At 43.2% G+C, this 144,179-nt stretch overlaps 2 protein-coding genes across 3 annotated transcripts in view; both read right to left on the bottom strand.

Moving 5' to 3' along the window:
* UPK1A (uroplakin 1A) overlaps window positions 1-9,862 on the bottom strand; it is a 12,153-nt gene extending 2,291 nt beyond the window's left edge. Inside the window, exons 1-6 of the mRNA XM_070763993.1 lie at window positions 9,800-9,862; window positions 8,066-8,266; window positions 7,252-7,326; window positions 5,613-5,720; window positions 3,226-3,405; window positions 3,021-3,104 (exon numbers count right to left, since the gene is read on the bottom strand). Coding sequence (XP_070620094.1) covers window positions 3,021-3,104; window positions 3,226-3,405; window positions 5,613-5,720; window positions 7,252-7,326; window positions 8,066-8,266; window positions 9,800-9,862 — 711 coding nt within the window. The remainder of the gene's footprint in view (window positions 1-3,020; window positions 3,105-3,225; window positions 3,406-5,612; window positions 5,721-7,251; window positions 7,327-8,065; window positions 8,267-9,799) is intronic.
* Window positions 9,863-30,791: 20,929 nt separating this feature from the next.
* Window positions 30,792-118,435, bottom strand: APLP1 (amyloid beta precursor like protein 1). 2 transcript variants are annotated; one of them, XM_070764902.1, is made up of 17 exons: window positions 118,048-118,435; window positions 104,437-104,604; window positions 103,109-103,238; window positions 98,147-98,259; window positions 95,162-95,340; window positions 91,924-92,207; window positions 84,006-84,136; window positions 82,320-82,394; window positions 75,869-76,027; window positions 68,771-68,899; window positions 68,384-68,483; window positions 66,758-66,892; window positions 62,079-62,102; window positions 61,870-61,937; window positions 54,481-54,549; window positions 37,225-37,368; window positions 30,792-34,000 (listed from the first exon to the last, which is right to left on the bottom strand). In XM_070764902.1, exons 1-17 carry the CDS (start codon window positions 118,165-118,167, stop codon window positions 33,902-33,904), a joined length of 2,127 nt encoding a protein of 708 aa, XP_070621003.1. In that variant the 5' UTR covers window positions 118,168-118,435; the 3' UTR covers window positions 30,792-33,901. The 2 variants fall into 2 exon arrangements, with proteins under 2 accessions (XP_070621003.1, XP_070621004.1); XM_070764903.1 differs by lacking the exon at window positions 62,079-62,102 and having other exon boundaries at window positions 32,241-34,000; window positions 118,048-118,405.
* Window positions 118,436-144,179: the final 25,744 nt, after the last annotated feature.

Raw genomic sequence — 144,179 nt, 5'->3', positions numbered from 1 at the left:
AAAATAAAAGTACCACCACCCCCTTATGTGCCATCCCCCTTCATCAATTTTATCCTCACACACTCATGCAGGATAAAGACTGGAAGAAACCTTGGAGATCAAGTGATCCAATCCCTTGTCAAGGGGAAGCAGCCACAACCTAAATTAAGTTGGTTTTGAAATGGAAAACACACCAATTATGGGAAAGGCTTCTTGAAGCATTCCTTATTTGATCACCTACATCTGAATTGGGATTATATTCTATGAATTTGTAGGCACAATGAATAATTGTAGGCCAAGTAAGGAACATGAGGTTGAGATAGCTTGGCTTGAAGGCACGTCAACGATAGGTGTTGCCTACAAGCAGAAATCTATCCTTTGCATCAGTTCTTGATGTGCATCATCAGACATACTGATGATGCTACTTAGTTGGGTAGTGAAACGTCTTCAAGCAAACAACCAAGCTCAGAGAACACCAAGGACTCCGCAGTTCAATCCCAAAACTACATGTAGTTCCAAATGTAAAATAATGCGCTTGGGGAAAAGGAATCCTCAATCTGAGTATTGTATTGGCAGTACTATGTTAGCAAAAACGTCAGATGAGAAGGATTTAGGGGTAGTGATTTCTGACAGTCTCAAAATGGATGAACAGTGCGGTCAGGCGGTAGGGAAAGCAAGTAGAATGCTTGGCTACATAGCTAGAGGTATAACAAGCAGGAAGAGGGAGATTGTGATCCCGCTGGTGAAACCACATTTGGAATACTGTGCTCAATTCTGGTGACCACACCTACAAAAAGATATTGATAAAATTGAACGGGTCCAAAGACGGGCTACAAGAATGGTGGAAGGTCTTAAGCATAAAACGTATCAGGAAAGACTTCATGAACTCAATCTGTACAGTCTGGAGGACAGAAGGAAAAGGGAGGAACATGATCAAAACATTTAAATACGTTAAAGGGTTAAATAAGGTTCAGGAGGGAAGTGTTTTAACAGGAAAGTGAACACAAGAACAAGGGGGCACAGTCTGAGGTTAGCTGGGGGAAAGATCAGAAGCAACGTGAGAAAATATTATTTTACTGAAAGAGTAGTAGATCCTTGGAACAAACTTCCAGCAGACATGGTTGGTAAATCCACAGTAAATGAATTTAAACATGCCTGGGATAAACCTATATCCATCCTAAGATAAAATACAGGAAATAGCATAAGGGCAGACTAGATGGACCATGAGGTCTTTTTCTGCCATCAATCTTCTATGTTTCTACATATATAGTCTTCTATTGAAGTTCTTCAAGAATAGCACCAGGAGGGGGCTATTGTCCTCTAGCCCTGCTGGTGAGTTTTCTTGGCTGGTCCTTGTGGAAACTGGGATGCTGAGGGAATTTTTGAGGACAGAAAGAATGGAGTAGATCCAGGATAAGCTTCATGGATAAGCAGAACTTCAGAAAAATAGTATCTCAATTCTCAAAGCTACAACCTTTCCTCAATCCCTTGAGTTCTTAAACCATTGCTCCTATAGTTCCTATTGTGAGTGGCCCACATCTGGCTGAGCTGGTCATGGATTTTGAAGACCAGGAGATGGAGAAGTACTGGCAATTGCAGGCCAGTATTCTTGCCATCTAAGCCTGAGTCTGAAAGTGAGGGAGAGTTAGAGACTGAGGAACCAGCAGAGGCTGTAGCACCCCCAGTTATGGTAGTGTCCGAGTCAGAGGATGATGGGGACTTTGAGGACCCTCTTTTAGATGTGAGGGTTAGAAGGATGAGAGTCAGGCATGAATATCTCTGTAGAAGTGGTACTAGACATTGATTAGATCTATGAGATATTTAGCCACCTTTTCAGTATATATAGGCCAGGCTGATGGGGGAAGAGGTGTGACAAGCAACCTTCATCATGAAGACGGTGCCTCAAGAGACTGCTTCTGATTCCATGGATTTCGATTCCTGCTTTTAAGAAGCTGGTTAAGCCCTGAACAGTGAGCAAAATGAAAAATACCTCATTAGGGAAGATTTATGCCTCTAGCTGGCTTGCATCCCGGACTGTTATCTGTTGTGTTTGGGCTTGGGCCAGCCGTTGCTCCCACAGATGGGAGAGATGCGGCACAAAGTGAGTGCGAAAGCCTGGCTGACAGCCAGGAAGACGTGGCAGACAGCCATGAGGATGAGGCCACTGGTTCAGAGGAGTTGGCAGACAGCACGCAGGACCCAGCAGACAGCCCAGGGGATTTGGTAGGCAGTCCCTCAGACAGTCTCTCTTCCTTGGATTCCTCTGCAGACCAGCTCATAGACATGCGTAGCTGAAGAGCCATGCAAAGGAGGGCTCAATTAAAGGAATATTACCGGTGATCAGAGTAGCACCTGGGCTGGGTGTGGTTCTTATACTGAGGGCTGGGTGTGGTTCCCTTAATGAGGTCTAAAGGTATAAAAGGGAACAGAGGCACAAGGCAAACTGTGGCTGTTTATCTGTGTTGCTTTGTGGTTCCTGTTCTGAAGTTTCTGTTCCGTGCCTTTGGATTTCAACCCAGCCTTTTCAGGCACGTGGGAGGTGAAACCTCTGGGACTTGCTGTTTGCTCTAAAGATTCAAAGGACTCCTGAAACGTTTCTGCTCCATTCTGGTTGTCTTTGTTTGCTTTTTCCTGTGTTTTGTATTTGGCTGAATTACGCCTTGCACTATCATTATTTCCTTACACTAAGGACTGTTTCGAGTAACCCTTTTTTGTTTGTTTAATACAAGTTTGCTGATTAGAAGAGCACGTGTGTGTTTGATTTCTTTTCCTTGGACTGTTACAAATTGCCTGAGCCCAGTCAGGCAGAACAGTTATCTATGCTCCTTAGACAGGAATGCCGTCAGCCTAAAATGCCTTAGAATTCAATTATTTCTTACTGGAATTTGGGTAAATAATAATATTTTTACCCCGATCAATGTTTCAAGAATGTGTGGATTTGCTTTCTAACAATTGATCCAGCCAGCCAGAACAGTTCCCACCCGAGAATTTTAGAATTGCAGCCCCAACGTATCAAAAGAAGGCTTTCCGCGATGACTTACTGTGAGCATGAGAATGGCAAAACCAAACCAGGAGACGCCCCAGGAATAGCTCTGCACCGCGTGCTTGATGTGTTCAAAGCAGCCCTGAGAAGCGAAGGACAAACCAGTGAGATTGCCTTGAAGAGGAGCTGCCGAGGGTACCAAGATCCCCAAGGATGCCAGAAGGATAGATAAACATCAGGACAAAGAGGGAAGGCTTTGGTACCTGAGTGTTGATGTAATCAACGTGTCCCAGTCTACAGCCCTCCTCATTGATGATGATGAAGTTCCGATCACGTTTGCAACAGTAGAATGGCCAAGGTGCCGTCGCTTCTGGGTATCTACTTCGGAAGACGGAGGTATAGTTGACCCAGTCCAAGGGATTATTGGCACCACAACACTGTTGCTAAATGTGAACCGGTGGGGGAAAAAAGACAATATACAGTATGTATTGCAAAGAGACACATTATAAGGGATATTTTAGAGCCGAGGTGGTGCAGTGGTTAGAAGGCAACACTGCAGGCTGCTTCAGCTGACTGCTAGCTGCAGTTTGGCAGTTCACATCTCACCAGGCTCAAGGTTGACTCAGCCTTCCTTCCCCACTTCTTTCCTTCCTTCCTTCCTTCCTTCCTTCCTTCCTTCCTTCCTTCCTTCCTTCCTCCCTTTCCTTCCTTCCTGCCTGCCTTCCTTCCTTCTTCCTTTTCCTTCCTTCTTACCTTCTTTCCTTCCTTCCTTCCTTCCTTCCTTCCTTCCTTCCTTCCTTCCTTCTTGCCTTCCTTCTTTCCTTCTTTCCTTCCTTCCTTCTTCCCTTCCCTTCCCTTTCCTTTCCTTCCTTCCTTCCTTGTTCGTTCATTCGCTCATTCATTCATTCATTCATTCAATTTTTTATGCCGCACTTCTCCTTAGACTCAGGGCGACTTACAACATGTTAACAATAGGACTTTTTAACAGAGCCAGCATATGGCCCCCACAATCCGGGTCCTCATTTTACCCACCTCGGAAGGATGGAAAGCTGAGTCAACCTTGAGCCGGTGATGAGATTTGAGCCGCTGACCTACAGATCTACAGTCAGCTTTAGTAGCCTGCAGTACTGCATTCTACCCACTATGCCACCTTGGCCTTCCCAGATGGGTCAAATGAGGACTCAGATTGTTGGGGTCAATATGCTGACTCTGTCAACCGCTTAGAGAGGGCTTGAAAGCACTATGAAGCAACATGTAAGTCTAAGGGCTATTGTTATTTTGCTGCCTTTTCTTGGCTACTGTTGGGCGAACCCAACAAAGTTTGGGTTCGGCAAGTTCAGCCGAACTTTGCCGTGAAGTTTGGGTGAGTTCGCCAAACCAGAACCCGAACAGCAGCAGCACCGTTGTGGTGTCCTTTTCTGTAAAAATAAACATTTTTACGGAAAAGGCTGCCGCAGCGGCACTGCAAGCAAAAGGAGGTGGGGAATCCCACGATGGGATTCCGGGGGCGGGGCTTTGATGTCACAGAGACTCCTTCCTCCCCGTTTCGGCCAGCCAGGAAGGAGTCTCCGTGATGTCGAAGCCCCGCCCCCAGAATCCCATCATGGGATTCCCTACCTCCTTTTGCTTGCATCGCCACAATGGGATTCCCCACTTTCCTCCCGGGCGGGGGCAGCAAGTTCGGTTAGCCCAACACTACTCTTGACTAGACTTTCTGCCACCCAACTCTTCCATTAAAAAGTTAAGACTGATTTGAGTTGTTTTGAATTTCGCAGCTTCGAAGCTTATCGATTTTTGCAAAGGGACATGGATCTGTTTTCATGGCTAGTAGTTGAGCGTAGCTTAACTACGAGTTAACAAGGCTCAAGCTCAACCCCGACAAGATGGAGTGGCTGTGGGTTTTGCCTCCTAAGGACAACCCCACCTGTCCATTACTTGGGGGGGAGAGGTCTTGCGCATGTTAGGTCCCACAGAGTTGGCCTTCTCCGGGTCCCGTCGACTAAACAATGTCATCTGGCGGGACCCAGGGGAAGAGCCTTCTCTGTGGCGGCCCCAACCCTCTGGAACCAGCTCCCCCTGGAGATTAGGATTGCCCCCACCCTCCTTGCCTTTCGTAAACTCCTTAAAACCCACCTCCGCCGTCAGGCATGGGGCAACTGAGATATCTCCCCTTGCCTATGCAGTTTTATGTATGGTATGTTGTATGTATGATTTTTAAACAATGGGGTTTTTTAGACTTTTAATGTTAGATTTATTATTATAGACTTTTAATATTAGATTTGTCATTGTATACTGTTTTTATCACTGTTGTGAGCCACCCCGAGTCTGCGGAGAGGGGCGGCATACAAATCTAATTAATAATAATAATAATAATAATAATAATAATAATAATAATAATAATAATGTACAGAAACAAAAAATTTCCAAAATCTCAAATGCGCCTGCACAGAAGCAAAATCTTGCTGCGGCGTGCGCGAGTCTATTCTGGTGATGCGGAGTTTTGCGCACATCTCCCTTTTCTCTACTGGTATGGAGTGTGGCCCCTACCGGCTAGCAACCCATGACCGTCCTACATGTATGCATTCTGGAGCTACATCTGGATGAAGGATGCAAGGGAAGGGCATTCTCACACTGGACAATGATCCTGTACCTCCATCATGAAACGGTTCCACATGCGGGTAAGTTCCCGGCCTTGGTTTGTATCCGATGAGTAGAACTCCAGCATCTGTTTGGTTACCATTTTGGGATTTGCTACTACCTGGGGTGGGGGAGAAAGAGAGAATGTCGGTCAACTACATTCCCCAAGTCCAGGGACACAAACCTTTCACTTCCAAAGTTTCAGCTTACATACGTAAACATTTTTCTACATTTCCAAAGACATTTCTCATTGCACTGCAATTCCGGTTTTTCTTTTTTTAACTTTGCAATCTATGGGGGGGGGGGGGGAAACCCATTCATGTTGTGGTTAGTTCTGGCCCAGCTCCTGCCCCAGGGAATGGGGAGGTGGATGCAGGGGAAACTTCAACATGTCACAGGCCTGTGTTATTGCCGACAGAATCAGTTCAGAGTTTAGTTTCCTCGGACGAAGAAGAAGGTGGGAGTGACTTGGCAGAGGAGGGGTTGGCACACAGCCCAGGCAGTCAATCTCCCTTATCTTCCATTGATTCGGATGAAGACATCTTGGACCCACGCAAGCGCAGAAATATGCGTAGAAGAGACCAAGTAAGAACATATTACAGGAAATAAGGGAGGCCACCTGTGTTTGGGTGGGGCTCCAGTAATTAAGGCTGCTGCTATAAATAGCAGTGTGTGGGTTTGGCCGTTGTGGAAGAGTATCTGATCGAAGTTCGTCAGGAATCTTGTGTTGCTGGACTTTGTTGCTTTTTCACGCCTTTGAAACCAAAGCAGAGCAACGTGTGTGAAGAAGGGGTGTGAAGTTTCTTCACAGCTGCTAGCTAAGTACTTAATGACTGCTTAAGGGAAATTGTACAGACTACCTAGCTGTTTTGGGAGGAGTGCTCTTTGCAATACAAAAAGAGTGCTTAGTTTATTTTGAATTTTGTGATAAAGAACATTGTTTTGAATTTTCAAATGTGTGTGTGTCTGAAATTTGTACCCTTGAATTTTCGGGAGGCTCCTACCAGAGAGCCCGGCAGAACAATTCCTAAAAGAGAAAAAAGACCCAAATGTTTCCAGATTGTCTTGTTCTTTTAGAATGAGACAAAATGATTTTTCCCCCCTCTCCAGAAATCATTTTAGTATCATGTTTCCTCGAAATAAGACACTGTCAAATATTTTTTTCAACCCTGAAATAAATACTTGGCCTTATTGCCATGCACTCAAAATCCAGGGAAAAGCAGAGTACTATCTTACACCAATTCTTCAACAGAAGTGAAAGTTTATGAATTGATGTGAACTGTATGATCAAAGGATCCATATCCATATGATAAGCAACTATGGCTTTTTTTGTCTATATTTGGAGACAAAAATTTACAAGCTTTTTCAAAGCTTTGGTTCTCTTGGAAGTTTTTGAAGAGCCAACAGATCAAAGAAACATCCCGGTATCATATACTGTACTATACAAGACAATCATGAAATTTATCAGAATAATGGGACTGACAAAGGGCAAAAACGAAGCTTCATTAAAATTCCCAGACTGAATTATGTTTTGGATGGATCATTCATCATGATAAAAGCAGACGTTAGGAAAGACTGTGTCCTTCTGTCCCAGTGGAACGAGCCAAAATCTTGCTTTTAGAAGACGAAGTTGGGAAGAATATGGTACTTACATAATCACGATGTGTGTAGGAGGTGATGCAAGAGGCACATTCAAACAAGTAGACAACGATGATCAGTACCAAGTACTAGAAAGTAAGAAAATAGAGCATAAGATTCAATGTCAAAACAACGACAACAACCCAATATCTGAAGATATTTTCCCCCAGGATATTCACTATGGATTAGAGATAACAGAAAAAAACATAAGTCCCCTCCCTGGTACAAAGCTGAAGGGATCAGATCTGGTGGTCTAGAGGTTAATTTTCTGCCTTACAAGGCAGAAGCCCCAGGATCAAATCCCAGTAAGGGTATGACTAGCTGATGAGGCCAGAACAAGGCCGAAATAGTGCTATCCTAGTCTCCCTTAATTTTAAAAATTCAGCAAAAACCTGTGATACATATACATATGTATGTATGTATGTATCACAGGTTTTTGCTGAAGTTTTAAAATTAAGGGAGACTAGGATAGCACTATATATATTGTAGATTTTCATGGGTACAGGTATGAAGGTCTTGGCATATTTGGGTTTCACAATTCTACCTGGGAAGAAACTCGAATATGCCAAGACCTTCATATATTATGGGTACAGGTATGAAGGTCTTGGCATATAGGGCAAACATCCTAGAACAAGGACAGAAGCACCAGCCTGAAGATGACGAGTGAGACCTCATCGAAACGTCGCCAGAAATCTTTGAAACCTACATATGACACACACACTGTCAGTCAAGGGCTACTTGTGTTGACCAGGCCGTTTCCCATAGCTAACCAGAGGTATGTTGAGCAAATGTAGAGTTTAGAGAAGTCTGAGCCTTCTTGTTACCCACCAACAACACCATGAGGCGGTTGCCATTCACAAGGCTGATGATGCCAAAAACGCAAACGCAGAAGAAGCAAAACCCGGTGAAAATGGAGATCCAGGCGCCTGCATAGACATCGTCCTTGCCGGTGACCCCCAGGATGGGGTAGACTTTGTAGGGATCCGCAGTTACCCAAATAGACTCAGCACAAAGTGCCAGCCCTGAAAGCTGTAGAAACAGAGGACGGTTGTTAGCCACCAGATGACCATAAATCGAATCAGGTTCTTTGCCATCGAGCATGTCCAAGGGGAGTGGTACGGTGGGTTGCTTGGTTTAATTCAGCTTCCTTTTGTAATCTCCTGGTGCTACATCCACACCTTTTCAGAGTCCTGTGAAACGCACAAATTGTGCATTTCACATTTCATGTGTTATAGGAACCACGCTGCGGTGGTTTATGGGAACGTGGACAACGATGATTCATTCAATAAAATACAGTGAATGACGGTTTAAGTAAAGGGTGTCAAACTCAAGGCCCGGGGCCAGATTTGTCCTGTGGAGGGTTTAAAACTAGCCCACAGAGCCACCCTGGAAACAGCAAAGGACCAGGTTGTGGTGCTTCTGTCAGTGAAAATAGAGCTTGGGAAGGCCACACGCACATCCTTGAGCTCTGTTTTCACTGGCAGAGGGTTGTAGGAGGCCACCACAGCTGGGAACAGAGCTCGTGAGGACTGTGAGCTCTGTTTTTGCTGGCAGAGGGTTGTAGCAGGCCGCCACAGCTGGAAATAGAGCTCGCGTGGGCTGTTCGCTGTTTTCATTGGTAGAGTGTTGCAGGAGGCTGTCACAGCTAAAAATGGTGCTTTAGAGCCTGTTTTCGCTGGCAGAGTGCTCGGGCCACCACAGGTGCACCCGGCACGAGTGATGTTGAGCTGACCACACCCACCCTGGCCACACCCATCCCAGCCTCCCAAATCAAGCACAACTCTGATGCGACCATCAATGAAATTGAGTTTGACACCTCTGGTTTAAGTTGAGAAAGAGTGCAAGAGAAGAGCAACAAAGATGATTAGGGGATTGGAGGCTAAAACATATGAAGAACGGTTGCAGGAACTGGACATGGCTAGTTTAATTAAAAGAAGAACCAGGGGAGACATGATAGCTGTGTTCCAATATCTCAGGGGTCGCCACAAAGAAGACGGAGTCAACCTATTCTCCATAGCACCTGAGGGTAGAATAAGAAGCAATGGGTGGAAACTAAACAAGGAGAGAAGCAACTGTGCTTAGTTCTAAGGAGAAATTTCCTGACAGTCAAAACAATTAATCAGTGAAATAGCTTGCCTCCAGAAGTTGTGAATGCTCCAACACTAGAAGTTTTAAAGATGTTGGATAACCATCTGTCTGATGTAGAGTAGGGCTTCCTGCCTAAGCACGGGGTTGGACTAGAGGACCTCCAAGGCCCCCTTCCAACACTGTATTATTATTATTATTATTATTATTATTATTATTATTATTATTATTATTATTATTATTATTATTATTATTACTATTACTACTACTACTACTATTATTATTACTACTACTACTACTACTACTACTACTACTACTACTACAACATCCCAAAGATATTTTTTTTAAATCAGAAAGAAGAAGTAGATCATTTTATCCCCATCTTACTTTTTTCAGATACCAAAGTCAATACCCTGGAATTTTCCCACTGCTGAGATACAGTATACTGTATTGCTGTATTGCTTGAAGCTCTCTTACCATAATAATAACATTGCCCATCACTAATAGCCCCACAACAAAGGGAGATCTCTTTTCTTCCATGTTTTCCAGGAAGGGTTTCTTGGATACCAGTCCTCAAATTCTGCAGAAGGGAAGCAAACAAACAAAGAAACAAACAAACATATAATGATTCACTAAATGAAGGGCGAACAATCAGTTCAACTCTTTCGCCTTCTTTGGAGTCAAGGGCATTTGCACAATCCATCTTCTTTAATACCTTCCACATCCGCACTTAATCCAATGTTAATATGTTCTGGTCTGCCAGTTAGCTAACAATCTGGATGTTTGTGGCCCAAGTGTACCATGGCATTTGTACGTTTGTATCAACATATACTTTTTGTGTGTGTGTTTTCTGTATTACACCAGATAGCATTGCTGATATGCTTAGCTACTTTTTTTGAAATCATGTATTTTAAGCTGGCAACTTCCTAAATACTCGCAGTCTTTTTTTCCCCAATTGCTTCAAAGTTTGCACAAGTGGGAAGTGTAAGGAAGAGGCAGAATACAAAAAGCCAGGGAGGCGCAGCAGGTAGAGTGCTGTACTGCAGGCCACTGAAGCTGACTGTAGATCTGTAGGTCAGCGGTTCAAATCTCATCACCCGCTCAAGGTTGGCTCAGCCTTCCATCCTTCCGAGGTGGGTAAAATGAGGACCCGGATTGTGGGGGCAATAGGCTGGCTCTGTTAAAAAGTGCTATTGCTAACATGTTATAAGCCGCCCTGAGTCTAAGGAGAAGAAAATATAGAGTTGTCAAGAATCATGAGGTACAGCACTTAATGATTGTCATAGGATTCAAATAAGCAATGAAGAAACAATCAATATTAATAAAAATTTTAGGATACAAGCAACAAGTTACAGTCATACAGTCCTAAGTGGGAGGAGAAGGATGATAGTAATGATGAGAAGAAACTAGTAGAAATAGAAGCACAGACTTTGTAAATAGTTTGACAGTGTTGAGGGAATTATTTGTTTAGCAGAGTGATGGCATTCAGGAAAAAACTGTTTTTGTGTCTAGATCTTATGATCTTGTGTCTAGATCTTATGATTACTAGCTATCCAGTGCCTCATGTAGCCCACAGGGCCGTATGTTTTGGACACGCTTGGTCTACACTGTGGCTGAGAAATATGTTCCACCATTGGATTCCACCTTTTTTGCTTTCCAAATCGGATGTGGAATTTACAAATTAAAAATATTGTGCAATTTTATTTTGCGCCTTGGAATAAAGCAAGAGCAGCTTCAACCACAACAACACGAGAGCACACAAAAGACTTAAACTTAATATTAACCGCTCCAAACTTGACTGTAAAAAATATGACTTCAGTAACCGAGTTGTCGAAGCGTGGAACTCATTACCGGACTCCGTAGTGTCATCCCCAAACCCCCAACACTTTACCCCTAGATTATCTACGGTTGACCTATCCAGATTCCTAAGAGGTCAGTAAGGGGCGAGTACAAGTGCACTAGAGTGCCTTCCGTCCCCTGTCCTATTGCTCTCCTATATCTCCTATACCTTTCTTCTATTCCTATATCTCTTCTTCTATTCTTTCATTGATATGTTCTATTACTATATCTTCTTTTCTATTATTTCTTAGATATATTTTACTATGAGTATCTCCTCTATAATCTTCATCATGTATTTTACTATGTGTGTATCTATATATATATACCCACTAAAACCCTCATTGTGTAAAAAAAAAGAAGTAAGGGGCGTACATAAGCGCACTTCCGTCCCCTGTCCTATAGTCTCTCCTATATCTCGTATTTTTTCTCTACTATATCCTCTATAACCTTCATTGTGTATTATTGTGTATTGGACAAAATAAATAAATAAATAGATAGATAGATAGATAAGATAAATAGATAAATAAATAAATAAAAATAAAATAAAATAAAATAAAATAAAACAAAACAAAACAAAATAAATAAAATAAATAAAATAAATAAAATAAATAAAATAAATAAAATAAATAAAATAAATAAAATAAATAAAATAAATAAAATAAATAAAATAAATAAAATAAATAAAATAAATAAAATAAATAAAATAAATAAAATAAATAAAATAAATAAAATAAATAAAATAAATAAAATAAATAAAATAAATAAAATAAATAAAATAAAATAAAATAAAATAAAATAAAATAGATGGAAAGAACCAAACATCTGAAACTCTACTGGGAAAGTAATCTCCGATCAGGGAGTGAGTCTCCCTGAGTCCAGGTCCTTGCCCAGTTGAATCCACAAAGGGCAGGTTTAACTTGTCAGGTTGGACGTAAGGCTGTTCAGATAGCATAGCAGAGATGCCTGGACGTGGGACATTGCACCATCCAGGATGGCTCTGCAAGCAGAAGGGAAGGAAAACAAGAGCTGGTTTTCTACATCGTAAACCAGTCCTGCCTGGTATGCTTCGCCTCACCTGTCTCAGCAAATGCCAAGCTTTGTTTCAGGAGGTGAGCCCTTGCCTATCTATTGATCAGAATCCGAGAGAGAGGAAGGAATGTGGATTTAGAAATCCTCACTAGTGTTTTCTCAAGCAGGAATTGGCCTTCGAAGCCTGTTCTCAAAGAACACGGTGAATAGCGGCAATTGCTCTGTAGGGGAGGTCACCTATCAATTCCGATGGTTAATCTTCAGCTTGTATTATTGGTATTATTTATTTCACTTAAATTAATAGGCTACTCCAGTTGCAAATGACTCTCAGGGGTATAAGCCTCACCTCTGTCAGTTCAATTTTTTTTAAAAAAAATTATTTTATTTTTGTCAATCATGTATAGGATTGTAGTTTATATAAACATAACATAGAAAGTAAGGATAAAAAAAAAGACAGTAGGACAGTAGGACAAGGATGGTAGGCACAGTGGTATGCTTATGCACGCCCCTTACAGACCTCTTAGAAAAGGGGAGAGGTCAACTGTACACAATTTAAGGTTGAAGATTTTGGGGTTTGGGGAAGAAAGAACAGTCAGGTAGTGAATTCCAGGTGTTGATCACTCTATTGCTGAAGTTGTATTTTCTGCAGTCGTGTTTGGAGCGGTTTAAATTTTGTTTGATTAGATATGACACTTCCTATTTTGACAACTTATTTTATTTATTTGTTTGTTTGTTTGTTTGTTTGTTCGTTCATCCATCCATCCATTTATGTATTTATGTATTTATGTATTTATGTATTTATTTATTTATTTATTTATTTATTTATTTATTTATTTATTTATTTATTTATGTATGTATGTATGTATGTATGTATGTAGTTAGTTAGTTAGTTAGTTAGTTAGTTAGTTAGTTAGTTAGTTAGTTAGTGAGTTAGTCAGTCAAGTACGTATTGGTGGTATACAAAAATATAACAATATTTATATACCTGATACTACCCTATTTCCTCGAAAATAAGTCACCCCGAAAGTCAGACATAGGAGAGGTTTCGTAGAATTGCTTAATATAAGGCATCTCCCAACAGTAAGACGTAGGAGATGTCTTGTTTTGCAGCATTCCCGAACAGAACATACATAACACTGCTGTCCATAAATTGCATCCCAAAATGCTGCATCAATCAGATTTAAAACACATCCAACATGTGGTTGCGTGTTGGAAGGCCGGAAACGGGCCCATTTCCAGCCTCCAGGGAGCCTCCCTAGCCTGCAGAGGCTGTTTTCGTCCTCCCGGAGTCTTGAGGAAACGCCACCCCGATGTGCAAGAGGCTGACTAGGCCATGCCCCCCCCAACAACTGGGCAGAGAACCCCTTTCTAAAATTTTTGAAGCCTACCCCTTGGGAGACACACCAGTTGCCAATTGTCTGAATTTTGATCACATGACCACGGGGATGCTGCAAAACATGACCATTTAAGTCACTGTTTTGAATGCCGTTGTAACTCTGAACGGTCACTAAACAAACTGTTGTAAGGTGAGGACTATCTGTATAATAAAAGATATATCTGTAGCACTGGACCCATGACTCAATTCAATTAAAGCTAAATAACCCCCCCCCCACACACACACACTGCGAACAAGATAAGAATTTTGTTGGGTAGTAAAAGCACCGCCCATCCCACTCCAAATATTCCTACCTTGCCCTTTCAATGTGTGTACTCTGTTCAAAGACAAAATTACGACATTTAAAATTACAGTGGTACCTCAAGATACGAACCCCTCGTCTTACAAACAACCCGAGATACGAACCCGGGGTTCAGAAAAATTTGCCTCTTCTTACGAACTTTTTTCGTCTTACGAATGCCAAACCCGAACTTCCGGGTTCGGGAGGCTACTGGGAAGCCCCCCGGCTGTTTTAAAAGGTGACAGCTGGGCTGCGCGGCTTCCCAGCAGCCTCCCAAACCCTGAACTTTTGCCGAACTTCCGGGTTCGGGGTTCGGGAGGCTGCTGGGAAGCCCCGCAGCCCGGCTGTCACCTTTTAAAACAGCCGGGGGGCTTCCCAGCAGCCTCCCGAAGCCAAACCCGGAAGTTCGGGTTTGGCGTTCGGCATTCGGGAGGCCGCTGAGAAGCCCCCGGGCTGTTTTAAAAGGTGACAGCCGGGCGGCAGCATTTTTTTGCGGTTGTTTTTTGTTGTTGCACGGATTAATTGACTTTACATTGTTTCCTATGGGAAACAATGTTTCGTCTTACGAACCTTTCGTCTTACGAACCTCCCCCGGGAACCAATTAGGTTCGTAAGACGAGGTATGACTGTATTATTAAAGAGAAAAGTCTCCTTTGAGTTAAACGGTCCTTGCTTTAAGATCGGATCCATCCTGTATGCAATGTTTTTTCTTTTTTTGGCAATGGTACAAAAACGCGGCTTTTTTCTGTCTTCTTCCAGGATGTTTTGATTTCCTGACCTACTTTATCTCTCCAGGAATTTGCAAAGCCTGACTCTGTTTCATTTCAGAGTTCAGGGATAATTAATCAAGCATATCCAATTACCAAAGCTAGAACAAGGTACCGAGTTGAAAATACTTAAAAGACAAAGAACTCCCCCCAAAAATGCATTCCTAAAAATGCAAAGGAGAGATCCAGAAACAGACCAAAGCAAACAGTAGTTCTTTCTTTTTTTAAAAAAATATTGTCTATGGAGCGGGGGTGGGTTCTAACTTACCTCATGCGCAATCCCAAAAGATCTAAAACATTTTTTTTAACACAATGCAACAATATCGCCAAAAAGGCTTCTAGAGTTGTTAAGCTGATCCTACGTAGCTTCTGCTCCGGCAATCTCACACTACTCACAAGAGCCTACAAAACTTTTGCCAGACCCATCCTTGAATACAGCTCATCTGTCTGGAACCCATACCACATCTCGGACATCAACACCCTTGAAAACGTCCAAAGATATTTCACCAGAAGAACCCTTCACTCCTCCACTCGAAACAGAATACCCTATGAAAATAGACTAACAATCCTGAGTCTAGAAAGCTTAGAACTACGGTGCCTAAAACACGATTTAAGTATTGCCCACAAGATCATATGCTGCAATGTCCTACCGGTCAATGGCTACTTCAGCTTCAACCACAACAACACAAGAGCACGCAACAGATTCAAACTTAATATTAACCGCTCCAAACTTGACTGTAAAAAGTATGACTTTAACAATCGAGTTGTCAAAGCATGGAACTCATTACCGGACTCAATAGTGTCAACCCCAAACCCCCAACATTTCTCCCTTAGACTCTCCACGATTGACCTCTCCAGGTTCCTAAGAGGTCAGTAAGGGGCATACATAAGTGCACTAGTGTGCCTTTCATCCCCTGTCCAATTGTCTTTCCTTTATCTCATATATCATATATATTTTCTTCCTTTCATATATCTTCTCCTCTATTTTTACATATTATCTTTATATATATTACTTCATGTCTATTCTCTTCCATATGTATTGTGTATTGGACAAATGAATAAATAAATAAAAAATAAAAATAAAAAGCCGAAAACAAGATGGCGATGCATGAGCACTGTGGAAACTTGACTTCTATGCATGTGCAGAAGAAATTTTTAAAAAACATTTTAAAAATTAAAATTGTTTTAAAAAGACGGTGGTGCCCATGGACCAGCACCAACTGAACCGGTTCTGTGACATCATCGTGACATCACCAGCAGTGGGTTGTTACCAGTACGGTAAAGGATGCAGCACTGGTAGCAAAAGTTGAGCTGCGCACGCAGCTTTGCTTCTCCTGCATGCGCACATGTGCACCCCAGTGTGTTTCTGCTTCTGCGCATGCACAGGAATCAAAATCTTGCTAGGGGACGTGCATGTAGGTGAGATTTCAGCAATTTTTTTTGCTTCTGCGCATGTGCAGAAGCAAACATATTGCCACCATCTCTCTCTCGTGTGCCCATCCCTTCGCTAGAGTTTGCTTCCTGAGCATGCACAGAAGCAAAACCACACTGGGGCAAATCTGCGCGCACAGTGCACTAGTAGTGGTGGGAATGGTTATCTGCCCTTGGATGTCACCAGTGGGTTGCTACTGGTTCGGATAAACTGGTCCAAACTGTGAGGAACCCACCTGTGCTACGGTGTGAATGGTGTCTTAATTAAGGAATGTCTCAAGAAACTGAGGCAAAATCAACAGAGAGAATTTATTATCTATCTATCTATCTATCTATCTATCTATCTATCTATCTATCTATCTATCTATCTATCTATCTATCTATCTATCTATCTATCTACCTACCTACCTACCTACCTACCTACCTTTCTATCTATCTATCTATCTATCTATCTATCTATCTATCTATCTATCTATCATCTTTCTTTCTTTCTTTCTATCTATCTATCTTTCTATCTATCTATCTATCTATCTATCTATCTATCTATCTATCTATCTACCTACCTACCTACCTACCTACCTACCTATCATCTATCTATCTATCTATCTATCTATCTATCTATCTATCTATCATCTATCTATCTATCTATCTATCTATCTATCTATCTATCTATCTATCTATCTATCTATCTATCTACCTACCTACCTACCTACCTACCTACCTACCTACCTACCTACCTACCTACCTACCTACCTACCTTTCTATCTATCTATCTATCTATCTATCTATCTATCTATCTATCTATCTATCTATCTATCTATCTATCTATCTTATTTAATTTGTATGCCGCCCCTCTCCGTAGACTCGGGGCGGCTCACAGCAATAGTATAACACAATGTAAAATACAAATCTAATATTTAAAAACTAAAAAACCGATAATTAAAAAACATACACACAAACATACCATACATAAATTATATAGGCCTGGGGAAGATGTCTCAATTCCCCCATGCCTGATGGCAGAGGTGGGTCTTAAGAAATTTGTGAAAGGCAAGGAGGGTGGAGGCAATCCTAATCTCCGGGGGGGAGCTGGTTCCAGAGGGTTGGGGCTGCCACAGTGAAGGCTCTTCCCCTGGGTCCTGCCAGCTGACATTGTTTAGTCGATGGGACCCGGAGAAGGCCAACTCTGTGGGACCTAACTGCTTGCTGGGATTTGTGCGGCAGAAGAATATCCAGTTGGCCTTCTGAGGCAACTCAGAATGCTAGCCATCTTGAATCTTATACGAGGGTCGCCCAGAAAGCAATGCACCAAATTTGTTTTCACAGCCTACAGTAATGGTACGAATGCGAAACTTTAGATATACATTATTTCAATTATCAGGAGTGCATGTGTCAATTTTGCATTTCTTCCGACCACATAGCGCAGCTGCAGCAGTGTTTCGAAATGGCGTCTGTAAGTGATGTACATTACAAGCAGCATGTCGTCATTAAATTTCTCACTGCGGAGAAAGAAACTGTTGGGAACATTCACAAATGTTTGTGTACAGTTTTTGGAGAATCTGCAGTCGACAGAAGTACGGTTAGTCACGGAAGACATTTTGAGGGTGACGAAGAGGTGATTCGCACAGTGCAGAAATGGCTTCGTGACCAGAACAAGGAGTGGTACCAATAAGGCATACACACCCTTGTGTCACGCTGAAGGAAGGCCATAGAACGAGACGGAGATTATGTGGAAAAATAGGGAGTGTAGAAGAAACATCATTCTTTCTTGTGTGTAAGTTTCATTGTGTTCAATAAATAATTGTTGAAGAAAAAAAACGTGGTGCATTACTTTCTGGGCAACGCTCGTATATTGGAAAGGTAAGAGGATAAAATTGGGGAATAAGCTGACAACGTGTATCTTGACAAAACCAGCCCAAGATATTTTGTTGCTTGAAGCAAAGGACACCACCCCATCCTGGATCTGATTTGAAAGGAGCAAAGAAGCCCAAACATCAACGTCTTTTCCTGGGGCACCAGCAGCACCACCTTATTCTAACGGGAGGGCCATCCCTCCGGAGAGAGATGGGTGTTGAGGAGTGGTAACAATTCACAATTCTGGCAGCGTCTCCTGGTTTGAACAGCTGCCAGACTAGATAATGAACCTTGTCTGTGGTGATGTTGTTCTTGTCTCAGGAATTAACAAGAAAGTAAGACCACATATGTATGCTATTGTGCATGCGCGAGTGTCCACACCCATAATTCAATGCCTGGGGAGGGAGAATATAGATTCCCCTGCCCCCTGGAGGCCCTCTGGAGGCCAGAAACGGCCTGTTTCCCAACTTCTGGTGGGCCCTGTAGGCTTGTGTTTCACCCTCCCTAGGCTCCAAAGGCTTCCCTGGAGCTGGGAGAAGGTAAAAATGCCCTCTCCCATCCCCTACAGCAGTGAGTTTCAACCTTTTTTGAGCCACGGCACATTTTTTACATTTACGAAACCCTGGGGCACATTGGGGGGGGGGCGCTAAAAAAAGTTTGGACAAAAAATATTTCTCTCTTCCTCCCTTTCGCTCTGTTTCTCTCTCCCTCCTTCTTTCTCTCCCTTCTCCTTTTCTCTCTGTCTCCATTCCTCTTTCTTTCTCTCTTCCTTCCTTCCTTCCTCTCTTTTTTGGTCTCTTTCTCCCTCCCTCCCTCTATGTCTTTCTCTCTCCCATCTTCCCTCCCTCTCTTTCTCTCTCTCTTTCTTTCTCTTTCTCTCTCTCTTTCTCTCTCTCTTGCTTTCTTTCTCTTGTTCTCTCTCTCTCTCTCTTTCTCTCTCTCTCTCTTTCTTTCTTTCTCTCTCTCTTGTTTTCTTTTTCTCTCTCTTGCTTTCTTTCTTTCTCTCTCTCTTGTTTTCTTTCTCTCTCTCTTGCTTTCTTTCTCTCTCTGAGCTTCGCGGCACACCTGACCATGTCTCACGGCATACTAGTGTGCTGTGGCACACTGGTTGAAAAACACTGCCCTAAAGTCTCTCTGGAAGTCAAATATGCCCTCCCAGAGCCTCTGTGCAAGCCAAAAATTAGCTGGCCAGCACACACATGCACGTTGGAGCTGAGCTAGGGCAACTGCTCCCGTGCCAGCAGATATGGCTCTGTGTGCCACCTGTGGCACCCATGCCATAGGTTCGCCATCACTGGAATACTGCATCGAGTTTCGGTCACCAAAGAAAGATGTTGAGACTTTGGAAAAAGTGCAGAGAAGAGCAACAAAGATAAATTAAAGATCTGAAGACTACAAAGTAAGAAGAACGGTTGCAGGATTTCGGTAGAAAAGAAGGACTAGAGGTGACGTGATAGTAGTGTTCCAGTGTTTGAGAGGCCGCCACAAAGAAGAAGGAGTCAACTTATTTTCCAAAGCACCATCAGGGTGGACAAGAAACAATGGATAGAAACTAATCAACGAGAGGAGTAACCTGGAATTAAGGAAAAACTTCTTAACGCAGAACTGGCTGCCTTCAAAAGTTGGGGATGAGTCATCACTGGAAATTTTTAAGAAGAGAATGGACAGCCACTTGTCCTAAATGGTGTAGAGCAGGGCTGTCAATCTTGCGGCCCATGGGTCAGATGAGTCACACATTGGCTATGCCCACACTTGGTTTAATGAAGGAGGAAAAATACATCATGTGACACCGCCGTGACAACATGAGTTTGAACTCTGGTATAGTGTCTTCTTTTTGGGCAGAGGGTTAGACTAGAAGGTCCCTTCCAACTTTATTCTTAATTAAAAGTTATAGTAGAAATACATGGAAGAATAGAATACATAGAATTCTTTATTGGCCAAGAGTGATTGGACACACAGGGAATTTGTTGGTGCATATGCTCTCAGTGTACATAAAAGAAAAAGATACATTTGTCAAGAATCATGTGGGACAACACTTAATGTTGTACCACATTCTTAACAAATGTATCTTTTTCTTGTCATAGAGGTCAAATAAGCAATGAAGAAACAATCAATATGTTGTGGTTAGCTCTGGCCTGTGTTATTGTCGACAGAGTCAGTTCAGAGTTTAGTTTCCTCGGACGAAGAAGAAGGTGGGAGTGACTTGGAAGAGGGGGGCTTGGCACACAGCCCAGGCAGTCAATCTCCCTTATCTTCCATTGATTCGGATGAAGATGTCTTGGACCCATGCAAGGGCATGAGTGACTGTGAGCAGTGACTCCCGGTCACCTGTCTGGAACCCACACCGAATTTCAGACATCAACACCCTAGAAAAGGTCCAATGATACTTCACCAGAAGAGCCCTTCACTCCACCACTCGAAACAGAATACCCTATGAAACTAGACTTACAATCCTGGGTCTAGAAAGCTTAGAACTACGACGCCTTAAACAAGATCTAAGTATTGCCCACAAGATCATATGCTGCAACATCCTGCCTGTCAACAACTACTTCAGCTTCAACCGCAATAACACAAGAGCATGCAACAGGTTCAAACTTAATATCAACCGCTCCAAACTTGACTGTAAAAAATATGACTTTAGCAATCGAGTGGTTGAAGCGTGGAACTCATTACCAGACTACGTGGTGTCAACCCCCAACCCCCAACATTTTTCCCTTAGACTTTCCAAGGTTGACCTCTCTAGATTCCTTAGAGATCAGTAAGGGGCGAGCATAAGTGCACTAGTGTGCCTTCCGTCCCCTGTCCAATTGTCTCTCCTATATTTTATTCTGTCTGGGTGCCCCCAGACTTCAACACCAACTGGAAAAAGCAGCCAGACACGCTGGTAAAAGCAAAAGCACTTTATAGTTTGAAAAATAAACACAGAGAAAAACCTGTTCTTCCCAACAGGCAGGCTATGAGACTTCACAGCAGAGTCCTGATGGCCAGACGATACAGCAGACTTCTTGCTGGCACACCCACCACTGTAGAGAATAAGACCCACACCTTTTCCCCCCAAGGTTTCAGTATTCAAAGTCACAAACCAGAATTCCAAGACGCCAAAGATCACAGCCAGGTCCCAGGACTCCCAAAGATAATACTCCACAAGCCAGGAAGGGTGGGTCTGCCTTTTCAGCCTTTCCAGAGAGCACCACACCCAAACCCAGCTGTTGCCTCTTTAGTGCTGAAAGTACCTGGCTAATTGTCCCCTTCGTTGTGTTGCTCTTCTCTGCCGGAGATCGATTATTGCTTGTGCATTTTCATCTAAGGAATCCAGGCTGCTTGCTGGGGAGAGCTCCCTCTCGGGGGACTCTGGCTGTCCTCCCTCTCCCTCAGCCTGAGATTCCTCCTCCCCGTCTGCCTGAACCTCCTGTTCCTCATCCTCCCCCTCTGAGCAGGAAGCCGGCAGAGGATCAGCCGTTCCCTGAGGGGCCTCAGACGGAATCACAACATATTTTGTATATCTTTTCTCCCATCCATATATCCTTCCTCTACTCTTCATTGATGTATTCTATTCTCATATCTCTTCTTCTATCCCTTCCCTGATATTTACTACTACACGTATCTATTCTCTTTAACTTTCAATTTGTATTGGACAAAATGAATGAATAAAAATAAACAAACAAACAAACAAACAAACAAATAAATAAATAGATTACAGGGTTTAATAGCACCCGGCCTTCCGATTTCTGACATAAATTGATGCATATCTGCACTCGGATATCCAGGTTGCTGCAAGGCATGATTCATTCATTTAAGTATTTGCATTTCAATAATGTATTCTGGATGCTCAAGATTTTAATTTAATCAACAGAACACATTATTTGACATACATTTTGTTGAGAGAGTGAACAAGTAGGGACTTGAACCTGTATTGCTTTCTAGTCTCAGTATTTTAATCACTGTATCATAGTGGTTTGCGTATTGTTTCACAAAAAGCAGTGGCTGGTTTGATGATTCGAGCAGCTCTCAAATGGTTTCTTTATTTTCTACTATAGTTAGTTGGGGGAAAGATCAAAAGCAATATGAGAAAATATTATTTTACTGAAAGAGTAGTAGATCCTTGGAACAAACTTCCAGCAGACGTGGTAGATAAATCCACAGTAACTGAATTTAAACATGCCTGGGATAAACATAGATCCATCCTAAGATAAAATACAGAAAATAGTATAAGGGCAGACTAGATGGACCATGAGGTCTTTTTCTGCCGTCAGACTTCTATGTTTCTATATTTCTATTCCCAAAACAACTGGACACAAGAACAGTTTTTTCCCAAACGCCATCACTCTGCTAAACAAATAATTCCCTCAACATTCAAACTATTTACTGTCTGCACTACTATTACTAGTAGTTTTTTCTCCTCATTCCTACTACCCATCTCCTCCCACTTATGACTGTAACTTGTTGCTTGTATCCTTAAGATTTTTATTAATATCAATTGTTTCCTGATTTCTTATTTGACCCCTGTGATAATCATTTAATGTTGTACCTCATGATTTTTGACAAATGTATACTGTATTTTCTTTCATGTACATTGAAAGCATATGCACCAGACAAATTCTTTGTGTGCTCAATCACACTTGGCCAATAAAATTCTATTCTATTCTATTCTATTCTATTCTTGACTCTGCATCCTAAATAAACATGGGAGACTTCAAAATTTTAATACCCATCCTCCACTCAGATTTTTGGAAACCTAAACTCTTCTTTTATCGAGATGGTGATCCTTCACAAATATCCACGATTCAATCCATCCAACAAAGTTTTTGGATATACTGAACTACAGTATATGGGTTAGATCTGCATAAGGTGCTAAGCTTGTTGAGGATCTAACAATTCAACAAAGAGTCACATTTTCCAGCTATCCATGCTATTAATACATTGGGTTGTAAACATCCCCTGTGGGAACTAGTAGAACATCCAAGGCACAAGACATCATCATAATAAGTCAGGGATTCATACATGCCCTAAAAGATGACGATGAGACCGATTCTATCAAAAAACATCCAAAGTTTCCAAAGCTTTCACCTCAATAAACTCATTAGACTTTGAGATGGAATTAAGATTCAAGTTGCCGTTTGCTACGGCTGATTCTCCTGGTTATGTTTCAGGAGGAACAAGACAATTAAGAACTTCGATGAAGTCCAGCTCCAATTCTACTATTTGAAACTAGCATTTATTGAAGTAAGATTTGGAGACAAGGGTCTGAAGGACAACACAAGAGCACACAACATATTTAAACTTAATATTAACCGCTCCAAACCTGACTGTAAAAGATATGACTTCAGTAACCGAGTTGTCAAAGCGTGGAACTCATTACCGGACTCCATAGTGTCATCCCCAAACCCCCAACATTTTACCCTTAAATTATCTACAGTTGACCTATCCAGATTCCTAAGAGGTCAGTAAGGGGCGAGTACAAGTGCACTAGAGTGCCTTCTGTCCCCTGTCCTATTGCTCTCCTATATCTCCTATACCTTTCTTCTATTCCTATATCTCTTCTATTCTTTCATTGATATGTTCTATTACTATACCTTCTTTTCTATTATTTCTTAGATATATTTTACTATGAGTATCTCCTCTATAACCTTCATCATGTATTTTACTATGTGTATATAGATATATACCCACTAAAACCCTCATTGTGTATTGGACAAAATAAATTAAAAATAAATAAATTTCTCCCTTGACTACCTTGAAGGGGATCCCACCTTACAAGCCCCACTTACCTGTTAGATGTATACCAGCCAACTCTAACCTGTTCTGCAAGATACGGTCATCTCAGCATTGGCCTTTATACATTCATGAAGGAAGTGGGAGCAAAGGGTCAGGAACTGGACTGGATTTTCTGGCTTAGAAGCTGGAGGAACCAGCAACCAAGATTGGTGTCCTGTTTTTTCCTTTTCAGTTATTCCTGCCCCACCCAGGAATAATAATCTGATTGATCATCCACTATCAGTTCCAGCATAGGGAGACTCCATAGAAGAGAAAGAATGATTCCTTAAAGATTTGTTTAGCGGTGTACAAAGCAGATAGATAAGGACAGAGTCTTAAACTTGGCAGCTTTAAGACTTGTGGACTTCAACTCTCAGAAGGCAATGCTGGCTGGAGAATTCTAGGAATTAAAGCCTACATGTCTGAAAGTTGCCAAGTTTGGGGTCCCCTGGATAAGGAAAATGGGGCTCATTTAATACACCGTGTTAACAATTTGCATGATTTCCGGATTTGCAAAGTTAAGCTACAGTTTAACCTAGTGTTTTTACGCAAAACCATTGTATGCATTTATGATTTGGTTTGCTGTGGAATTTTCCAAATGGGTTAATTAAAACACAATTCAGTTAACCAAGGGTAAGTGATACTAAAATAAAGACATTTTCTTTGATTTAAAGGCAAATTTAGAGCCAGGTCATTGTGGTTTGTGGAGCACCGCTATAATATGTGCAAACCTAGTTTCTAAGGTTTGCTTGAAAATGGGATTAAACAATAGCTTGTGTGTGAACTCATCAAATTGCAAAGGGTTGAGAGCAGTGCTGGGATTCACATTTTTTTTACAACCAGTTCTTTGGGCGTGGCTTGGTGGGCATAGCTTGGTGGGCGTGGCAGGGGAAGGATAGTGTAAAATTTCCATTCCCACCCCACCCCAAGGGAAGGTTACTGCAAAATCCCCATTTCCTCCTGATCAGCTGGCAAAGAATAGATGTGGGCAGGGCTAGTCAGACGTGGTATTTACCGGTTCTCCGAACTATTCAAAATATCTGCTACTGGTTCTCCAGACCTGATCAGAACCTGCTGAAACCCACCTCTGGTTGAGAGTCAAATTAAAAGCTTGGGCAAAATTGTAAGAGATAATTAATAGCTAGAAAGAAACACAACATGTTAGACTTGCTAGCTTCCTTATCTTTCTCTAGTCTGCATTATTAGCTTTCGTGCTGTCAAAGAAAAAGCTCTCAATTTTTTTAAAAAAAAATTAACCTGTTTTTCATTCCCAGAAATCTTTGCTAGCACTTCTGTTAGGAAGAGATGCTGTAAGTTGTAGATCAGCAACATCTGTACAGCTGTTCATTTCCTTCCTTAAAAAGTGTTGTGGTTAGCTCTGGCCCAGCTCCTGCCCCAAGGAATGTGCAGGTGGATGTGGGGGAGACACCCACATGCCGCAGGCCTGTTTTGCTCCTGATGGAATCTGATGATGAAGCCTCCTCTGACCAAGGAAGCATGAGTGACAGGGAAGAGGGGAGTTTGGCAGACAGCCCAGGAGGAGATCAATCATCTGTATCATCCTTGGATTCTGAACAAGAATTAATGACACATCCACGCCTGTGTAGAGTGATGCATAGGAGACAACAACTGAAGGATTATTGCAAGAGAAAATGAGGCCACCTTTGGTTGGGTGGGGCTTCAGTAATTAGGGCTGCTGCTATAAATAGTAGTGTGTGGGTTTGGCCGTTGTGAAAGAGTATCTGATCGCAGTTCTTCAAGAATCGTGTGTTGCTGTTTTCGGGACTTTGTTTGTTGATTTTTCACGCCTTTGAAACCAAAGCAGGGCAATGTGTGTGTGTGTGTGTGTCTCACTTCGTTGGAAAAAGTAGGGGTGTGAAGTTTCTTCACAGCTGCTAGCTAAATACTTAATGACTGCTTAAGGGTAATTGTACAGACTACCCAGTTGTTTTGGGAAGAGTGCTCTTTGCAATACAAAAAGAGTGCTTAGTTTATTTTGAATTTTGTGATAAAGAACATTGTTTTGAATTTTCAAACCTGTGTGTGTCTGAAATTTGTACCCTTGAATTTTTGGGAGGCTCCTATCAGAGAGCCCGGCAGAACATATATTAACAATATTTTTATACTGTATCATCAACCTCTTGGCAGCATACAAGAATGAGTTTTCTATAGACTAAAACATCATAAACTCTCTACCAGCACCAAGTCAATTAATTCTTCTCCCCCTTATACTAGTGACTACATAACGATATTATCCTATTGTCTTTCTGTAAGGCCGTTTAAGAACTATTTTAAAAAGGACTTTGGAGGGTGTGTGCTGAGAGTGGGAATCCTTCAAACATAATTTCATATTCATCAACTCAAAATTCTTTCCAGGTTTTTTGGCGAACAGCTAAATTGTTACATTCGTTGGAACAATATATTGAAATTCTAACTGTGAACATATTTCATAGTCAAATAATTTGCTTTTCTCATGAGATTAACATTTAATTTATTTACAGTATTTGTTTCCTGTCTTTTTGAAAGTGAAAATCAACATAATAAAACTCAGACTCACTTTAAAGTAAATAGATTTATTGGGGGGGGGATATGGGTCCCATGTGTAAGAGGCGGAAATATAGTCAATAACCTTAGACAAGACTATTTTTCTTCCCTTTAATTTATTAAAGAATTAGAACTAATAAAATATAAAGAGTAGACCTACAGGAATCTAGACTTTAAAGCAGGTATGTCCATTCTTGGCAACTATAAGACCTGTGGACCTCAACTCCCAGAATCCCCCATACTGACTAGGGAATTCTGGGAGTTGAAGTCCACCAGACTTAAAGTTGCCCTGGCCTCATTGAGGTGAACTTCCCACATATTCCAAAAATTTAGAAAACACCAGGATGAAAAAGGGTATTTTCAAGAAGCAGATGTTTCATAATTTTATCTAATAGACAAGTATTTTAACCCTCAGATATGAAGTCCATGCATCTTCAAGCATATTCAAGCCACCAAGATTGATTAATTGATTAATAGATCATCTTGGATTCTTGGTATAATGAATATTTGTTCTCTGCAGACACATATAAAGTTTTCCCAGCCTTAGTGTGACATGTTTGTTCAGGCATACCTTAGTTGTTTTTCTGCAAACAGGCTTTTCTTGCCTATGGATGAATCATCAGAGATATGCAGCAAAGGTTTGTATGTTTCCTATCTGTTTTTACAAATATTGGCAGGAATGACCTGTATAGTTTGATACCTTGATGTTATGATCAAGTTAGTAGAATGCATTGGACAATTCCAGGTTCAATCCACTCATTCACAAATTATATTTATCTCTATCTCTGTCTCTACATCTCTCTCTCCTCTCTATCATCTATCTATCTATCTATCTATCTATCTATCTATCTATCTATCTATCTATCTATCTATCTACCATCCATCCATCCATCTACTATCTATCTATCTATCTATCTATCTATCTATCTATCTATCTATCATCTATCTATCTATCTTCTATCTATCTATCTATCTATCTATCTATCTACCATCTATCTATCTATCTATCTATCTATCTATCTATCTATCTATCTATCTATCTATCTATCTATCTATCTACCATCTATCTATATCTATCTATCTATCTATCTATCTATCTATCTATCTATCTATCTATCTATCTATCTATCTATCTATCTATCTATCTATCATCTATCTATCTATCTATCTATCTATCTATCATCTATCTATCTATCTACCATCTATCTATATCAATCAATCTATCTATCTATCTATCTATCTATCTATCTATCTATCTATCTATCTATCTATCTATCTATCTATCTATCTATCTACCTGACATCTAAATTGTCTAGAATTATAAAGGAATATTAAGCAAATGTTGGAAGTATGAAAAGAAGGGATTTATTTACTTATATTTATCCTGCTTTTATTTATACAAATAACTTAAGGTGGCTAACCTAGCCAACTCACCTCTCTCCTCCTCTTTTTCCCATATCAACAATTCTGTGAGGTGCGTTGGGCTGAGAGCGAGCGACTGGCCCAAAGTTATCCAGTTGTCTTTTGTGGCTCAGGCGGCATTTGAATTCATGCTCTCTTGCTCTTTAGCCTGGAGCCTTAACCACTAGACCAAAGTGGCTTTTTATAAATTCACACACCTCATTTAACTGACCATGGAAGGATGGAAGGTTGAGTCAACCTTGAGCCTGGTGAGATTCGAACTGCCAATTTGCAGGTAGCATATACCATATTGCCTATGGTAATTCCTTTGGTAGCCTATCCCAAAATCTGTTCTAAAAAGTGGTGGTGGTGGGGAGACAGGCATGGAGAAATAATTCTTATTGGGTAAAGTTGAATTTTGTTCCATGGACTGATGGCTGTTAAGATGGCAATGAATATTTACTTCAAATACATCAAACTTTTAGGTTGTCATTGGACATTACCCTTTTGAAAAATGCAAGGATATGCTGTTTTTTTAAAATGTCCAGTATTTGGATTTGAACATATAACCTATCTTCATCAATTAGCAGGTCCCACATAATTGCTTGATGCTGGATAAGGATTGGTGTATTATACATCATGATTGGATGTTCATGTTATCAAAGCTTAAAGGTTGCTCAAGATAAATGTCCAGAATATAATTGAACCGAGATATGCTGATTTTAATGTCAAGATTTTTTAGCCATCTGTTTAGAGCAGTGATTTTCAACCTTTTTTGAGCCGCGGCACATTTTTTACATTTATGAAACCCTGGGGCACATTGAGCGGGGTGGGGTGCTAAAAAAAGTTTGGACAAAAATATTCTCTCTCTTCCTCCCTTTCGCTCTATTTCTCTCTCTCTCTTTCTCTTCCTTCCTCTTTCTTTCTCTCTCCATCCCTCTTTCTCTCTCTTCCTTCCTTCCTCTCTCTTTTGCTCTCTTTCTCTCTCCCTCCCTACCTCCCTCTATGTCTTTCTCTCTCTCTCCTTCCCTCCCTCTCTCTTGCTTTCTTTCTCTTGTTCTCTTTCTCTCTCTCTTGCTTTCTTTCTCTCTCTCTTGTTCTCTCTCTCTCTCTTGCTTTCTTTCTCTTTCTTTCTCTCTCTCTTGCTTTCTCTCTCTCTCTGAGCTTCGCGGCACACCTGACCATATCTCACGGCACACTAGTGTGCCGCGGCACACTGGTTGAAAAACACTGGTTTACAGATCTTCCCTCATCTCAGATTTGGCCGAACTGTAAATTGCCATGGATTACAAATTAGATTTACCCAAACTATGATTTGGTTATGGCAATCAGAATTTACACTAATGAATAAGGGTGAAAGGAAAACCAGAGAACTATGAAGGAGGCTAAGGAAAAAGGAATGTAAATGTCCGAAGAATAGGGAGTTGCAAAATATAGTTTTTAAAAATTTTCTTGTTGCTGACGTATTCCTATTAAAAACTCTTGCAAGTCTGGCAATCCATCAGTGAAAAAGGTGTGTCATTTTATGTCTTTTCTGCAGATACACTCATTTTAAACCTTTTATTTTTCAAACATCCATGCTTTTTGCTGCAAAATGATCCAAACATTTTTTTTTACCTGTCTGTTTTTTTCTTAAGGTTTTTCCTCAATGAAGTGATCATTACACCTGTACAGGAAAGCTAGATTGTTGCAATGCAAAAGCTTCAGACAGATTCAAACTTAATACGAACCGCTCCAAACTTGACTGTAAAAAATATGATTTCAACAATCGAGTTGTCGAAGCGTGGAACTCATTACCGGACTCAATCGTCTCAACCCCTAACCCCCAACATTTCTCCCTTAGACTCTCCACGATTGACCTCTCCAGGTTCCTAAGAGGCCAGTAAGGGGCGTACATAAGTGCACTGGTGTGCCTTTCGTCCCCTGTCCAATTTTCTTCCTTTCTCTCGCTTTTCATATATATTTTCTTCCTTTCATATATCCTCTCCTATAAGTTCACTTTTACCCTTGTTTATTGTTGTGATTCAGCCTGAGGCTGCTCAGGGACCAGCTGTGTCTCTGCTGGCTCCATGCCCGGAGGAGGAGGACAGTGAAGAGGAGGGGGCTGAACAGTCGGGCGGGGGAGAGGAAAGTCAGGAATGGGATGAAGGAGAACAGCATGAGAGCCCCGGGGGGGGGGGGGGCTCTCCCCAGCCAGTAGCTTGGAGTCATTAGGTGATGAAGCACAAGCCGTCATTGACATGCGACAGAGACGGTCAGATCAAAGAAAGGAGCAATTAAAGAAGTATTATCAGCACTGAATTAGGAACAGCTGGGTTTGGGTGTGGTCCTCCTTAGCAGGGTTTAAAAGGCAGGCAAGCCCTTGAAGCCATGTGGAGTGTTATCAGTTGGAGTTACGGTGTCCTGGTGTCCTGCTTTGTTCTCGGTGTCTCTGTTCCTGGCTTGTGGCCCAGCAGTTTGGAAGACCCGTGGGAGGGGTAGGTCTGCTATCTACAGCCTCGTCTTGGCAGCAAGAATCCTGTATTGCTGCATGGACTTTTGCCTTCGTGGATATATCTGAAGATACAGTGTTTTCCTGTTTGTAAGGACATTTTCTGTTACCTGTGTTTTTCTTGAATTTTATAAACTGCCTTTGCCTTTTACCGGTGTGTCTGGCTACTCTTTTTGGGTTGGTCTTGGCTTCCGGAGTGACCCAGACAGAACATTTATATTACTACATGTCTATTTTTCTTCCTATGTATGTATGTATTGGACAAATGAATGAATGAATGAATGAATAAATAAATAAATAAATAAATATCAGGTGTCCTTACTTAAAGTCATGACAGCCACGTACTGTTTAGGAATCAGAGATCTTCAAACTTGACAACTTTAAGACTTGTGGACTTCAACTTGCAGAATTCTCCAGCCAGCTATGCTGGCTGGAGAATTCTGGGGGTTAAAGTCCACAAGTCTTAAAGTTGCCAAGTTTGGGGACCACTGGTTTAGGTAGAAAGAGACCCCAAATGTGTGTGAGAATTTAGCTGGTCTTCGGAAGTTCTCTTTTAAACTTCTTCTACATCCTTTTAGCAAGTTGACAAATCATCTACCTCTCTCCCGCTTCAATGTATTCCCAATACCCAGCCCCCTCCAAATATTCTCATTTTATTGAAAAGTCCAAGTCCAGCACCATGCTTAGAGAAGTGACAATATTTTATTAGTTTGGTGGGAGGGCTGGCAATTGAATTCCATCTCCTGCCTTTGTCTTTCCGACGTCGCCATTTGATTTCAAAAAAACCTCAGCTTAAAAACGAACAAGATCTAATAAACGGTATAACAGGACAGGGCAGGACAAGGTAACTATGAAACACAGAAGAGAAGACATTCGAGGCAGAAATCCCGACATTCTCTTTTTTCTTAAAGTAGTAGGCCGGTTGTGAGGGGTGAGGGCCTCCCACACCTGCAGATGTTTGAGTCTGGAAATAAAACTTTCTTCACCAGGTGAACGTGAAAAGAAAACAAAGAATGGATCCCTTCTCCGATGTGATGCTTAGCCCAGGGGTAGGCAAAGTTGGCTCTTCTATGACTTGCGGACTTCAGTTCCCAGAATTCCTGAGCTAGCATGATTGGCTCAGGAATTCTGGGAGTTGAAGTCCACAAGTCATAGAAGAGCCAACTTTACCTATCCCTATCTAGCCCAATTGGTTTCTATACCTGTCCAAACTAATTAGCCCCGCCCCACCAAAGAGGTGCTAGGTTCGCATTTTCTGGATGTAGTTAAGCATAGGTTTTGTCATCATCTGTTAGGGATGCTTCAGTGTGAGTTTTCACAGCAGGTGTGAGTTATCACAGCAGGTGTGAACGAGGGATGAAATACTTCCGGTTCTATCGTGCCTGTCGATTGACAGAGAGCCGGTCGTGAAGGCAGTGTTAGACTCCACGCACCCACTCAGATGCCGCCATTTTGGTTTTTTAACCCTATGCGCATGTGCAAAACATTCTGTGCATGCGCAGAGGGGAAAAGAACCCAAATGGTGGCATTCTGGTGGGTGGGCGGAACTTTATGCTGTCTGAGCGACTGACTCTCCGATGATTGACAGGCACGAGCGAACTGGGAGCCATTCATCCCTGGTTTGAATGATCCCTTCCAAATTTTGACGGTTCTCCAATTCGGCCATCCTCTTAGATGTGTGGATTTCAACTCCCAGAGTTTTCAACAATGTTGGCTAGGGGATTTTTTGGGGGGGGGAGGGGTGTACCCAGATTGGAGAAGAATGAATTATGGCTTAAGGGGAAACCAAGGTAAAAGCATCTCTAAGGTTACCTCTTCTCAGTGATCTCAGGAACCCTGGTAGTAAAGGTATCTTCCTTGGTCCAAACTTTCTCCCCCCCCATAGCAAAATGGTTCAGTCCAAAGGCAACAATAGGACTATTACTCCACGCCACTCTGTCTGGTAGCTGCTAGCAATTACCGATCGTTTGGCAGAGATGGCAGGAGAGACGGTCCCATTGGCCCCCTACCTTCCCCCATTTGGGATTGCTGAGATGGTTGATCTCAGAAGAGACTTTTGCAAAGTGATCAAGACATGTGGCATAATTGCTACTGGAAGAAAAACTTCCCAATGTAAGAAACAAAACGACAACAAACAAGCATATATGCTTAATGAGCTTAGCCCTACAATGGAACTTAGCTTCCCAGCTTCAGAATTTCTGGGCCGGGAGAAGGATCAGCCTTATGGGCTGTGCTTAGACAAGAAGCTTAATTTTGTTCCTGAATTAACTTGGGGGTTTTTTTGGGGGGGGGGGGGAGAAGAGGTTTGCACGAATCACCAAAGCGTAAAATGGTGAGTCACACAACTTGTTAAGCTACCAAAAAAGAAATCTAAACCAACAACTTAAATTCAGCTTAGCATATTGTGTGAATTCAGCTGCTGTTAGGTTTGCAACTGGTTAACTGGACGGTGTGAACGTAGGCAACGTCTGGTTCAGCAAACCTGCTTTTTTATGCTCTACGTTTAAGTAGTGCAAGGGGGGGGTGAAGTGGAAGGAACAGAGGTGGTTTGTGTAGAAAAAGAGCTTCAATCTTTGTATCGCCTCTCCCGTCTCCAAACTGGTCGCGCGTAAAGTGCGGATGGATGCTATCTCATTCCAATCTATTCAGCCTTTAGCTGGCCGTTCCAATAAATTAGGTGCAAGGAGTGAAGAGTTCAGTGTAGTAAAGAAACAGGAGATAAACAGACAGAAGAAGGCAAGCAAGAGGAAGTGGAGTTGGGTTTCTATGCCAGAGGCAAGCTAGGTTAGCAATGGGCAATTCTAGCGTGCAATGGTAACCCTTGTCTGACAGGTATGATGGAAGTGTTCCATTTTTCAACCAAATCCTGCCGAGTGGAGTCACAAATGTGTGCCATGGAATGTGTAAGGTCCACTGTTTTGTGGAAAACCACGTGGTGAATGTTTCCAGGGGCTTGGTAGTGACGTGGGGGTTTTTTTGTGGGGGGGATATTGAGTTAGGGGCTGCCATTTTAACATGAGATTTCACCCCCGGTGAGTTAGGAAGATGCGACCTGTGAAAGCCACACAATGAGCACTGGTTACTGAGCGGAACATACCGGTTTTCAAGGTGTGCGGTGTGGCATTTGGTGCCCCCGTAACTGCACGACGATTCTGTAGATTCAACCGGTTCTCTCCCTGACATGCAGTTCACTCATTTATACAAGTTGGCTTAAAACGCAAGAGTTGAAACCTTGGTGGGAATGCCTCGGTTCACACAACATGCTGAGCTAGATGACTGAATTTACCGAGTGGTTGGGTTTCCGCGGTACGTGAAATCTGAAAACGAACCAAATCGGGCGTGTTTGCTTCAACATGCTAAGCCATTAAAAAAACAACAACACAGTGCAAGATTAAAATGAATCGAGACGAGTGCTTCAGCAACGGTAGCCCCGTAGGTTTGTAAAGAAAAACTAGTTAAGCATGTTGTGTGAACGCAACCATGATGCGTGTGCTGATACAGGCATTTAGACCTTGAGAAGTGAAATGGAAGAAGTGAGAGAAATGGCAAATGGTAGTAGGCTAGTCGCGGTGGCTAGAAAGCCCGGAAGGTATGAAACAGGGTGGCGAAATGGAAGAACGGAAAGAAGGCGGATGAGGTGGTAGGAGCGAAGCTCAGATGGGGCACAGGAAAAAAAGAGAGAAGGGTTTTGAGTGGAAAAGACCCTTCTCCCGTTCGACATGCCAACCCCCTCCATCCACAGGGTCATGCCCACCACCCCCGATCATGCCACAAGCCCCCAGCCCCATGGGACTCAGTTCATCTCTTCGAAGAATTTGTACGTGGGGTTTTCATAACCATGGTTTTGCATTTTGTTCAACTGCCGCTCCTCCGGGCTAACCATGGGGTCCACCTGCCAGACGGGGAACAAAAACAGAGAGAAAGAGGGGGGAAAAAGAAAGAAAAGAGAGTTCATTAAAGTCAAGCAATGGGGCTCCATTGAGCTTCTGACAACATTATTATTATTATTATTATTATTATTATTATTTTATTTTATTATTTTTTCATCATCATCATCATCATCATCATCATCATCATCATCATCATCATCATTATCATTATTATTATGTCCATACAACACAACAAACGAGATCACTATGCTGGATTTCGTATTTCATCACCAGTCGGGCGCTTCCCAAGCACCTAGGACTGCGTGATGTAGTGGCGAATTATGTTTGCCGATCCCAGTAAAGCGGCCTTTTGCAATTGACAGATGGAGATTTTGTCAATTCCGATGGTTTTCAAATGTCCGCTGAGATCCTTTGGTACTGCGCCCAGCGTGCCAAGGACCACTGGGACCACTTTCACTGGCTTATGCCAGAGTCGTTGCCGCTCGATTTTTAGATCTTCGTATTTCACTAATTTCTCTAGCTGCTTCTCCTCAATTCTGCTGTCCCCTGGGATTGCGATGTCGATGATCCATACTTTCTTTTTCTCCACAATCAGGATGTCTGGTGTGTTATGCTTCAGAATTCGGTCAGTCTGAAGTCGGACATCCCACAGTAGTTTTGCTTGCTCATTTTCGACCATTATTATTATTATTATTATTATTATTATTATTATTATTATTATTATTATTATTATTATTATTATTTAGATTTGTATGCTGCCCCTCTCTGTAGACTCGGGGCGGTTCACAGAAATAATAAAAACAATGTACAATAACAAATCTAATAACAGATCTAATATTTAAAAATATCTAAAAAACGCTTATTTAAAAACAAGACATACACACAAATATACCATACATAAAATATAAAGGCCAGGGGGAGACATCTCAATTCCCCCATGCCTGATGGCAGAGGTGGGTTTTAAGGAGTTTACCAAAGGCAAGGAGGGTGGGGGCAATCCTAATCTCCGGGGGGAGCTGATTCCAGAGGGTCCGGGCCACCACAGAGAAGGCTCTTCCCCTGGGTCCCGCCAGACAACATTGTTTAGTCGACGGGACCCGGAGAAGGCCAACTCTGTGGGACCTAACTGGTCACTGGGATTTGTGCGGCAGAAGGTGGTCCCGGAGATATTCTGTCAGATGCCATGAAGGGCTTTATAGGTCATAACCAACACTTTGAATTGTGACTGGAAACTGATTGGCAACCAATGCAGACTGCGGAGTGTTGGTGTAACATGGGCATACCTAGGGAAGCCCATGATTGCTCTCTCAGCTGCATTTTGCATGATCTGAAGTTTCCGAACACTCTTCAAAGGTAGCCCCATGTAGAGAGCCTGGAGCTCAGAATGTTGATCAGTAGAGTTCTTAAGGATATGAAGTCTTGCATGGTATGGGAGCAGCTCTATAGTGGATAAAAAAGCTCTACAGAAAATTATTAAAACTGTCCAGAATATTATTGGGCCCTGGCTACCCGCCCTGGATGGTATCTTTGCATCTCGCTGTTCTAGGAAGGTGCAAAACATTCTCAGAGACTCTTCTCATCCTGCTTACAATCTTTTTGAACTGTTGCCTTCATTCAGTTTGCCAGCTCCATTCAGTTGTCCAGACTCCACCCCACAAGAGATTATTGAAGTGAATCCGCCTATTCCCCTAACAATTTGGGTCCTCATTTTACCCACCTTGGAAGGCTGGAAGGCTGAGTCAACCCTGAGCCGGTGGGGAGGATTGAACCGCTGAACTACAGCTAGCAGTTAGCGGAAGTAGCCTGCAGTGCTGCACTCTAACCACTGCGGCACCCCGGCTCTTATCATTATTATTTATTCGACTTCTATGCCGCCCAATCCCAAAGGACTTAGGGCGGCTCATCATATGCCAATATCATTTGCAAGGCACGAACAATCAGATCCACCTGCATAGGTCATCAAGCTAACTTTACTTCATTATAGTCTGCCTATAATACAGGAATCTCCCAGACTGCCAGCTTTTGACTTAAGGGGAAGTCAGTTTCGGGATCTGTTATGCCTGTGTGAGGACTGGAGGCCAATTTCCCCGATTCTCAGAAATGCTTTTCATTGGGTCCTATCTAAGCTTGAGGTTCCTTTCTTGTTGGTACCGTTTAATGGCATCTCTCCTCCTGTGTGTCTGCAGAGAAACGCACCAAGAAAAAAGCTATCATAGCCACAGCTCTTAAAGGAAGCCACCATCTGTGGCGAGGAGGGCGTTTGCCCAGGTTCGCCTGGTGCACCAGTTGCGGCCCTATTTGGACAGGGAGTCAACTGCTCACAGTCACTCATGCCCTCATCACCTCGAGGTTCGATTACTGCAATGCTCTCTACATGGGGCTACCTTTGAAAAGTGTTCGGAAACTTCAGATCGTGCAGAACGCAGCCGTAAGAGCCATCGTGGGGCTTCCAAGATTCGCCCATGTTTCCTCAACACTCTGTGGCTTGCATTGGCTGCTGATCAGTTTCTGGTCACAATTCAAAGTGTTGGTTATAACCTTTAAAGTCCTGCATGGCTTTGGACCAGACTACCTCCGGAACCGCCTGCTACCGCACGAATCCCAGCGACCAATAAGGTCCCACAGAGTTGGCCTTCTCCGGGTCCCGTCGACTAAACAATGTTGTTTTGTGGGACCCAGGGGAAGAGCCTTCTCTGTGGCGGCCCCGGCCCTCTGGAACCAACTCCCCCCGGAGGTTAGAATTACCCCCACCTTCCCTGTCTTTCGTAAACTACTCAAGACTCATTTATACTGCCAGGCATGGGGGAGTTGAGATATTCCTTCCCCCTAGGCCATTACAAGTTATGCATGGTATGTCTGTGTGTATGTTTGGTTTTATAATAAGGGTTTTTAGTTGTTTTATTATTGGATTGTCACATGCTGTTTTTATCATTGTTGTTAGCCGCCCCGAGTCTACGGAGAGGGGCGGCATACAAATCCAAGAAATTATTATTATTATTATTATTATTATTATTATTATTATTATTATTATTAATTATCTGCTTTCTATCTCTGCAATGCATCACAACAGCAGGCAATGCTCTCCTCCAAATAACACTGCCCCGATGTGGGTGAAAGCACTGAAAAAGTTTTACGAAGTCTCGGATTCTTCTCAAAACCTGCAATCCCTGAAAGTCGCCTGGACCCCAAAAGCAGATAGTTTATTTCATTTTTTCCCCAAAGGTACCTCAACAATGCCGTGACTGATGGTCCCATATGGCTTCCGGCGAACCATCAGGAGGCTGATGATAATCACCATGGCAACAGCCACTGCTACGATGAGGAGACCAATCAGGGCCCCTCGGTTGATGGTTACCAAGGTGTCAGGCTCCTGTAGAAAAACAGAGTCAGGGTGATTTTAGGACAATCTTCACGTTTGCTGAAGAAGACACCTGGCATATCTACAATGATGAAGGATGTGGGAGGAAAGGGCTTCCTTAAAAGGACAGACTTTTAACAAAAGACACATATGCGGTAATAGATGCGGTCCCTGTTTGATGTAACTGACACCACCAGAGATATTGAAATTTGAGTTCGAAACCCAGTGTCAAGCCGGTGTAGAAGTTGGTAATAAACTGTTGTGGTTAGCTCTGGCCCAGCTCCTGCCCCAAGGACTGTGGATGTGGGGGATGCTGCAGGCCTGTTTTGCCCCCGGTAGAATCTGATGATGAAGGCTCCTCTGACCAAGAAGACATGAGTGACAGGGAGGAGGAGAGTGTGGCAGACAGCTCAGAAGGAGATCAATTATCTAGCTCCTCCTTGGATTCGGAACAAGAGTTAATGATACAGCCACGCATGCGGAGAGCGATGCATAGGCAACAACAACTGAGAGATTATTATCAAAGAAAATGAGGCCACCTGTGGTTGGGTGGGGCTGTGGTAATTAGTGAGGCTGCTATAAATAGCAGCCGGTGGGTTTGGCCATTGTGGAGGATTATCTGATCCTTGTGTTTCGTGACTGCTTTACTGACTTTGACCTTTTGTGTGCTGATTTTTCCCCGCTTTGAAACTAAACCAGGTCAAAGTGTGTTTCACTTTGTGAAGGAAGAAGGACTGTGAATTGCCTCACAGCTGCAAGCTAAGTATCACAGAACTGATAAGGGACTTGTATAAATTACCAGTTTGTTTGGAGACCAGTGCTCTTTGCTATACCAAAAGAGGGCTTAGTTTAAGGGAATTTTCATGATAAAGGACATTGTTTTGAATTTTCAAACGTGTGTGTGTCTGAAATTTGTACCTGTGAAATTTTTGGGAGGATTCTACCAGAGAGCCCGACAGAACAGTTACCATACAGATCGTCTAAATTAGGGGTGTCAAGCATGCTGGATGGTGAATTCTGGGAGTTGATGTCCACAAGTCTTAAAGTTGCCAAGATTGCAGACCTCTGGTCTAAACCGCGACGTGCAACTTTGAACATCATTGGTCCCTCTAGAGGTTTAAACATCTGCAACTAAATACATTTGGCATGATAATTCAGTTTCCCCCACCCTCAATGTTTGCCTTGGTAACAAAATATTGCTTTTGGAGCACAGGATGGGGGTGTGCGCAATGGGGATGTGTGACCTGGTCCCGTAATATTGTGGGAAGATGTTTGAATCTCTTGAAAGAAGAAAAAACAGATGTGTGCTTATGGCTAGAGTGTCCAATCGACCACAAAAGAGCCACAAAGGCTGATTTAGTGACAAGTTAGCTTGGGTTAGCTGAAGCTGAAAGTTGCCATAAAATGATGTTTAAGTGAGAAGTTACGTTAAAAAAAATATTTTTTTTCTTCTGGATGAAGACCAACACTTACATATAAGTTAGGTTGAGGAGGTGGTAAGCCTCCTGGGAAAGCCAAGGGAAATCATCAAAACCATATAAAAGCGAAAGTTAGAATATCTTAGAGGTGTGAAGCGATACCCAGAAAAATACAGCATGCTTCATTTAACCCTTCAAAGAAAGATTGTAGGCAAACAAAGTCCAGGCAGAAGAAGAACATCATGGCTTCCAAATCTGGTTTGGACAAAACTCAACAGCACTTATTTGCGTGGGTGTTGATAAAAATAGGATCACTAACATGATTACCAACATCCAATGATGGATATGAAAGAAGGAGAAGGAGAAGAAGAAGAGGAAGAAGAAGAAGAAGAAGAAGAGGAAGAGGAAGAAGAAGAAGAGAAAGAAGAGGAAGAAGAAGAGGAAGAGGAAGAAGAGAAAGAAGAGGAAGAAGAAGAGGAAGAGGAAGAAGGAGAAGAAAAGGAAGAAGAGGAAGAAGAAGAGGAGGAGGAGGAAGAAGAAGAAGAAGAAGAGAAACAAGAGGAAGAAGGAGAAGAGGAAGAGGAAGAAGAAGAGAAAAAGAAGAAGAAGAGGAAGAAGAAGAAGAGAAAGAAGAGGAAGAGGAAGAAGAAGAAAAAGAAGAGGAAGAAGAAGAAGAGGAAGAAGGAGAAGAGGAAGAAGAAGAGGAAGAAGAAGAAAAAGAAGAGAAAGAAGAGGAAGAAGAAGAGGAAGAGGAAGAAGAAGAAGAAGAGAAAGAAGAGGAAGAAGGAGAAGAGGAAGAAGAAGAGGAAGAAGAAGAGGAAGAAGAAGAAGAGAAAGAAGAGGAAGAGGAAGAAGAAGAAGAAGAGAAAGAAGAGGAAGAAGAAGAGGAGGAAGTAGTAGTAGTAGTAGTAGTTGTTGTTGTGGTGGTGGAGGAGGAGGACAAGAAGAGGAAGAGGAGGAGGAGAGGAAGAGGAGAGGAGAGAGGGCAGTGGTCTGTCCAAGCACAACCACACAACGTTTTAAACACCCTATTTTGTCAGTTTTTACCTGCTTGCTCCTGAAATTTTTTTTTCAGCTGGTGATATTAAAATCGCATGCATCTGAATTGTTAGAACAAACTGCCTGGAGGAACTGAGTGCAATTGTATACGGGTGCTAAAATGAAAAAATAAAAACCCCTCCAAAACTGGTTTTATATTGGGTGGAGGCCACACGCTGAGATTGCACTTAATCTTTGGGGGGAGGGGATGTGGGGAATTTCTTTCAACTGCCACTTCGAACTCCCAGGAGTTCTACAATTTTAATTTTTGGGTGGTCTGGTTTGCTTGTAAACGTGGCCTGGCTCAACCCCTTGGATCTTGCCAATGAAGTCTAGGAACAAGACGACCATTTTCATCAAGGCTAGAGAAGAAGGAAGGGAGGAAAAGTTACAAACTGTACTTCTTCGATCTGGTAACTTCCAGGTCATCAACCTCGGTCCCAAAAGGTGCTTTTTCAGGAGGCAACTGGAGGTTTTTTTTTCTTTTAGAATACAGTGGTACCTCTACTTAAGAAGGCCTCTACTTAAGAACTTTTCTAGATAAGAACTGGGTGTTCAAGATTTTTTTTGCCTCTACTTAAGAACCATTTTCTACTTAAGAACCCGAGCCCGGAAAAATTTCCCAGGAAATTTGAGAGCGGCATGAAGGCCCGTCCAGTTTCCTGCCATTCCCCCTTTAATCCTGGCCATCTCGGGCTGTCAGAGGAGCCTTTCAGTGGCACTTAAGGAGGCTTTGGCGGTCCAGAGCGAACGAAGCATTTTCCTTTCTCTGGGTGCTTGGAGAGGGAATAAACCTCCGCCAGCGCCCAGAGAAAAGAAACGGTCCATTCGCTCTGGGCAGCCAAGGAGTCACCACAGTGAAAGAAAGGCACCGGCTACAAAGCAAGCGAGTGAGAGGAGAGGGGAGCCCTTCAGCATGGGAAGGAAGAGGCAGCAGGTAGCAGCAGCAGCAGCCAGTGTATGGGAGGCAGCCTTGCACCGGGTGTATGGAAGGCGTGTGCTCCTCCTTGCTGTCTCAGAGTCCCTCTTTTTTTTTAAGCCTTAAAGTTTTGGATTTTTTTTATTCCCCTCCCCTTATCTTCTTCCTTCAGCAGCGACTCTCCTCCTCCTCTTCTTCTTCTTCCTCCTCCTCCTCTTCTTCCTCCTCCTCCCACCCAAATTCCGAGCTTTTATTTCTTTCCTAATGGGTTTGCACGCATTATTTGCTTTTACATTGATTCCTATGGGAAAAATTGCTTCTACTTAATAACGTTTCTGTTGCGGTTAGCTCTGGCCCAGCTCCTGCCCCAAGGACTGTAGATGTGGGGGAGACATCCACATGCTGCAGGCCTGTTTTGCTCCCGGTGGAATCTGCTGATGAAGGCTCCTCTGACCAAGAAGACATGAGTGACAGGGAGGAGGAGAGTGTGGCAGACAGCTCAGAAGGAGATCAATTATCTAGCTCCTCCTTGGATTCAGAACAAGAGTTAATGATACAGCCACGCATGCAGAGAGCAATGCATGGGCAGCAACAACTGAGAGATTATTATCAAAGAAAATGAGGTCACCTGTGGTTGGGTGGGGCTGTGGTAATTAGTGAGACTGCTATAAAGAGCAGTCTGTGGGTTTGGCCATTGTGGAGGTTTATCTGATCGTTGTGTTTCGTGACTGCTTTACTGACTTTGACCTTTTGTGTGCTGATTTTCCCCCGCTTTGAAACTAAACCAGTGCAAACTGTGTTTCACTTTGTGAAAGAAGAAGGACTGTGAATTGCCTCACAGCTGCAAGCTAAGTATCTCAGAACTGATAAGGGACTTGTACAAATTACCAGTTTGTTTGGAGACGAGGGCTCTTTGCTATACAAAAAGAGTGCTTAGTTTATTTGCCTTTTCGGTATAAAGAACATTGTTTTGAATTTTCAAACGTGTGTGTGTCTGAAATTTGTATCTGAATTTTCGGGAGGATTCTGCCAGAGAGCTCGACAGAACAGTTTCTACTTAAGAACCTGGTCACGGAACGAATGAAGTTCTTAAGTAGAGGTACCACTGTATTTAGAATAGAATTCTTTACTGGCCAATTGTGATTGGACACACAAGGAATTTGTCTTTGGTGCATGTGCTCTCAGTGTACATATTTTTTTTTAAAGTTGTTTTGCTTCTCATCTAAGAAGCTTCCATTCCTCACCATTCAGTCAAAGCTGAAGAAGCTTCTTGGATGAGAAGTGAAACATCTTCAAGAGAAAAAAACAAGAGAGCCCAGCTGCCTCCTGAAAAAAGAACCTTTGGGACAACCATGACTTGGATGTCTGAGAACCTCTACAGACTTATAACCTCAGCCAACATGGTCACTGCCTGAGAGGACCAGGAGTCAAAGTCCAGGAAAGTATGAAGTACGGAATGCTTTAGAGCAGCCGTCCCCAAACTACGGCCCGTGGGCCACATGCGGCCCGCTGAGGCCATTTATCTGGCCCGTGGGTCTTTTCCAAGGCCGCACTGGTAAAGCAGTAAGAACGTCCCCCTCAATCTCATCTCACCCGAGGTAAAGTAAGGCTTGCCGAAAGCCGAGCTGGGCACAACACATACACACACACACCCGCCTCCTTCTCTTTGAGTTGCTAGCTCCTGTTTTCTGAATGGGGATTGAATGGGAGTCCGGGGTCAGAGGGTGGAGGCTTGTTGAGTGAGTCCTCCGCGGAGAGAGAAGAGGGAGGGTGAAAGAGGGAAAAGAGAGAGAGAGAAGTGGAGAGAAAGAAAGAAAAAGGAAAGAGAAGGAAAAAAGCAAGGGAAAGAGAAGTGGAGAGGAAGGAAAGGACGGAAGGGAGGGAGGAAAGGAAGGAAGGGGGAGAAAGAGAGGGAGAGAGAAAGGGAGGGAGGGAGGAAGGAAGAGAGATAGCAAGATAGTGAGAAAGAGACAGAGAGAGCAAGAGACAGAAAGAAAGCAAGAGAAAGAGAGAAAGAGAGAGAGAGAGAAAGCAAGCAAGAGAGAGAGAAAGACAGTGAGTGAGAGATAAAGAAATAACGTATGTGCAGTGTGCATAGGAATCTGTTCATAGGTTTTTTTTATAGTCCGGCCCTCCAACAGTCCGAGGGACAGTGAACTGGCCCCCTGTGTTAAAAGTTTGGGGACCCCTGCTTTAGAGCCTTTGAAGAATCCATAATCACCAGGGAATGTAAGTTACAATAAACCACTGTTTCTCAACGTTGGCAAGGGAATTCTTACTATGCTGGCTGGGAAATTCTGGGAGTTGAAGTCCACACATCTTCAAACTGCCAAGGTTGTGAAACACTGCTCTAAAATATGGAATCTCTTTTGTCCATAGCAGTGTTTTTCAACTGGGTTTGTCTAGCTTAATAAAAAGATGGACCAGGGGAGACACGATAGCAGTGTTCCAATATCTCAGGGGTTGCCACAAAGAAGAAGGAGTCAAGCTATTCTCCAAAGCACCTGAGGGTAGGACAAGAAGCAATGGGTGGAAACTAAATAAGGAGATAAGTTACTTAGAATTAAGGAAAAAATTTCCTGACAGTTAGAACAATTAACCAGTGGAACAGCTTGCCTCCAGAAGTTGTGAATACTCCAAAACTCGAAGTTTTTAAGAAGATGTTGGATAATCATTTTTCTGAAGCAGGGGGTTGGGCTAGAAGACCTCAAAGGTCTCTTTCAACTCTGTTGTTGTTATTATTGTTAACTTTAAGATGTGTGGACTCCCAGAATTGAATTCTAAGATCTGAAGTCCACAATCTTTTTTTTCTTTTAAAAAAGATATATTTTATTGGTTTTGCACATAAGGTTACATAAAACAAACATAAAACGGTGCACAGTGCGTGTGCCCATCACCCGACTGACAATAACCATCACCACCACCACCAATTGCGGGGGGTTCAAATATTTACTAGATTATATTCTTTTTCCCCCCCCTTAGCTCTAATTTGCATTTGTTTACTATTCAAAGAGTGATTGGAGTTTATTTTTCACGTTTTCGTCACAAATTCTACTCAACATACAATCTTTCACCTTATTCCATTGTACCATCAGCTTCTCCAATTTATTTTCATCAAACTTGTTTAATCTTATTTCCATGATTTCAAAATGAATGTGATCCACCATGTACCAATACCAGTTCTGTAATGTCCATTTTATAGACTCTTTCCAACCCAATACCAGTACTGCTTGAGCGCTTTCCAATGCTGCAGTTTTTATTTCTTTAAAATCTCTTAGTTCTCTGTTTAATTAATATCGCTATTTCTTTTGTAATTATCCAATTAATGTTTAGCATTTTATTTATTTCATTCTGCACTTCCTTCCAAAATTTCTGAACTTCAACACACTCCCAGAACATATGCATGAAAATTCCTTTCCTTTGGCAACCATGCCAACAATTACCTTTCCCTTTCCCCTGGAAGTGTGCAAGTCCACAATCTTAAAGCTGCTGAATATGAGAACTATTGACATGTAGCAAAGGTAGATAACTTATTTTGGCCCAGCCCTGCCTGGCCTGGGGGAACCAAGCATCCATAACCCCATTTGGAGTTTTCCTCCCCAAAGTGGTTCTATGGATGCTTTACGTTTCTCCAAGACCCAAATCATTTATTTTGCTCCGAAAACCCCAATTCCACAATGAATTATAAATAGAAATGTGATATTTCAGCCTTACCACATCCTGCTTGATAGATTCAGCTGGCTTTAATCTATAATACTTGATAGTTACAGGGTTACAGTTTAATGTTGGATATTGAATTCATCAATATTGAACCATTTTATAAAGCTCTGATAAGACCATACCTGGAATACTGCAACCAATTTTGGACACCATATTGCAAAAAAGTGCAGATACTCATGTAATATTCAGGTCCTCAATGGAAGGCAGGTTGGCAGCAATTGTTTTTTGTGCAGTTCTGATTATCCTCTGAAGTTTGTGTCTGTCTTGTTGGGTTGCAGAACCAAACCAGACAATTACAGAGGTGCAGAGGACAGATTCAATAATTCCTCTGTAGAACTTTGTTTGGAACCCATACCACATCTCGGACATCAACACCCTTGAAAATGTCCAAAGATACTTGACCAGAAGAGCCCTTCACTCCTCCACTCGAAACAGAATACACTACGAGACTAGACTTTCAATCCTGGGCCAGAAAGCCTAGAACTAAGATGCCTTAAACAAGATCTAAGTATTGCCCACAAGATCATATGCTGCAAAGTCCTGCCGGTCAATGACTACTTCAGCTTCAACCACAACAACACAAGAGCACACAACAGATTTAAACTTAATATTAACTGCTCCAAACTTGACTGTAAAAAATATGAATTCAGTAACTGAGTTGTCGAAGCGTGGAACTCATTACTGGACTCCATAGTGTCATCACCAAACCCCCAACAATTCACCCTTAGATTATCTATCCAGATTCCTAAGAGGTCAGTAAGGGGCGAGTACAAGTGCACTAGAGTGCCTTCCGTCCCCGGTCCTATTACTCTCCTATATCTCCTATACCTTTCTTCTATTCCTATATATCTTCTTCTATTCTTTCATTGATATGTTCTATTCCTATATCTTCTTTTCTATTCTGTCTTAGATATATTTTACTATGAGTATCTCCTCTATAACCTTAATCATGTATTTTACTATGTGTGTATATATATATATGTATACCCACTAAAACCCCCATTGTGTATTGGACAAAATAAATAAATAAAAATAAAATAAAACAAAACTGTATCTTTTATTTATTTTATTTATTTATTAGATTTGTATGCCGCCCCTCTCCATAGACTCGGGGCGGCTCACAACAGCAATAGAACAATTCATAACAAATCTAATAATTTAAAAACATTTTAAAAATCCCATTATTAATCAGACATACATTTATTTATTTTATTTATTTATTAATCAGATTTGTATGCCGCCCCTCTCCGCAGTTCTCGGTGCAGCTCACAGCAATAATAATACAATGTAAACAAATCTAATATTTAAGTTAATTTAAAACCCCAATTTAGAAACCAATCATACATGCTAACATACCATGCATAAATTTTATAAGCCTAGGGGGAGGGAAAGTCTCAATTCCCCCATGCCTGACGACAGAGGTGGGTTTTAAGGAGCTTACGAAAGGCAAGGAGGGTGGGGGCAACTCTGACATCTGGGGGGAGTTGGTTCCAAAGGGTCGGGGCCGCCATAGAGAAGGCTCTTCCCCTGGGACCCGCCAAACGACATTGTTTAGTCAACGGGACCCGGAGAAGGCCAACTCTGTGGGACCTAATCGGTCGCTGGGATTCGTGTGGTAGAAGGCGGTACCGGAGATATTCTGGTCCGATGCCATGAAGGACTTTTGCCTCTTTACAGGAGCAGCTCGCCTCACATTTAATCTGCTCCACAACCACCTGAATTCTGAAATGACTCCTAAAGGCTGCTTATTACATCGGTTCTCACCTGTGACAAGAACTTCTGATTTATTCATAAAGCTGTGGTCGGGATAAAGCCCGAGGGATCTGTGCACAAAAGGCGCTGCTTATTTTTAAGGAGAAGGGGATTAGCAACCATTACAACAAGCACTGCCAAGTTCAGGAGTAATTGGAGTAAGCCTTTGATCCCTGCAGCATTTGTTCAATATTCACAGCAGATAGAGAACTGGGTTTCTTCTTACACCCCGGGACACTGTTACAAACAATCTGCCTTCATCCGTTCGGTTGTGTATGATTTTCGGAGACTTTAGAGATTACAAATAATGCTTATGTTAATATTTCCACTTGAGGCATTTGTAATTCAGTTGTAAAATGCTGCGTGGGTCTGAAGGCCTATTGTAGCTCTAAAAACACTGTTTTTTTATGCCAGTTTGTTGTGTTTGGCATTTTAGGTTGTTGAAAAAAGCCTCCAATCTCGCAAACACTCAACCAAAGTAGCAAAGCTACTTTGCTACTGGGGGAAATGAGACATCTCCCCCGGGGCCTATACAGTTTATGCATGGTATGTTTGTGTGTATGTTTTCTTTTTAATAAGGGGTTTTTAGTGACTTTTTAATTATTAGATTTGTTATATATTGTGTTATTGTTGTTGTGAGCTGGCCCGAGTCTACGGAGAGGGGTGGCATACAAATCTAATGAATAAATAAAATAATAAATAAAGCTTCAAATTTGTGGTTTCTCTGGATTTTGCTGACAGTCTCCAAATGGGTGAACAGTGCAGTCAGGCGGTAGGGAAAGTAAGTAGGATGCTTGGCTGTATAGCTAGAGGTATAACAAGCAGGAAGAGGGAGATTGTGATCCCCTTATATAGAGCGCTGGTGAGACCACATTTGGAATACTGTGTTCAGTTCTGGAGACCTCACCTACAAAAAGATATTGACAAAATTGAACGGGTCCAAAGATGGGCTACAAGAATGGTGGAAGGTCTTAAGCATAAAACGTATCAGGAAAGACTTTATGAACTCAATCTGTGTAGTCTGGAGGACAGAAGGGAAAGGGGGGACATGATCGAAACATTTAAATATGTTAAAGGGTTAAATAAGGTCCAGGAGGGAAGTGTTTTTAATAGGAAATTGAACAGAAGAACAAGGGGACACAATCTGAAGTTAGTTGGGGGAAAGATCAGAAGCAACGTGAGAAAATATTATTTTACTGAAAGAGTAGTAGATCCTTGGAACAAACTTCCAGCAGACGTGGTAGATAAATCCACAGTAACTGAATTTAAACATGCCTGGGATAAACATATATCCATCCTAAGATAAAATACAGAAAATAGTGTAAGGGCAGACTGGATGGACCAGGAGGTCTTTTTCTGCCGTCAGTCTTCTATGTTTCTATGTAACAAAAGCTATGATTGCAGCTTCTAACATTTGTTTTTCATAGAGACAAGTGGTTTCTATCGCTTGTTTCTTCTCCCAATCCCCGATCCTCCTTACAGGTCGACAAATCATAAGAATTACTTATTCTTCCGACACAATTAAAAAGAGAATCATAAGCAATGAAGTGGAATGGGATATGAAGCAGAGATGATCTCAGACATGGAAAGAATAATGGTGTTTTGTTTTTTTTAAAGATGAAATCTCCCTAGGATAAATTTCCTCCTGGAGGGAATTTTAAGATGCAAACCAGTTTTCTCTGCTCTGATTAGGGTGGGGGAGAAGCTGAATTAACAATTAACCACCAGAAGACCAAGTAGAGACAGTTTTAGGTTACAACAGATGTACACAGGGCACAAAATCAACTGACACTAATGGGGATCTGGAATTAAGCATGCAACCAAGGGAATAGTAAAGAATATTAGACAAAGCACACAACAATTCGATGAGGCAAAGATCTCTTTCCTTTTCCACAGTTTTTAATCCCAGATGAAGGAAATATGATCTGTTCCAAACATGATTTCAAGACTCGGTCCCTGGTAAATAAAAGGCCATTGTGAAAAGGCCAATGGGCAGGAGGATGTACTTAGTTCCTTGCATTCAGACGAATACTGTATTTTTTAGAATATAAGACGCACCGGAATATAAGACGCACCTAATTTTGTGGGAGGAAAATGGGGGAGTGGGGAATATCTACCAACCAGACATTCATCTGGCTAGTGTCCTTAGCCTGGTCAGATTCAGCACATTCATTTTATCCCCTGATTAGGGCTTAAAAAACTTTCTTCGGAGGGAGTAGTAATGAAAAAAAGTCTGCAAAGTCTTGGGGCTGTAAAAAACCTTTGGAGGGAGTATCAATGAAAAAGCCTGCAAGCTAGGCTGATTGTAAGGACTGGGAAAAAAGCTTTGGAAAAGCTACGAGTCCTTGGAGAGGGGCAGCATACAAATCTAATAAATTATTACAGTATTATTATTATTATTATTATTATTATTATCATCATTATTATTATTGTGATTGTTGTTATTGTTATTGTTATTATATTATTATTATTATTATTATTATTATTATTATTATTATTATTATTATTATGTCAATACAACACAACAAATGCGATCACTATGCTGAATTTCGTATTTGATTACCAGTCGGGCGCTTCCCAAGCATCTAGGACTACGTGATGTAGTGGCGAATTATGTTCGCTGATCCCAGTAAAGCGGCCTTTTGCAATTGACAGATGGAGATTTTGTCAATTCCGATGGTTTTCAAATGTCCGCTGAGATCCTTTGGCACTGCGCCCAGCGTGCCAAGGACCACTGGGACCACTTTCACTGGCTTATGCCAGAGTCGTTGCAGCTCGATTTTTAGATCTTCGTATTTCACTAATTTCTCTAGCTGCTTCTCCTAAATTTTGCTGTCCCCTGGGGTTGCGATGTCGATGATCCATACTTTCTTTTTCTCCACATTCAGAATGTCTGGTGAGTTATGCTTCAGAATGTATTATTATTATTATTATTATTATTATTATTATTATTATTATTATTATTATTTCAGTATAACACAGCAAACGAGATCACTATGCTGGATTTCATATTTCATCACCAGTCGGGCGCTTCCGAAGCACCTAGGACTGCGTGATGTAGTGGCGAATTATGTTTGCCGATCCCAGTAAAGCGGCCTTGTGCAATTGACAGATGGAGATTGTGTCAATTCCGATGGTTTTCAAATGTCTGCTAAGATCCTTTGGTACTGCACCCAGCATGGGTTTTTTAGACTTTTAATGTTAGATTTATTATTATAGACTTTTAATATTAGATTTGTTATTGTATACTGTTTTTATCACTGTTGTGAGCCGCCCCGAGTCTGCGGAGAGGGGCGGCATACAAATCTAATTAATAATAATAATAATAATAATAATAATAATAATAATAATAATACTGGATGACTTTCTTCTGAGCACTGGCCATTACCAGAACAAGGATATGCTGTTAAATAAGCGTTTGATCATATCCATCTGGCTTTCCCCTTATTTTCAGGTTTTCCCCCAAAGCTGTTCCTGCTTCTTCTGCTACTGTAATTAATTCTCCATTTAAAACCGACTTTGTCACTTGATTGATTACAACCTTGCCTAATCTCCTGCCCTCCGGACATGTGGGTCTTCAGCTTCACAAAATCAAGCCGGCTGGGAATTTCTGGGCTCTGGATGTTCAACATTGCTGGAGGGCAAACAAAGCTGGGGCACCTGATTTAATATATTTTGGGAGCTGCTTTGAGAAGGCTCCAAATGTGCATGTGGATATGAAAATCTATTTTCTCTGCAATTTGCAACTCAGCTTTGAGTAGCCTTGGAGCTGTTCCTTTATCCTGGAGCTATTAACTCCCCAGTTCTACTCTAGCTATACTTTCTATAATGGCTGAGCAAGCTAGATTTGGAAGCCTTATATATATATTTACTAGATTTAAGCATCGCCTTTGGACTATAAGCACTCAAGTTAATTAAAACTGATGGCTTCAAACTGCTCCTGTTTACTTCCAATTCAGCCAAGTGTACTGTAGCGCTTGACATGGAAATTGCAAATATTTGTAGCTGCTAACACCTACAATTGTTGTTGTTCAGATGTAAGAACAATTATAAACCATCCATTATTTAACAGAATAATAGAGTTGGAAGGGACCTTGAGGGTCATCTAGTCCAGTGTTTTTCAACCAGTGTGCCGTGGCACACTAGTGTGCCGCGAGACATGGTCAGGTGTGCCGCGAAGCTCAGAGAGAAAGAAAGCAAGGGAGAGAGAAAGCCAGAGAGAGAGAAAGCAAGAGAGAAAGAAAGCAAGAGAGAGAAAGAGCGAGAGAGAGAGAGAAAGAGAACAAGAGAGAGAGAAAGAAAGAGAGAGAGAGAAAACAAGAGAAAGAAAGAGAGAGAAAGAGAGAGAGAGCAAGAGAGAGAAAGGAAGAAAGAAAGAGAGAGAGAGAAAGAGCGCGCGCGCAAGAGAGAAAGAGAACAAGAGAGAGAGAAAAAATGCAAGAGAGAGAGAAAAAACAAGAGAAAGAAAGAAAGAGAGAAAGAGAGAGAGAGCAAGAGAGAGAAAGAAAGAAAGAGAGAGAGAGAAAGAGAGGGAGGGAAGGAGAGAGAGAGAAAGACATAGAGGGAGGTAGGGAGGGAGAGAGAAAGAGAGCAAAAAAGAGAGGAAGGAAGGAAGAGAAAGAAAGAGGGATGGAGAGAGAGAAAGAAAGAGGAAGGAAGGGAGAGAAAGAGGGAGGGAGGGAGGGAGAAAGAAAGAAATAGAGTGAAGGGGAGGAAGAGAGAGAGAGAGATTTTTTTTGTCCAAACTTTTTTTAGGGCCCCCCCCCCCACTCAATGTGCCCCAGGGTTTCGCAAATGTAAAAAATGTGCCGCGGCTCAAAAACGGTTGAAAATCACTGATCTAGTCCAACCCCTTGGCTACCTCTACCTCTATTTAGAATCGAACTCACAACCTCCCGAACGTGAGGCTAGAGCTCCAAAATCCCTGTCCACGAACATAGCCACAACTTGACAAATTTGAGCTTGCTTGACTTCTTCAAAGACAGTTTTAAAGAAAACATTGGAGCAACTAAATAGAATTTTTAAAAAATGTGTCCCTTAGGAAAATAAAAAATTAAAGCTATTGCCCGTGTGGGGAAAAAATCCTCAAAGAATTGAAATGCTATCAGTTGAAACATAATAAAATGCCTAATAAGGTTGGGCCAAGACAGGAAAAAGAAAATATAATCGAGATAAGAGGTATAAAAGCCAAGGAGAAGAATGTTAAAAGGAGTGCATTAGAAGCAGGAAGTTTGCCAGACATAATGGTTTGGGTCATTAGACCATCAAGATGTAAAAAGAGCACTTAAGGAAGGCAGAAATATTATTGAGACGTTAAATGACTGCTTTGCCTCTGCCCAAGACAAAGGCAAGGTTGGCAAAACAGATCCAAATTGTTCCCCACCAAGGCAATAAATCTGAAGAAGTGACACAAACGGAATCATCTTTGGAGGACACTTTAGAACAAACAGATAGATTAAACTCATAAATCACCCGCAGCAGAGGGAATTCTCCCAAGAGTCCTGAAGTAACACATTATATGAGCTCAGCTGCAACAATAACACCCAATTCAAGAAGAGCGGTTGTGCCTTGCTGTCTGAGAAAAGGAAGAAGTAAACCCCCCCCCTCCACCTAAATCCTACATTTCAGAATTATTGACTACTGTAACGCTCTCTACATGGGGCTACCTCTGAAAAGTGTTCGGAAACTTCAGATCGTGCAGAATGCAGCTGCGAGGGCAATCATGGGCTTTCCCAAATATGCCCATGTTTCACCAACACTCCGCAGTCTGCATTGGTTGCCGATCAGTTTCCGGTCACAATTCAAAGTGTTGGTTATGACCTATAAAGCCCTTCATGGCATCGGACCAGAATATCTCCGGGACCGCCTTCTGCTGCACGAATCCCAGCGACCGGTTAGGTCCCACAGAGTTGGCCTTCTCCGGGTCCCGTCGACTAAACGATGTCATTTGGCGGGACCCAGGGGAAGAGCCTTCTCTGTGGTGGCCCCGGCCCTCTGCAACCAACTCCCCCCAGAGATCAGAATTGCCTCCACCCTCCTTGCCTTTGGTAAACTTCTCAAAACCCACCTCTACCGTCAGGAATGGGGGAATTGAAATATCTTCCCCATGCCTATATAATTTATGTATGGTGTGTTGTGTGCATGTTTTTAAATTATGGGTTTTTAACTTCGTATTATTAGATTTGTATTGTACATTGTTTCTATCACTGCTGTGAGCCGCCCCGAGTCTAGGAGAGGGGCGGCATACAAATTTAATAAATAAATAAATAAATAAATAAATAAATAAATAAATAAATAAATAGATAAATAAATAGATAAATAAATAAACAAATAAATAAATAATTACACAGTTGAACAGGGATCACACGAGAGCCTGCCAAAAAGATGCTAGGCGCTGCCATTCAATCTATTTTCATGGAGAGAACAAAGATGTGAAATGAACCGAAGGAACAGATTCCCAGTCTGTTCTGCCGGGCTCTCTGGTAGGAGCCTCCCGAAAATTCAAGGATACAAATTTCAGACACACACACGTTTGAAAATTCAAAACAATGTTCTTTATCACAAAATTTCAAAATAAACTGAGCACTCTTTTTGTATTGCAAAGAGCACTCGTCCCAAAACAACCAGGTAGTCTGTACAATTTCCCTTAATCAGTCTTTAAGTACTTAGCTAGCAGCTGTGAAGAAACTTCACACTCCTTCTTCTTCCACACACTTTGCTCTGCGTGGGTTTCAAAGATGTGAAAAATCAACAAACAAAGTCAAGGCATGATTCCTGAAGAACTGCGATCAGATACTCTTCCACAAATGGCCAAACCCACACGCAGCTATTGTTTCTTTCTGCGAAGAATGTTTTGCAAGCCCTAAGTCTTTGCAGGGTTTTTTTTCATTACTCTAACTTGCTCTGAGTAAGTTTCTTTCTAGCCCTAACCAGGTGCTAACAATGTTCCCAGCTCTTACCTGCTTGCAAGCTCTTTCACTGTTACTCTCTGCAAAGAAGAATGTTTCCCAAGCCCTAGGTCTTTGCAGGGTTTTTTTTCCATTGCTCTACTTGCTCCAAATGTTTCTTTCCAGGTGCTATGTTGTTCCTAGCTCTTACTGGCTTGCAAGCTCTTTCATTGTTACTCTCTCAGAATAAAAAAAAATTAAGCCCTTAACCAGGGAATAAAATAATGTGCTGAAGCTGATCACACTAAGGATGCTGCCCAGAGGAATACCTGGTGTTGTGATTCCGTCTGAGGCCCCTCAGGGAACGGCTGATCCTCTGCCGGCTTCCTGCTCAGAGGGGGAGGATGAGGAACAGGAGGTTCAGGCAGACGGGGAGGAGGAATCTCAGGCTGAGGGAGAGGGAGGACAGCCAGAGTCCCCCGAGAGGGAGCTCTCCCCAGCAAGCAGCCTGGATTCCTTAGATGAAAATGCACAAGCAATAATCGATCTCCGGCAGAGAAGAGCAACACAACGAAGGGGACAATTAGCCAGGTACTTTCAGCACTAAAGAGGCAACAGCTGGGTTTGGGTGTGGTGCTCTCTGGAAAGGCTTAAAAGGCAGACCCACCCTTCCTGGCTTGTGGAGTATTATCTTTGGGAGTCCTGGGACCTGGCTGTGATCTTTGGCGTCTTGGAATTCTGGTTTGTGACTTTGAATACTGAAACCTTGGGGGGAAAAGGTGGGGGTCTTATTCTCTACAGTGGTGGGTGTGCCAGCAAGAAGTCTGCTGTATTGTCTGGCCATCAGGACTCTGCTGTGAAGTCTCATAGCCTGCCTGTTGGGAAGAACAGGTTTTTCTCTGTGTTTATTTTTCAAACTATAAAGTGCTTTTGCTTTTACCAGCGTGTCTGGCTGCTTTTTCCAGTTGGTGTTGAAGTCTGGGGGCACCCAGACAGAACAACCTGGTAAGTGGATTCTTTTTCCTATTTTCCTCCCCAAAAACTAAGGTGCATCTTATACTCTGCAAAATACGGTAGACACACCCAATTCCTGCAACTGCTCTTCAAATATTTTAGCCTCCAGCCCTCTAATCATCTTTGTTGCTTCTTTTCGGCAATCTTTCTAGAGCCTCAACATCTTTTTTTTTATGTTGAGGTGACCAAAACTGGATGCAGTATTCCAAGTGTGATATTAACCAAGACAGTGGTATTAACACTTCACGTGATCTTAATTCTATCCCTCTGTTTATGAAGCTTGTTTTGAGCAAGGCAGACATGACAGACAAGGAAGGTTAGGGTAGCTGAACCCCTCTTGATAAGTGGAAGAGAACGTGTTTTGAAAGCTACTTACCAGTTCATCTCGCTGGATTTCCTGGGACTTGTACACCATGCCTTTGACATCTGAGGCAGACACATTGACCTACGGGATGGATGGGGGGGCGGGGATGGTTTTTGATTTAAATTAGACAGATGCAAAAGCTGGATGGGTAATCCAGCAACATTATTTATTTATTTATTTATTAGATTTGTATGCCGCCCCTCTCCGTAGACTCGGGGCGGCTCACAGCATACAATAAGACAATTCATAACAAATCTAATAAATTTAAAAAACATATAGATATAGATATATAACACGGGAAATTTTTTTAAAACTATAGTCCTAACCTAACCAATAGAAATTTACAATTAGGGAACGACACTCCAACGATGAATATGAAATTTACGTCGTAAGGATACGATACACCAGCTGTTTGCTGGTCCTAGTCTCCATCTTCTCTCTTTTCTACTAAATCTGCACTTCTATTCTACTAGTTTTCCTCATCATTCCTTTCACCCATTTCCTCCCATGTTGACTGTATGACTGTAACTTGCTGCGTATATCCTAAGGTTTTTATTAATATTGCTTCTTCATTGCTTATTTGACCCCTATGACAATCATTGTTGTACCACATGATTCTTGACAAATGTATATTTTATTTTATGTACGTTGAGAGCATATGCACCAAGACAAATTCCTTGTGTGTCCAACCACACTTGGCCAATTAAAAAAAAATTCTATTCTATTCTATTCTATTCTCTCTATATGCTCTCTCTTCTTTTACTTAGTTGTTTTTTCTTTCTTTCTCTTCTTCTTTTATTGTCCTTTGCTTTTCTCTCCTCTCTTTCTCTTTCTACCCCTCCTTTTTCCTTTTCCATGCTCTTACTTTTTATTTCCCCTTTTCTTCCCGATGTAAATATGTATATTATTTTAGAATTGCCTACTTTAAAACTGCACGAATTTGTACCAATGACTAAATAGACCTTTTTTTCCCTGTAATTCCTTCCCCCATTTATTTGTAATAAAGATTATATTTTTTAAAAAACAAACATTAAAAAAACCCATTATTAAACCAGACATACACACAGACACACCCTACATAAATTATATAGGCCCGGGGGAGGGAGGGGGAATGCCTCAATTGCAATCCTACCCTTGACAGAGTGCATAGCTCCTTTTACTCTAATATATACTGTTCAAAAAAAATAAAGGGAACATTTAAACAATACAATATAACTCTAAGTAAATCAAACTTCTGCGAAATCAAAACGTCCACTTAGGAAGCAACACTGATTGACAATCAATTTCACATGTTGTCAGCACATTCAACTTTGTACAGAACAAAGGATTCAATGAGGCTATTTCATTCATTCATATCTAGGATGTGTTCTTTGAGTGTTCCCTTTATTTTTTTGAACAGTGTATAACCTAAATAGCCTTTTCTCTCTTTCAAGGTGGAACATGGAGAAACGTCTCCTGGTCCTCTACGTAATGGGATGATGGCAATGCATCAACCTTCACAAGTCAGCAATTATTCATTTGAAAGCACACGCATCTCAAACATCTCCTTGAGCATAGCAAAGTTAACACGGGGAAAAGAAATGGGTGTAGTACATATCACCGTATATTAAAAAAAAAAGGTGCCAGGCTTTGAACTACCACATCAGCAAAGGACAATCATGAATAGGAGTCGCTTCTCAAATGGCATCTGTTGGGACCCCATGTATAAATGGGGCATAATATCCTACCCTAAATATGACTGACAAGGGCAGTGATGCTGAACCCTTTTTTCCTCGGGTGCTGAAGGAGCATGGGCACATGCTATCACGCTTATGCGAGTGCCCACACCTTCTCCGGGTCCCGTCACTTAAACAATGTCGGTTGGCGGGCCCCAGGGGAAGAGCCTTCTCTGTGGCGGCCCCGACCCTCTGGAACCAGCTCCCCCCAGAGATTAGAACTGCTCAAAACCCACCTTTGTCGTCAGGCATGGGGGAACTGAGATATCTCCCCCGGGCAAATATATTTTATGTATGGTATGCTTGTAGGTATATCTGTTTAAAAATGGGGTTTTCTTAACTATTTAAATTTTAAACTGTAAATTATTAGATTTGTCATGAATTGTTTTATTGTGGTGTGAGCCGCCCCGAGTCTACGGAAAGGGGCGGCATACAAATCTAATAAATAAATAAATAAAATAATAAATAAATATAATTCAATGCCTGGGGAAGGCAAAAACAGGTTCCCCCGTCCCCTGGAGGTCCTCTGAAGGCCAGAAACGGCCTGTTTCCAAACTTCTGGTGGGCCCAGTAGGCTCATGTTTCACCCTCCCCAGGCTGCAAAGGCTTCTGCGGAGCTCGGGAAGTGAAAAAGCGCCCTCCCCCATCCCCCTGGAGGCTCTCTGGAATCCAAAAACGCCCTCCCGGAGCCTCTGTGCAAGCCAAAAATCAACTAGCCAGCAGACACATACAGGTTGGAGCTGAGCTAGGGCAATGGCTCGCGTGCCAGCAGATATGGCTCCGAGTGCTACCTGTGGCACCTGTGCCATAGGTTCACCATCACTGGATTAGGGGGTCCCACATCAAACTGTAGCTCACATTGTGATCAGCTGTAAGCTGAGGGCATCTATTAATCCAGTAGCTGTGTTTCAATGGCTAGATGGTCTAGACCCGTGATGGCAAACGTAGGGCACAGGTGCCACAGGTGGAACGCGGAACCATATCTGAGGGCACTCGAGGCATTGCCCTATGTCAACTCTAGCATGCAAGGCTGATTTTTGGCCTTCTGGAGGGTAGGAGGAGATCATTTTTGCCTTCCCCAGGCTTCAGGAAAGCCTCCAGAGCCTGTGGATGGCAAAAAATGGACCCAATGGGTCTACTGGAAGTTTGGAAATGAACTTCCAATTGGGCCATTGTGCTCCAGGCTTCAGGAGGCTTTTCTGAAGCCTGGGTATGGTGAAAAAATGGCCAAACAGCTCTATTTCTTTCTCCCTCCCTCTTTCTCTCTCTCCCTTCCTTCCTCTTTCTTTCTCTCTCCTTCCCTCCCTCTTTCTCTCTCTCTTGCTTTCTTTTGTTTTCTCTCTCTCTCTTGCTTTCTTTCTTTCTCTCTCTCTCTCTTTCTCTCTCTCTTTCTTTCTCTCTCTTTCTTTCTTTCTCTCTCTCTCTCTTTCTCTCTCTCTCTCTCTTTCTTTCTTTCTCTCTCTCTCTCTTTCTTTCTTTCTCTCTTGATTTCTCTCTCTCTTTCTTTCTTTCTCTCTTTCTTTCTTTCTTTCTCTCTTTCTTTCTCTCTGAGCTTCGCGGCACACCTGACCATGTCTTGCGGCACACTAGTGTGCCACGGCACACTGGTTGAAAAACACTGATCTAGAACATCAAAGGATAAAGAGAGCCCAAACAGGCTTTGGTCTCCAGTCCCAAGCAAAGTTGATGGCGCCGTCTTCTAATCCGACCTCTTTCTGAGCGATGTTACGGGATTAACCCTCAATATTAAGTAATCAGCTTAAAATCAAAACCTCTATTACACAACAAATAATTTGAGGTTACATAAACATCGCTGCCTTTGAATAATATACCACATCAAGATTCGTAAGAACGTAATAAAAAGGAGGAGGGAAAACACTATGGGAGAGGGAAGCCCCATATATTGCTCTGACTGTGATGGCGAACCTATGGCATGCGTGCCACAGAGGGCAAGTGAGGTGTTGCTCTATGTCAGCTCCAGCGCGCATATGCGCACAAGACAACTGATTTTCAGCTTTGGGGAAGGCCATTTCGCACTCTGGAAGCTTCAGGAAGGCTTCCCCGAAGCCCCGGAGTGCAAAAAACCGCCCAACAGGCAAACCGGAAGTTCGGAAAACGCACTTCCGGTTTGCTCACCGGGCAGTTTTTCATGCCCCAGGGCCTCAGGAAGCTTCCCTGAAGGTTCTGGAATGCAAAACGAGCAAACTGGAAGTCCATTTTTCTGAGCTTTTGGTTTGCCTGTTTTTTTCACCATCCCATGCTTCAGTGGGGCCTGTGCACATGTGCAGGGATGGGGATTATCAGCAGTGGGCTATGAGCTGGAACACTAAATTGTGCTCACTGCCGCGGCTCATAAGTGCTTGCGAGGCCAGGGTGGGTTTGCTTCTCCACCTGTGGAGGTAGCAAAATCGTACACAGAGCCGCAGGTGCGCCTGTGTTTCAGCATGCGCGGGAGCCAAGAAACCTCACCGAAACACGGGTGCACCTGCGGATCTGTGTGCGATTTTGCTACCTCCAGAGGTGGAGAAGTATGTATGTATGTATGTATGTATGTATGTATGTATGTATGTATTTATTTATTTATTTATTTATTTGATTTCTATGCCGCCCCTCTCCGTAGATTCGGGGTGGCTCACAACAATAACAAGAACAATGTAAGAACAAATCTAATAATTTAAAAACACTAAAAACCCCATTATTTAAAAGCAAACAAACCCACAAACATTCCATGTATAAACTGTATAGGCCCGGAGGAGATGTGTCAGTTCCCCCATGCCTGACGGCAGAGATGGGTCTTAAGAACTTTACCAAAGGCAAGGAGGGTGGGGGCAGTTCTAATCTCCGGGGGGAGCTGGTTCCAGAGGGTCGGGGCCGCCACAGAGAAGGCTCTTCTCCTGGGTCCCGCCAAACGACATTGTTTAGTCGACGGGACCTGGAGAAGGCCAACTCTGTGGGACCTAACTGGTCGCTGGGATTCGTGCGGCAGAAGTAAACTCTTCCCTGGCTTTGCAAGCACTTACGAGTCACGGTGGCGAGCGCAATTTAGCGTTCCGGCTCGTAGCCCACTGCTGGGGATTATACACATGCGTAGGGGCAGTGCACGGGGTAGGGAATGAGTGTGGGCATGTGCCCCTGTGCTAGCACACCTCCACCTTTGGCACACAAACCAAAAAAGGTTCGCCATCACTGACTTAGGGATAAGGTAAGATTAAGAGAGGGCTCCATCAACTTTGCTTGACACTAATGATCAAAGTCTGTATAATACATGTGGGTATATAATAAATAAATTAATAATAATTTATTAGATTTGTATGCCGCCCCTCTTGTTTGTTTGTTTGTTTACATTTTTGTCATGTTTATATGGTATACAGTAGAGGTGATGACCCTCTGAGAGGTGTATGCAACGAAATTTCATTTTGACGTATGTCAATTAGTGTACATTTAAAATGACATTAAAGGGGACACAATCTGAAGTTAGTTGGGGGAAAGATCAAAAGCAACATGAGAAAATATTATTTTACTGAAAGAGTAGTAGATCCTTGGAACAAACGTCCAGCAGACGTGGTAGATAAATCCACAGTAACTGAATTTAAGCATGCCTGGGATAAACATATATCCATCCTAAGATAAAATACAGAAAATAGTATAAGGGCAGACTAGATGGACCATGAGGTCTTTTTCTGCCGTCAGACTTCTAAGTTTCTATGTTATTCTAAGTCTATATGGATTCTCTTCCAGATGTTGTTGAACTCTGGAATACCGTTAGCCCTAGGGTTGTGGAAACTGAGATCTATTGGTTTCTACAGCAGTGCTTCTCAACCTTGGGAACTTGGAGATACGTGGACTTCAACTCCCAGACTTTTCCCAGGTAGCATGGGTGGTTAGGGAATTCTGGGAGCTGAAGTCAGGGGTGGGTTTCAACAGGTTCTGACCAGTTCTGGAGAACCGGTAGTGGAAATTTTGAGTAGTTCAGAGAACTGGGAAATACCACCTCTGATTGGCCCCACCTCTCGAGTCCCAGCTAGTCAGGAGGAAATGGGGATTTTGCAGTATCCTTCCCCTGCCATGCCCACCAAGCCATGGTCACAGAACCAGTGGTAAAAAAGTTTGAATCCCACCACTGGCTGAAGTATCTTGAGTTGGCCTTCTCCTGGTCCCGTTGACTAAACAATGTCGTTTGGTGGGCCCCAGGGGAAGAGCCTTCTCTGTGGCGGCCCCGGCCCTCTGGAACCAACTCCCCCTGGAGATTAGAACTGCCCCCACCCTCCCTGTCTTTCGTAAACTACTCAAGATTCATTTATACTGCCAGGCATGGGGGAGTTGAGATAGCTCTTCCCCCTAGGCCATTACAAGTTATGCATGGTATGTTTGTGTGTATGTTTGGTTTTATAATAGGGGTTTTTAGTTGTTTTTTTATTATTGGATTGTACATGTTGTGTTTATTATTGTTGTTAGCTGCCCCGAGTCTGCGGAGAGGGGCGGCATACAAATCCAATAAATTATTATTATTATTATTATCTTCAAGTTGTCAAGGTTGAAAAACACTGTCCTAGAGAACCCCATATTGTTAGTTCTATGTACAACACAATTGGTTTGGCAATATATAAACAAGGTAACGATGAATGCTTGTTTATATTGAAGTACTACAGCTTTAAGAGGTAGTGTAGGAAATTGCCATAAGAGGGAGCCAAAAAGCATGACTCTCTGATCTCTCTGTTTTTTGCAGCTGATTCACTGTGACTGATGTAGTAAGCTCTGTGTGTTTGACAATAGTTTGATGCATGTGTAAGCTGTAATGTATGTCTGATACGTAAGACCAAGACATTCCATCTCCCTTCCAGCAATTTATCCATCCCGGGAGAATCCCTGGAGATTCTCTTCCATTTTTTTTACTACCACACTGTGGGCGTGGCTTATGCATTTTGTTTCAACATCTTTCAGTGCAAATTGGGTGCTCTGGGGAGGCGCTCCAAATTTTGCTACCGGAACTGCGTTCCTGACCGTTCCTGTAGGAGCTCATCACTGGATGGATGGATGGATGGATGGATGCCATTTCTAAAAGTCAACACTATTTTATAAACTTTATTATTATTATTATTTTTTAAATATAGTTTATTTATTAATAAAAAAGGGAAGGGAAGTATAAACAGGAAGAGAAAAAAGGTAAGGGGAAAGGATACAAAATCAAGGGGTTTGGGAAAGTGATAGTATTATACATAGTAATACATAAAATTCTTTGTATCGATAATATATTTATTTATTTATTTATTTATTTATTTATTATTTAGATTTGTATGCCGCCCCTCTCCGAAGACTCGGGGCAGCTCACAACAAGATAAAACAAATCATAAATAATCCAAATAACATTAAAATATTTAAAGATTTAAAAGAACCCCATATACTAACAGACACACACACAAGCATACCATGTATACATTTCTCAAACTATGTAAGTAAAAGATATCCTTATTTTATAAACTTTAATGTATCTGTTTTGTACAAATGAATAATTACTCATATCTCCTGGATATCGACTGGAATCCCATGTTTCATCTTTGCACGCCCTTGATAACTCACGCGTTCTGCACACTCCTTAACACTTATAATTCTCTGTCCATTTTGGAAGAAAGGAGTATGTAATTGTAGCAAGCAGCAATAAAAGGCCAGAAATATCCTCTGCACCTACCTTATGTTCATACTCGTAGAGCAGGGCTTTGTCACTGGTTGGATAGTCGTATTCTGCCAGCCCTGAAGCTGAAGAGAAGAGAATCAGGTCAGGGTTAGAGGAACAGAGGCCTCGCTTGGTAACAATCCAGACTCCCATTGCCTTTCTCAGTCTCAGCCATTACCACTAAAGCCTCCAGAGAAGGACCGCGTGAAGAATGGAGAACTTACCTTTCTTGTCGGACGATTCAGAATCTGCCCATTCCCCACAACCGCGTCAGAAGGAGAGGAGGAAAGCATGGCAGAAAGGAAAAAAAAGAGAACAGAAAAAGAAAGATAATTTTGAGAAGAGGCGAGAGACACGCGATACGATGCTGAGACAGGGGAAACAAAGTCCCAGGAGCAGAAAGAACAGCGCTCTCAGCTCCCACAACAGATAAATGCAGCTGCGAGAGCAATCATCGGCTTTCCCAAATATGTCCATGTTACTCCAACACTTCGCAGTCTGCATTGGTTGCCGATCAGTTTCCGGTCACAATTCAAAGTGTTGGTCATCACCTATAAAGCCCTTCATGGCACCGGACCAGATTATCTCAGGGACCGCCTTCTGCCGCACGAATCCCAGCGACCAGTTAGGTCCCACAGAATTGGTCTCCTCCGGGTCCCATCAACTAAACAATGTCGTTTGGCAGGACCCAGAGGAAGAGCCTTCTCTGTGGCGGCTCCGACCCCCTGAAATCAGCTCCCTCCAGAGATTAGAACTGCCCCCACCATCCTTGCCTTCCATAAACTTCTTAAAACCCACCTCTGTTGTCAAGCATGGGGGAACTGAAACCTCTCCCCCTGCCTATGTAGTTTTTTGTGTATGATATGACTGTATGTATGTTTTTATATACAGTATTGGGGTTTCTTGTTTTTTTAGACTTTTTAAATGTATTATTGTTATTTTAGATTCTAACTATTAGATTTGTCATTATATATTGTTTTTAATCATTGCTGTAAGCCACCCCGAGTCTACGGAGAGGGGCGGCATACAAATCTAATAAATAATAATAATAATAATAATAATAATAATAATAATAATAATAATAATAAATAAGTTGAATGGAGAAAGAATGCTTGCTTAAAACAATTCGCTTAACAATTCACGCTGAGGTTGTGTCTGCTGAATATAACTCCGCATTGTTTGTTTGTTTATTTATTTGGATTTCTAGGCCGACTCAGGGCGACTTACAAACATACATCTAAATCTAAAATCCCAAACAATTAAAACCATTCAACCAATTGAGCCTTCTCTGTGGCGGCCCCGGCCCTCTGGAATCAACTCCCCCCGGAGATTAGAACTGCCCCCACCCTCCTTGTTTTTCGTAAATTACTCAAGACCCATCTATTCCGCCAGGCATGGGGGAGTTGAGACACCTTTCCCCCAGGCTTTTTTATATTTATGTTTGGATATGTATGTGTTGTTTGCTTTTTAAATATGATAGGGTTTTTGTTTTCGCTAGAATATTGTTTTTATTGTTGTTGTGAGCCGCCCCGAGTCTTCGGAGAGGGGTGGCATACAAATCTAATAAATTGAATAGAATTCATCCAGTCATAGTCGAACTATCCTACTTCCTATTGGTGACAGGAAGGGCATCCAGCCAGTAAACACAAACCCTACTTTACTGAATTAACTCATCTTCTAACTTCATACAATACATGGAACCAAAATCTGATATAGGTAGTCCTCAGGGTATGGAATTTGGGATGGGAATTTCCACCACTAAATAAATTATTTTAAGAGTCAGGTTATTCATGACTGGGAGAGCCAATGGTAACAAGGCCAGCCAATGAATAGGCATGGCAACTAAGTCAGCCAATGGGAGATAAACACATCTGAGTCTGTGCAGAGAATCAAAACTTAAGCTTAAGGCTGGGCATGGCTTAGCCCACTCTGAACTGAAAGCTTGTCTGCTAATAGAAATGAAACAGCTTGTAACTGTTGCTACAGTGAAGAAATAATCTACTTGTGGTTTTGCATATATATTGTAATGTTTATAAAGAAGTGAATGAATCCAGCTGAATCAGTTATCTGTGTGTGCTTCTGGGTTTGATTTATGCAACGAACTCTGATAGCCGTTTACTTCCTCCACTTCTGTTGTACTTTTGTGCTTCTTTTGATTAAATCGGCAAAGCAGTGCTTATGTGCTCTTAAACTGCCAATTCCGTAGACTACTAAATCTTTCCAATCAAGATCCTGTGCTCTCATTATTTCATTCCATCAGAGCGAGAGAGAGAGAGCGAGACGGAGAGAGGGAGAGAGAGAGAGAGGGAGAGAAAGAGAGAGAGAGGGAGAGTTTACCAGTCACTTTTAAGAGCGTATTATTTTTGTTCTCCATCAGGAACCAAGATCAAATGAGTTTCAAAGCATGGCTTATCCTTGAATTCTGCTGACTATTTTTCTCCTTGTGCCAGAGGCAAAACCGTTGCATTACTCTTGCCATATCTTTGTGCTAATGGGAAGCTATTGCCAGCGTAACTTTGACATCAGCAGGATTGTAAAAATCAGAGACGGAGACCGGAAAGTGGTGGAGGCAGAACAGAAGCTAGACTTTGGGGATGCTTAGATCTGCATTCTTCTAATAGCCAGTTTATCAAGGCAAAAGAAATTGGATGTACATTAACAGATTCTCTTTAGAAATAGTATCTTGCTAGCCCCATAGGTATAGAAAACTTTACCCTATGATCGGATGGGGTAAAGATCTCATTCTTAATAGTGTTCAAAACCTGAAACCTTTGTTCTAAACTTTAAGTGTTCCCCTTATTTTTTTTAACGCATGCTCTTATAATGCTGAGTTTATAGACTTCTTGTGCCCTATCACATGTAATAGAATTTCTATATATTTTTTCCTGCATCTTTGGCTTTAGATAATTTTGCTAGCTGTCCTTCTCAACTTGCTTGCATGCTCATTATTATATACAATCTATCACCCAAACTAGCCATTTTTACAACAGGAATGTATTTTTCTATGTATCGATGTTGCTGATACTTCGTCATCTTTGAATGGTTTGTCTGTTTTCTATCAGTTGCAAGCAGAAACTGTCTGTTGTTTATGGTTACATTGTTCAACTGCTCTCTAGATATAACAACCACAACCACAAATAATAGACCTGGCATCTTGGGTGCAGTTCCAAAACAACTAGAGCATCAATTGAACACCCTCGGCATTGACAAATGCACTAGCAGTCAATTGCAAAAAGCACTTCAGCTTGGAACAGCTTATATCCTGTGGCCATAACACCGTCTAACAACACCATCTGCTCAAACCAGGTCCAAATCCAATCTAAAAATTCTGGCTGACTGCGCAAAGAACCAGAATGAGACACCCAAAGGCAGATACACAGACAGCAGTCAGTTCCAGAAACAAAAATGAATCAACATTCTGTTTTCCTTCTGCTGATTTTAAAAACCTCCCTTCAGTTTCATTTCCCAAAGATTCTAAATTATTTTCTGATTCCAAATTGTTCTGCCGGGCTCTCTGATAGGAGCCTCCCGAAAATTCGAGGGTACAAATTTCAGATACACACAGGTTTGAAAATTCAAAACAATGTTTTTTATCACAAAATTCAAAATAAACTAAGCACTCTTTTTGTATTGCAAAGAGCACTCTTCCCAAAACAACCGGGTAGTCTGTACAATTTCCCTTAAGCAGTCATTAAGTATTTAGCTAGCAGCTGTGAAGAAACTTCACACCCCTTCTTCTTCCAACGAAGTGAGACACACACACACACACACACGTTGCTCTGCTTTGTTTTCCAAGGTGTGAAAAAGCAACAAAGTCCAGAAAACACAGGATTCCTGACGAACTCTGATCAGATATTCTTCTACAATGGCCAAACCCACATGCTGCTATTTATAGCAGCAGCCCTAATTACTGGAGCCCCACCCAAACACAGGTGGCCTCCCTTATTTCCTGTAATATGTTCTTACTTGGTCTCTTCTACGCATAATTCTGTGCTTGCGTGGGTCCAAAATGTCATCATCTGAAGCTATAGAAGATAAGGGAGATTGACTGCCTGGGCTGTGTGCCAAGCCCTCCTCTGCCGAGTCACTCCCACATTCTTCTTCGTCCGAGGAAACTAAACTCTGAACTGACTCTGTTGGCAATAACACAGGCCTGTGACATGTTGAATTTTCCCCTGCATCCACCTTCCCATTCCCTGGGGCAGGAGCTGGGCCAGAGCCAACCACAACGAAACTGGGAACGTGTTTTTCATGTACTGCAAACTAAGATCTGGTGAGATATTTCAGAACTACCCTGTTTCCCCGAAAATAAGACGTACCCCGAAAGTAAGGCATGGCAGAGGTTTTGCAGAATTTGCTAATATAAGGCACCCCCCAAAAATAAGGCATAGTCAAGTTTATATACGGTACGGTGGAAAAACATACGGTACCATTCAAAGCTGTTCATAGCGGTACCGTAATAATGTGGCGTCCCCTGCTGGGGACCGTCCAGTACAGCAGACACAGTCTGCTGCTGTCTCACCGCCATTACAGTCTCCACTACAGTGCGTAGATTGTAGTTCCTCTGGTGGCCGGAAGCTGCAATAGCGGGAGTATACTGTTGTACTATATAAGTGCCGTCGTTTTTGTGTGTGGGTGCCATACTGACTGATACCGTACCGTAATCAGTGTACCGTGCGGTACACTTTCTTTGGGGGTGTCAGCTTTTCTGCCTGTGAATTTGTCTTATTTGAGAAATATAAGGCACCCCCCGAAAATAAGACGTAGCACAACTTTTGGAGCAAAAATTAATATAAGACAGTGTCTTATTTTCGGGAAAACACGGTAGGTAGCTTTCTCCTTCTGTCTTCCTGACTTTGGCAAGGACTCGAGAAAGTAGTGAGGAGCAACGTATCTAACACACCTTCCCCATCTCGGATCTCGGCAGCTACATCCTCCCCGCTGTCCATGGGTAAGAACTCTTCCGTGGTGCGGGTCTCAGAGATGGAGGTAGTAAGCAGGTCATTGGTGGACACCCGTTCGGACCGCAGCAGCTCCTCTGGAAGTTAAAGAAATGGGAATAGATTATTTGGAGCCCTATCTTAAAGTTTTGAGACTCTACCTTGCCTGTTACAACAGTCCCCAATTTTTTGCAAAGGTTTTTTTAAAAAAAATTTCAACAGGTGCTCAGATTCATTCTTTCTTTACAGGAGAGCTTTCCTTCAGAGAAAAATCTAGCTCTTCATCCAGTAGGACAGATGCACTTTGCAGATGGACATTTGGGCCAGACCAAGGTATTTTTCAATTTAAAAAGAAATAATAATTCCAGGTCCTTGGGAAGTGGATAAAATGCCAAGTTCAGCCTAAAAATCTAGCTGATGGTGTGATCCACCTATAATTTCCTTTCATGTTGATACTTTTTCTCATAATAGGACATTCTACAATGTCTATGGAGATTCTTCATCATCCAGATCATGGTTGCCCCAAAAATGCTTTTTCCAAAAGGCAACTGAACTTCTTTGAAAACATTTTGCATTTATCCAAGAAGCTTCTTTACTTCTTCAGAACTGTAAAATTTGGGGCATTCTACAGTGCCTCTTCCTTCATCTGGATACATATACAGTGGCACCTCTACTTAAGAACTTAATTCGTTCCACGACCAGGTTCTTAAGTAGAAAAGTTTGCAAGTAGAAGCAATGTTTCCCATAGGAATCAATGTAAAAGCAAATAATGCATGCAAACCCATTAGGAAAGAAATAAAAGCTCGGAATTTGGGTGGGAAGAGGAGGAGGAAGAAGAGGAGGAGGACAGTCACTGCCAAAGGAAGAAGGTGAGGTGAATCAAAAAAATCCAAAACTTTAAGGCTTAAAAATAAAAGAGGGGCAGGCTGCCTCCCCTACACTGTGCCAGAGAGAGAAACCCAGGGGGAATGGTGGGAAACTTCGTGCCACTCTCAAATTTGGTGGAAATTTTTCTAGGCTCAGGTTTTTAAGTGGAAAATGGTTCTTAAGAAGGGGCAAAAAAATCCTGAACACCCGGTTCTTATCTTAAGTAGAGGTGTTCTTAGGTAGAGATACCACTGTACAAGTATTTCAAAAATTACTCACCCTGGGTAGTAGAGATGATACTAGGAGAATATCAACTTAAATAACCAATCAAACTAACTACTAACCACTGTTTGTAAATGTGTACTTGCCAAGTGTATTGGTGATTATTAAAACGGATGTACAAGTGCTGCCTCTATGTTGGTTGAGGCAGGCAGGATTCCCTTGGGTACCATTTGTTGGGGGTCAAGGGAAAGGGAGGGTTTTGCCTTCTCTTTCTGCTCAAGATCCCCACGGACAATTGGTGGGCCACTGTGTGACACAATGCTGGAATCGATGGGCTTTGGCCTGATTCAGCATGGCTCTTCTTATGTTCTTAAGAGCAGGCTGACCGAGTTTGGAAGGCACCTTAGTCTACAAGCAATAGGGTGAGTGGACAACAGTAGACTTAACTTAAGAGTTGAGGAGTGATGATATTTGGGATATGAAGGATATGACACATGTACCTATGTCTCCTCGGAGCTCCTGAGTTAGCTGGGGATTCTTGTACAGCAACGCCAGACTTTGGTTCATCCGTTCCTCAATGACGTGGAGATGAGTATACACCTGGGAAAATACACAATAACAGAAAATGGTTCTTTCCAGAGCAGTGTTTCTCAACCTCGGCCACTTGAAGATGCGTGGACTTCAACTCCCAGAATTCCCCCGCCCAGCATGAAACTCTGTTCTACAGTAATTGCAATGACACAAAATGGCGGCCATAGGCTGAAGGAAACAAAATGGTGGCCACAGGCTGAAGGAAACAAAATGGCGGCCACAGGCTGAAGGAAACAAAATGGCGGCCATAGGCTGAAGGAAACAAAATGGTGGCCACAGGCTGAAGGAAACTGTACCTGGAACTTCATTTGTTCTGCCTTTTCAGGATCGGCCGCTGCCACATGCTGGTAATGGCGGAGAGTGTGGCGCTGATCTTTCTGTTCTGCCCGTACATATCTCTTCAGAGCTGCCAGGATGCGGTCAGGCTGTGTCAAAAGAGGAGTGTGACATAAATGAGCTGAATCTTGGCTGATCGCCTGCCGTTCCTTGCTCCATTCTCAATAGTTGGCCTTTGAGCAGATGGGATCTCTTGGTTTCCTCCATTTCCGCCACAGATAAGTACAGGTGGAAGTAAAACCAAAAATCAACCAAAGCTAAGAGCCATATCTCCGGGACCACCTTCTGCCGCACAAATCCCAGCGACCAGTTAGGTCCCACAGAGTTGGCCTTCTCCAGGTCCCGTCAACTAAACAATGTCGTCTGGTGGGACTCAGAGGAAGAGCCTTCTCTGTGGCGGCCCCGACCCTCTGGAACCAGCTCCCCCCGGAGATAAGGATTGCCCCCGCCCTCCTTGCCTTTTGTAAACTCCTTAAAACCCACCTTTGCTGTCAGGCATGGGGGAATTGAGACATCTCCCCCAGGCCTATATAGTTTATGCATGGTATGTTTGTGTGTATGTCTGGTTTTTTAAATAAGGATTTTAGATATTTTTAAATATTAGATTTGTTGTACATTGTTTTTTGTTATTGCTGTGAGCTGCCCCGAGTCTGCAGAGAGGGGCGGCATACAAATCTAATAAATAATAATAATAATAATAATAATAATAATAATAATAATAATGCTAAACAGAAGGAGACTTGGATATGGCATGCAGAGCCATATATAAGGACACACGAGGTGTCATCCAATGTGCATGATGCGTATGCTGGCCAGCTGATTTTTGACCTTGGGGAAGGTTGTTTTTGCCCTCCCCAGGATTTAGGCAGCTTATCTGAAATCTCTGGAGTGCAAAAAATGGTCCAACAGGCAAACCAAAAGTTCTAAAAAATGGAGGGAAGCATCTTGAATTCAATTCAATTCAATTTATTAGATTTGTATGCCGCCCCTCTCCGAAGACTCGGAGGGTAAAAAATGGCCCAACAGGAAAACAAGAAGTTCGTTTTTCTGAGCTTCTGTTTTGCCCGTAGATGCATTTTTTGCACTCTGGAGGCTTTAGGGAAGCCCGAGGTAGGAAAACAGCCCAATGCGGAGTGTGTGTACATGGGGGGGGGGATGCACACATGTGTAGTGTGGTGCTTTGGGTGGGTGTTGTGTGGTGGCACGTGGGGGGCGCTAGCGTGTACTCAGTGTTCCATTCTTGGCACACAAGATGAAAAAGGTTCACCATCAATGACATAGATCATAGAACTTTATGTGACTATCAGGAGCTGAAGAAAAGTGAATGGGAGATTTTGACTTTGCAGGATGTTTATAGAGGCCATAAGAATTTTTTTTAAAAAATGTGAGTGCTTTCCCTATGGAGCCTGGTACATTTAACATGCTAAGATCCCCTTATTGGTATATTATATTATTAAGAAGAATAGTGATAGTAATAGCATTCATTCATTCATTCATTCATTCATTTATTTGATTTTTATGCCGCCCTTCTCCTTAGACTCAGGGCGGCTTACAACATGTTAGCAATAGCACTTTTTAACAGAGCCAGCATATTGCCCCCACAATCTGGGTCCTCATTTTACCCACCTCAGAAGGCTGAGTCAACCTTGAGCCGGTGATGAGATTTGAACCACTGATCTACAGATCTTCAGTCAGCTTCAGTGGCCTGCAGTACAGCACTCTACCTGCTGCGCCACCCCAACTCTATATACTGCTTCACAGTGGTTTATAACCCTCTCTAAGCAGTTTACAGAGTCATTGTATTGCCCCCAACAATCTGGGACCCCATTTTATCCACATCAAAGGATTGGAAGACTGAGTCAACCTTAAGCCTGGTGAGATTCAATCTACCAAATTGCAAGCAGTCGGCAGTCAGCAGAAGTAGCCTGCAGTACTGCATTCTAACCACTGCGCCACTATGGCTCTTAGCATCCATCGCACCAACAAGGACAAGAACATTAACATTTAAATAAATAAATTTAACAAATTAATATTTAATAAATATTAATAAAATTAATGTTGATATATATAGCCGCCCCGAGTCTACGGAGAGGGGTGGCATACAAATCTAATAAATAATAATAAATAATATTTTTTTAAAATTAATAAATATTTCTATCAGTATTGAAATGAGAGATCCTTGGTGCTCTCACAGCTTGGTTGTTTTCTTGCAGAAAATTCATTACACAATCAGAACTAGCATTGACGATGGTACTTCGTTTGTGTAATGAACCATCTGCAAAAAAACAACCAGACTCAGAGAGGATAAAAAAACCTGTATTTTACCCATGAGAATTTCCCTGAAAAAGTATTTGAAAAAAAAAAATCAAATGGAGTGAGAAAAGGAAAGAAAAAACCCAGACTTTTTTTTTTGGCAGAGCACTTGAAAAAAAAATCACATTATCCGACCCCCAATTTAGAGTTAGCAACCCAGCACAGAAAAAAAAAGGGAGAAACCGAACTCTGTTTTATTTCTGGATGTCATTGCCTAGATGTAACTTCTGGGATTTTAGCAGGAAGCCAACACGGAGAACGGGAGGGGTAAATGAAGCATCAGAGTAAACGAAGCTTCCCACTTGCCGTTGTGCAGCTACCTTGTCTGCGTCAGCGTTCTTTGACGCTGCTTTCCAGATGTGCTGGATGACCTAAATCCTCATCTAGATATGGCCTGGGGCTATTCTGGCTGAGGATTTCAGGAGCTGGAGTATAACATACCCAGAAAGGAGGACAATTTGGAAAATCGTTTATACAAGGGAAGAGATAATTCCTCATTTATTAAGAGCACGACTAACGCCGTGTGCAGGATGAGTTTTATCTCTTTCCTGCTCCATAATTCTGCTCTTTGCCACATTCAGGGCATCAACTAAGCAATGTCGCCTGGTGGGACCCAGGGGAAGAGCCTTCTCTGTGGCGGCCCCGGCCCTCTGGAACCAACTCCCCCCAGAGATTAGAACTGCTCCCACCCTCCTTGCCTTTCGTAAACAACTTAAAACCCACCTTTGCCGCCAGGCATGGGGGAATTGAGATACGCTTTCCCCCTAGGCCTTTACAATTCTATGCATGGTATGTATGTATGTATGTTTGGTTTTTATATTAATGGATTTTTAATCATTTCTAATACCAAATTACTATTGTACACTGTTTTATTGTCGCTGTTAGCCGCCCCGAGTCTCCGGAGAGGGGCGGCATACAAATCCAATAAATAAATAAATAAATAAATGAATGAATGAATGAATAAATGAATGAATGAATGAATAAATAAATAAATAATTATAGGGTGATGACATCGCTCACTGCTTCTTCACTGCATGACTACAGAAGCAGTAAAAAAAAGCAAATTCCATGCTTGGCATCATTATCATCATCATCATCATCATCATCATCATCATCATCATTATTATTATTATTATTATGTCAGTACAACACAGCAAACGAGATCACTATGCTGGATTTCGTATTTCATCACCAGTCGGGCACTTCCCAAGCACCTAGGACTGCATGATGTAGCGGCGAATTTGCAATTGACAGATGGAGATTTTGTCAATTCCAATGGTTTTCAAATGTCCGCTGAGATCCTTTGGTACTGCGCCCAGCATGCCAAGTATTATCATTATCATTATCATTATCATTATCATTATCATTATCATTATTATTGATTGATTGATTGATTTGATTTGTATGCATGGGGGAATTGAGATGCTCTTTCCCCCTGGGCCTTTACAATTTCATGTATGGTATGTCTGTATGTATGTTTGGTTTTTTATATTAATTGGTTTTTAATCTTTTTTAGTATTTATTGGATTATTATTGTACATTGTTTTATTATTGTTGTTAGCCGCCCTGAGTCTCCGGAGAGGGGCGGCATACAAATCCAATAAATAAATAATAAATAAATAAATAAATGCCACCCCTCTCCGAAGACTCGGAGTGGCTCAGAACAAGAAACAGTACAAATCCAATACTTAAAAACAATGTACAACAATGCACACACACAAAATCATCCTCTCCCCCTCCCTGCTGCTGCTGTTGATCCACAGAGCTGGGAAAGTAGGAGAACACCATTGGTTGATGGGTCCATGGGGGAGGGCCTTCTCTGTGGTGGCCCCGGCTCTTTGGAACCAACTACTCCCTGAGATCCGCACGGGCCCCACCCTACTCGGTTTTGAAAAGCCTTGAAAACCTGGCTTTATCTTTATCTACACCTCTTTATCTGGCTGAGACACAAATTGATTGGGATGTTTGGTGTATGAATGTAGTGATTATATTGTAGGGTTTTTATTGTGATGAAATGTTTTTTATTATGATGAAATTTATTTATTATTATTATTATGAAAGGCATTTATTATTATGAAATGTTTTATTATTACAAAACGTTTTAACCTGATTGTATTGTTTTATAGTTATTGTGGAGTTCTCAAGGAATGGATAGCATATAAATTCAATTAAGTCAGTCAGTAAATAAATAAGTAAAACACTGCTTCACATGGTCTTGAACTCTATTGCATAAATAATATTTCTCTTGCATTGCTTGCTTACAAGAAACAGAAAGATGAGAAGAGCATCTTTCGCTTCCATGTATTCGCTTTGGTGAAACAGGCGCTATTATTCCAAGCTCACCATCAACTTGGTTTGCCATCCACACACAGAGTTTGTTTCTCATTTTCTCAACTCATCTGACGTACAAATCTCACGTATAGAAACATAGAAGATTGATGGCAGTAAAAGACCTCATGGTCCATCTAGTCTGCCCTTATACTATTTCCTATATTTTATCTTAGGATGGATATACGTTTATCCCAGGCATGTTATCTAGGTCCCCAGCAGTTGGGTTTCAGGCCCGGTTACAGCACGGAAACTGCTTTGGTCGCGTTGATGGATGATCTCTGGCAGGCCCGGGACAGGGGTTTATCCTCTGTCCTGGTGCTTCTTGACCTCTCAGCGGCTTTCGATACCATCGACCATGGTATCCTTCTGCACCGGCTGGAGGGGTTGGGGGTGGGAGGCACTGTTCTCCAGTGGTTCTGCTCCTACCTCTCCGGTCGGTCGCAATCAGTGTTAGTGGGGGGTCAGAGGTCGACTCCGAGGTCTCTCCCTTGTGGGGTGCCTCAGGGGTCGGTCCTCTCCCCCCTGCTATTTAATATCTACATGAAACCGCTGGGTGAGATCATCCAAGGGCATGGGGTGAGGTATCATCAGTACGCTGATGATACCCAGCTTTACATCTACACCCCATGTCCAGTCAACGAAGCAGTGGAAGTGATGTGCCGGTGTCTGGAGGCTGTTGGGGCCTGGATGGGTGTCAACAGACTCAAACTCAACCCGGATAAGACAGAGTGGCTGTGGGTTTTGCCTCCCAAGGACAATCCCATCTGTCCGTCCATTACCCTGGGGGGGGGAATCATTGACCCCCTCGGAGAGGGTCCACAACTTGGGCGTCCTCCTCGATCCACAGCTCACATTAGAGAACCATCTTTCAGCTGTGGCGAGGGGGGCGTTTGCCCAGGTTCGCCTGGTGCACCAGTTGCGGCCCTATCTGGACCGGGACTCATTGCTCACAGTCACTCATGCCCTCATCACCTCGAGGTTCGACTACTGTAATGCTCTCTACATGGGGCTACCTTTGAAAAGTGTTCGGAAACTTCAGATCGTGCAGAATGCAGCTGCGAGAGCGGTCATGGGCTTACCTAGGTATGCCCATGTTTCAGCATCACTCCACAGTCTGCATTGGCTGCCGATCAATTTTCGGTGACAATTCAAAGTGTTGGTTATGACCTTTAAAGCCCTTCATGGCACTGGACCAGGATATCTCCGAGACCGCCTTCTGCCGCACGAATCCCAACGACGGATTAGATCCCACAGAGTGGGCCTTCTCCGGGTCCCGTCAACTAAACAATGTTGGTTGGCGGGCCCCAGGGGAAGAGCCTTCTCTGTGGCGGCCCCGACTCTCTGGAACCAATTCCCCCCAGAGATTAGAACTGCCCCTACTCCCTGCCTTCCGTAAACTCCTTAAAACCCACCTTTGTCGTCAGGCATGGGGGAACTGAAACACCTCCCTCGGGCAAGTACAATTTATGCATGGTATGTTTGTGTGTGTGTTTGTTAGAAAAATGGTTTTTTAAAAATATTTTAAAGTTATTTGGATTTGTTATGAATTGTTGTGTCTTACTGTGAGCCGCCCCGAGTCTGTGGAGAGGGGCGGCATACAAATCTAAATAATAAATAAATAAATAAATAAATGTTTAAATTCAGTGACTGTGGATTTACCAACCACGTCTGCTGGACGTTTGTTCCAAGCATCTACTACTCTTTCAGTCAAATAATATTTTCTCACGTTGCTTCTGATCCTTTCCCCCAACTAACCTCAGATGGTGCCCCGTTGTTCTTGTGTTCACTTTCCTATTAAAAACACTTCCCTCCTGAACTGTATTTAACCCTTTAACATATTTAAATGTTTCGATCATGTGTCCCCCCCCTTTCCCTTCTGTCCTCCAGACTATACAGATTGAGTTTGACTATACAGATATCATTCTCCAAGCAGGGGTGGGCTGCCAGGGGACTCACAGGGCTTCAAGAGAACCTCTAGCTAAGATTCTGCATAGTTCGGAGAACCCTCAAATCCCACTGACCCCGCCGATCCCACTCCATCCTTCGTAGGTAGCCGCTCCGAGTCTCCGGAGAGGGGCGGCATACAAATGTAATAAATAATAATAATAATAATAATTCCTCACATGGCCCATTTTGGAGTGCAGGGCATTGCAGAGGCCAGGGAGAGCAAAAAACCAGCCTACCGGAAGTTCGGGAAGGCCGGAAATGGGCTTGTTTTGGGCTCCAGAGCTTGGGAGGCTGCTTTTGCCCTCCCAGAGGCTGGAGGAAGGCCTTTGGAAGTAGGGGAGTGCAAAAAGGCACCCCTCCACCATCGTGCAGGAGGGCAGCTAGGCCACGCCCACCCAGCAACTGGGCCGAGAAGCCCATCCCCATCTCCAAACTAACATCTGCCATCTTCTACCCGTTGAACTAACCTGGGCATGGTTGTTCTGTACAGCAGTCAAGTAGCTCTCCAATGCTGCCCGACGGTTGTCATTTAGCAGTGCTACTACACGGGCCAGGTGGGTCTCCACCAGGCGCTGGCGTTCTCCGGCCACCTGCTCTTCCAGTGTTTGGAGGACAGATTGGAAGTGCTAGAAAGCAAGAAGAAGAGAGAAGCAGTTCAGGATAATTTCAGAAAAAGCATTAGAAGGGACTTTGGAGGACTTCTACATGGGGCTACCTTTGAAAAGTGTTCGGAAACTTCAGATCGTGCAGAACGCAGCCGCGAGAGACATCGTGGGGCTTCCAAGATTCGCCCATGTTTCTTCAACACTCCATGGCTCACATTGGCTGCCGATCAGTTTCCAGTCACAATTCAAAGTGTTGGTCATGACCTTTAAAGCCCTACATGGCATTGGACCAGAATACCTCCGGAACCACCTGCTACCGAACGAATCCCAGCGACCGAAAAGGTCCCCAGAGTTGGCCTTCTCCGGGTCCCATTGACTAAATAGTGTCTTTTGGTGGGCTCCAGGGGAAGAGCCTTCTCTGTGGCGGCCCCGGCCCTCTGGAACCAACTCCCCCCGGAGATTAGAACTGCCCCCACCCTCCCTGTCTTTCATAAACTACTCAAGACTCACTTATACCTCCAGGCATGGGGGAGTTGAGATATTCCTTCCCCCTAGGCCATTACAAGTTATGTATGGTATTTTTGTGTGTATGTTTGGTTTTATAATAAGGGTTTTTAGTCCTTTAGTCCTTTAGTCCGAGTCTATGGAGAGGGGCGGCATACAAATCCAATTAATAATAATAATAATAATAATAATAATAATAATAATAATAATAATAATAATAATAATTATTATTATTATTATTATTATTATTATTATTATTATTATTATTATTCTAGTCCAAGCATTTGCTCAAGCAGGAGACCCTATATCAATGATGGTGAATCTTTTTTCCCCTCAGGCGCATGTGAAAGTGCCCACACCCATAATCCAATGCCTGGGGAGGACGAAAACAGCTTCACCCGCCCGCCCCCCGGAGGCCCTCTGGAGGCCAGAAATGGCCTGTTTCCCAACTTCTGGTGGGCCCAATAGGTTCGTGTTTCACCGTCCCCAGGATCCAAATGCTTCCTTGGAGCCGGGTAGAGAGTAAAAACGCCCTCCAACCATCCCTCCAGAGGCTCTCTGGAAGCCAAAAACGCCCTCCCAGAGCCTCTGTGTGAACCAAAATCAGCTGGCTGGCACATACATGCGTGTTGGAGCTGAGCTAGAGCAACAGCTCACGTGCCAGCAGATAGGGCTCCGCGTGCCACCTGTGGCACCCATGCCATAGGTTCACTATCACTGCTCTATATCATTTCAGACAAATGCCTGTCCAATCTCTTCTTTGAAGCCTCCAGTGTTGGAGCATTCACAACTTCTGGAGGCAAGTTGTTCCACTAATTAATTGTTCTGTCGGCAAATTTCTCCTTAATTCTAGGTTGCTTGTCTCTTGGGTTAATTTCCATCCATCGCTTCATAATAATAATACTAATAATAATAATACTAATACTAATACTACTACTACTACTACTACTACTACTACTACTACTACTACTAATATTTATTAGATTTGTATGTCACCCCTCTCCAAAGACTCGTCTTGCCTTGCCTTCCGGTGCATTGAAAAATAGGTTGACTCCCTCTTCTTTGTGGCGATCCCTCAAATATTGGAATATCACTATCGTGTCTCCCCTAGACCTTGTTTTGACTAGACTAGACCTATTCAATTCCTACAGCCATTCTTCATATATTTTAGAAGCCGCCAAATCGTTTAAGTTGCTCTTCTCTCCACTGTTTCCAGAATCTCAATATCTTTTTTATATTGTGGGTGACCCAAATTAGATGCAGTTTCTAAGTGTGGTCTTACCAAGGCATTATAAAATGGTACTAACACTTCACATGACTTTGATAGACTAATATTGTATCATTCAAAGGTGGGTAAGTCTGGACCTGGTAAAAACCTTGGGTGAAAGATCCTGGAAGGTTTTTTTTACAGCAAAATAGATTGCAGAAAATACGACTTCAGCAATAGAGTGATCAACACCTGGAATGCGTTACCTGGTTTCTTCCCCAAACTCCAAAACCTTTAACCTCCGATTGTCTATAGTTGATCTCTCCCCTTTTCTAAGAGGTTTGTAAGGGGTGTGCATAAGCGCACCATTGTGCCTACCACCCCTGTCCTGCTGTTCTATTGTCTTCTTATTTATTTATTTATTTATTTATTTATTTATTTATTTATTGATTGATTGATTGATTGATTGGATTTGTATGCCGCCCCTCTCCGGAGACTCGGGCCGGCTAACAGAAACAATAAAGCAGTGTACAATAGTAGTCTGATGTTAGAAACAATTAAAAACCCATTAATATAAAAAAACCAAACATACATACATACATACCATGCATAGAATTGTAAAGGCCTAGGGGGAAGAGGGTCTCAATTCCCCCATGCCTGACGGCAGAGGTGGGTTTTAAGCAACTTACGAAAGGCAAGGAGGGTGGGGGCAATTCTAATCTTTGGGGGGAGTTGGTTCCAGAGGGCTGGGGCCGCCACAGAGAAGGCTCTTCCCCTGGGTCCCGCCAAGCGACATTCTTTAGTTGACGGGACCCAGAGAAGATCCACTCTGTGGGACCTAACTGGCCGCTGGGATTCGTGCGGCAGAAGGCGGTCCCTGAGATAATCTGGTCCGGTGCCATGAAGGGCTTTATAGGTCATAACCAACACTTTAAATTGTGATCGGAAACTGATCGGCAACCAATGCAGACTGCGGAGTGTTGGTGTAACACGGGCATATTTGGGAAAGCCCATGATTGCTCTCGCAGCTGCATTCTGCACGATCTGAAGTTTCCGAACATTTTTCAAAGGTAGCCCCATGGAGAGAGCGTTACAGTAGTCGAGTTTTATGTTATGCTTATACAAACTACAATCCAATACTTGTTCGACAAAATAAAATAAACAAACAAACAAATAAAATATAAAATTATATTCCTAAACACACATGCAGACATATGTAGACTCCCTTTTTTCTTCCCTTAAGCTCAGGATAGCTCAACAGCAAAGCGACATGCAATTCCTTGAAACTCAATAAAATTAGCATTAAAAGCTTAAAATTACCCAAGCCGCCTATAGAGAAATGCAAACACAACAAAGCATTCCACGCAGAGCTTATTCTCCTAGAAGCAGATGTTTAATTAATTACTTGACTGTATTAAAGTGTTTATATCCTGGCTGTCAAATTAAAAAAAAACCCAGGATGGCTTAAAATACTTTGTCAAAAAGGACAATTAAATGATTGGCGCACATTTTAACAACTCTGCTGTTTGAAAAGTGTAGAGTCTAAAAATTTTGCAAGAAGAGCACAATCATCTCAGCTTTTTATGATACCTAAATTTAAGGTTTTTAAGGAGAGCCAGTGGTGGGATTTATTTATTTTTACTGCCAGTTCTATGGGCGTGGCTTGCTAGGTGTGGCAAGGGAAGGTTACTGCAAAATCCCCATTTCCTCCCGATCAGCTGGGACTCGATCAACTGGGACTCGGGAGGCAGAGAATAGATGTGGGCGGGGCCATTCAGGTGATATTTACTGGTTCTCCGAACTACCCAAAATTCTCGCTACGGGTTCTCCAGAAACAGAAACATAGAAGATTGACGGCAGAAAAAGACCTCATGGTCCATCTAGTCTGCCCTTATACTATTTCCTGTATATTATATTAGGTTGGATCTACGTTTAATCCCAGGCATGTTTAAATTCAGTTGCTGTGGATTTACCAACCACGTCTGCTAGAAGTTTGTTCCAAGCATCTACTACTCTTCCAGTCAAATAATATTTTCCCATGTTGCTTCTGATCTTTCCCCCCAACTAACCTCAGATTGTGCCCCCTTGTTCTTGTGTTCACTTTCCTACTAAAAATATTTCCCTCCTGAACCTTATTTAACCCTTTAACATGTTTATATGATAGCAGTGTTCCAGTATTTGAGAGGCTGCCACAAAGAAGAAGGAGTCATAGAAACATAGAAGATTGACGGCAGAAAAAGACCTCCTGGTCCATCTAATCTTCCCTTATACTATTTTCGGTATTTTATCTCAGGATGGATCTATGTTTATCCCAGGCATGTTTAAATTCAGTGACTGTGGATTTACCAACCACGTCTGCTGGAAGTTTGTTCCAAGCATCTACTACTCTTTCAGTAAAATAATATTTTCTCACGTTACTTCTAATCTTTCCCCCAACTAACCTCAGATTGTGCCCCCTTGTTCTTGTGTTCACTTTCCTATTAAAAACACTTCCCTCCTGAACCTTATTTAACCCTTTGACATATTTAAATGTTTCGATCATGTCCCCCCTTTTCCTTCTGTCCTCCAGACTATACAGATTGAGTTCATGAAGTCTTTCCTGATACGTTTTATGCTTAAGACCTTCCACCGTTTTTGTAGCTCCTCTTTGGACCCGTTCAATTTGATCAATATCTTTTTGTAGGTGAGGTCTCCAGAACTGAACACAGTATTATTCCAAATGTGGTCTCACCAGCAGTGTTTGCGAGACGAATCTCTATAAAGCAGTGTTTCTCAACCTTGGCCGTTTGAAGATGTGTGGACTTCAACTCCCAAAATTCTCCAGCCAGCAACGCTGGCTGGGGAATTCTGGGAGTTGAAGTCCGCACATCTTCAAACGCCAAGGTTGAGAAACACTGCTATAAAAGAAGTTAGTCCGTTATATTTGGAGATTTATTACAAATCTCTCTTTTTTAAAAAACAAAACCAATGTTTGGAAACTATCAGCTATCAATGGATGTGCACTAAAAACAAGCTACCACATCTGCTCACAGACAGGCTAAAAGAAACAGATACGAGGCCATGGGTGTGGATTCAACTTTTAGTTTTGCTTTTGGTAAAAACATGCTTGGGTTTTCTTTCAGAGTAGGACTCCATTCAAGCTGTTTTCCAATAAAAAATAAAATAAAAGAATGCAGCTATTATAAACACAGAATAGAACCAAAGAAACAGATAGAGAAAACAGAAGAGCCTTGTAATTCCAGCTCGGCTAAAAAAACGTTTAAAACCATTTCCTGAAACGAATATGAATTGTAAACCACGCGGTACCCAAAGTGGCAGCCACGGAAATGAGAAGCTACTTTTAACATTTATTTATTTATTTATTTGTTTATTTGTTTGTTTATTTGTTTATTTATTTATTTTGTTCAATACACAATGAGGGTTTTAGTGGGTATATATATATATATATACACACACATAGTAAAATGCATGATGAAGGTTATAGAGGAGATACTCATAGTAAAACATATCTAAGAAAGAATAGAAATGTTGGAAATGTAAGAAAGAAATAGGTTCCTATTATCATCAATGGTGGATGTGTAGTAAAGTTAAGCTTTATTGGAAAATGATAGAAAGAATAATAAAAGAAATAGTAAGACAGGAGATAGAAAAAAACCCGGAATTTTATTTACTGGGCATAACTAATCAGAAATATAAGAAAGAAATTCTACATCTAGTCATTCATATTTTGACAGCGGCCAGGATAGTATATGCGCAAAATTGGAAAGGGGAAAACATTCCCAAAGAAGAGGAAGTTATTAAGAAAATATTAGACTGTGCTGAAATGGATATGATGACAAGACGGTTAAAAGACCAAGAGGAAACAGAATTTTATGAGATATGGAACAAAGTGTATATATGGATAAATAAGAAGAAAAATTAAAAGTAAAAAGAATAAGAGAATTGTATAAGTAGGGATATGATTTAAAGGCTATGTTAGAAGTAGTTTATATATGAAGACTTACTATATAAGGTAAAACAAATTTCTTCTTTTCATTTAAAGTAATGAATTGATTTAAAGCATTTTTAATGTATTCTTTTTTCTGTATTGAAATTTTACTTCTAGAATAAGCGGGGAAGATGCAACCCCATTTCTGTGTTAAATGTATGTTTGTCAGTTTTGTCTATTTTATGAAAAATTAATAACATTTATTGAAAAAAAAGAAAGAATAGAAAAGAAGATATAGTAATAGAACATATCAATGAAAGAATAGAAGAAGAGATATAGGAATAGAAGAAAGGAATAGGAGATATAGGAGAGCAATAGGACAGGGGACAGAAGGCACTCTAGTGCACTTGTACTCGCCCCTTACTGACCTCTTAGGAATCTGGATAGGTCAACCGTGGATAATCTAAGGGTAAAGTGTTGGGGGTTTGGGGTTAGGGTTTTGAATGGAAACGGTGTCACCCTGGGTCAAGAAACCCAGAAGCAAGGGAATCTGTGGGTCAATCTTCTACTTCGCCTCATCTTGACATGGATTTATTTTCTTTAAAATATCTTTATTCAATTCCCCAAACAAAGATTAAAACACAAAGTTCATTGCGGCGGTTCGTCAGCCTCACCTCATTCAGTGCTTGTCGGTCTGTTTTAGGCAGATTTTTGGCTTCGTTGTCCGCTTCGGCCCATTCCTTCATCACCTGTGAATCCATAACAAAAGGGATGTTATCAACACGAGGGTTTTCTGCTGTAGAAACTGGTTCTGCAAAAGCAGTTTCCGTTGTCTGTGGAGATTCTCAATCACCCAGGTCATGGATGATTGATTGTTTTACATTGTCTACTTTTCTTAATTTTTTAATTGTTTTGCACAATTTTTATCCTTGTTTATATTTTATTCTGTAAGCCGCCCTGAGTCAGGGTGGCCTATAATGAATAAATAAATAATAAATAAATGGTTGTCTCAAAGGTGAAGAAAACATTTCACTCCTCATCTAGGAAGCTTCCTCAGTTCTGATGGTCGAACTGACTGTCCCTCCATCTGCCTGCCATTGAGCCATTGTCTCTAAACCAGGTCATGGTTTCTTTTTCCAAGAGGCAACTGGTTTTTCTTTGAAGATGTTTCGCTTCTCATCCAAGAAGCTTCCTCAGTTCCCACCATCCAGTCAGAACTGAAGAAGCTCCTTGGATGAGAAGCGAAAAGTCTTCATAGAAAAACCAGAAAGTCCAGTTGCCTCTTGAATAAAACACCTTTGGGACATTAAGCATGGCCTTCTCCTGGCTGCAAGCTGATTACTAATCCAACTATACTAAGCCCTCAGATCCTGACTCCCAACCTCTCAAAGATAGAACTAGAACTGCCTGCCTGAGCAAGGAATAGGAAGCTGTTTTCCTGAGCCATGAACTATAGATCATTTGTCCAAATCTCTATGACGTGCAGGAAAACCAAATAAACCATCCTTGGGAAGCGACCATCCACTCACTCTCTTCTTAAAAACCTCCAGAGAATAGAAAACCAACAATATCAAGCTCACTGCCGACATTGTTAAATTTTTAATAGTGGGTCAACGTTGATCTCTTCTGATATGAACTTTAAGGTAAAAAAACAACTGATGCCTGATCTGCAAAACATGTACTATGTTCCCCATGGAATAATTCTTTAGGAAGTAAAAGAGAAAGAATGAGAGAGAGAGAGAGAGAGAGAGAGAGAGAAGGACAAAGAAAGAAGGGAGGGAGGAAGAAAGGAAGAAGGAAGGAAGAAGAGAAGATGAAAGAAAGAAAGAAAAAAGAAAAAATGAGAAAGAAAGAAAGAGAGAGAGAGAAAGAAAGACAAAGAAAGAAGGGAGGGAGGAAGGAAGAAGAAAGGAAGAAGGGAGGAAGGAAGAAGAGAAGATGAAAGAAAGAAAGAAAAAAGAAAAAATGAGAAAGAAAGAAAGAGAGAGAGAGAGAGAGAGAAAGACAAAGAAAGAAGGGAGGGAGGGAGGGAGGAGGGAGAAAGGAAGAAGGAAGGAAGAAAAGAAGATGAAAGAAAGAAAGAAAAAAGGAAAAATGAGAAAGAAAGAAAAAAAAGAAAGAAAGAAAAAAAGAAAGAAAGATTTAAGCCATGGCTCCTACAAGTCAGTATGATTTATACTGCACATTCATCATTTCTAATGGAATTAGATTGTCCCCATCATTGTAGGGGTGCAATCTGTCAAGAGAAATCCTTTGATGGCCCCATGAGTGTCTCTGAAGTCATCAAACTGAACCATGCAGTGAAAGCTTCCATATCTGCAAGCTGAGCAAATCCTCTTTCCTGCCTGTCCAGCCATTACCTCATTGATCTGTTTCATGCGCCGCTCCTCCAGGTCCATCTTGGCTCGCAGGAAGTTGGCGTGTTCATTCCCATCTCCAGGCATTTCAAAATAAACATCCACCCCGTCCGTTGGGCGAGGGGTCGGGGTCACTGTATAGACAGCAATCGTGTTACACAAGGCCAGGCCTTCTTATTGGTCTTAAAGCAGAGGTAACATAAGCTGTTGCCTTTGAAATGTTTTGGAGAACAATAACTTTTGGTTCCAGGCAGCATGGCCAACGGAAAGGATGATCCAGAGAGGGGTGGCATACAAGTCTAATTAATAATAATAATAATAGTAATAATAGTAATAATAGTAATAATAGTAATAGTAGTAATAATAATAATAATAATAATAATAATAATAATAATAATAATAATGGATCATTGACATGGATCATTGACATGGATCATTGACATCGCAATCCCAGGAGACAGCAGAATTGAGGAGAAGCAGCTAGAGAAATTAGTGAAATACGAAGATCTAAAAATCGAGCTGCAACGACTCTGGCATAAGCCAGTGAAAGGGGTCCCAGTGGTACTTGGCACGCTGGGAGCAGTGCCAAAGGATCTCAGCAGACATTTGAAAACCATCGGAATTGACAAAATCTCCATCTGTCAATTGCAAAAGGCCGCTTTACTGGGATCGGCAAACATAATTCGCCGCTACATCACGCAGTCCTAAGTGCTTGGGAAGCGCCCGACTGGTGATGGAATACGAAATCCAGCATAGTGATCTCGTTTGCTGTGTTGTACTGACATAATAATAATAATAATAATAATAATAATAATAATAATAATAATAATAATAATAATAATATAAGAACCATGGTGGTGCAGTTGTTAGAGTGCAATAATAATAATAATAATAATAATAATAATAATAATAATAATAATAATAATTCATTAGATTTGTATGCCGACCCTCTCCGCAGACTTGCAGGCTAATTCCGCAGACTGCCAGCACTTTGATTCTCGCTGGCTTCTATCTCACCCTTCCATCCTTCCAAAATCAGCAAAATGAGAACCCAGATTGTTGGGGGCAATATACTGACTCTGTAAACTGCTTAGAGAGGGCTGTAAAGCAGCCCCTCCACTCAATGTTTGGGCACCAGGGACCAGTTGGTGGAGAGAGACTTTTCCACGGACGGGAGGGGTGTGGTTTTGCATGTTGCCTGCTGCATCCCATGGAAGAGAAATCGCTTCTTTGCGTGGCTGTTTTCTGGTATGCCATGGCCCAGTGCCGGTATACAGACGGGGGTGGATGCAGGTTGGAAACCCCCGTTATAAAGGACTATGAAGCAGGATATAAGCAGTGAAGGACTACCAAAATTTTTACTACCACACTGTGGGCGTTGCTTATGTAGGACGCCCTGCATTTTCTTTCAACATCTTTCAGTGCAAATTGGGTGCTTTGGGGTGGAGCTTATTTTTTGCTACCCTACTGTGTTTATTTATTTTATTTTTATTTATTTATTTTGTCCAATACACAATGAGGGTTTTAGTGGGTATATATCTATATACACATAGTAAAATACATGATGAAGGTTATAGAGGAGATACTCATAGTAAAATATGTCTGTGAAAGAATAGAAAAGAAGATATAGTAATAGAACATATCAATGAAAGAATAGAAGAAGAGATATAGGAATAGAAGAAAGGTATAGGAGATATAGGAGAGCAATAGGACAGGGGACGGAAGGCACTCTAGTGCACTTGTACTCGCTCCTTACTGACCTCTTAGGAATCTGGATAGGTCAACTGTAGACAATCTAAGGGTAAAGTGTTGGGGGTTTGGGTATGACACTTTGGAGTCCGGTAATGAATTCCACACTTCGACAACTCGGTTACTGAAGTAGTATTTTTTACTGTCACGTTTGGAGCGGTTAATATTAAGTTTAAATCTGTTGTGTGCTCTTGTGTTGTTGTGGTTGAAGCTGAAGTAGTCGCCAACAGGCAGGACATTGCAGCATATGATCTTGTGGGAAATACTTAGATCTTGTTTAAGGCGTCTTAGTTCTAAACTTTCTAGGCCCAGGAATGAAAGTCTAGTCTTGTAGGGTATTCTATTTCGAGTGGAGGAGTGAAGGGCTCTTCTGGTGAAGTATCTTTGGACATTTTCAAGAGTGTTAATGTCTGAGATGCGATATGGGTTCCAAACAGATGAGCTGTATTCTAGAATAGGTCTGGCAAAATTTTTGTAAGCTCTGGTAAGCAGTGTGAGATTGCCAGAGCAGAAGCTACGTAGGATTAGGTTTACAACTCTTGAAGCCTTCTTGGCTATGTTGTTGCAGTGGGCTTTGGCACTTAAATCTTTTGTTATTAGTATACCAAGGTCTTTAACCGAGTGGGGATTATCTGTGATGATTTGATTATTCAGTTCGTATTTGGAGTTCAGATTCTTCTTCCCAATGTGTAGGACTGCTGCCTGGACAGGAGGTTGGTAATCATCCAATTTGCACTGAAAGATGTTGGAAGAAAATGCAGGGTGTCCTGCATAAGCCACGCTCACAGTGTGGTACTAAAAATTTTGGTAGCCCTTCACTGTGTGTCTCCTGCCCCCCCCCTCCGGGCAGTATCCCACCCCTGGATATAAGTCTTAGTGCTATGTCTATATTCCAGGGCTCAGCGAGTGGGTGAATCCAGCCTTTAAAAAAAGGTGGACTTATCTAAAAAGGGAGCGTAGAAATGCAGAGAATGTAAACACTCATCCATTATTGACAGACATGCTGAGGACTAGGTATAAGAGACAATCCAGTTTCTTCTTGAGAGAGGGTGGAACTGCAAGAACTAGCGAACGGTTTCAGATCTGGCTCAGTTAATTACGCCAGGATTCTCACTTGCTGAGAAATTCAACAGCAATCTCTACTCTTCCTGGAATATAATTAAGATTCAATTACTCTCCTCGGTGGGTCCCAATTTCTGCAGCAGGCTGACATCGACGGATTTGCATTCCGAAGCACAAAGTACAATTGCAACGGCTTCCTCTGTTAAAATATGCCTGACCCTGCAGAAGTCACCTATCGCGGATATTTAAAACCGCCCAGGCGTGCAAATCTATTTGGGCAAAGCATCCCGCAGTGATTCGTTTGAGGGCGGAAGGAAGCACGCGAGCCCCCTCGCTTCCCCCCATCTGAAGGAGGCTTGGATTCGAAACATCATCTACCCCTTAGTGTCAGGGAGAGCCAGGTTCGGCGCTGTCTGCAAAACAGACTTCCCATTGTGAAGAGGAGGAGGCGGTGGACACTCAGAGAAGCAGCCGAACAGCTGACCATTCCCTTCTTTCGCAACCTAGTAGTAGATGGCATCTTAGAAACATAGAAACATAGAAGACTGACGGCAGAAAAAGACCTCCTGGTCCATCTAGTCTGCCCTTATACTATTTCCTGTATTTTATCTTACAATGGATATATGTTTATCTCAGGCATGTTTAAATTCAGTTACTGTGGATTTACCAACCATGTCTGCTGGAAGTTTGTTCCAAGGATCTTCTACTCTTTCAGTAAAATAATATTTTCTCACGTTGCTTTTGATCTTTCCCCCAACTAACTTCAGATTGTGTCCCCTTGTTCTTGTGTTCACTTTCCTATTAAAAACACTTCCCTCCTGAACCTTATTTAACCCTTAAACATATTTAAATGTTTCGATCATGTCCCCTCTTTTCCTTCTGTCCTCCAGACTATACAGGTTGAGTTCATGAAGTCTTTCCTGACACGTCTTATGCTTAAGTCCTTCCACCATTCTTGTAGCCCGTCTTTGGACCCGTTCAATTTTGTCAATATCTTTTTGTAGGTGAGGTCTCCAGAACTGAACACAGTATTCCAAATGGGGTCTCACCAGCGCTCTATATAAGGGGATCACAATCTCCCTCTTCCTGCTTGTTATACCTCTAGCTATGCAGCCAAGCATCCTACTTGCTTTTCCTACTGCCCGACCACACTGCTCACCCATTTTGTGACTGTCAGAAATCGCTACCCCTAAATCCTTCTCTTCTGAAGTTTTTGCTAACACAGGACTGTCAATGCAATACTCAGATTGAGGATTCCTTTTCCCCAAGTGCATTATTTTACATTTGGAAACATTAAACTGCAGTTTCCATTGCTTTGACCATTTATCTAGTATAGCTAAATCATTTACCATATTACAGACCCCTCTACTTGCCTCTACTTTCAATGCCACAGAGCAGTGATGGGCTCCTATGGGTACAGTCAGGTACACAGAACCAGTAGAGAAACTTTGGTCAGGTACGCAGAACCGGTAGAAACATTTTGATTGCCCCCCCCCTTCTGGACTCTAGGTATTTGTATTTGTATTTATTAGATTTGTATGCCGCCCCTCTCCGAAGACTCGGAGCGGCTAACAACAATATAAAAAGACAATGTAAACAAATCCAATATTAAAAATAATCTAAAAAACCCCCAATTTAAATAACCACTCATACATACAAGCATACTGTGTATAAATTCTATAAGCCTAGGGGGAAGGGAAATTTCAATTCAATTCCCCCATGCCTGACGACAGAGGTGGGTTTTAAGGAGCTTGCGAAAGGCAGGGAGGTGTTTTTCCTATTGCAGTAAATGAGGTTGAATGTGTAGAAACATAGAAACATAGAAGACTGAAATTGTATCTCTTTGAGGCGAGGAGAGGCCAGGCACTCTAACTTTCACCCAAACCCTTGACATGAGTGACACTCAAGTTGGCCACCTTTAAGCCAGTCACATGATCGTCACGCCTCCCCCAGCCACATGATCATCAAGCCACTCCCACCTGGTCACATGGCAGGCAAGCCACACCCACAAAATAAGCCACACCCACTGTGGTAGTAAATTTTTTGCAGCTCTTCACAGCAATAGAGTCTGTCCCTATTTTGCAGGGCCTATATTCCTCTTTCTTTTGATCTGTCCTTCAGCAATGATTTTACAATGGTTGACATTGGCTCAAAGTTCTGAGAAAGCCTTGAGAAAAATGCCAAAGGTCTTCTCTCATCCTTAAAAAGTCTTCATATGCTGGCCTTCTTTCTTCTTCTGGATCAGAGACAGTGAAGGGCTACAACATTTTTTACTACCACACTGTGGGCGTGGCTTATTTTGTGGGTGTGGCTTGTCAACCATATGACCAGGTGGGAGTGGCTTGATAATCATGTGACTGGCTTAAAGATGGCCAACTTGATGTCACATAGTCAAGGGTTTGGGTTAGGGTGCCTGGCCTCTCTTCGCCTCAAAGAGATACAATTTCTCTCTCTCTTTACGATTACCGAACATCCAAAATATACTATTTATATTATTTATATACTATTTTTAATTAATTAGATTTGTTGTAGTGTTGCTTTTGTATCCTGTGAGCTGCCCTGAGTCTTCAGAGAAGGGCGGCATACAAATCTAATAAATAATAATAATAATAATAATAATTTAATTCTATGTATATATGCCATATGTGTACATACGTATTTCACACAGGTACACAAAAATATACATTATTTACTCGGAGCCATATCTGCTGGCACGCAAGCCATTGCCCTAGCTCAGCTCCAACATTCATGAGTGTGCCAGCCAGCTGATTTTTGGCTCACACAGAGGCTCTGGGAGGGCATTTTTGCCCTCCAGAGAGCCTCCGGGGGAATCGGAGAGGACGTTTTTACCCTCCCTTGGGTCCAGGAAAGCCTTTGGAACCTGGGGAGGGCGAAACATGAGCCTACTGGGCCCACCAGAAATTGGAAAACAGGCCATTTCTGCCCTCCAGAAGGTCTCCGGTGAGCGGGGGAAGCTGTTTTCAGCATGCCCAGGTATTGAATTATGGGTGTGGGCACTTGTGAATGTGTGATTGCATGCATGCATGCTCTTTTGGCACCCTAGGAAAACAGGTTCGCCATTACTGTCCTAGAGCATCCAGTGTTCTTAGTTTAGGGCGGTGTTTCTCAAATAGTGGGGCGACCCGACCCTGGAGGGGATGCGGAGTGATGGCAGGGGCGCGCATGACCCCAGGGAACATGCTTTTTTTTGCCACAGGGAGTAGGATATTTTTTTTGCCCCAAACAATAACACGCAGCACAGAGTAGGAGATATGAAGTGCATATAACAAACACTCAAGATACAACCATGGAAAAATATTTAACAGGGAGGAAAGGAAAGGAGGAGAGAGACGGAGATAATGAGACAAACGTTAAGTCTCCCGAAAGCTAAGATGAGGAAATAAGATGAAGCATATATGTAGCACTTGACTTCACTGTGACTATGGTGGGAGATGAGGAAAGACTGGTATGTTTACTATGTCTAAAAATGTTGGCAGTGGACAGCATGAAGCCTAATAAATTAAGGCATCACTTAAACACATTACACCAGATTTGTATGCCGCCCCGAGTCTGCGGAGAGGGGCGGCATACAAGTCTGATTAATAAATAAAATAAAATAAATCACGCTGATAAGCCGCTTGAATTTTTTCAGGGAAAACATGCTGAATATTGCAAACAATCGTCCCAGAGGAGGGTTGGGGGTGGGGCAAAATGTTTACTTCTTCCTAGGGGGGCGTAACAGAAAATAATAGAGAAACACTAGTTTAGGGAGACATTTGAAGATAACTTAATCTCAAATCCATCAAAACAACCTCAAAGGCCAAACCTTTTTTTTTTTAAAAAAAACAAACCTCTGGGGACATAATGAAATCACCAGCAACATCCTCTGGGGCTCTCTAGAGGCCAAAAACGTTTTAGAAAATGATGTTTCCCCTTTTTACACATTTAATCTAACTGTGTGGTCATCCAGAGAAGCTTTAGAGCAGGGATGGCGAAAGAGCATGCATGTGTGCTATCATGCATGCGCGAGTGTCCACACCCATAATTAGATTTGTATGCCGCACCGAATCTTTGGAGAGGGGCGGCATACAAATCTAGTAAATTATTATTATTACTATTACTATTACTGTTATTATTATTACTGTTGTTTGTTGTTGTTGTTGTTATTATTATTATTATTATTATTATTATTATTATTATTATTATTATTATTATTATTATTATATGCCTGGGGAGGGCAAAAACTGTTTCCCCATCCTTCCAGGGGCCCTCACCTTTAAATCATTATATGTATTAGATTAAAAAATTATACAGTTTAAACTTTGAATGTAATACGGCAATTTATAGTAATATAAACTATTGATTTTATTTGGACATATGTCTTTTTCCATTTCAACTGTAAATCTTGAATGTGATAGGATTATGCTTAGTCTAATATTATGAACTGATATACATTAAGTTATATATACTACAGATGCTAACTGGATATGTGTATTTTTATTTTTTCTTAGCCTTATTTTTTGTACTCCCTGTTCCCCGTTCCCCTTTCAATAAATCAATAAATTATATTTTTTTTTTTTTATTATTATTATTATTATTATTATTATTATTATTATTATTATTATTATATGCCTGGGGAGGGCAACAACAGTTTCCCCATCCTCCGGAGGCCCTCTGGAGGCCGGAAATGGCCTTTTTTTCAACTTCTGGTGGGCCCAGTAGGCTTGTGTTTTGCCCTCCCCAGGCTCCAAAGGCTTCCCAGGAGCCGGAGGAGGGTAAAAACGCCCTCTCCCATCCCCACGGAGGCTCTCCGGAAGCCAAAAACGGCCTCCCAGAACCTCTGTGCAAGCCAAAAATAATCTACCCAGCAAGCACATGCCCGTTGGAGCTGAGCTAGGGCAACGACTCACATGCCAGCAGATATGGCTCCACGTGTTACCTGTGGCATGCGTGCCATAAGTTTGCCATCACTGCATTAGGGGCTGCCTTTCTCTTCCTTCATTGACACAGTCTCTCCTTTAGGAGGTTGAGATGGTAAGGAAGAGCAAGAGAGAACATGGACCTCTATGCGGTTGACTCTTAAGATGGGTCTTTTCCCTCCACTGCTTACCTTTGACATCTTCCTCTGTGGTCTGAGTTGTAGTGGTGATGGTGGTTTGCGTGACGCTGTCGTCGTAGTATCCTGGTTCCACATAATAGTCATCCCAGGCAGTACGGAAACGGTTAGAGTCAGGAGCACTCTCTCCAGGAATCTCTTCTTCTTCCTCCTCTTCCTCCTCCTCCTCTTCCTCCTCCTCCTCCACCTCCTCTTCCTCTTCTTCATCCACATTCCGGTCTTCTTCCAATTCCAAGCTTTCTTCCTCGGTTGGAATACGCCCTGTAGGCACTTTGTTGCTGAAGGAAAAAGAAAATACATTGAGTTAAGATCGTCGACAAGACCATCAAGCAAGCATCATCATCATCATCATCATCATCATCATCATCATCATCATCATCATCATTATTATTATTATTATTATTATTATATGCCCATGTCCCTTCAGCACTCCACAGACTGCATTGGCTGCCAATTGGTTTCTGGACCCAATTCAAAGTTTTGGTTTGAACAGAATTTTATGATGTTTGGCAAAAGGTATAAACTTAGTTGGAAACAAAAAAAAAGAGATAAGTTTGCTGCTATATTATTTTGAATATATTTGTTATACTGTATTAGATGGTGATTATTTACATTATAAATGTAAATTCCTTTTTTTCTTCTCTTGTTTATTTTAGTTGAATTTAATTCATAATTCAAGAATTTCCATATACAGTATGTTTTTATAAATTTTCAGATGTGTTTTTACTTACTATGTTATAATTGATACTTTCACATATCGTATAGATCAGTGATTTTCAACCTTTTTTGAGCCACGGCACATTTTTTACATTTGCAAAACCCTGGGGCACATTGAGTGGGGGAGGGGGGGGTAAAAAAAGTTTGGACAAAAAAACCCTCTCTCTCTCTCTTCCTCCCCTTCACTCTATTTCTTTCTCCCTCCCTCTTTCTCTCCCTTCCTTCCTCTTTCTTTCTCTCTCTCCATCCCTCTTTCTTTCTCTTCCTTCCTTCCTCTCTTTTTTACTCTCTTTCTCTCTCCCTCCCTCCCTCTATGTCTTTCTCTCTCTCTCCTTCCCTCCCTCTCTTTCTCTCTCTCTCTTGCTTTCTTTCTCTCTCGTGCTCTCTCTCTCTCTCTCTTTCTTTCTTTCTCTTGTTTTCTCTCTCTCTCTTGCTTTCTTTCTCTCTCTCTTGTTCTCTTTCTCTCTCTCTCACGCGTGCTCTTTCTCTCTCTCTCTCTTTCTTTCTTTCTCTCTCTTTCTCTCTCTCTTTCTTTCTCTTGTTTTCTCTCTCTCTCTTTCTTTCTCTCTCTCTCTCTTGTTCTCTTTTTCTCTCTTTCTCTCGCTCTTTCTCTCTCTTGCTTTCTTTCTCTCTTGCTTTCTCTCTCTCTGGCTTTCTCTCTCCCTTGCTTTCTTTCTCTCTGAGCTTCGCGGCACACCTGACCATGTCTCGCGGCACACTAGTGTGCCACGGCACACTGGTTGAAAAACACTGGTATAGATGGTATTAAATAACAATAAGATTTTTTCTTTTTTCTTTTTTAACACAATGACAACTTCTATTATGAGCGGAGTGACTGTAGCTCCACTAAGTGTTACATGTTATGTTTGTTATGTTTGTTTATGCAAATTAATAAAAAAATATTTTTTTAAAAAAACAAAAACAAAGTTTTGGTTATAACCTATAAAGCCCTACATGGCATAGGACCAGATTGCCTGCGGGACCGCCTTCTGTCGCATGAATCCCAGCACCCAGTTAGGTCCCACAGAGTTGCCCTTCTCCAGGCCCCTCAACTAAACAATGTCGCTTGGTGGGGCCTAGGAGAAAAGCCTTCTCTGTGGGGGCCTCTGCCCTCTGGAATCAACTCCCTCCAGAGATTCGCACTGCCCCCACCCTCCTAGCCTTTCGTAAGAACTTGAAAACGCACCTATGCTGGCAGACTTGGAGTCACTAGACCCCAGCCTCTGTCCAGTAAATATTTTGAATTTGACAGTATGGATGCGATTGTTCGTTTTTTTTTTTTTTTTAAATATTTTTATTTTATTTTATATGACTTACAAACATTTAGACATCAAACAATACAACATTAAACATTTACACTTAATATATTTACAAGATTTATTTTTTAACAATTCTATTTACTATACCTTTTTCTTGATTTCCACCCAGTTGTAAATTTTTTTCCACACTTTGTTCATTTTTTTAAATGACTAGTTTTAAGACAATTTCTAAAGTAATTATTCTATTAATTGGGTTAGAAAAGTTTTATATTGTATCTTTTTATTTGTTGTGAGCCGCCCTGAGTCCACGGAGAGAGGCGGATTCTGGGCGGCATAGAGTCGTAATAAATTAATAAGTACAGAATAAAAGACAATAGCAATATAATAGCAATAATAAAATAACCAATTTTAAAAAAACCAAAATATCAACAGACATTCCTACCGCTAGGGGCAGCTAGTTATTAATGGCTCCAGACCTGCCAGCAGAGCCATGTTTTCACAGCCATTCATAAGGCCAGAAGGGTCGGGGCAGTTGGGTCCATAGAGCCGGAGCCGCCACAGAGAAGGCCCTCCCTCATGGTCCCGCCAAGAAGCATTGTTTTGCCAACGGGACCTGGAGAAGGCCACCGCTGTGAGCACTAGTTGGTTGCTGGGAGTCACGTGGCACACATAAGTACAAGCACGTAGACACATATATCTAAACATTTCCTTGCAGATTTCCCTCTTAAGACCCAGATCCAGGAACATTCTAGATGAAATAAGATTTGCAAGGGCTAAGATTTGGTCTCAATGTAATATTAACCACCTTATTATTTATTTATTCATTCATTCGTTTATTAGATTTCTATGCCGCCTTTCTTGAAATGACTCGGGGTGGTGTACAACATTGTAAATGCAAACAGTATATGTGAGAAATCTAATGATTTTAAAAAGACATATACAAAATCAATAAAAATCTAAAACCCCATATACAGTCATCCACATTCATCCAATTCAATCATTCATACCAGCTGGGTACAATCTCATGGCTCACGAGATAGATCTTCAGAGCTTTACGAAAGACCAGGAGGGAGGGGACGGTATGCATCTATGGAGGAAGTTCATTCCAGAAGGCCGGGGCCGCCACAGAGAAGGCTCTTCCCCTAGACCCCGCTAGTCGACATTGCTTGGCCGACGGGACCTGGAGAAGGCCGACTCTTTGGGAATCTACCCGGCCGCTGGGATGCACCTGGATTTGCTCAGACTCAATGGCTCACCTGCGCAGGGCTTCCTCCCTTAAATGGACAGCCACCGGGGGACCCTCCGTAGCTTGCTCCACCCTGATGGCTGGTGGGCGTGAGGGGCAGCAGACATACTCCACCCCTCGGAAACGGTCAGCTCCACAAGGCAGTAGCATGCCGTAGCTGTGTAGCTCAAGATGTTCACCACTGCAGGCCTGAAAAGTGGATATGGACAAGGTTAAAATGATGCAATGCAACGCCCGGATTCCCATGACCAGGGGAGATGGGGTGGAACGCAGTGGGGTAGTGAAAATGGAGCTCCACCCCAGAGCACCCAATTTGCACCGAAAGATGTTGAAAGAAAATGCAGGGGGTCTTCTTTAGGCAGCCTCTGCATTCTTCCTGAAAGCATTTAAAAACCCCAAAGCTGGTGATTATGCTACAAACAAGTGTCTAAGAAAAGTATAAGGAGATAAGATCTGGAATTAATTCTACGTGATCTGGGTTTCTGCCTCCGCCTCCTTTCCGAATGGCTATAGTATTCTCTAGAACAGAGGTCTTCATAGTTGGCTGGAGAATTCTGGGAGTTGTAATTCACAAGTCTTAAAGTTTCCAAGTTTGGGGACCCCTGCTCTAGAAAAATAAAATGAATAATCCTTGAGACCTAAAGCTTTGCCAGAAACTTTGATTTTGTTTGGTAGTCTGCAGGAAGGAGGGTTATGTGGAATGGAGCATTTTGGGACGTTCACTAAGGCTGTGAAAGCAGCAAGGAACACTTTAGATTGTTGCCTTGGAGTAAGTGATTATTGATTGATTGATTGATTATGCCACCTTTCTCCTTAGACTCAGGGCGGCTAGCAACATGTTAGCAATAGAATAGAATAGAATAGATTTTTATTGGCCAAGTGTGATTGGACACACAAGGAATTTGTCTTGGTGCAGGTGCTCTCAGGGTACATAAAATAAAAAGATACATTTGTCAAGAATCATGTGGTACCACACTTAATGATTGTCATAGGGGTCAAATAAGCAATGAAGAAACAATCAATATTAATAAAAATCTTAGGATACAAGCAACAATTTACAGTCATACAGTCCTAAGTGGGAGGAAAAAGATGATAGGAATGATGAGAAAAACTAGTAGATATAGAACTGCAGATTTAGTAAAAAGTTTGACAATGTTGAGGGGATTATTTGTTTAGCAGAGTGATGGCGTTCGGGAAAAAACTGTTCTTGTGTCTAGTTGTCTTGGTGTGCAGTGCTCTGCACTTTTTAACAGAGCCAGCCTATTGCCCCCACAATCCGGGTCCTCATTTGACCCACCTCGGAAGGATGGAAGGCTGAGTCAACCTTGAGCCGGTGATGAGATTTGGACCGCTGACCTACAGATCTACAGTCAGCTTCAGTGGCCCGCAGTACAGCACTATTATTTTGTGAGTGGCCATTTTAATCATGAAGGCCCCTTTATGACAATGCTCAAAATGTGCTTTCAAAATCCTAAGTGAGATGTTTCTGTCATTTCACTGTTTTATAGCTGCTCACGTCTAGGATGTGGGGGAATTCGATGACTTGCTTGTTTTGAGTCCATTGACATGGGGATTGTTTTGAGGTGCTTGGAAAATCCTTGGTCACGCCCACCTGGTCACATGTCTGGAAAGCCACTCCTACCTGTTCACATGTCCATCAAGCCACACCCACAAAATAAACCACGCCCACAGTGTGGTAGTAAAAAGTTTGGTAGCCTTTCACTGCACACGATACAGTGAACTTTCCATCTAGAGTGCCATGTAAACCCAGGCTGTGATGGTGAAACTTTTCGACAATAAGTGCCCAAATGTCTGTGCAGGCACATGGATGTGCATGCACAGGAAACCCAAAACAGACCCAAGACAGCTGAAAATAGCCTGGAAATGGCCCATAAACCACCCTCAAAATGGCCTGGAAATGGCTCAAAAACAGCTTGGAAAATGGCTGCTTCTGGGGCCATGTTTAGGCTGTGAAGACAAGCTGGCTGGTGCACAGGAAAAGCAGCTGTCAATGGCGTGTCTGTGTGCCACCTTTGCCACGCATGCCATAGGTTTGCTATCATGGTCCTTGAGCAGTGATGGTGAACCTATGGCGCGGTTGCCCTAGCTCAGCTCCAACATACATGTGTGCCGCTGATTTTTGGCTTGCACAGAGGCTTTGGGAGGGTGTTTTTGGTTTCCAGAGAGCCTCCAGGGGGATGGAGGAGGTGTTTTTACCCTCCCTCTGATTCAAGGAAGCCTTTGGAGCCTGGGGAGGGTGAAAGATGAGCCCAGTAGGCCCACTAGAAGTTGGGAAACAGGCCGTTTCTGGCCTCCAGAGGGCCCCTGGGGCAGGGGTGGGCAGCAGACAGGATGGGGTGGAACGCAGTTCCACTGGCGGAAATGAAGCTGCGTGCGCAGCTCCAGCTGATCGGCGGCAGTCATTTCCTGGATTACCGGGCTCGGCTCGGCTTGTCACCCCAGCAAGCGACACTGGTGAGGTTGTAACTCAAGGACTTAACAGTTCACTTGAACAATGATGATTGTTCAAGCCACTCCCACTTGGTCACATGGGTGGCAAGCCACTCCTCCCCAGTCACGTGACCATTAAGCCACACCCACAAATTAAGCCACACCCACAGGGTGGCAGTAAAAATTCTGGCTGCCTATTACTGCTCTGTGGGGTGGGGGGAAGCTGTTTTTGCCCTCCCCAGGCGTTGAATTATGGGTCTGGGCACTCGTGCAAGCACAATAGCACATGCGTATGCTCTTTCGGCACCCGAGGGAAAAAAGGTTTGCCATTACTGTCCTAGAGTGTTTAATAAGAAGGCAAGGAAGCAACCCCCTATCAACCCATGCTTGGAAGAATTGCTCAACAATTCAGAATGTTCTTGATTTAAAACAACAACAACAATCCCTACTTATCTCTTCAGATTTCTTGCCAGCCTTTTTAAACTTCCCCGGGCTCAAGTGGAAATGCTGGAATGCAGTTGATAAGGAGCCCACAGTTACTCACCTCTTTAGCCACACTGTGCCAATACAAGTAGGTCTCACAGGAGTCCATTTTCTCTTGGTGGAGGAATTTGCACTTGTCTGGTACAAGAAGTGCTTCGCTCACAAACTCACCCACTGGGGAAAGAGAACAGCAAGTAGGTACTGGTGTTAAGGGTTTACTACTTTGTCCTATCAAGGAGCAATGACCGAGGTATTTATTGTAGCTATGCCTGGCAGGATAAGCTAGTTACAGTGGTACCTCCACTTAAGAACGCCTCTACTTAAGAAGTTTTCTAGATAAGAACCGGGTGTTCAATATTTTTTGCCTCTTCTTAAGAACCATTTTCTACTTAAGAACCTGAGCCCGGAAAAAATTCCCAGGAAATTTGAGAGCGGCACGAAGGCCTGGCCAGTTTCCTGCCATTCCCCCTTTAATCCCGGCCATCTCGGACTTTTCGGGGCTGCCAGAGGAGCATTTCGGTGGAGCTTAAGGAAGCTTTGGCAGTCCAGAGCGAACGGAGCATTTTCCTTTCTCTGGGTGCTTGGAGAGGGAATGAACCTCTGCCAGCGCCTAGAGAAAAGAAACACTCCCTTTGCTCTGGGCAGCAACTGTCCTCCTCCTCCTCTTCTTCTTCTTCCTCCTCCTCCTCCCACCCAAATTCCGAGCTTTTATTTCTTTCCTAATGGGTTTGCAAGCATTATTTGCTTTTACATTGATTCCGATGGGAACAATTGCTTCTACTTACAAACTTTTCTACTTAAGAACCTGGTCACGGAATAAATTAAGTTCTTAAGTAGAGGCACCACTGTACTAAGATTATAACCATTCCTCTGTTCTTCCATCTTTTCTGTCACTAATGGAGGGTCTCTGAACCTTGGGATTCTCCAGGTTTTTATTGATCACAACTCTCAGCATCCTTGACCCTGCTAACTAACGATGGTGGGAGCTATGGTCCAATAAAATTTAGAGAGCTGTGGGCTCCCCTACTTTATCGCTCTGATTCCTCCCAGAGAAATGAGTAGCTTAACACCAGTTTTGAAGCCAGGAGGTTTTGTCCCCAAATTTGCCTTGAGGTAGATCAGATCTGATCTGATCATGATGAGAATATCATAATGTACAATTAAAATGGCCTGGCATTATGGGATGTGACTTCTGACAAGCATGGAAGGTATGAATTTGCTCAGGGTTCATCAGAATGGATGAAAGTGTTATCTATCTATATCTATCTATCTATCTATCTATCTATCTATCTATCTATCTATCTATCTATCTATCTATCTATCTATCTATCTATGTATCTATCTAGGTATCTATCTAGGTATCTATCTATCTATCTATCTATGTATCTATCTATCTATCTATCTATCTATCTATCTATCTATCTATCTATCTATCTATCCCTCCCTCCCTCCCTCCCTCTCTCTCTCTCTCTCACAGGGCAAAACCCGAACTCAGAACAATCTACACAAACACACACACACACACACACACACACATATATATGTATCTCTCTCTCTCTCTCTCTCTCTATCTCTCTCTCTCTCTCTCTATCTATCTATCTATCTATCTACCTACCTACCTACCTACCTACCTACCTACCTACCTACCTATCTATCTATCTATTATATGCCACCCATTCCAATAGGACAAAAGACAAGATTGCCTTTCAAAGCATGTGCAAAGCGGGCAAGATCAAAACTTCTAGAGCAATAGGCTTCACTTCTCTATAACCTCTGCCTGGAAAATTAATGCAACAGACCTCACATCTCTTAAACCTCTGCCTGAAAAATCAAGAAACTAAAGAATTACCTGCAACTGCAAAATTTGGAAAACTCCAAGAATTGCAAGATAATGTTAATGACAGAAACAGACAATTTGAGGTATTCTTCACCAAAGTTTCTATTGCAACTCCTAATTCCTTGTCACTGGTCATTCTGCCGGGCCTCCCCCTCCCTCCATTGAGTGATTTCAAGTTGCTTGCTTTGCTAATTATATTGCAATAAGCATTTTAAAAAAGGTGCCACCGCAGCATTTTTTTTCCTGGAAAAGAATAACACAGAAGCCTTGTCCACAATCGATTTCTGCATTAATAGTGAGGAATAAGTACATTAATCATTATTTGATATCCATCATGATCCCTGTATTCATCAATGCATTGGTCTTAGAGAATATACAGAGTGCCATCTCTTAAGACTTGTAACTAACTTAGCATGTTCCAGGAAGCAGGGGTTTTTTAAAGGTTAGGGAGATGTAGAAACCTCACTAACCTTTAGAAACCCCCCTGCTTACTGGAACATGCTAAGAACAGTGTCGCAAGAAGGAAAGTATCAGATGATGTAAGATAAGGTTATATGCTGCCCGCTTGAACCTTGATTTTCCTCTGTACGTGATTTGTATCTTTTTCTATGTAGAAACATAGAAACATAGAAACCTGACGGCAGAAAAAGACCTCATGGTCCATCTAGTTTGCCCTTATACTATTTTCTGTATTTTATCTTAGGATGGATATATATTTATCCCAGGCATGTTTAAATTCAGTTACTGTGGATTTATCTACCACGTCTGCTGGAAGTTTGTTCCAAGCATCTACTACTCTTTCAGTAAAATAATATTTTCTCATGTTGCTTTTGATCTTTCCCCCAACTAACTTCAGATTGTGTCCCCTTGTTCTTGTGTTCACTTTCCTATTAAAAACACTTCCCTCTTGGACCTTATTTAACCCTTTAATATATTTAAATGTTTCGATCATGTCCCCCCTTTTCCTTCTGTCCTCCAGACTATACAGGTTGAGTGCATGAAGTCTTTCCTGATACGTTTTATGCTTAAGACCTTCCACCATTCTTGTAGCCCGTCTTTGGACCCGTTCAATTTTGTCAATATCTTTTTGTAGGTGAGGTCTCCAGAACTGAACACAGTATTCCAAATGGGGTCTCACCAGCGCTCTATACAGCGGGATCATAATCTCCCTCTTCCTGCTTGTTATCTAGCTATGCAGCCAAGCATCCTACTTGCTTTCCCTACCGCCTGACTGCACTGTTCACCCATTTTGAGACTGTCAGAAATCACTACCCCTAAATCCTTTTCTTCTGAAGTATTTGCTAACACAGAACTGCCAATACAATACTCAGATTGAGGATTCCTTTTCCCCAAGTGCATTATTTTACATTTGGAAACATTAAACTGCAGTTTCCATTGCTTTGACCATTTATCTAGTAAAGCTAAATCATTTACCATATTACAGACGCCTCCAGGAATATCAACCCTATTGCACACTTTAGAGTCATCGGCAAATAGGCCGATGTAAGGACACAATATCATCTATAATCGTGCCTTCTGCCACACGAATCCCAATGACCGGTTAGGTCCCACAGAGTTGGTCTTCTCTGGGTCCTGTCGACTAAACAATGCCGTCTGGTGGGACCCAGGGGGGAGAGCCTTCTCTGTGGTGGCCCCAACCCTCTGGAATCAGATTAGGACTGCCCCCACCCTCCTTGCCTTTTGTAAACTTCTCAAAACCCATCTTTGTCGTCAAGCTTGGGGGAACTGAGACATCTTCCCCTTGCCTATGTAGTTTCTGTGCACAATATGACTGTATGTATGTTTTTATTTACTGGGTTTTAAAAGATTTTTTTATATGTATAATTGCTATTTTAGATTTTAATTATTAGATTTGTCTTTATGTACCGTTTTTATCACTGTTGTGAGCCGCCCCGAGTCTACGGAGAGGGGTGGCATACAAATGTAATAAATACAAATACAAATAAGTTGTTATTCGTAGGTGAGTGACATGCCTTGGTCATCCAAGTGAGAAGTAAGTTATAAGAATCTCAGCCAGGGCACAAACCTGGGTTCAGACGTTGACACGTGAATACTCTGAACTGCATGCAATAAACCTGTGTTGCTCTATCTCCTTGTGGCCTTCATTCCCTAAACTGGTAAGCAAATCCAGCTGCAACAGTAGCAGCTTCTTAGAAACATAGAAGACTGACGGCAGAAAAAGACCTCATGGTCCATCTAGTCTGCCCCTATACTATTTCATGTATTTTATCTTAGGATGGATATATGCTTATCCCAGGCATGTTTAAATTCAGTGCCTGTGGATTTACCAACCAGGTCTGTTGGAAGTTTGTTCCAGGCATCTACATTTTCAGTAAAATAATATTTTCTAATGTTGCTTCTGACCTTTCCCTCAACTAACCTCAGGATGTGCCCCCTTGTTCTTGTGTTCACTTTCCTATTAAAAATAGCGAATCTGTGAAAGATGAACCGTGAAGTAGCGAGGGATGACTATATTAGTATGAACACAATTTAACTTGCAGCAACTATTATAGCCTTTGTATGAATAAAATTATCCTTTGCAAACAGTATATTTAGTAAGCTTTTACTAAATTATGTGCACAATTTGTATGACTTTTGAGGGCATCCTGTCGCTTAAAAAGTTGACGTGATAGGCAAAAGCTGTGGTCATTTTTGGATCCAGAGGCCAAAAGTTAAGAAAACAAGTCGCAAATTTAAGACAACGAAATTGCTGTTCCCCAGTGTTACCAGTAGCAAGGCATTCCTTGCCTTCAATTGAATTAAAACCTTTATTGACAGAGTACAACATGTGTACCACAGCAGTGGGTCACTCCTGGTTCGGCCCAATTATGTCAACTGGTAGCAGCAGGGGTCTTCTCCACCCACCCAGCTGGGATGCTTCGCCCACCTGCCCAGGATGCTTCTACACATGCGCAAACCGGTAGCAATGGGATTTAGAACCCACTACTGATGTATATTATGAGATTGGCTGAGCCTACTTTCATGCAGCAATCCCCAACACAATTCAATACGACAAGGTGGTGCTTTCAAAGTCGCACAACCCCCCAGGGCAATGGAAGGAACAATGACAACAACACATGATTTCATTCCCAACGTTATAAAGTCCGTCCTTATCGTCCCCAACCAGAGATGCAAACAAGTCAGGCTGCTGGATTATGCGCTTACCAAGACACTGGTAGGGTACCACAATGTGCATTTGACCTTTGCATGATGAACGTCCCTTCTTGCACCACTTGTCTATGGTAACTGGTTGTGTACCTTCCACGGCGTTCGTGATTTGCAGCTCTGGATATACCTGCAGGGCAAGCGGTCGTTAGTCGGGCATCAAATAGAGCAGGGGTCTCCAACCTTGGCAACTTTAAGACTTGTGGACTTCAACACCCAGAATTCCTCAGCCAGCTCTGCTGGCTGAGGAATTCTGGGAGTTGAAGTCCACAAGTCTTAAAGTTGCCAAGGTTGGAGACACCTGAAATAGAGGACAGAGAAAAACAGAAACATAGAAACATAGAAGATTGACGGCAGAAAAAGACTTCATGGCCCATCTAGTCTGCCTTTATACCATTTCCTGTAGGATGGATCTATGTTTATCCCAGGCATGTTTAAATTCAGTCACTGTGGATTTACCAACCACATCTGCTGGAAGTTTGTTCCAAGCATCTACTACTCTTTCAGTAAAATAATATTTTCTCACGTGGCTTCTGATCTTTCCCCCAACTAACCTCAGATTGTGCCCCCTTGTTCTTGGGTTCAGTTTCCTATTAAAAACACTTCTCTTCTGGCCCTTATTTAACCCTTGAACATATTTAAATGTTTCGATCATGTCCCCCCCTTTCCCTTCTGTCCTCCAGACCAGTGTTTCCCAACCTTGGCAACTTGGAGATATTTGGACTTCAACTCCCAGAATCCCCCAGCCAGCGAATACTGGCTGGGGAATTCTGGGAGTTGAAGTCCAAATATCTTCAAGTTGCCAAGGTTGGGAAACGCTGCTCGAGACGATACAGATGGAGTTCATGAAGTCTTTCCTGATACGTTTTATGCTTAAGACCTTCCACCATTTGTGTAGCCCGTCTTTGGACCTGTTCAATGTGATCAATATCTTTTTGTAGGTGAGGTCTCCATAAGGTCATTCTCCCTTGAGATACTTCAAAGGGTGATGGAGAGATACACTCCATCTTGTTCCTCTGAACGGTAACCCTGGAGTTCCTGACTCCTAACAAGGAAGCGGGGTGGGGGGGAGAAAGGCCGATTCGCCTGAACAACCCATGATACCAACTCAACAACCACAGAGATTACTTAACCACTGGGCCGAGGGAGGATTTGCAAAATGGGAGCCAAATTCACAAGAACGATCTTGCTTTGCAACGAATATTTTGAACTCCGTGGCCAAGAACTGCCTCTACTTAAAAATGAGAGCTTTGGAAGGACGGGGAGGAAGATGGGTGTGTGTGTGTACATGCTTATGACTGTGTGTAGGTGTGTGTGTTTGTATGTACCTCCTGGCAGTAGCTCCGGATCTCCTCAGTGGTACGGAAACAGGTCCGAGTGCCGATGGCATCAGGCTCCCAGTGGCCTGTCTGGACGTTGAGATGGAGGACGAGTTTTCCGCAAAACATGGCCACTTGGGGGGTGCCCAGGGTGGGCCCAAGGGCTGCACCAATCCCCTGAAAGCAGGAAGAAAGAGAGAAAGAGGGGAGTGAAAATTAGCCTGGCCAAAAGCACCAAGGTTCCGTGCATCGTGGCTGCAATAGGACCACAGCCAAGGTGACCTCTGAAGGGCATTGTCTGTCACGCAAGGCTCTTCCGCTTCGGCAAATTTCCTCCCCTTCCTTGATTGATATTTTATGTTTCACCCCCCCCCCTCGGCTGCCTCTTTTCCCACCCCGCCCATCTTTGTTTTCTCCATCTTTCTTTCTGGCTTCACCTCCTCCAGTAACCACCAGGATGTTGTTGCTGTGGCAACCGCTCCCGATGGAGTTGCCAGATCTTCCCTGTTGCCATGGAGACCGGCTCCCAGATGGAAATGAACACTGCATCCCCAGCCCCTTCCCTTCTGCTGTTTCTCTTCGCAGGGCCCACCCCCACTTGCCAGCCCTTCCTACCTCACCTCCTCCTCTCCTTCTTTCTTCCTCCCCTCCCCTATCTTCTTCTTCCTCTCTCTGCTCCTTTTTCCACCAGGCTCCCCCTCCTTTTATTCATCCCTCCAGCAACACCTGCTCAGTACTGATGTTGGGTACCACCTCTCAGGAGGAGGCCAATTTTAGTTGGATTGTGTTGTGTTGTGGTTAGCTCTGGCCCAGCTCCTGCCCCAAGGACTGTGGATGTAGGGGAGACATCCACATGCTGCAGGCCTGTTTTGCCCCCCCGGTGGAATCTGCTGATGAAGGCTCCTCTGACCAAGAAGACATGAGTGACAGGGAGGAGGAAAGTGTGGCAGACAGCTCAGAAGGAGATCAATTATCTAGCTCCTCCTTGGATTCAGAACAAGAGTTAATGATACAACCACGCATGCAGAGAGCGATGCATAGGCAGCAACAACTGAGAGATTATTATCAAAGAAAATGAGGCCACCTGTGGTTGGGTGGGGCTGTGGTAATTAGTGAGGCTGCTATAAATAGAAGCCTGTGGGTTTGGCCATTGTGGAGGATTATCTGATCCTTGTGTTTCGTGCCTGCCTTGCTGACTTCGACCTTTGCGTGCTGATTTTCCCCCGCCTTGAAACTAAACCAGAGCAAAGTGTGTTTCACTTTGTGAAAGAAGAAGGACTGTGAATTGCCTCACAGCTGCAAGCTAAGTATCACAGAACTGATAAGGGACTTGTACAAATTACCAGTTTGTTTGGAGACGAGTGCTCTTTGCTATACAAAAAGAGGGCTTAGTTTATTTGGATTTTTGGTATAAAGAACATTGTTTTGAATTCTCAAACGTGTGTGTGTCTGAAATTGTATCTGTGCATTTTCGGGAGGATTCTACCAGAGAGCTCGACAGAACAGGTTGGGACCTTTGATCCTGTGCCCACGTTGGCAAAACGCGTGGGCTGCATTCCCATAACAGGCTCTTCCCAAACACGTCCCATTCTAAGCTCTGGCCGACCATCGAAACCCAATTTAGCCTAGTCTAAATTGTGCAAAATCCACAGCCGTAGCAAAAGTCCTTGTCTCCTCAGTTCTATCTGCTCCTCCTTCTGACAGGAGTCTGCACTTTAGTGTCAGGCAATTATTTATATATTTTATTTTATTTATTTATTTATTAGATTTGTATGCCGCCCCTCTCTGTAGACTCGGGGTGGCTAACAACAATAATAAAACAGTATATGACAAATCTAATATTTAAAATAACTAAAAACCCTTATTAAAACCAAGCATACACACAAACATACCATGCATAAATTGTATAGGCCTAGGGGGGAAGGAGTATCTCAATTCCCCCATGCCTGACAACAGAGGTGGGTTTTAAGGAGCTTACGAAAGGTGAGGAGGGAGGGGGAAATTCTGATCTCTGGGGGGAGCTGGTTTCAGAGGGTCGGGGCCACCACAGAGAAGGCTCTTCCCCTGGGCTCCACCAAACGACATTGTTTAGTCAATGGGACCTGGAGAAGGCCAACTCTGTGGGACCTAACTGGTTGCTGCAATTTTGCGGCAGAAGGCGGTCCCGGAGATATTCTGGTCCGATGCCATGAAGGGCTTTATAGGTCATAACCAACACTTTGAATTGTGACCGGAAACTGATCGGCAACCAATGCAGACTGCGGAGTGTTGGTGTAACATGGGCATATTTAGGAAAGCCCATGATTGCTCTCGCAGCTGCATTCTGCACGATCTGAAGTTTCCAAACACTTTTCAAAGGTAGCTCCATGTAGAGAGCGTTATAGTAGTCAAGCCTCGAGGTGATGAGGCCATGAGTGACGTGAGCAATGACTCCCGGTCCAGATAGGGCCGCAACTGGTGCACCAGGCGAACCTGGGCAAACGCCCCCTTCGCCCCAGCTGAAAGATGGTGCTCTAATGTCAGCTGTGAATCAAAGAGGACGCCCAAGTTGCGAACCCTGTCCTAGAGGGTCAATGATTCCCCTCCCCAGGGTGTTGGATGGACAGATGGAATTGTCCCTGGGAGGCAAAACCCACAGCCACTCTGTCTTATCAGGGTTGAGTTTGAGTCTGTTGACACCCAATTAATTAAGTAATTCCATGAAAAATACCCAAATAAGCTAAAGGGCTGCATCCTACCTACTAAAGCAAGAAACAAGCCATTCCATTCCAATCGAGGAGAACCTCTGTAGCTCCAGGTTGACATGAAGGCTCCGCGATGCCCTCTGAACTAGGCTTGTTTTCTTCTAGATATTCCATAACCCTAACTCAGGGGTCCCCAAACTTGGTACCTTGAAGACTTGTGGACTTCAAGTTGCCAAGTTGAAGACCTCTACCCTAACTATACTGCTAAAAAAAAATAAAGGGAACGCTCAAAGAACACATCCTAGATCTGAATGAATGAAATATTCTCATTGAATACTTTGCTCTGTACAAAGTTGAATGTGCACAACAGCAGGTGAAATGGATAGTCAATCAGTGTTTGATTTCACAGAATTTAGTTGACTTGGAGCTATATTGTGTTGTTTAAGGGTTCCATTAAATTTTTTTGAGCAGTGTATGTAACATCATCAGGGCTAGAAGGGAATGGGAATTGTGGAGTGGAGAAGGAATAGGAGGAGGAGGAGGAGTTTTAGGTGGAGGAGGAATGGGGACAAAGAGGATGGGGAAGAGAACTGTGGGGTCTTTGGTGCCCACTGAGCTTGGCTTGCTTTTTTGCAGACAGTTTATTACCCTAACTAGGTAACGTCAGCAGTGTTAGAAGAAAATGGATATTGTGGAGTGGAGAAGGAGTAGGAGTAAGAAGAAAAGGAGGAAGAGGAGGAGGAGGAAAAGGAGGAAGAGGAAGAGGAGGAGGAAAAGGAGGTGGAGGAGGAAGAGGAGGAAGAGGAGGAGGAGGAAGAGGAGGAGGAGGAAAAGGAGGAGGAGGAAGAGGAGAAGGAGGAGGAAAAGGAGGAAGAGTAGGAGAAGGAAAAGGAGGAGGAGGAGGAGGAAGAGGAGGAAGAGGAGGAGGAAAAGGAGGTGGAGGAGGAAGAGGAGGAAGAGGAGGAGGAGGAAGAGGAGGAGGAGGAAGAGGAGGAGGAGGAAAAGGAGGAGGAGGAAGAGGAGAAGGAGGAGGAAAAGGAGGAAGAGGAGGAGAAGGAAAAGGAGGAGGAGGAGGAAGAGGAGGAAGAGGAGGTGGAGGAAGAAGAGGAGGAGGAAAAGGAGGAGGAGGAAAAGGAGGAAGAGGAGGAGAAGGAAAAGGAGGAGGAGGAGGAAGAGGAGGAGGAAAAGGAGGTGGAGGAGGAAGAGGAGGAGGAGGAAAAGGAGGGGGAGGAAGAGAAGAAGGAGGAGGAAAAGGAGGAAGAGGAGGAGAAGGAAAAGGAGGAGGAAGAGGAGGAAGAGGAGGAGGAAAAGGAGGAGGAGGAAGAGGGGGAGGAAAAAGAGGTGGAGCAGGAGGAAGAAGAAGAAGAGGAGGAGGAGGAGGAGAGCGGAAGAGGAGGAGGAAAAGGAGGTGGAGGAGGAGGAAGAAGAGGAGGAGGAAGAGGAGGAGGAGGAGAGAGGAAGAGGGGTGGGAAGAGGACTGTGGGGTCTTTGGTGCCCACTGAGCTTGCTTGTTTCCTTGAGTTTGGGGTAATGAAACCTATGTTTCATCACCCAGCTAGGTAACACCATCAATGCTAGTAAAGAGTGCCCTTCAACAATTACTGGCAAGGACCTCTCAAAGCGTCCACTTCCCGCAGCCTCGCCACCTAGCTAGCTAACCAAATCAGGAAAAGCTTTGGACCCAAATACCGGATGCAATAAATGAGCTCTGGGTTGGAAAAGGGCCGTGAGAATTGCAGAGCCTTTGAAGATGCAGGGGGTGGGGGGGGGACCCTTCGATTTCAAGGATGGATGCTCCGAGAAGCTTTAGGATCGGTCCCCAAGGAGAGGGGATTTGGAGGGCTGCGGATGAGCCAGAAGAGAAGCCACGATGGAGCCGGTCCATTTCTCTTCCCTGCCCTGCCACTCCCACCTTTCCGCTAAATTTCCCACCCAGTACATCCGATTTCTCTTTTTTTCTGGAAAGCGACAATTTAGTTTTAAAAAACCAGGAAGAGAGAGATGGGAAGCAGGCGAGAAGGGAGAATCGGTGGTCTGCATCCAGGCTGCGAGAGAAGGAGAATAAACAGTCTAACCGGCTTTTTTTTTTTTGGCCTGGGGAGGGTCAGTGATAGAGAAGAAAAGAGGGTGGGGTCCACTTAACGGAGGGTTTTTTCCCCCCTTTAAACGGAGGGGCAAAAGGAGAAACCGAGCCCCGATTAAGCTGGATCTCATGGCTAAGCCGATGCTTTAAGTGATTAAGCAGCTGCTGCGGTTTGATGGAAAGCTGACCACTGGACTCTAACATCAAATGCAGGGCTGGCGAAAGGAGGGAGGGAGGAAGAGAAAGAGAAGAGAAAAGAGTGGAGTGGATTTCCAAATCGAGAGCCTGGCTGCCTCTGAAAATCTCCCAGGGACGGCAGGAAGGTGGACGTTGGACTTGGGGTAGGAAGTAGTTAATGGAGATGGGATTAATAAATGAGCTTTAATCCCGGCTTCTGTTTCTCCCGCCCCCTCCCACCTCGAACCTGGCATTTGGTGAGCTGAGCTGCAAAGGGAGGAAGGATCAACCTTTCTTTCTCCCAACCTTCCTTTTGGGCCTTTTAAAACAAGGGGGCAAAGTGCACTCTCCCAAAGGGATTGGGGACCAGGTGGGTGGGTGGCAGTTTGGGGGGCGGTGGTGGGAGGAAGAGGAAGCTTTCCAAAGGAATAAACGAGTGGTGTGAGTGTTGACATGAGTGTTGTATGTTGCGAGGAATAGGGATGGTTGCTTTATAAATATTCTTATTCTTATTCTTTTATTCTTATTCTTATTCTTTTATTATTCTTATTCTTACACTTTTATTCTTATTCTTATTTGTATTCTTTTATTCTTATTCTTTTATTCCTATTCTTTTATTATTCTTATTCTTATTCTTTTATTCTTATTCTTATTATTCATATTCATATTCTTATTCGTATTCTTTTATTCTTATTCTTATTCGTATTCTTGTTCGTATACTTTTATTCTTATTTTTATTCGTATTCTTTTATTCTTATTCTTATTCTTACACTTTTATTCTTATTCTTATTTGTATTCTTTTATTCCTATTCACATTGTTATTCTTATTTGTATTCTTTTATTCTTATTCTTTTATTCCTATTCTTTTATTATTCTTATTCTTATTCTTTTATTCTTATTCTTATTGGTATTCTTTTATTCTTATTCATTTTCTTATTCTTATTGTTTTATTCTTATTCTTATTATTCATATTCATATTCTTATTCGTATTCTTTTATTCTTATTCGTATTCTTGTTCTTATACTTTTATTCTTATTTTTATTTGTATTCTTTTATTCTTATTCTTATACTTTTATTCTTATTCTTATTTGTATTCTTTTATTCCTATTCTTATTCTTATTCCTCTTAATTAGATTTATATCCCACCCTCCTATGAAGAAAATAGGAGTTTTGATTGCTTTTTTAAAAAAAATCTTGGATTTCTTTATTATGGTTGTTCTATCCTGAGTCCTTCGGGATTGGGCGTCATAGAAGTCAAATAAAATCGATTGATCGATCGATCAATCAATCAATCAATCAATCAATATAGACATGTTGTAAGCCAATTAAGTCTGTAGAGGAGGGCGGCCTAGAAGTCCAACAAACAAACAAACAAACAAACAAACAAACAAACAAACAAACAAAAGACTCTGAAAAGGCTTCTCTCACCCTCCCCCCCCACTTCCATCAACCACTGGGAGCTGCTTTCTCTCCCCCCCCATCCCTCTCTCCTCCCTTCTCCATCTGACCAAAGACCCAGGAGCTGCTCCAGATGACCAAGCAAGATGGTGGAGGTTGGGCTTCTGGCCAAGCCAGCAGCAGGCTGGGTTGAGTGGGGTGGAGGTGGGGGGTTGAGATCAAAGGAAGACAGCCCTCCACGGGGTGGGGGGGTGGGGGGGGTTGAAGAATTGGAAAGTCATGAGCAGAAGGCGAGGGGAGGTTGCTGGTCCCTTGGCAGAGAGAAGGAGCAAGGCGGAGAAAAGACGGTGGTCCTCGTGGTGGTGTGATGACGTCCCTTTGGGCAGTGGGAGAAATTTCCACAACCTTTCCCAGGGCTAATGGGTCTTTAAGGGAGCTTCCCCTGCCTCTCAGTTGGAACTCAAGAGAAGATGGAAAATGGAAAGTGGCCTGGGATCAATATTGGGTTCCTATCGGTTTGGATGAGGATGCCGCACCAGTAGTAAAAATGGAGCCCCGCGCGCAGCTTTGGGTCTCTGGCGTGCGTCCCCGTGAAATTTTTCTTCTGCGTGTGTGCTGGTAGCAAAATCTTGCGAGGGGATGCGCGAGAGAGGTTTCGGCGAAATCTCTCTCCCGCGCATCCCCTTGCGAGATTTTGCGCAGACAAAATCTCACATGCGCGTGCCAGAGATCTGAAGTTGTACATGCAGCACATCAGTAATGGTGGGTCCATCCTGTCTGGGATGAAGGCTGGGGATGAAGTGACCACAAAGTGGACACTCACTCCCAACTTCGATGTAGCAGGATGGACCTTGACCAGCCTCTTTTGGATAAGAATGAGAGAAATTCCTTCCCACTTTGTTTGTTAGTTAGTTAATTAATTAATTAATTAATTCATTAATTAATTAGATTTATATGCCGTCCCCTCCGAAGACTTGGAGCGGCTCACAACAGGGACACAAAATACAAATCCAATGATTAAAAAAGCAGAACAGTTAAAAAAGCTCTTAATTAAAAACATTCATGCAACCCAAACAAACCATACATAAAACGGAGCGGCCAAGGGGAATCAATTTCCCCATGCCTGGTGGCAAAGGTGAGTTTTTAGGAGTTTGCGAAAGGCAAGGAGGGTGGGGCAGTACTGATCTCCGAGGGGAATCGATTCCAAAGGGTCGGGGCCGCCACAGAGAAGGCTCTTCCCTTGGGTCCTGCCAGATGGCATTGTTTTGTCGATGGGACCCGGAGAAGGTCAACACTGTGGGACCTAATCGGTTGCTGGGATTCGTGGGGCAGAAGGCAGTCCCGGAGATATTCTGGTCTGATGCCATGAAGGGCTTTATAGACCTTCTGTTAAGCCAGAAGAGGCTTCAAAGGTCCTTCTGGGCCCTTAAAAGATCATCTAGTCTCATCATGTTGCTGCTGCACTAGAAATTGCCTTTTCTTTTGACCTTTGAAAGCACTCCAAGCAGTTGTGGTTTTCTACCAGTTCGGGCCGGTTCGAGCGAACCGGCAGAAGCGGCATCGGGAGGCTCCGCCCACCCACCCAGACTTCATCACAGATGTTCCGCACATGTGCAGAAGGTTCTGTGCATGCGCAGAAGCATTGCACGGGCGCTCCTGTTCCCAAACCGGTAACCACGGTAAGTGAACCCCACCACTGTAATCAATCTACATTCGAATCTTGAAAGTAAAATCACATAATTGCATTTATTTGAGGGCTCTTTATAGTCCTTTTTTTAAAAAAGGATTGAATGGACACGAGGTTTCGGCTGTTGTCTGTAACATCCTAAGGCAATGACAGCGAACCTTTTTTTCCTTGGGTGCCGAAAGAGCATGTGTGTGCACTATCGTACATGCACAAGGGCCCACACCCATAGTTCAATGCCTGGGGAAGGCAAAAACAGCTTCGCCCATTCCCCCTGGAGGCCCTCTGGAGGCCGGAAACGGCCTGTTTCCCAACTTCTGGTGGGCCCAGTAAGCTCGTGTTTTGCCCTCTTCAGGCTCCAAAGGCTTCCTGGGAGCTGGAGGAGGGTAAAAACACCCCCTATCCTCCTGGAGGCTCTCTGGAAGCCAAAAACGCCCTCCCAGAGTCTCTACATGAGCCAAAAATCAGCTGGTCGGCACACACATGCACATTGGAGCTGAGCTAGGGCAACGGCTCGCGTGCCAGCAGATATGGCTCCGCGTGCCACCTGTGGCACCCGTGCCATAGGTTCGCCATCACTGTCGTAAGGGAAGCAAAGGTGAAGTCACAGGCTTCCCAAACACTCATAAAAGTCAAGCAGGGCCATGTCAGGGCGGCATTGTGCTTTTAGGTGCAAATCTCGGCGGGCTTTGTCTCCTAGAAAGAGGAAACGGTCAGGTTGGAATCTCTTTTGGACACTCGCCCTGTAAAAAGATGACAAAACTGATGTGGATGAATGAGAGGAATTGCGTGGTGTTTGAACACCGTGTCGGCATTCTCAGCCAGCCCTGGGCCTTTGACGGCCATGCACACAAGTCACAGCCCTTTCGCCAACAGAGTGCACCATGCATTGTGGTCAGCTAAGCATTCCTCAAAGCGGAGTTTGTTTCCCCAGCTGCACACTGCCTCGGTTCACACATGCCACGAACCCAGAAAGCGTAGCTTTGAAACCACAAAGACATCCCGTGACATCCAAATGAAGCATGGTGTATAAGCCTAGTCTTAGGGTCCCCAGCCTCTGGAACCATTGACTCCACTGATGAAGAAGAGATGTTCTTCCTTAGGATTCTGTTCAGCTATGCCCTCTTCCAGCAGGCTTCTCTGGCCCATCCATCAAACCTTGTAACTCTTAACTGAGCTATTTCTGTCATTTCCCATAGATTTCCTTTCCTTTCTTCCCTTTCCTTCTTTCCTTCCCTTTCCTTTTTTCCTTCCCTTTCCTTTTTTTCCTTCCCTTTCCTTTTTCCTTTCCTTCCTTCCTTCCCTTTCCTTTTTTCCTTTTCTTTCCTTTTTTCCTTCCCTTTCCTTTCCTTCTTTCCTTTCCTTCCTTCCTTTCCTTTTTTCCTTCCCTTTCCTTTCCTTCCTTTCTTTCCTTTTTTCCTTTCCTTTCCTTTCTTTCTATCCTTCCCTTTCCTTCTTTCCTTCCCTTTCCTTTCCTTCTTTCCTTTCCTTCCTTCCTTTCCTTTTTTCCTTCCCTTTCCTTTTTTCCTTCCCTTTCCTTCCCTTCCCTTCCTTTCCTTTTTTCCTTTCCTTTCCTTTCTTTCTTTCCTTCCCTTTCCTTCTTTCCTTCCCTTTCCTTCTTTCCTTCCCTTTCCTTCTTTCCTTCCCTTTCCTTTCCTTTTTTCCTTCCCTTCCCTTTCCTTCTTTCCTTTCCTTCCTTCCTTTCCTTTTTTCCTTTCCTTTCCTTTCTTTCTTTCCTTTCCTTTTCTTCTTTCCTTCCCTTTCCTTCTTTCCTTCCCTTCCCTTTCCTTTTTTCCTTCCCTTTCCTTCCTTCCTTTCCTTCCTTCCTTTCCTTTTTTCCTTCCCTTTCCTTTCCTTCCTTTCTTTCCTTTTTTCCTTTCCTTTCCTTTCTTTCTATCCTTCCCTTTCCTTCTTTCCTTCCCTTTCCTTTCCTTCTTTCCTTTCCTTCCTTCCTTCCCTTTTTTCCTTCCCTTTCCTTTTTTCCTTCCCTTTCCTTCCCTTCCTTCCTTTCCTTTTTTCCTTTCCTTTCCTTTCTTTCTTTCCTTCCCTTTCCTTCTTTCCTTCCCTTTCCTTCTTTCCTTCCCTTTCCTTTCCTTTTTTCCTTCCCTTTCCTTTTTTCCTTCCCTTTCCTTTCCTTCTTTCCTTTCCTTCCTTCCTTTCCTTTTTTCCTTTCCTTTCCTTTCTTTCTTTCCTTCCCTTTCCTTCTTTCCTTCCCTTTCCTTCTTTCCTTCCCTTTCCTTCTTTCCTTCCCTTCCCTTTCCTTTTTTCCTTCCCTTTCCTTTTTTCCTTCCCTTTCCTTTCCTTCTTTCCTTTCCTTCCTTCCTTTCCTTTTTTCCTTTCCTTTCCTTTCTTTCTTTCCTTCCCTTTTCTTCTTTCCTTCCCTTTCCTTCTTTCCTTCCCTTCCCTTTCCTTTTTTCCTTCCCTTTCCTTCCTTTCTTTCCTTTCCTTCCTTCCTTCCTTTCCTTTTTTCCTTTCCTTCCTTCCTTTCCTTTCCTTTCCCTTCTTTCCATCCTCCCTTTCCTCCCTCCCTCCTTCTCCTTCCTTCCTTCTTTTCCCCTTCCTCTTTTCCTTCCTTCCTCCCTCTTCCTTCTTTTCCTCCCCCCTTTCTCTTTTCCTCCCTCCCTCCTTGCCTTCCCTTCCTTCCTTCTTTTCCTCCCTCCCCTTCCTTCCTTCTTCTCTTTTATTTATTCATTTTATTTATTAGCCCTCCCAAAGGACGCTGGGCAGCTTACAGCGAAGCTAAAGATACCGATTTCAAAAGAGAATTTAAAACCCATATTAAAACCATGCATATCTCTAGATGATGCCTTTTCTGATCAACGGCCCCAGGCCTGCTGGAAAAGCCAGGTCTTTAAAGCTATCTGTTAAAGCTCCCTTCTCTTCCCTCCCTCCCCCCTCCCTTTTTCTTCTTTTCTTCCTGCCTGCCTGCCTCCCTACTTGCCAACCGTTCAGGTCTCCAGCGGTACCAGTCTCCCGGGAGCGGACCACATCGCTTTGGATACCCGAGAACAAGCCCAGGTGGCCAATAGGAGAGACCGGACTGAGAAGCTTCCTAACCCCGTGTGGCTTTTCCTATCAGCGGAATGCACAACCTGCCTTCTTGTAGGCTTGAAAGCAACTGTGCAGGTGTTGCCAACCACAAAGGAAGCGGCCTTTAGTTCCAGAACGCCGAGCCAGAAGAAGTGGGAGGGGAAAGGCTCACATACGCCTAGCTCGAGAAACATGTTTGCCACTCGGTTATTGTTCAACCCAGATTTTCTCCGATTCCATCTAAGGAATTTGCAGGAGAAATTCCACCCCACCGCCAGGTTCCCCCAGATTGCCTGGGATGCCAATGCAATTTTGCAAGAGAGCAAAGCCCCCTTCCTCGCAAAAGAAGGGGGGAAACCCCCTTCTCACCCACTTGATAAAATTCAAATGTACAAAACCTAGAAGAGCAGAATTTGATCTTATCCTTATCCAAAAAGTTGCCTTCGTATCATGGGCCAGAATCCTATTGTGGGATTTTCCAAAGAGAGGTGGCCTTGAAAGACAGGCAGCTCCGGTCATTCTTGCTGGACGACTGCCCACTGTTCTGAACGAGGCCTTTTAATGACCCCTGGCTAGGGGGAGGATCGGCTGGTCCTATCACACAGCCGGGCTTGGGGAAGAGAAGGGGCTGCCTTCCTGTGACCAATGTCACACACAGTCTGGAATATGAGAACTGCTGATGCCAAATTCCTCTTATTAAAACTGTAATATATTATATGACGTTTCCAGATTTTAGACCAGGAGGGTGAAAAATGAGACCACTGATGGGGTTCCAAATGGATTCTGCTTCAATACGTCCAAATGCTGATAAGGGAGGAATAAACCATGGCTACTGGAGACCCTATACAAACCCAGTTACCCCCCTGCCAACATCGACCCAGGATTTTCTGGATGGTTCCTCAATGAGAGTATCAGGCTGCGAGCACATTTTGGCAGGATTTGGGTACATCAGGTAGGGTACCCACTAGCCTTTTGGACCAGTGAGACCAGTCCTGTGCTTTAAGGTCACCTAATCTGAGTCCCTATGGGATAGGATGACATATAAATCAAATAAATTACATTATCTCAAACCCATCTGCTGGCTATTTGCCCCCTAGCAGTAGGAAAGCATCCCCTTTCTTCTACAAGGCCCACGGAAACTATGGGTCTCTGGCCACCTTCGCCGAGTACATTCGTCCTCTGCAAAGGACCAGTCGCAGCCAGAGATGGAGGAAGATGGTCAAATATGATTCTCCCTGTTAAAATATCTCGGCTCCCCACACTTTACCCCTTACGCGAAAAACAGAGGAATTTAAATGCACAAGGTTGCTGCCGACCCAGCCAACGGGTAAGTCCATGGGGCTCATTTGTAGCAATAAGCCTCCAGCGGATGTGACTTGGAAACCTGCCACCACCAGGGCTTACGAAAGGAGAGGGATGGCCATCGGGCTCAGAAATGTTAACCACGGTCCACCCAGTCTTGGGGAGAAGGTTGCAATGGCTCGGGTGGGGGGGTGGAGGGAGAAAGGAAGTGATCTGAATGAGAACAAGGCACCAGATCACTTCCCACTTCGAAGCATCTGGTTGGACGGGATGGAGCGGATCTCCTTCACCTGACCACCAATCCGGCCAGGGGTGGAAAAAAACCCCCACACAAAGCAAAATGCCAGATTTTTCCTTAAGGTTTGGATGCCGGGCGAGGCAAGTAGGAAGAAAGGTTTGGATGCTAGTGGGCAAGGCGATGATTTGAGCCCCTTTCCCCATGACCATTGTCACCCCTTTGAGTGACCATGGACCACGAGCGGTCTTTCCCCAACTAGGCGCCCTCCGGATTCGAAGGGACCTGGGGATGATGGAAGGGGGAGTCCCATCCAGTTTGCAGAGCAGTGGGGTGTGGAAGGCAGATGGCCGCTTCTCCCCCACCCTCTCTCCCACGCCCAACCCTATTTTCTCCCTCTTTGGGGGATTTCCCCGGCTGGCGTGGTTTTTTTCCTCCCCTTTTCCTTGGAAAGGAACCGAGAACAGGGGAAGGATCTCCAGGTAGATCTCTTTCCCCGGCCTGCCCGGTGGTAACCTTGCGCAGCCCCTTCGCCTGAGTCTCACCTTGTGCACCGATGTCCACCCATCCCACGCGTGGCCTCTGGAAGATGCAGGTCCAGGAGCCCCCCCCCGCTGGGCATTTATTTATTTATTTGTTTTGTCCAATAGACAATAATACACAATGAGGGTTAGAGGAGATATATACAAGTAGAATGTATCAAAGAGAGTATAGAAGAGAAGATATAGGAGTAAAATATCACTAGAGAGAATAGCAGAAAATGTAAGAGATAAAAGAGATATAAGAGATACAATGGATAGAAGAGATGGAAGAGACAGAAGAGAAGATAGAGGAGTAAAATATAAGTAGAGAGAATAGCAGAAAATATAAGAGATAAAAGAGAGAGAAGAGATACAATGGATAGAAGAGATGAAAGAGATAAAAGAGAGAGAAGAGATACAATGGATAGAAAAGATGGAAGAGATAGAAGAGAAGACGGAGGAGATAGAGGAGAGACTACAGGACAGGGAACGGCCTCGGCTCTCACCTGGGTGTTGGCTGCGCCTCCAGGTCCGGGCAAAGAGCCGAGCAAGAGCAGGAGCCATTGCGCCGCTGCAGCGCTAGCAGCCCAGCCGCCCGAGGCGCATCCCGCGGAGCCGGCCATCATGGCTCGCCCCGTCCGACGGTCCCTGGCTGGGCTCTCCGGGGCGCGATCGCTGGATCCCCTCGGGCGGGGCGCCTCCTTTTTCTCCAGGCGGCCGGCGAAGGAGAGAAGCGAGGCTGCTTGCAAAGGGAGTCGGGCTGCCCCCCCTTCCTCCGGGGGCTGCGCTTGCTTGCTTGGAGCGCTTGCTTGCTCCCAGCTGGGGCTGGTGACAGGAGGAGCTGGCCCCGGCGCTCTCGCCCGTCCGCCCGCCCGCCTTGTTGCTGCTGCTGCGGCTTGCAAGGCTCCGGCCGGCCCCTCCCCGCTTTCGCCTCCGCCTGGCCCCGCCCGCTCTGCCTGCAGCCACGAAACGCCCAGGAGGGAGGGGAAGAAGGGGGGGCACCCGGGCCCGAACCGCCGCCGCCGTTGGGAGGCGGAGCGCGCGAGATGCGCAGCCTGTGGGGATGCTGCGCCCGGGTCTGTTGGAGACGTTGGGGAGCCCTTTTCAGACGGTCCTCCCCTCTCCCCTCCAGAATACGATGCAATAGTTTATTTATTTTTATTTTATCTATCTATCTATCTATCTATCTATCTATCTATCTATCTATCTATCTATCTATCTATCTATCTATCCATCCATCCATCCATCCATCCATCCATCCATCCATCCATCCATCCATCCATCCATCCATCCATTTATTTATTTATTTTGTCCAATACATAATAATACACAATGAAGGTTATAGAGCAGTGGTCCCCAACGTTTTTTCCACCAGGGACCAGTTTCAGCAAGACAATTTTTCTATGGCCCAGTGGGGGCAGAAAGGGGCGTGGTTGGGGGCGGGATTAAGCATGGGGGTGCTGGTCCTCCCCGCCCCTCTTTCCCGCCATCGTCCTGTGGCCGGCAGAACCTGCCTCCCAAGCCCTCTTGCCCAGTGGGAGCTAAGCGCTGGAGAGAGGGGGTCAGGCTGGCCCTCCTGCCTCCCCCAGCCAAAAACGCAAAAGCGCCCCGCGGCAGAAGCCAAAAGAGGCTTGAGCCTCTCGGTCCTTCCCGCCCCTCTGTCCCATCCATCGTCCTGTGGCCGTCAGAACCTGCCTCCCGAGGTCTCTTGCCCGGCGGGAGGCGAAGCGCTGGAGGGAGGGGGTGGCGGCATGAGGGCCGGCAGCTGCTGACTCCACGGACCGGTGCAACATGCCCCGCGGCCCGGTACTGGTCCGCGGACCGGTGGTTGGGGACCCCTGTTATAGAGGATATAGTAGAGAAGATATAGGAGCTATAGTAGAGACTATAGGACAGGGGACGGAAGGCACTCTAGTGCGCTTATGCACGCCCCTTAGTGACCTCTTAGGTATCTGGATAGGTCAACTGTGGATAGTCTAAGGGTAAAATGTTGGGGATTAGGGAATGACACTACGGAGTCCGGTAATGAGTTCCACGCTTCGACAACCCGATTACTAAAGTCGTATTTTTTACAGTCAAGTATGGAGCGGTTAATATTAAGCTTGAATCTGTTGTGTGCTCTTGCGTTGTTGTGGTTGAAGCTGAAGTAGTCTTTGACAGGCAGGGCATTGCAGCATATGATCTTGTGGGCAATACTTAGATCTTGTTTAAGGCATCGTAGTTTTAAGCTTTCAAGACCCAGGATTGTAAGTCTACTTTCGTACGGTATTCTGTTTTAGGTAGAGGAGTGAAGGGCTCTTCTGGTATTAGTGGCAAGAGCACTTAGACTTATATGCTGCTTCATGGTGCTTTTTTCTTTTCTTTTCTTCTTTTTAAATATTTTTAAAAATTAATTTTGCAGTTTTTTTAAAAAAAAACACAGTACAGTGGTACCTCTACTTAAGAACTTAATTCCTTCCGTGACCAGGTTCTTAAGTAGAAGAACAGTTTGTAAGTAGAAGCAATTTTATTTATTTATTTATTTATTTATTATTTAGATTTGTATGCCGCCCCTCTCCGCGAACTCGGGGCGGCTCACAACAAAAAATATAAACAATCGTACAAATCCAAATAAATTCAATAAATTTAAGTATTTAAAATAGTTTTAAAAAGAACCCCACTATATTAACAAGCACACACACAAACATACCATACATAAATTGTATGTGGCCGGGGGAGGTGTTTCAGTTCCCCCATGCCTGACGACAAAGGTGGGTTTTAAGAGCTTTACGGAAGGCAGGGAGAGTAGGGGCAGTTCTAATCTCCGGGGGGAGTTGGTTCCAGAGGGCCGGGGCCGCCACAGAGAAGGCTCTTCCCCTGGGGCCCGCCAACCGACATTGTTTAGTTGACGGGACCCGGAGAAGGCCCACTCTGTGGGACCTGATCAGTCGCTGGGATTCGTGCGGCAGGAGGCGGTCTCGGAGATATTCTGGTCCGATGCCATGAAGGGCTTTAAAGGTCATAACCAACACTTTGAATTGTGACCGGAAATTGATCGGCAGCCAATGCAGACTGCGGAGTGATGGTGAAACATGGGCATACCTAGGTAAGCCCATGACTGCTCTCGCAGCTGCATTCTGCACGATCTGAAGTTTCCGAACACTTTTCAAAGGTAGCCCCATGTAGAGAGCGTTTTCCCCATCGGAATCAATGTAAAAGCAAATCATGCGTGCAAATCCATTAGGAAAGAAATCAAAGCTTGGAATTTGGGGTGGGAGGAGGAGGAGGAAGAAGAGGAGGAGGAGGACAGTCCTTGCTGAAGGAAGAAGGTGAGGCGAGGGGAATAAAAAAAATCAAAAACTTTTTTTTTAAGAAGAGGGACTCTGAGGTGCGAGGCTGCCTCCCATGCACTGCGCCAGAGAGAGAAACCCAGGCGGGCAAGAGGGGGGAACCTCCCACTCCTTTGACCGAAAGGCAGCGGCTGCTGCTGCTACCTGCTTCCTCTTCCTTCCCATGCTGAAGGGATCCCCTCTTCTCTCGCTTGCTCGCTTTGTAGCTGTTGTGGTTCCGTCTGAGGCCCCTCAGGGAACGGCTGATCTTCTGTCGGTTTCCAGCTCAGAGGGAGAGGATGAGGAACAGGAGGTGCAGGCAGACGAGGAGGAGGAATCCCAGGCTGAAGAAGAGGGAGGACAGCCAGAGTCCCCCCAGAGGGAGCTCTCCCCAGCAAGCAGCCTGGATTCCTTAGAGGAAAATGCACAAGCCATAATTGATCTGCGACAGAGAAGAGCTACACAGCGAAGGGACCAATTGGCTAGGTACTTTCAGCATTAAAGAGGCAACACCTGGGTTTGGGTGTGGTGCTCTTTGGAAAGGCTAAAAGGCAGACCCACCCTTCCTGGCTTGTGGAGTTTTATCTTTGAGAGTCTTGGGACCTGGCTGTGAACTTTGGCGTCTTGGAATCCTGGTTTGTGCCTTTGACTACTGAAACCTTGGGGTGGGTGTGCCAGCAAGAAGCTTGCTGTATTGTCTGGACATCAGGACTCTGCTGTAAAGTATTATAGCCTGTCTAGTGGGAAGAACAGGTTTTCCTCTGTGTTTATTTTTTCCAGCTATAAAGTACGTTTGCTTTTACCAGAGTGTCTGGCTGTTTTTTCCAGTTGGTGTTGAGGTCTGGGGGAACCCAGACAGAACAGTAGCCGGTGCCTTTCCTTCACTGTGATGACTCATCTGTTTGGATGAAGCCGAGTTGATCCAGCTGGGGCAAAGCGCCCCCTTTTGCCTTTCTGTGCCCAGATGCTCCAGGAGGCAACCTCGCGCTGGGTGTATGGGAGGCAGTGCGAGGGAGTCACCACAGCAAAGTGGTTTATTCCCTCTCCAAGTGCCCAGAGAAAGGAAAATGCTCCATTCGCTCTGGGCTGCCAAAGCCTCCTTAAGCGCCAACAAAAGGTTCCTTTGGCTGCCCGGAAAAGCCCTAGATGGCCGGGATTAAAGAGGGAATGGCAGGAAACTGGTCGGGCCTTCGTGTCGCTCTCAAATTTCCTGGAAAATTTTTCTGGGCTCAGGTTCTTAAGTAGAAAATGGTTCTTGAGAAGAGGCAAAAAAATCTTGAACACCCGGTTCTTATCTAGAAAAGTTCTTAAGTAGAGGCGTTCTTAAGTAGAGGTACCCCTGTAGTAAGTACAGAAGAAAATAAAATAAAATAAAATTAATAGTAGTATATAGAGATATTAGCGTTATATTAGCATTAAAGTCACTATATTTATATTATATTAATTATACATCAGACTATAATTTGTCTCAAGTATATAAATTAGTACTGTACATGCTTTTTTCCATTAACAAATTAATTTCATATTTATAGCCCTCTCTAAGCAGTTTACAGAGTCAGTACTGTATATTTATTTTTATCAACTACGTATTGGTGGTATACAAAGATATAACGATGTTTATAAACATGATACTAGTAAGAGAGAAACATTAGGACAAGGGACGGAAGGCACGCTGGTGCACTTATGCACGCCCTTACTGATCTCTTAGGAGTTCAGTGGAGTCAACAGTGGATAGTCCAAGGCTAAAGTTTTGGGGGTTTAGGTGATGATACTACAGATAGTGAGTCCCATGCATCAACTACCCGGTTACTAAAGTCGTTTATCCTGAAGTTCAGTTTGGAGTGGTTCACTTTGAGTGTGTATCTGTTGTGTGCTCGTGTGTTGTTGTGGTTGAAGCTGAAGTAGTTGTTGACAGGAAGGACGTTGTAGCAGATAATTTGATGGGCTATGCTTAGATTAAGGCGACGTAGTTCTAAGGTTTCTAAACCTAGGATTCTAAGTCTAGTTACAATACTTTACAGAGTGCTTGACAGCCTCTCTACGTGGTTTGCAGAGAGTAAGTATATTGCCCCCAATAATCTGGGTCCTGATTTATAGCACTTGGTCTAATATACTGCTTCACAGTGGTTATAGAATTGGCCTTCTTCGGGTCCCGTCGACGAAACAATGTCGTCTGGCGGGACCCAGGGGAAGAGCCTTCTCTGTGGTGGCCCTGACCCTCTGAAATCAACTCCCCTCAGAGATTAGGACTGCCCCCACCCTCCTTGCCTTTCATAAACTCCTTAAATCCCATCTCTGTCGTCAGGCATGGGGAAATTGATTCCCCTGGGCCGTTTTCGTTTTATGTATGGTTTGTATGAGATGTATGATTGGGTTTTTTTATATTAAGGGTTTTAAATTGTTTTAATTATTGGATTTGTACTGTGTTTTGTTGTTGTGAGCCGCCCCGAGTCTTCGGAGAGGGGCGGCATACAAATCTAATGAATAATAATAATAATAATAATAACAACAACAATAACAACAACAACAATAATAACAATAACAATAATAATAATATACAGCCCTCTTTAAGCAGTTTACAGAGAGTCAGCCTATTGCCCCCAACAATCTGGGACCTCATTTTCCCGACCTTGGAAGGAGGGAAGGCTGAGTTCAACCTTGAGCCTACTGAGATTCGATTTGCCAAACTGCTGGCAGCCAGTGGTCAGCAGAAATTGTTTGCAGTATGGCACTCTAACCACTGCACCACCGAGGCGCTGGGGTGCAGGGACTCCATCATGGGGAAGGTATCACCTTTCTGCTGGCTACCCCAGCTGAAGCAATCTGGGCAAGCGGGGACCTGAACTGGACTGTGGGAAGAGCTGAGGGACAGATTTTCCTTGCCGGGGCCACCGCACATTTCTGTTTAGCGAGTCCAAGGAGGGGCTGGTGATGTCGATAGATCAGCTAGCAATCTTAGGGCTGGACATGACCAGTCGAAGAGAGCTTTGGCTTTCGAGTTTTCCTTCTCCGCTTCCCTATGTAACACTATGAAGGTTTTAATTAATATATATATATATATATTAGTCAGAAACTAATAGTAAAGAAAGAAGACAAAAGAAGAGCAAAGCCAAAAATACCGAAAGAAATGGGAGAATATGGAAAGAAGTCGTTTCCGAATTTCTTTACAAGTAGTTATAAGTGTAGGATAGAATATAGGATATAGGATATAGGATATAGAATATAGAATATAGAATATAGAATACAGTAATATAGAATATAGAATAGTATAGAATATAGAATATAGAATATAGAATAGTATAGAATATAGAATATAGAATAATATAGAATATAGAATATAGAATACAGTATAGAAGAATATAGAATATAGAAGAATATAGAATATAGAAGAATATAGAATATAGAATAATATAGAATATAGAATAAAGAAGAATATAGAATATAGAATATAGAATATAGAATATAGAATATAGAATATAGAATAATATAGAATATAGAATAGTATAGAATATAGAATATAGAATAATATAGAATATAGAATATAGAATACAGTATAGAATAATATAGAATATAGAAGAATATAGAATATAGAATAATATAGAATATAGAATAAAGAAGAATATAGAATATAGAAGAATATAGAATATAGAAGAATATAGAATATAGAATAATATACAATATACTATTGTGTATATACAGATTATACAGCGGTGTTTCCCAACCTTGGCAACTTGATGATATCTGGACTTCAACTCCCAGAATTCCCCAACCAGCATTCGCTGGCTGGGGAATTCTGAGAGTTGAAGTCCAGATATCTTCAGGTTGCCAAGGTTGGGAAACACTACTATACAGTATATAAATATACTCTAGTTCAGGAGTCTCCAACCTTGGCAACATTAGCACTTGTGGACTTCACCTCCCAGAATTCCTCAGCCTAACATGCTGGCTGAGGAATTCTGGGAGGTGAAGTCCACAAGTGGTAAAGTTGCCAAGGTTGGAGACCCCTGCTCTAGTTGCAGCATGACTTTTTTTCCTCTGGTTTTTTTTTTAATCATCAAAAGTTCAATATGTTTTTTTTTCTTGTTTCATGCAAAAAAAAAAAAATCCATAAGGGGATTTCCAGTCAGCAGTAAAAACTAGATAATGTCTGTTCTTTGATCAAAAGATGTCAATTTGGCCAAAACGAATGCAGAGTAGCAAAAAAAGCCTCCCATCAAAAGTGTTGCCTTATTTGAATTCATGTCCGCAGGGCCAAGGGGGAAAAATACTTCAATCCCTAGCAAGTGGAAGTGACTGCAAAGCTTAATCTCTCTCTCTCTCCCCCCCCCCCACTGTCTTAAAGTGGATTCTTCACCAAGTGAGGACACCAGAATGGGACATGTGCTTTTTTTGTGTGCTTATACCTGCCCAAAAGTGTTGTTGTTATTATGTCAATACAACACAGCAAACAAGATCACTATGCTGGATTTTGTATTTCATCACCAGTCGGGCGCTTCCCAAGCACCTAGGACTGCGTGATGTAGCGGTGAATTATGTTTGCCGATCGCAGTAAAGCGGCCTTTTGCAATTGACAGATGGAGATTTTGTCAATTCCAATGGTTTTCAAATGTCCGCTGAGATCCTTTGGTACTGCACCCAGCGTGCCAAGGACCACTGGGACCACTTTCACTGGCTTATGCCAGAGTCGTTGCAGCTCGATTTTTAGATCTTCGTATTTCACTAATTTCTCTAGCTGCTTCTCCTCAATTCTGCTGTCCGTGCTATTGTTGTTGTTGTTGTTATTATTATTATTATTATTATTATTATTATTATTATTATTATTATTTATTAGATTTGTATGCCGCTCCTCTCCGTAGACTCGGGGCGGCTCACAACAATAACAAAGACAATGTAAGAACAAATCTAATAATTTAAAAAACACTAAAAACCCCATTATTAAAAGCAAGCATACACACAAACATACCATGTATAAACTGTATAGGCCCGGGGGAGATGTCTCAGTTCCCCCATGCCTGACAGCAGAGATGGGTCTTAAGAACTTTACGAAAGACAGGGAGGGTGGGGGCAGTTCTGATCTCCGGGGGGAGCTGGTTCCAGAGGGTCAGGGCCGCCACAGAGAAGGCTCTTCTCCTGGGTCCCGCCAAATGACATTGTTTAGTCGACGGGACCCGGAGAAGGCCAACTCTGTGGGACCTAACCAGTCGCTGGGATTCGTGCGGCAGAGGATATACTCCAGTAAGATATATTAGAGAAAGAATAGAAGTGAAAATATGGGAATAAAATATATCAATAAGAGAATTGAAGAATATTGTAGCAAAGTATGAGAAGTCTCCCTTGAGAAATCATAGCATTTCTTAAGGTTGTATCTTCTTGGGATGAAATAACAATTCAGGATAAGCTTTGTGCGATTCGTAGTATTTGAGCCCAAAATGGAAATACAGTGGTACCTCTACTTAAGAACTTAATTCGTTCTGTGACCAGGTGGGACATGTTCTAATGGGTCTTCCGATGGGAATCTAGGCTGATCTCCCCTCTTCCTGGTTTTCCGATGGATATTTTCAGTCCATTTGTGCAGAGGGGCAAATTCTTTCTTCTAAGTGAGGCACAATATTTAAAAATCCTGAAAGAGAGAGAGAGAGAGAGAGAAAGAAAGAAAGAAAGAGAGGAAGGAAGATAGATAGATAGATAGAGAGAGAGAGAAAGAAAGAGAGGAAGATAGATAGATAGATAGATAGATAGAGAGATGGATGGATGGAGGGAGGGAGAGAGAGAGAGAGAGAAAGAAAGAAAGAAAGAAAGAGAGGAAGGAAGATAGAGAGAGAGAGAGAGAAAGAAAGAGAGGAAGATAGATAGATAGATAGAGAGATAGATGGATGGAGGGAGAGAGAGAGAGAGAGAGAGAAAGAAAGAAAGAGAGGAAGGAAGATAGATAGATAGAGAGATAGAGAAAAAGAAAGAAAGAAAGAGAGGAAGATAGATAGATAGATAGATAGATGCATGGATGGATGGATGGATGGATGGAAGGAGGGAGGGAGGGAGGGAGAGAGAGAGAGAGAGAGATAGAGAGATACAGAGAGAGAGAGAGAACAACAACTAAGATTCTGGTCCCAGAACAGGTCGTCCTTTGTTGTTGCTGTTATTAGTTGCAAAGTCATGTCCAACCTATCACAACCCAATGCACAATGTTCCTCGAGGCCTTCCTGTCCTCTAACAACACCCGGAGTCCATTTAAGCTCACACCTACTGCTTCAATGACTCCATCCAGTCACCTCATTCTCGGTCCTTCCTTCCTTCTTTTACCCTCCATCGTTCCCAGCATTAATCTCTTCACCAGTGAGCCCTTCCTTCTCATTTGGTGACCAAAGTACGTCTTTGAGTTTCATCTTCAGGATCTGGTCTTCTAAAGAGCGGTCAGGGTTGATTTCCTGTAGGACTGAGCAGTTTGATCCCCTTGCAGTCCAAGGGACCCCCGGGAGTGTTCTTCAGCATTCCGTCCCCTGTCCTATTGCTCTCCTATATCTCCCATACCTTTCTTCTATTCCTATATCTCTTCTTCTATTCTTTCATTGATATGTTCTATTACTATACCTTCTTTTCTATTATTTCTTAGATATATTTTACTATGAGTATCTCCTCTATAACCTTCATCATGTATTTTATTAGATGTATATAGATATATACTCACTAAAACCCTCATTGTGTATTGGACAAAATAAAAAAATAAAAAAATAAAAAAATAAATCATAGTTCAAACGCCTCCATTCTTTGGCGCTCAGCCTTCCTTATAGTCCAACTTTGACAGCCAAACATTGCAACTGGGAAAACCATAGCCTTCACTATGTCCACTTTTTTTGGCAGGGCGATTTCTCAGCTTTTTATTATGCTGTCTAGATTTGCCATAGCTTTCCTCTCCAGGAGCAAGTGTCTTTTAATTTTTTGGCCATAGTCCCCATCTGCAGCGATTTTCGTGCCCAGGAAAATAAAATTTGCCACTTGGGGGAAAGTTCAAAAGCAACATGAGAAAATATTATTTTACTGAAAGTCTAGTAGATCCTTGGAACAAACTTCCAGCAGATGTGGTTGGTAAATCCACAGTAACAGAATTTAAACATGCCTGGGATAAACATAGATACATCCTAAGATAAAACATAAGAAATAGTATAAGGGCAGACTAGATGGACCATGAGGTCTTTTTCTGCCATCAGTCTTCTATGTTTCTATATTTCTATCCCTTAGCTAGAGGTCGTTTGGCGGGCCCCAGGGGAAGAGCCTTCTCTGTGGCGGCCCCGGCCCTCTGGAATCAACTTCCCCCGGAGATTAGAACTGCCCCCACCCTCCTTGTCTTTCGTAAATTACTCAAGACTCACTTATACTGCCAGGCATGGGGGAGTTGAGACACCTTTCCCCCAGGCTTTTTAATATTTTGTTTTATGTTTGGTATGAATGTGCTGTTTGGTTTTTAAATATATGATAGGCTTTTATATGCTTCTTTTAATATTATATTTGTTTTGTTATAATATTGTTTTTATTGTTGTGAGCCGCCCCGAGTCTTCGGAAAGGGGCGGCATACAAATCTAATTAATAATAATAATAATAATAATAATAATAATAATAATAATAATCGATCACATACTCAGCTGCTGCAAAAAGATCGCACAGACTGACTACAAGCATAGACATGATGCTGTGGCACAGATGATCCACTGGAACTTGTGCCGGAACTACCATTTACCAGTGGCAAAGAACTGGTGGGATCATAAGCCCGAAAAAGTGGTTGAAAATGAGCAAGCAAAACTATTGTGGGACTTCCGACTTCCGACTGACCGAGTTCTGAAGCATAACACACCAGACATTGTGATCGTGGAGAAAAAGAAAGTATGGATCATCGACATCGCAATCCCAGGAGACAGCAGAATTGAGGAGAAGCAGCTAGAGAAATTAGTGAAATACGAAGATCTAAAAATCGAGCTGCAACGACTCTGGCATAAGCCAGTGAAAGTGGTCCCAGTGGTACTTGGCACACTGGGCGCAGTGCCAAAGGATCTCAGCGGACATTTGAAAACCATCGGAATTGACAAAATCTCTATCTGTCAATTGCAATAGGCCCCTTTACTGGGATCGGCAAACATAATTCGCCGCTATATCACGCAGTCCTAGGTGCTTGGGAAGCACCTGACTGGTGATGAAATATGAAATCCAGCATAGTGATCTCGTTTGCTGTGTTGTACTGACATAATAATAATAATAATAATAATAATAATAATAATAATAATAATAATAATATATAACTGTGCCAGTCTCTTGGCTCCTTCTTCCAAAAATCTACATACGTTCCCAAGTTTCAGGCAAGTTACCAAGCAGATGGTGAGATGCTTCCGTTGAAACTCGTATTGATCCTCTTTGGGAAAGGGGAGGGGGCCACAGATGTTACAACGGAATCCAGGCAATTTATTCTCCCCTTAAAGAGCCAATTCTGGTTACGGAAGCAATTTTTCCGCCTGCGAGAATCTTAACCATCCATGGAGGATGCAGAGGTCACAGAGTCTGTTTACTGCAAACAGAGCACCTGCTATCTGGTGCTGGCAATATCTGTGCTGTAAAACTGCAGCCAGTCACTAGATCAGTGTTTCCCAACCTTGGCAACTTGAAGATATTTGGACTTCAACTCCCAAAATTCCCCAGCCAGTGGATGCTGGCTGGGGAATTCTGGGAGTTGAAGTCCAAATATCTTCAAGTTGCCAAGGTTGGGAAACACTTCACTAGATGCCCAGTGAAGAGAAGCCCGAATGGCTCAAATGTGGCCACTTTATGGGTGGACTACAACTTCACCAGAATTGCCCAGTTAGGTGGCATGCAGCTCAAGTCCACACATCTTAAAAGGTGTCAGGATTGAGAAGCGATGCTGTATAAAATACACATAGAAACATAGAAGGTTGACGGCAGAAAAAGACCTCCTGGTCCATCTAGTCTGCCCTTATATTTTTTCCTCTATTTTATCTTAGGATGGATCTATGTTTATCCCAGACATGTTTAAATTCAGTCGCTGTGGATTTACCAACCACAGTCTGCTGGAAGTTTGTTCCAAGCATCTACTACTCTTTCAGTAAAATAATATTTTCTCACGTTGCTTCTGATCTTTCCCCCAACTAACCTCAGATTGTGCCCCCTTGTTCTTGTGTTCACTTTTCTATTAAAAACACTCCCCTCCTGAACCTTATTTGACCCTTTAACGTATTTAAATGTTTTGATCATGTTCCTTCCTTTTCCTTCTGTCCTCCAGACTATACAGATTGAGTTCATAAAGTCTTTCCTGATACGTTTTATGCTTCAGACCTTCCACCATTTTTGTAGCCCATCTTTGGACCCGTTCAGTTTTATCCATATCTTTTTGTAGGTGAGGTCTCCAGAACTGGACACAGTATTCCAAATGTGGTCTCACCAACGCTCTATATAGCAGGATCACAATCTCCCAATACACCAACTGTATGGTTCAGATGGGGGAAGGGGAAAGGCTCCAAACAGTTGAATCGGGGTGTGTGGCATGTACACATGCACACCATCCATCATTTGCTCATTCTAACTTTGCCCCAAGGAACAGCCTCCGAATGGCAAGTTGCAAGTCTGAACTTTGCACACTCCAAAGAGGGAAGGCAGGGAAGAGAATCCTTCCATGCCAGTTGTGGGTTGCTGCTGATTCAGGCTGATTCGCCCATACCGGTGGCGGAAATTTGCCTTCGCTGGTAGTGATGACCGGCAGGCCACACCTTGAATCGATCCTCCAGTTGAAAGCAGCTGGCAAAGAAACCTCTGTTCATGGGCAAAGGCTTCTGTGCATGTGTAGAGGGACATTTCGCCAATGTGATACAAAACGTGCACTTCCGATGTGATGCGAGCCAGTAGGAAAAATAAAAAATAACCCCTTTTCCATGGTTATGGGCCCTTGATCTCTAGACCTCTGTAGACTCCTCCGTGGAACTCTGATCTCTGTGGCCCCTGATCTCTAGATCTCTATGGACTCCTGATCTCTAGATCTCTGTGGACTCCTGATCTCTAGATCTCTGTGACCCCTGATCTCTAGATCTTTGTGGAGCCCCAATCTCTAGATCTCTGTGGAGCCCCGATCTCTAGATCTCTGTAGATTCCTCCGTGGAGCCCTGATCTCTGTGGCCCCTGATCTCTAGATCTGTGGCCCCTGATCTCTAGATCTCTGTGGCCCCTGATCTCTAGATCTCTGTGGCCCCTGATCTCTAGATCTCTGTGGCCCCTGATCTCTAGATCTCTGTGAACCGTGATCTCTAGATCTCTATGGACTCATGATCTCTAGATTTCTGTGGACTCCTGATCTCTAGATCCCTGTGGAGCCCTGATCTCTAGATCTCTGTGGACTCCTGATCTCTAGATCTCTGTGACCCCTGATCTCTAGATCTTTGTGGAGCCCCGATCTCTAGATCTCTGTGGAGCCCCGATCTCTAGATCTCTGTAGATTCCTCCGTGGAGCCCTGATCTCTGTGAACCCTGATCTCTAGATCTCTATGGACTCCTGATCTCTAGATTTCTGTGGACTCCTGATCTCTAGATCCCTGTGGAGCCCTGATCTCTAGATCTCTGTGGACTCCTGATCTCTAGATCTCTGTGACCCCTGATCTCTAGATCTCTGTGGATCCCTAGATCTCTAGATCTCTATGAGCCCTGATCTCTAGATCTCTGTAGAGCCCTGATACTTAGATCTCTGTGGACTCCTGATCTCTGTGGAGCCCTGATCTCTTTGGAGCCCTGATCTCTAGATCTCTGTGGAGCCCTGATCTCTGTGGAGTCCTGATCTCTGTAGAGCCCTGATCTCTGTGGAGCCCTGATCTCTGTAGAGCCCTGATCTCTAGATCTCTGTGGGCTCCTGCTCTGTAGATCTTTGTGAACTCCTGATCTCTCTGGAGCTCTGATCTCTAGACCTTTGTGGTCTTATTGTGAGCGCCGAGCTGCTTAGAAGGCTTCGTCCAGTCTTTGAATCCAATGAAAACCTGATCCAGTGGCTGACCTCATTCTCCAGCGGCCTGCCCGTTTCTCCTGCAGCCGTGCTGATGGATTGATCTTTTTATCAATCCTCCTCATTGGCGATTCCCTATCGGCAATGACTTAATAGCGCATGACGTTGGCCCACTCCGTTGAATTAAGTCACCGTCTGCAGCTGTTGGGGGGGGGAGGAGAAGCCCTGCAGGGCTGGAATCATTCGATCTGCCATGTAGCGTTTGTGGCCGCGTTGAGCAGCCAAAACCATTGTTTCCTTTGAGCAGATTCGTCTCCAGGGAAGGGGAGCAGGGGCCCCCCAAAGAGAGAAAAATAAAAACAGCGAAGGCATCGAATGAAGGGAATGGTGGGGCTCTTCACGGGTTCCTGCCGCTTGGAAATTTGGGGCTCTCTCTCTCCCCTTCCATCCCAGGGATGTGCTCTAACTTACCTTGCTGCCAGTTCATTTCCTCCCCCACCATGTGGCTGTGCCTTATGGGCATGGGTGCACATGTGCAGTGTCAAAATTTGCATTTTTAAAATTAAAAAAGACCAAAACCATGATTTTTCATGGTAGCGGAAATTTTGAGTGGTTTGGAGAATCGGTAGCGGAAATTTTGAGTGATTCGAAGATTGGGCAAATACCCCCTCTGGCTGGCCCCAGAGTGGGGTGGGAATGGAAATTTTGAAATACCCTTTCCCTGCCACGCCCACCAAGCCACGCCCACCAAGCCACGCCCACCAAGCCATGCCTACAGAACTGGCAGTAAAATATACTCTAAATGTTGCTTTCTTTGACGCTTTTTTCACCAACCCTAATGAGGTGCTAACGATCTTCCCAGCTCTTATGTTGCAGGTTCTTTCATTGTTACTCTCTGCGAATAATGTTTTCCAAGCCCTAAATCTTTGCTGGGTTTTTCCCCCCATTGCTCTACTTGCTCCGAATATTTCTTTCCAGCCCTAACCAGGTGCTAATCATGTTCCCAACTCTTACTGGCTTGCAAGCTCGTTCCTTGCTGGCCTTCTCCGGGTCCCGTTGACCAAACAATGTCGTTTGGCGGCCCCAGGGGAAGAGCCTTCTCTGTGGCAGCCCCAGCCCTCTGGAATCAACTCCCCCCAGAGATTAGAACGGCCCCCACCCTCCTTGTCTTTCGCAAATTACTCAAGACCCGCCTTTATCGCCAGGCATTGGGGGAACTGAGACATCCTCCCCCAGGCTTTCATATTTTATGTTTGGTATGTACTTGTTGTATGGTTTTTAAATTGTTGGGGTTTTAGATATGTTTTATTTTAATATTAGATTTTTCTCACTGTTATATTGTCTTTGTATTACTGTTGTGAGCCGCTCCGAGTCTTCGGAGAGGGGCGGCATACAAATCTAATAAATAATAATAATAATAATAATAATAATAATAATAATAATAATAATAATAATAGTGTTGTGATTCAGCCTGAGGCCCCTCAGGGACCGGCTGCGTCTCTGCTGGAACCAGGCACGGAGGAGGAGGACAGTGAACAGGAGGGGGAGGACCAGGCAGACGGGGGAGAGGAACGTCAGGAAGAGGATGAGGGGGAGCAGCCTGAGAGCCCCGGGGGGGGCCCTCTCCCCAGCCAGTAGCCTGGCTTCATTGGATGAGGAAGCACAGGCTATAATTGACATGAGACAGAGACGTGCAGCTCAGAGACGGGACCAATTAGAAAGGTATTGGCATCACTGAATTGGCAACAGCTGGGTTTGGGTGTGGTTCTCCTCAGCAGGGTTTAAAAGGCAGGCAAGCCCTTTTAGCCATGTGGAGCGTTATCAACTTGAAAGTTCTGTGACCCTGCTTTGCTTCTCGGCGTCTCTGATCTTGGCTCGTGGCCTAGAAGACTGGAAGACTTGGGGGAGGCGTATGTTTGTTATCTCCAGCGTTGTTTTTGACAGCAAGAATCCTGTTTTACTTCATGGCCTTCGTGAAACATCTTTGACGTTCCAGCGTGTTCCTGTTTGTAAGGACATTTTCTGTTACCTGTGTTTGCTTTGAATTCTATAAACTGCCTTTGCTTTTTACCAGTGTGTCTGGCTTCTCTTTTTGGGTTGGTGTTTGCTGGAGGGACCCAGACAGAACAAATAATAATAATAATAATAATAATAATAATAATAATAATAATAATAATAATTATTATTATTATTATTATTATTATTATTGTTACTCTCTCCAAATAAGGTTTTTTTAAAGCCCTAACCAGGGGATAAAATAATGTGTTGAAGCTGACCAGACTAAGGACACTAGCCAAATGAATTTCTGGTAAAGAGATTCTATCCTCTATTTTTCTGCCCCCAAACTAAGGTGCATCTTATACTCCGAAAAGTACAGTGTCCCAACTGTTGGTAAATTTAGAATTTGTCTGTTTTTTTTCAAAGCTGGGATATTTCTCTTGGGCAGTTTTACCTTCAACCGGGTAATATTTTTTTGTTTTCATTAGAAGACTAAACCGTACAGATGTAATTTTTTTGAGAAGGACACTTTATGGTCGTAATGGATGGAATCTGAAGCAAAAGTGGGCAGAGTCATCCATCTCTTCTTTCTTTTCTGTTTTATTTCCTTTTTCCCCCTTCCCTCTTTTTATTCTTCCTTCCTTTTTTCCTTCCTTCCTTTTTTTCTTTCTCTCTCTCCCTGCTTTCCTTTCCCATCCCTTTCCGATCTCTCCTCTCCTCTCCTCTATTCTCTTCTCCTCTCTTCTCCTCTCTTCTCCTCACCTCCCCTCTCCACTCCACTCCTCTCCTCTCCCCTCCCCACTCCTCTACCCTGCCCTCCCCACTCCTCTCTTCTCCTCCCCTCCTCTCCCCTCTCCTCTCCCCTCCCCACTCCTCTCCCCTTCCCACTCCTCTCTTCTCCTCTCCTCTCCTCCATTTTCTCTTTTCTTCTCCTCTCCTCTATTCTCTTCTCCTCTCCTCTCCTCTCCTCACCTCCCCTCTCCACTCCACTCCTCTCCTCTCCTCTCCCCTCCCCACTCCTCTACCCTGCCCTCCCCACTCCTCTCTTCTCCTCCCCTCCTCTCCCCTCTCCTCTCCCCTCCCCACTCCTCTCTTCTCCTCCCCTCCTCTCCCCTCTCTTCTCCCCTCCCCACTCCTCTCCCCTTCCCACTCCTCTCTTCTCCTCTCCTCTCCTCCATTTTCTCTTTTCTTCTCCTCTCCTCTCCTCTATTCTCTTCTCCTCTCTCTACCTCTTCTCCTCTCCTCTCCTCTCCTCTCCTCACCTCCCCTCTCCACTCCACTCCACTCCTCTCCTCTCCCCTCCCCACTCCTCTACCCTGCCCTCCCCACTCCTCTCTTCTCCTCCCCTCCTCTCCCCTCTCCTCTCCCCTCCCCACTCCTCTCCCCTTCCCACTCCTCTCTTCTCCTCTCCTCTCCTCCATTTTCTCTTTTCTTCTCCTCTCCTCTATTCTCTTCTCCTCTCCTCTCCTCTCCTCACCTCCCCTCTCCACTCCACTCCTCTCCTCTCCTCTCCCCACTCCTCTACCCTGCCCTCCCCACTCCTCTCTTCTCCTCCCCTCCTCTCCCCTCTCCTCTCCCCTCCCCACTCCTCTCTTCTCCTCCCCTCCTCTCCCCTCTCTTCTCCCCTCCCCACTCCTCTCCCCTTCCCACTCCTCTCTTCTCCTCTCCTCTCCTCCATTTTCTCTTTTCTTCTCCTCTCCTCTCCTCTATTCTCTTCTCCTCTCTCTACCTCTTCTCCTCTCCTCTCCTCTCCTCTCCTCACCTCCCCTCTCCACTCCACTCCACTCCTCTCCTCTCCCCTCCCCACTCCTCTACCCTGCCCTCCCCACTCCTCTCTTCTCCTCCCCTCCTCTCTCCTCTCCTCTCCCCTCCCCACTCCTCTCCCCTCCCCACTCCTCTCTTCTCCTCTCCTCTCCTCCATTTTCTCTTTTCTTCTCCTCTCCTCTCCTCTATTCTCTTCTCCTCTCTCTACCTCTTCTCCTCTCCTCTCCTCTATTCTCTTCTCCTCTCTCTACCTCTTCTCCTCTCCTCTCCTCTCTTCTCCTCTCCTCTATTCTCTTCTCCTCTCTCCTCTCTTCTCCTCTCTTCTCCTCTCTCTACCTCCTCTCCTCTCCTCTCCTCTATTCTCTTCTCCTCTCTCTACCTCTTCTCTTCTCCTCTCCTCTATTCTCTTCTCCTCTCTCTACTTCTTCTCTTCTCCTCTCCTCTCCTCTATTCTCTTCTCCTCTCTCTACCTCCTCTCCTCTCCTCTATTCTCTTCTCCTCTCTCTACCTCTTCTCTTCTCTTCTCCTCTATTCTCTTCTCCTCTCTCTACCTCCTCTCCTCTCCTCTATTCTCTTCTCCTCTCTCTACTTCTTCTCTTCTCCTCTCCTCTCCTCTATTCTCTTCTCCTCTCTCTACCTCCTCTCCTCTCCTCTATTCTCTTCTCCTCTCTCTACCTCTTCTCTTCTCTTCTCCTCTATTCTCTTCTCCTCTCTCTACCTCCTCTCCTCTCCTCTATTCTCTTCTCCTCTCTCTACTTCTTCTCTTCTCCTCTCCTCTCCTCTATTCTCTTCTCCTCTCTCTACCTCCTCTCCTCTCCTCTATTCTCTTCTCCTCTCTCTACCTCTTCTCTTCTCTTCTCCTCTATTCTCTTCTCCTCTCTCTACCTCCTCTCCTCTCCTCTATTCTCTTCTCCTCTCTCTACTTCTTCTCTTCTCCTATCCTCTCCTCTATTCTCTTCTCCTCTCTCTACCTCTTCTCTTCTCTTCTCCTCTATTCTCTTCTCCTCTCTCTACCTCCTCTCCTCTCCTCTCCTCTCTCTTCTCCTCTCTCTACCTCTTCTCCTCTCCTCTCCTCTATTCTCTTCTCCTCTCTCTACCTCTTCTCTTCTCTTCTCCTCTATTCTCTTCTCCTCTCTCTACCTCCTCTCCTCTCCTCTCCTCTCTCTTCTCCTCTCTCTACCTCTTCTCCTCTCCTCTCCTCTATTCTCTTCTCCTCTCTCTACCTCTTCTCTTCTCTTCTCCTCTATTCTCTTCTCCTCTCTCTACCTCCTCTCCTCTCCTCTATTCTCTTCTCCTCTCTCTACTTCTTCTCTTCTCCTATCCTCTCCTCTATTCTCTTCTCCTCTCTCTACCTCTTCTCTTCTCTTCTCCTCTCTTCTCTTCTCCTCTCTCTACCTCCTCTCCTCTCCTCTCCTCTCTCTTCTCCTCTCTCTACCTCTTCTCCTCTCCTCTCCTCTATTCTCTTCTCCTCTCTCTACCTCTTCTCTTCTCCTCTCCTCTCTTCTATTCTCTTCTATTCTCTTCTCCTCTCTCTACCTCTTCTCCTCTCCTCTCTTCTCCTCTCTTCTCCTCTCTTCTCCTCTCCTCTCCTCTCTTCTACTCCTCTCTTCCCCTCCATTTTCTCCTTTCTTCTCCTCTCTCTCCTTCCTCCCTTCTCCATTTGATCCTCTCTTTCTTCTGCCCTTCAACTCACAGACCAGGGATCGCTGGCTTTCGGAGCTGAAGGTTTGCAAAGAGATTTGAAAAGAGACTGAAAATCAACTGCCCCTTTGTGTGCTTGGCAGCCCATTGTCGTTTATATCTTTGTCCCCCAAAGGCATCACGGGAAGCATTCACAAGCTCTTGGTATGCAGCCGTGATGAAAAATAATATATTTGGCTAACAACAACAATAACAAGATCACAATGAAGCCATTTAGATCATTTTAAGTGTAGCCAATTATGCTGGGGAGAAGCCGAGAGAGTCAGCAATACCTCATTCTCTCTTGTATTCCTCCACCCCCCCGGGCATTAAGATAGTGTGACATCAGCCCCATCTGCTATTAAAAGCAGTGGCACATCAGAACTGTTGTGAAATATGTGACACATGTTCATATGTGCCGAGAGGCCCTAAGAAGAACACAAACCACGTAGCAAGGTATATTGCTGAATGATATCGTTTATTTTGATTTCCTGCTATATAATAGAAAAACCATTGTCTGGCTCATAGGTTAAGGGCGCTCCCCAGATGCCTTAGGACTCCACTTCCCAGAATTCTTAGGCCATGTTCGCTTGGAATGCTGGGAACTGAAGTCTAAAACATCTGGAAACATAACAAAGCTCTACCTGTCTCCAAAGATGATGAAATGAAGGAATGACATGACTTTGAAAGAGATTAGCATTTAGACTTATATAGCAATAGCACTTAGACTTATATGAGAGTCGCCTAGCAAGCAATGCACCACATTTTTCTTCTACAATAATGGTACAAATGTGAAACTTTAGATATACATTATTTGAATTGTCAGGAGTGTGTGTGTGTAAATTTTGCGTTTCTTCAGGCAATTTATATTGGATTTATATGCCGCCCCGAGTTTGCGGAGAGGGGCGGCATATAAATCCAATAAACCTAAACCTAAACCCAAATAGCGTAGCTGCAGCAGTGTTTCGAAATGGCACCTGTAAGTGATGTATGTTACAAGCAATGTGTCGTCATTGAATTTCTCATTGCGGAGAAAGAAACTGTTGGGAACATTCACAAACGTTTGTGTACAGTTTATGAAGAATCTGAAGTCGACAGAAGTACGGTTAGTCGCAGAAGACATTTTGAGGATGACAAAGAGGTGATTCTCACAGTGCAGAAATGGCTTCGTGACCAGAACAAGGAGTGGTACCGACAGGGCATATACGCCCTTGTGTCTCGCTGGAGGAAGGTCGTAGAACGGGAGGACAGAAGGAAAAGGGGGGACATGATCGAAACATTTTAATATGTTAAAGGTTTAAATAAGGTCCAGGAGGGAAGTGTTTTTAATAGGAAAGTGAACACAAGAACAAGGGGACACAATCTGAAGTTAGTTGGGGGAAAGATCAAAAGCAACATGAGAAAATATTATTTTACTGAAAGAGTAGTAGATCCTTGGAACAAACTTCCAGCAGACGTGGTAGATAAATCCACAGTAACTGAATTTAAACATGCCTGGGATAAACATATATCCATCCTAAGATAAAATACAGGAAATAGTATAAGGGCAGACTAGATGGACCATGAGGTCTTTTTCTGCCGTCAGTCTTCTACGTTTCTATGTTTCTATGGGATGGAGATTACGTGGAAAAATAGGGAGTGTAGAAGAAACATCATTCTTTCTTGTTTGTAAGTTTCATTGTGTTCAATGAATAATTGTTGAAGAAAAATGTGGTGCATTATTTTCTGGGTGACCCTCCTATACCGTTTCATAGTGCTTCTACAGCCCTCTCTGAGCGGTTTACAGAATCAGCATATTGCCCCCAACAATCTGGGTATTCATTTTATCCACCTTGGAAGGATGGAAGGCTGAGTCAACCGTGAGCCAGTGGTGAGATTTGAACTGTTGAACTACAGCAAGCCGTTAGCTGAAGTAGCCTGCAGTGCTGCACTTTATCCACTGCGCCACCCCATTAGGTAACCCATGCTTCCAACGGACCATTGTTTCAGAGGTCCAGTATTTCCTTATTTAAATAGAGAAAGAGAATAACCAAGGATGGACAAAGAAGCAGCGGGAGCATAACTGACTTCCAAGTTCCTGCCAGCTTTACCATTGACGTTACTTGCAGGAATCTAGCAGGGAGACTTGGAAACTTTCCTTCCTTCCTTCCTTCCTTCCTTCCTTCCTTCCTTCCTTCCTTCCCCCCTTCCCATTCCCTTCCTTTCCCTTCCCAGCAGGCAGGTAGAAAGGGATTGCTAGACTGACTGGGAAACTGTCACTGAACCTTGAAAATCAAGTTCATGTGAATGCTGCAGCAGTCCAGCAGTGCGCGTGGCAGTACTACCATGTTTCCCTGAAAATAAGACACTGTCTTATATTAATTTTTGCTCCAAAAGCTGTGCTACGTCTTATTTTTGGGGGGTGCCTTATATTTCTCAAATAAGACAAATTCACAGGCAGAAAAGCTGACACCCCCCAAAGAAAGTGTACCGTACGGTACACTGATTACGGTACGGTACCTGTCAGTATGGCACCCACACACACAAATGACGGCACTTATATGGTACAACAGTATACTCCCGCTGTTGCATCTTCCGGCCACCAGAGGAACTACAGTCTACGCACTGTAGTGGAGACTGTAATGGTGGTGAGACAGCAGCAGACTGTGTCTGCTGTACTGGACGGTACAAAGCGATGGAAGGGGCCAGCAGGGGATGCCACATTATTACGGTACAGCTATGAACAGCTTTGAATGGTACCGTATGTTTTTCCACTGTACCGTGTGTAAACTTGACTACGCCTTATTTTCGGGGGGTGCCTTATATTAGCAAATTGTGCAAAACCTCTGACATGCCTTACTTTCGGGGTATGTCTTATTTTCGGGGAAACAGGGTAGTACTAAAGCAACCACGCCTTTCTCTAATGTCGTTCCCTTGGGAGCCCCAGATTTTGGACACATTCTTTTATGTTATCCCTTTAAAAGTCCATTGCTACAAACAATGGTTGCCTGTGAGAAACAGTTTCTCACTGTTAGTGAGAGATGAATAAAGATTATGACAACGAGAACTTTAGTAGTAGAGTGGTACCTCGGTACGTGACTGCTTCAAAACTCATCAAATTTGGTACTTGATACACTTTGATATAAACATGGTGTTCCAGTACTCGGCGTTTGTTTAGTACTTGATGAGCTGTGATAGGAAGGAGATGGCTGAAGAAAACAGACAGGAGGTTCAGCCATATTGGGAAGGCAATATGGCTGAGGTACCACTTGGGCATGCTTCCCACATGGTGTCCAGGGGGAAAGCATTTTGAAATTCCCTGATATCTCCCTGTAACTTGTGATCTAGTTAAGGCCGGATCATAGATGACATCATACCAAATGGCTAAGCCATGGAGAAATATCAGTAGCGGAGGAAGCAAGTTGTTGCCACAGTTATGCTCATTTTTGCTTGACTCTGCCAGGCAGCGCAATCTGTTTTTCTAAAACATGATTTATCCCTGGCTTTTAAACATTTTAATACAGTTTGGTTCCCCCCCTGATTTATTCTGTTTTTGTTCACAAATTCCCTGATAATTCCTTGGTATTTCCCTGTAACTTGTGATCTAGTTAAGGCCCGGTCGTAGATGGCGTCATACCAAACGGCTAAGCCATGGAGAAATATCGGCAGCAGAGAAAGTAAGTTGTTGCCACAGTTATGCTCATTTTTGCTTGACTCTGCCAGGCAGAGCGATCTTATTTTTACATTATTTCCCCCTGACTTTTAAACATTCTAATACAGTTTGGTTCCCCCCCCCTGATTTATAATAATAATAATTTATTAGATTTGTATGCCACCCCTCTCCGTAAACTCAGGGCGGCTCACAACAAAATAGTGACAGTGTAACAAATCTAATATTAAAAATATTCCCAAACCAAACATTGGAACCATACAACACAATCATACCATGCGTAAACTGTATAAGCCTGGGGGATATCTCAGTTCCCCCATGCCTGGCAACATAAGTGGGTCTTTAATAACTTACGAAAGGCAAGGAGGGTGGGGATGGTTCTAATCTAATTTATTCCGTTTTTATCACAAATTCCCTGATAATTCCTTCCTATTTTCCAAACTGCTGATTTCCCTGATAATTCCCTGATTTCCAGGTTTGCTGGACCGACACCTTTAGAAGCATTTTGGGTGATGGGGGAAAACCACAGCACACTTTCAGGATTGCTTGGAAGATATTCTAAGTAAAAACCATGGATTTCTCTGACCTCCGTTGCCAAATACGCTTCCTAACAAATCACGGACTCAACCTTTGGTTTGCTGGACAAACCACAGTGGCCTGCAGCTTCCAAACAAGGAGCCATAAATGTAATTGAGGAACTGTGGCGGTCATGCATCATGCTGAGCAATAAAAAAACGCATCACATCGCGATTCATCAGGGCTTGGGCAACCTGCCCCCGAGATTTTAAGGTGCAATGTTATCCCTACTCTATGATTTTCAACAGACAGAGTCCGAGTCCACATGTTCTAAGAAAATTCCAAGCGGCATAAGTCTGCCCTCTTGTGTAAGACCCTGGATAAAACGTTAATATTTCCAGCTTGGGGCAGGGTTGGAGAATGCAAAACAGGGCAATGGATCCAGTAGTATCCAAAGACGATGTGCTTTCATTGTCGAAAGTTAAGATTCTAGTCCTCACGCGCTGCAAAGATGGTTCTGAAAGGTGCAGGTAGATCTAGACTTACAATCATTTGCTTTGAAGATACGAGGGTCTCAAAAATTGATTTATAACCCATGTTACATTGGGTTATATATTATAGTACTGTATATAGAATATTATATATATAGAATATATATATACATATTCTATTCTACTAGATTTTCTCATCATTCCTATCATCCTTTTCCTCCCACTTAGGACTGTATGACTGTAACTTGTTGCTTTTATCCTAAGATTTTTATTAATATTGATTGTTTCTTCATTGCTTATTTGACTCCTATGACAATCATTAAGTGTTGTACCACATGATTCTTGACAAATGTATCTTTTTCTTTTATGTACGCTGAGAGCATCTGCACCAAGACAAATTCCTTGTGTGTCCAATCACACTTGGCCAATAAAGAATTCTATTCTATTCTATTCTATTCTATTTCTATTCTATTCTATCCTATTCTATGTTGACTCTTGCATTGACCCTTGCATTTATTGATACTTGTAGACCCTGATCGCAACCCGTAACCTTCCCAGCTGGCTTCCAACAAGCAAAGTCCATTGGATTTGCTTAGTGTCTGTGTGATTTGCTTAACGAAGACACGATCCACCTAATGAACGTGGTCAAAATGATGGGAAAAATTGGGTATGGTCACACGGCGACCCATTTAGAACAATCACACCATTCAAATTCCGCAACAAATTTTGGTCGTAAGTAGAAGTCTACTCATAATGGACAATAGACCATCAGAAATACCAAACGCCCAAGATGGGACAGCAGACGCTACCAGTAATTTCAAGCGGTTTGTCCTTTAGAAGAGCCACAGTAGTTAGAATGTAGTACTGCTGACGGTTGGATGCCTGCAATTTGGCAGTTCGAATCTCACCACTGACTCAAGGTCGACTCAGCCTTCCATCCTTCTGAGGTGGGTCAAATGAGCACCCAGATTGTTGGGGGCAAGAGGCTGACTCTGTAAACTGCTTGGGGAGGCTTGTAAAGCACTCAGAAATGGTATCTAAATCTAAGTGCCATTGCTATTGCTACATCAGAAATGGCTGGCGAAAAATGTAAAACGGTCTCCATAATTCATATAATCCGAACCTCTTTAAGAACTCAGTTGTTGGAGAAGAATCCAAATGCATTTTCTTTTTTTGCTCTTTCTCTTATAACAGCACAGGGTACCTGTTAGCTTTTTGTGGGCTTCTAGGCTACAATGGAGACACATTGTATGATACCTGTGCAAAACATCACATCGGGAGAGGTGAAGAACAAACAGCATCGGACCAAACCATCTGTTATTGCGAAAGGCAGTTTCCAATTTTCTAAAATTACCCCTTTTAAGTGTTTGCCGTTTCCTTTGCCGCCGCCGAGTGATCAAAGAGAAAAAACAATCCAGCCTCCACTCTTTGTCTCGTGTTTTTTAAAATTAAATATAAATATTTCAAGTGTCCGTACATTTCTCTCTCTTTGTCCTCCGAAGCACCACGGATTCAAGCAGGCACGGCTCCAAACGGCCTCTAAGAGATTTTGCTTGAAAAATGCAGGGTGGGGTGGGAGCAAAAAAGGGACAAAAAAAAGTGAACCAAACTCCCATTGGTTCTGAAGACACAAAAGCAACAATGTCCTCCCCTTGTAAACGCTCTACAGGAGCATAAGGCAGAAAGGATGAAAAACAAAGGAAAGGAAACGGGAGGAATAACTTAACTCTAAAGAAAACCCACAGCTTTATCCATCCCCCCCATAGATGCACAAACAAGGTCAAGAGATCTTGCCCGTTTTTGGCTTCCATGCTCTGCTTTCCTTTCCCCTCTTTAAATTAGGATTTTATTCCATCAGTCTCCTTCATTTCAACGTTATTGTCAGTTCAAGTTCGCTCTTGGCATTGTGGTTAAACACCACCGCCACCTGCTGGCGAGCCTCAGGTGCTGCAAGTGCTGGGAAGCAGCACCCGTTTCCCCACCCCATTAATTAATAACAGAGTTGGAAGGGACCTTGGAGGTCTTCTAGTCCAACCCCCTGCTTAGGCAGGAAACCCCACATTACTTCAGACAGATGGTTATCCAACATCTTCTTAAAAAACTTCCAGGGTTGGAGCATTAAAACATGGCACTGCCATTACTTAAGAAAGGGGAAGGAATTTACAGTGGTACCTCTACTTACGAACTTAATTCGTTCTGTGACAAGGTTCTTAAGTAGAAAAGTTTGTAAGAAGAAGCAATTTTTCCCATA

The sequence above is a fragment of the Erythrolamprus reginae genome, chromosome 11 (assembly GCF_031021105.1).
Source record: "Erythrolamprus reginae isolate rEryReg1 chromosome 11, rEryReg1.hap1, whole genome shotgun sequence".
Lineage (NCBI taxonomy): Eukaryota > Metazoa > Chordata > Lepidosauria > Squamata > Dipsadidae > Erythrolamprus > Erythrolamprus reginae.
The sequence above is the reverse complement of the archived record's forward strand: the minus strand, read 5'-3'. Positions and strand labels throughout refer to the sequence as shown.

What these genes read in the sequence shown, in the direction of transcription:
- APLP1 (XM_070764902.1), bottom strand. Translation starts at nt 118,167, where the DNA reads ATGATGGCCGGCTCCGCGGGATGCGCCTCGGGCGGCTGGGCTGCTAGC. An exon ending in CGAGATCCGAGATGGGGAAG is followed by an intron (nt 62,103 to 66,757) that starts GTGTGTTAGATA and finishes GGGAATGGGCAG; the next exon opens with ATTCTGAATCGTCCGACAAG. An exon ending in TCAGTCACGGCATTGTTGAG is followed by an intron (nt 34,001 to 37,224) that starts GTACCTTTGGGG and finishes CCCGTCTGGCAG; the next exon opens with GTGGACCCCATGGTTAGCCC.